Genomic DNA, 144,179 nt, shown 5'->3' on the forward strand with positions numbered 1-144,179 from the left:
GAAAATCTTTTGTCTCATGTAATATGCAAATCCATTTGTTTCAACGAGTCTTCAACCAAGAAGGACTTGAAACAAATTTTAATTTGAAAATAACATTTTATAATATATTTCATTGCATAAGAAAATATATAAATATAAGATTTTGAGCATAATCTTATTTTTATTATATTATAAATAACATGTCACCGTATGTATATCATCTTTTAAACAAAATATAATAGCTCTCATAAGTGATACATCATTTGGGCATGAAAATTTGGGATGGATAGTATTACTCTTGTTTTTAATTATTTATATATAAAGGTCACAGATAATTACACATCATTTGAGATATGAATTTTTCAAATGCTTTTCAGGATGAGTAGTATTATTCAAAATATATTATAGATATTTAGAAAAATAACAAAGAGTACTAAACATTTGAAAAATTTGCCCAAATGTTAAAATTCATTAATGGTAAATTATTAATGGCAAATGACTATGTCCCTCTCAAGGTTTAATGAAATGACAATTCCCACCATTTAAGTTTGAAAAAGCTATTTTCCACCCATTTGTCAAAATCATCCATTAGTTTTAATTGTCAAAAAAGTATTGTGTCATATTGTCCAAATATTATAATAGTATTAATATTAAAGTTGACAATTTTAATACAACTCATTAATCTAACTTGACATAATATGAATAACATCATATTAGGGTTGAGGTTTTTTTACATGAATGTGAATTCGGGTCAACCTGACAAGCCTCAAAACAAAATAAAGTCATCTTAGGATTGACACGAAAATAATCTAAATTAACTTGAACTAACCTGAATGCGTAGGAAATGTTTACTGCAGTCCAAATCATCTCTAACATACATATATAAAAACTTTCGCATAATCCTTCAAAGCACATGATTAACAAACTGAATCCCATCACCATCATATTTGCAATACATAAGATTCATTAAACAACAATAACAAGGATCAATTTAATAATCCTTGATTCCCATCAAATCGTCTATCAACTAACGGCAATAGGTAAATCCTTTAGTCCATAACAATTACATATCCATATAAAGGGTTGAGAGAATCCTACTACAAAAAAAATAAATTTTGATGGGTTGATAATTTTGGCAAACCAGCCCACAAAAAGGTCCATAAAGGCATGACCCACCATGTTGGCCATGCCTTGAGCTTTCAAATATCATGGGTTGAAACAACTCTCTAAGGTTTGCATTTCTTCGAACCTTGGCCTAACATGGCCCATGACACAATAGGTCGTGCCAATTTTGACACAACTTCTTAATAGGTCTAATAATGCTCCCTGACATTGCATCCACCATACACTAGTACTTGTTACCACCATAACTTATGATGTATCACTAGCTTATTCAACTTTGATAGTATATCCATTACCCACATACTTGGTAGCCGTATATGGAAACTTGGATGTAACACATTATACCACATTTATATCAACAATTGACTGTCATTGATAAAACTATGGAAACGACTCTCTAAGGCATGTCGATAGAATCAAAATGTTTATAAACTTATGTATAACACATCATACCTCTTTTAACCACCCCCAAACCTTCAATAATATATATATTAATAATAAACCAACACAACAACACAAAATCATCATAACTTTAGAGATAACACAATTGAAGTTCATATTCATATTCGTATTTATATCAATGACAGTCATAAGATTAGATTTGTTAATTATTTTCATATAATTCCCTTCAAATATAAATATTTAATTAATAACCCCTATAAAATACTAGCAATCATGCTTCCTTTCACCCACCTTAGTAGGTATAATATCTCATTAAATTATAATGGAGATCATTAGGGTGACATTACATGTTTTTTTTTTCTCTCAATAAAATAATATGCACTAAGAATGGATATTAATTTATATGATAACTATGATTTTATTAGAAATAAATTTATGCTTAATCACTTAACATATCATTGGTAAACATATATTAATATTTATTTTGAATGTACATTCTTGGGCTGCGCATAAATTTTCTTTGCTACTAAGAAAATTAGTGAGGACTGGGATCAACACAAACAAAATTACCCATGCGTTAAGTCTTTTCTCCTTTTTCTTTTTTAATAAATCAACACTTTTTCTCTATATAAAAAGTCCCGTTTTTTATTTGACTTTTAAAAGAATGTGATCACATTTTAAACTCTTTTTCAAACCACACAAGAAACTTAGATGTTGTCCGTACGGTGATTACAACTTGTTTGAGAAGGGGAGCGACGTCATGAAGAGGAGACTGAAGACTTTTCTTTTCTTCCTTGAGACACCAAACGGCCGAATGGGAATGGAATAAATGAGCGAATGACTTTTGGGCTCTTTAATATGCTTTTAAAAAGAATTTCAAGGTGTGATCTGATATGCCAAACAAAAGACAATGTTAAATGTGTTAGCAGCTTTTCAAGTGGAAGTACTATAGATTCCTTGTTTCTTCATTGCATTTGCATGGTGTTTTCTTCCTACTGAAGTAAGCTAGTTGCCTCTCATTAGTAAAGCTACTTCATTTGACTCTGTAATTCTCAGAAGGATCAGTGGATATGATGATGGAAGGTGAAGGTAGTAGTAGCAGCAAGAAGAGAGGAGTTCAAAATCATAACGATGGCTTCATTAATATTCTCTTTTCTTGGTCTCTTGATGACATTTGTAATGAAAATCTTTTCAGTCATAAGGTTTGCTTTCTTACCCTACTTCATTTTCAGAAACTAATAAATTTTAATAAAGAACTATTTGTAGTTTGTTTCCTTTCTTTTTTTTTTTTTGGCAACGGTTGATCTCATTCAGCAACAAGCTTTAGATGAGACTTCTCTTTACTTTCTAGTGCTTTCATCTTATGTTCAAGTTCATGCTGGCTGAAAATAGTTTAATTGATATTTTATTTCTGAATTGAGTAATTGTTTTATTCCTTTCAGGTGGAAAAAATTCCTGAATCATTTGAGTCTGTCACTCAGTATTTCGAATCATTTGTTTATCCTTTGTTGGAAGAAACACGAGAACAACTGTTTTCACCCATGGAGACCATTTCAAGCGCACCTTATGCTAAGGTGGATGTTTTTAGGCCCCATGGACCTGAGTTACATGATGTTAAGATTGATTACTGGAGGAACAGGTTCAGTAACAATGGTAAAGAGCCTTATAAAACTTTGCCGGGGGATATTTTAATTTTAGCAGATGCGAAGCCTGAAACTATTTCCGGTTTGGAGAGGGTTGGTAGAATGTGTTCTTTTCTATCAGTCATGAAAATCGCAGAGGATGATAATGATAGCACTTCTACTTACTTTAAAGTGAAGGCTTCAAAAAGCATCCAGCAGTTTGAATGGGAGAAATCACTGTTTGTGATTTTCTTGGCAAATATTACTACTAGCAGAAGAATATGGAAATCCTTGAGAATGTCTGGAAATTTGAAGATTATCAACAAAGTTTTATGCAGGAATTCTGTGGTAAGTTTTCTGAAGATGATTTACATATACTATACTTATTCTTGCTGACATACAATGTGTAGTTTTTGATTGAGATTTGCATGTTGAATGACAGTTGGAGGAAAGTTGCCAAGTCTGTTCTGAACTGAATAGGGGCATCTTATATGAGAAATTTGGTAGTGGTTTATCATCAACATTGAATGATTCACAATTGAATGCAGTTCTTGCCTGTCTTGATGGAGTGCGTTGTGATCACAAGTCCTCTGTGCAACTTATATGGGGTCCCCTTGGAACAGGGAAAACTAAAGCTGTTAGTATGTGACAGGACCCATCTCGACCCGCTAATCCTATAACCCTTGAGAATACTGTTATAGGCTTGGAAGGGCGAAATGCATCCTGTATTCTGTTTGAAAAACTTTTCTACACCATAACCTAGCACATAATATAATATCATCTATAGGCCTCTGACTTTTAAATGAGTACATGTCAAAATACATCCTGATTAAAGCCAAGAAATCATAAAATAAACCTGTACTCGGGCCTCTAGCCTTATCATATATATAACAAAACAATTTACATCTTTACTCATTTCAAAAAAATCATGAGAATAGTTTAATTAGGCCTTTGACCCTTCAACATTTCATAAGTTTCTCAAAGAAAACTCAAATATATGTATGCAAATTGGGACACCCACTGAAGATGCTATATTGTGCACAACCTTGGGCAAGTCATTGCTTGACACGGTCCTGGAGATGTCATGGAGGGCAAAATTCTATAAAGGTAAGCTAAAAGCTCAGTGAGTGGGCAGTTTATAAAACATTGTTGCATATGACATATGTATCAATAAAAATATGCAAGAGTTTATAATATATTAACTTATTCGAAGATATTTAATTTCTAAGGAAATAATTGAAACATCACCACTAAAATAAAATCATTTACTGCTAATAATTAAGATTAATCAAGAATATCGCACCTGAACTAATTATTGCAATTCTTATCGAATGAACACACAACCTTCCAAAATATTTCAAAAGTTGCATTTACCAATAAACAAAATTCATGACCACATGCAAATATATTTTTCTTTATATGGTAACACACTTATGGCAACGAGGTTGCCAACAATTCCTATGCATACTTAATATTATGAATAAATTTAAAGGAACACACATTGCATGAGTGATAAAATTATTCTTAGGAAATATCACCTTTAAAAAGAAGATCTGATTGTCAACAACTCATATTTTTATTTTCTTTATTTATTTCTGAACCTCTCACCAATATAATAACTTAAGCTGTACATCACTACTAATATTTTCAAGGAGAAATCTGTCATACCCGATGGATGTCCCCAACACAGGCAGAGCGAGAAAGAATTGTCATATCTGACATGTTAAATCTTGCTTGGGTAGAGCAATTGAGATCTGTCATGCCTGGGGGTAAAATAGTACACAGGCATAGCAACTAAAAATTTGTCATACCTGGCATAAAATACTGCACAGGTAGAGCAATTGAAATCTGTCATGCCTGGGGTAAAATACTACACAGGCAGAGCAACTGAAAATTTGTCATACCTGGGGTAAAATACTGCACAGGCAGAGCAACGAATCACCAGATATGCAACAACATAATTCTCTTAATACCATATTCATAATTTAATAACTCAATAATAAAATCTTAGAATAATCATCATCAGGTAACCACGACCTCGTTATACTAAATTAACTATATTCAATTCTACATCCCACAACAATACCAATTTGGTAGCATTCAACAATATAGTCATATCCATCACTGAATTACGATTTCTTCAACTCTATTGTTATACACCTATTAATAAATAAATTATTTTGCAACTTTAGTCATTCATAAACTGGACTTAAATCACCTACAACTCTACATGCTCACAAACATCAATTCAAATAACATTTAGCCATTTTAAGCCCCCCATAGAACTGTATTTAAATATCTTTCAGTTCTACGGCTACATACAATGTCAAATCAATTAACATTAAAAAATTTCAGTCACCTGTAGAACTGAATTAAATACTTTCAACTTTAAAACTACACAACATTAAATGAATTAACATTCAACAAATCTCAATCACCCGTAGAACTACTTAAATACCTTTCAACTCTACAGTTACTCAACATCAATAATTGAATATTCAGTCGATTGAATTTATGTGAATTCTATTTGATTGTTTATCTGTTTTAACCCTAAGATAGAGAAATCTTATTGTATATTTGAGTATTTCTCTATCTTAATACTATTTTGTTGATTTGTTGTATAGATCCAAAGTGTCATTTGAACAAACATTCATTAGGTCTCTAACATCCTATGATGCATAAAATAAGTCTTAAATACAACATATCAAAACAACACATTTATCACACAAACTATATACATAACCAATCGGATTTGATCAAACTTACCATATCCATCTTATAACTCACTATAGGCTTTAACCTCTTAATTTATATAATTGCTCATGATCAATTTAAATAGATAAAATCACCAAAAAATACCACAACATTCAACATAATGGATTTACAACATAATACATAATTCTTTATACCCATATGTGCATAATCATTCACACAAATCCATATGTTCTTTTTTGTTTTGGCAATTAACCATATACCCTTTCTCGATTTACCAAACCATGAAATATCATCCAAGGATCAAATTAGCACCACATTTTACAAAAATATAAATCAAGTCTTTCTACTTGGACTCTAACAACTAAACGATTCACTATAGATAAAGCCTTCTCTTCCTTAATTAGCTACTAGCCAAAAATCCTTTTCTACTTACCGAAAGAAGCACTCTAGATCTCTCTCTTCTCACTTAGCAAGAAAACTAGATATTTTACAAAAATATAAATCAAGTCTTCCTACTTACTTGGACTCTAACAACTAGACGATTCATTATAGATAAAACATTCTCTTCCTTAATTAGCTACTAGCCAAAAATCCTTTTCTACTTGTCGAAAGAAGCACTCCAGATCTCTCTCTTCTCACTTAGCAAGAAAACTAGATAAGAGAAACTTGAAGATTTATGGGCTAATGATCTCAAAATCCCAGATATGCCTTTTATAAACTCTCATGAGATAACTTACTACATGGGTGTGCATATTAGGCATGCATGATGAGTGATGCAACAAATGAATAGACATGCATAATTCATGCATAATCGTTCACCTACTTAAAATTTCAAAATAAACATGTATTCATATTCTTATGTCTCAAGTACATAAATCCATAAATACATGTAAAAAGATCATTTTACCCTTGAGATATACCTAGGAGTGTTAATTGTAGCGTTCCCATGATCAATTTCATGATCACTTTGATATATGCCCAACATTCCTACTTCAAAAGTTATATCCGATCTTGTACAAGTCTATAGATACATTAAACCTCTAAAGGCATTTGGAATTGATTCCATTTTTTTTATTTGGCTATAGTTCATTTTTGGATATTACATGAGACTGAATTTAGCACCCTTTTTTATGGAAACAACCATGGATGAACATTTACTCATTGAAAATTTCAAGAATTGTACTTATATATACTTTCTAAGGTAGACTTATAATTCCTTATGATATTTTTCTAAATATTTTATTTTGATAACATAAAAAGCTTGTCTCATATCTTTCATCTTAAAATTCTTTGGGAGAAAATCTTTTCTTTCATGTAATTTGCAAATCTCTTTGTTTCAATGAGTCTTCAACCAAGAAAGACTTGAAACAAATTTTAATTCAAAAATAACATTTTATAATATATTTCATTGCATAAGAAAATATATAAATATAAGACTTTGACCCTTAAAAATATACATAATCTTATCTTATTATATCATTAATAATGTGTTATCGTATGTTTATCATTTTTTTTAAACAAAATATACTAGCTTTCATATGTCATACATCATTTGAGATGTGAAATTTGAGATGGATAATATTACTCTTGCTTTTAATTATTTATATATAAAGGTCATAGACACATCATTTGAGATATGAATTTTTCATATGCTTTTTAGGATGAGTAGTATTATTCAAAATATATTATAGATATTTAGAAAAACAATAAAGAATACTAAACAATTGAAAAATTTGCCCTAATGTTAAAATTTATTAATGGTAAATTATTAATGGCTGAATGACTATTTCTCTCTCAAAGTTTTATGAAATGACAATTCCCACCATTTAAGTTTGAAAAAGCTATTTTTCACCCATTTGTTAAAATCATCTGTTAGTTTTAATTGTCAAAAGGTATTGTGTCATTTTGTCCAAATATTATAATAGTATTAATATTAGATAGAGTTGATAATTTTTAATACAGCCTGTTAATCTAACTTGACATGACTGAAAAAATCAAATTAAGGTTGAGTTTTTTTGACACATATGTTAATTCGAGTCAACGTAACACCACTTAAAACAAAATAAAAGCATCTTTGGGTTAACACAAAAATAATTCAAATTAACTTACACTAACTCGAATGCTCAGGAAATGCTTACTGTAGTTCAAATCATCTCTAACATACATATATAAAAACTTTCACATAATCCTTCAAAACACATGATTAACATACTAAATCCCATCACCATCATATTTGCAATACATAACATTCATTAAGCAATAGTAACAAGGATCAATTTAATCATCCTTGATTCCCGTTAGATCCTCTATCAAATAATGGTAGAGGGTAAATCCTTCAATCTACAACAATCACATATCATATAAGGGGTTGAGAGAATCCTACTTACCTGATAATTCTATTGCAAGAAAATCAAATTTCATGAGTTGATAATTTTGGCAAACTAGTCCACAAAGAAGTCCATAAAGGCATGACCCACCATGTTGGTCGTGCCTTGAGCTTTCAAATTTCATGGGTTCACATTTTTTTGAACCTTGGCCTAACATGGCCCATGACACAATAAGTCGTGTCAATTTTGACATAGCCTCTTGATAGGTCTAATAATGCTCCCTGACATTCCATCCACCATACATTAGTACTTGTTACCACCATAACTTATGATGTATCACTAGCTTATTCAACTTTGATAGTACATCCATTACCCACATACTTGGTAGCCGTATATGGAAACTTGTGTGTAACACATTATACCACATTTATATCAACAATTGACTGTCATTGATATAAATATGGAAACAACTCCCTAAGGCATGTTGATAGAATCAAAATGTTTATAAACTTTTGTATAACACATCATACCACTTTTAACCACCCCTAAACCTTCAAAAATATTTATATTAACAATAAACCAACACGACAACACAAAATCAGCATAACTTTAGAGATAACACAATTGAAGTTCATATTCATATTTATATCAATGTCAGTCATAAGATTAGATTTGTTAAATATTTTCATATAATTCCCTTCAAATATAAATATTTAATTAATAACCCCTATAATATTCTAGCAACCCACCTTAGTAGGTATAATATCTCGTTAAATTATAATGGAGAATATTAGGGTGACATTAAATGTTTTTTTTTCAAATAAAATAATATGCACTAAGAATGGATATTAATTTATATGGTAACTATGATTTTATTAGAAATAAATTTGTGTTTAATCACTTAACATATCATTAGTAAACATAAATTAATATTTATTTTGAATGTACATTCTTGGGTTGGGAATAATTTTTCTTTGCAACTAAGAAAATTACCACAGACAGTTGACAATAATGGGTATACGTGGAAGCATCTGAGTTTTGAGAGGACTTGAGTCAACACAAACAACATTATCCACGTGTTCGGTCTTTTCACCTATTTATTTCTGGCCAAAAGACTTATTCCCACCCAAGGTATAGTGAAATGCTTATCCATCTGTTAGTTTTGACAATTATAATTAGGGATAAAATTGTTATTTAAAGATTTTTATTTAAATAAAAAATTGATTTTTTTAACCCTTTAGTTTTAAAAATAATCATTTAAACAAACAAAAATTTATTTCTTTTTTCTCCGTTAGTTCTAAAAACTAACTATTTTTTCCCAACTTAATTTTAAAAAATTAATCTTTCATCCCCAGTATACATATTTTTAGGGTTTTATATTTTAGAATAAACGCCGCCTCCTTAAACTTTGAAACATTGCATTTGCACCTCAAAAACTCTATTTCATCTTTCTAGCAGCCGTTCTTCCTAGCGTCCCTCTCTGACAACATCTCTCCTCCCTCCTTGGTGGTTTTTCAATGCAAAAAACCATCGAAAATTTGATCAAAATGGTTGAATTTTTGCACATGGATTTGTGCAAAAATCACACATATCTGTGCAACAATCTATGCATCGATGATGCACAGATCTTTCGAATGACATCCTATAGAATGGGTGTCATCCATGCAATGTTGTTTAGCTAAGCTATGTGTCCTTGATACATAGATCGTCACACAAATCTATGCAATTTTTTCACAGATCCATGTGAGAAAATCTAGCCATTTTGGTCTGATTTTCAATAGTTTCCGTGTAGAAACCACCATGGAGGAAGGGGAGATGCCATCGGAGAAAAGTGTTGGAAAGAACAACCGTTGAAAAGATGGAATGAATTTTTGGGGTGTAAATGCAATGTTCTAAAGTTTGAGTTAGGGGAAAATGGTTAGTTTTTAAAACTAAAGAGGAAAAAAGAAATAACTTTCTTTTGTTTAAATAAAAATCTTTAAATGATGATTTTATCCTTGAGTGTAACAACCAAAACTAATGGATGGGTGGATATTTGAGTTTTTAAAACTTAGTAGGGGTCACTTTGGGTTTTTGGGCTTTCAGTATGCCTTGGGTGGGAATAAGTTATTTGGCCTTTCTTTTTGAATAATTCAAAACTTTTTCTCTTTATAAAAGTTCTATTTTTTAATGGGAAATTATAATAAATGTCCAAAATTAGAGAGCGTTAAGCAAAATTACCCAAAACTCTAAGGTTTAAACAAAAATGCCCTCAATTTGGCAAATGACCAAACTACCCTTTTATATAAACCCCACATTTCTCACAGATTTACTGTTCAAAATCAGAGAAAATTTGAATATCCCATGGGTCTCCCACGGGTCAACGGGTTTTCACCTTTTTCATCGACTTTTTGTGTTTTCTAGCCATCGAAAATGACAAAGAAAGATAGTACATCATCTCACTTCTTGTTTGAATCAATTTATTGTTAGAATTATTGAGATTTGAGGGAGATTTTGAGGTTTGAATGTTTAGTGTTTCGATTTTGAACAATGCATAAAATGTTTTGATTTTTGATTATTTTGCTTGAATTTCTTGAGGGGTTTTGTGTTATTGGATGTGTAGATTTGATTTGTGTTGAAATTAGAGGCTGAAATGCTGATTTTTGGCCAAAAAAAGGGTTAGATTTGTCGATGTTGCGGTAACTCCCATGGGTGCCCGTGGGGTGGGGGGAAATTTAATGTTTTCAAAATTTTAGGGGGAGGGGGAACCGAGGGAGATCCACGAGGGTCCGAGGAGTTACGAGGCCTGTAATATATCAACGCGAAGATCATTTCAAGTTCTATAATGAAACCAACTTTGCTCATTGCACCAAATTTGGAGGCCAAAATAAAACTGTTTCAGTGTGTATTATGCAGTTTTTTTTGTTTTATTAAATTTAGGATTTTCAGTTTTTATGGTTTTGAGTTTGTTTGTGACCGGGCTAGACTTTTTTGATATGTAATTTTCAAATTTGATATTTGTAATTATTATATGCTTTTTAGACACGTTTTACAATGTAATTACGAAATTTTTGATCAATTTTTCAGTTTTCTCATTCATAAGCTATTTGAATGTGTAGTTTTCAAAATTTAGATATGTTTTTTTAGATTTGTGAATAATTTTTTGATTATTGACATTCTAGGGTATTTCAATATATCTATTCATTCATAACATGTTATTTTCAATGTAGTTTTCACGAATTGATTTTTTTTTATTTGAATTCATAAATACGAATTTCTTTTTTTCGAACGAACCTGTGGCAATCGATATTAAGTAAAAATGAGAGTAAAAGTGAGTATTTAAGTGATATAAGAAATATATGTAATGAGAGTGAGAGTGAGGGAGTTTATATAAATGTGACAAAGGGTAATTTTGGTATTTTAAAAAAATTAGGGCGTTTTTGTTTAGGAATCAAACGACAGAATGGGAATGGAATAAATGTGCAAATGACTTTTGGGCTCTTTAATATGCTTTTAAAAAGTATCCCAAACAAAACGCAATGTTAAATGTGTTAGTATCTTTTGAAGTGGAAGTAAGTACTATAGATTCCTTGTTACGTCATCAAGAGGAGACTGAAGACTTTTCTTTTCTTCCTTGAGACATCAAATGGCTGAATGGGAATGGAATAAATGGGCAAATGACTTTTGGGCTCTTTAACATGCTTTTAAAAAGTATCCCAAACAAAACGCAATGTTAAATTTGTTAGTATCTTTTGAAATGGAAGTAAGTACTATAGATTCCTTGTTATGTCAAGAAGAGGAGACTGAAGACTTTTCTTTTCTTCCTTGAGACATCAAATGGCTGAATGGGAATGGAATAAATGAGCAAATGACTTTTGGGCTCTTTAATATGCTTTTAAAAAGGGGAAAGTGAAATTTTTACCTTCATTGTAATCCGTGTATACAAAAATATCACTCATTCTAAAGCTTAAACAATTATACCACAACAATAATCTGGTTTCCCAAAATACCCTTTCTTCTACATTTCTCTACAACTTTTTTTCTCTTCTTTCTCATTTTTCAAGTGATAAAAGAATCAAATAGAAAATAGAATAAATGCTTCAAAAACAAAAGAAGAAAGGAAAAAACTGAAAAAGGAAATAGATTTCAGATTAAGAATTCTTTACTGAAAAAAAGGTTAAAAAGGTTGGCAGAAAAAAAAATGGAAAAAAAACTGGTTGGCGAACCTTATTATGTAGATTTCAGATTTCAGAATAAGATAGACATTTAATTAAAAAAAACTGGAAAAAAAAAATTAAAAAGGGTTGGTGTGGGTTGGCCACATGCCAACCCTTTTATAATTTTTGAGGGTTGGCATGACGCCAACCCATAATATTTTTTTACAGGCAAAGGGTTGACGTCACAACGCCACCAACCCTTTATATTATATAATATAATATATTTTATATAATATAATATTATATATTATATATTATATTAAAATATAATACTGCAACCTTTTTTACTGACATGGCCCCATCCCTTTATAAAATATAATGCTTCTGCAATAAAAATATTAAAATATAATGCATCTGCAATAAATATACAAGGATTGACATGACCCCCCACCCTTTTATAAAATAAAATAAAATAAAGGGTTGCCCAGACGCCAACCCTTTATAAAATCGCCAACTCTTTTATTTTAATTTTTAAAGGCTGTAGTACTATGCTAAATTTTTTCAAAAAGTGCTTCTAGATAAAATAATGTCTTGAGACTGTACTTTTATATTATATATTATATATTGTAATATTAATATTATAATATTTTTTTAATTATAATATTATAATATATTATAATTATAATAATATTATATAATATAATATATTATATTATAATATTATTATAATATTATATATTATAATATATTATATTTAATAACATAATATATATTATATTATATAATATATATTATTATATTATAATATAATATAATTATATTATATTATAATATAATATAATTATATTATATTATAAAGGGTTGGCGTGGGACGCCAGCCCTTTGCCTATTTTAATTATGGTTGGCGTTAGGCCAACCCTTGGGGTTAATGCCAACCTAGAAAACCCAGCAACTTTCACGCCAATGATTTTTTTTTTCACTTAAACGCAAACTTTTTTTCAGTTTTAATCCTTAAATGTTAATTTTTTTTTTTCAGTTAAATCTTACTAAATGATCTTCTTTGATGATCATTTCTTCCAAGGTATAAAGTGGATGTGGTTGAGTTTTTTTGTGGGTTGCTCTTTTTTTTTTTATATCCTCACTTTGAAGAATTCTTAATCTGAAGAATTCAGTTTTTTCCTTCCTTTTTTTGTTTTTGAAGATGAGGATGAAGAGAGTAAGGATCTCTCTACATGATTTCTTTATCACTTTGAAAGAAGAAGAAGAAGAAGAAGAGAGAAAAAAGTTACAGAGAAGAAAAGAGAAAATATATGCATGAAAGATTAAAGAGGGGTATCTTGGGGAAGTTGATTATTGTTGTGGTATATTTGTTTAAGCTTTAGGATAGGTGACATTTTTGTATACACAGATTAAAATAGTGGTAAAAATTTCAATTTCCTTTTAAAAAGTATCCCAAACAAAACGCAATGTTAAATTTGTTGTATCTTTTGAAGTGGAAGTAAGTACTATAGATTCCTTGTTATGTCATGAAGAGGAGACTGAAGACTTTTCTTTTCTTCCTTGAGACATCAAATGGCTGAATGGGAATGGAATAAATGAGCAAATGACTTTTGGGCTCTTTAATATGCTTTTAAAAAGTATCCCAAACAAAACGCAATGTTAAATTTGTTAGTATCTTTTGAAGTGGAAGTAAGTACTATAGATTCCTTGTTATGTCATGAAGAGGAGACTGAAGACTTTTCTTTTCTTCCTTGAGACATCAAAGGGCTGAATGGGAATGGAATAAATAAGCAAATGACTTTTGGGCTATTTAATATGCTTTTAAAAAGTTTCCCAAACAAAACGCAATGTTCAATTTGTTAGTATCTTTTGAAGTGGAAGTAAGTACTATAGATTCCTTTTTTCTTCATTGCATTTGCATGGTGTTTTCTTCCTACTGAAGTAAGCTAGTTGTCTCTCATTAGTAAAGCTACTTCATTTGACTGTGTAATTCTCAGAAGAAGGATCAATGGATATGATGATGGAAGGTGAAGGTAGTAGTAGCAGCAAGAAGAGAGGAGTACAAAATCATGACGATGGCTTCATTAATACTCTCTTTTCTTGGTCTCTTGATGACATTCGTAACGAAAATCTTTTCAGTCATAAGGTTTGCTTTCTTTACTCTTCTTCATTTTCAGTAACTAATAAATTTTAATAAAGAAACTCATATTTTATATTTATATCCCTAGGATATACCAGTTAATAATTTTCAATTTCATTTCACGAAAATGTCAACTGGGTAATAGCTATTGTTCGATGCTATGTTTGTTTGGCTTTTTAATTGTTACGTTCGGCGTTTCCCTTTTAATCATCTGTAATGTTCAGTTGTCTATGAAAATGAAGCAATGTTTTTAACTGCGGCATTGGCGTTTCCCGCTCATTCTTGTGTAAATGTTGGGGATGCTCCTCTCTTATTAGTGCAGTGCGGGTTTACAAAAAGAAATATTTGTAGTTTGTTTCCTTTTTTTTTATTTTTATTTTTTTGGCAACGGTTGATCTCATTCAGCAACAAGCTTTAGATGAGATTTCTCTTTACTTTCTAGTGCTTTCATCTTATGTTCAAGTTCATTGATATTTTATTACTGAATTGAGTAATTGTTTTATTCCTTTCAGGTGGAAAAAATTCCGGAATCATTTGAATCTGTCACTCAGTATTTGGGGTCATTTGTTTATCCTTTGTTGGAAGAAACACGAGCAGAACTGTTTTCACCTATGGAGACCATTTCAAGAGCACCTTATGCTAAGGTGGATGTTTTTAGGCCTCATGGATCTGAGTTATTTGATGTTAAGATTGATTACTGGAGGAACAGGTTCAGTAACAATGGTAAAGAGCCTTATAAAACTTTGCCGGGGGATATTTTAATTTTAGCAGATGCGAAACCTGAAACTATTTCCGACTTGGAGAGGGTTGGTAGAATGTGGTCTTTTCTATCAGTCATGAAAATCGCTGAGGATGATAATGATAGCACTTCTACTTACTTTAAAGTGAAGGCTTCAAAAAGCATCCAGCAGTTTGAATGGGAGAAATCACTGTTTGTGATTTTCTTGGCAAATATTACTACTAACAGAAGAATATGGAAATCCCTGAACATGTCTGGAAATTTGAAGATTATCAAAAAAGTTTTACGCGGGAATTCTGTGGTAAGTTTTCTGAAGATGATTTACTTATACTATACTTATTCTTGATGACATACATTGTGTAGTTTTTGATTGAGACTTGCATGTTGCATGACAGTCGGAGGAAAGTTGCCAAGTCTGTTCTGAACTGAATGGAGGGATCTTATACGAGAAATTTGGTAGTGGTTTATCATCAACATTGAATGATTCGCAATTGAATGCAGTTCTTGCCTGTCTTGATGGAGTGCGTTGTGATCACAAGTCCTCTGTGCAACTTATATGGGGTCCCCCTGGAACAGGGAAAACTAAAGCTGTTAGTATGCTTCTCTTTACGCTGTTGAAAACAAAATGCAGAACCCTTACTTGTGCCCCGACGAATGTTGCAATTACAGAAGTTGCTTCCCGTGTTCTGAAGCTGCTGAAAGAATCGATTAAAACTGATGACTATGGAAGTGAGACTCTGATGCTTCCTCTTGGAGATATTCTCTTGTTTGGGAGTAAGGAGAGACTCAAAGTTGGTCAAGAAATAGAAGAAATATATTTGGATTATCGCGTTAAAAAGCTTTCAGAGTGTTTTGGTACGCTGACTGGCTGGAGGCATTGCTTCTCATCCATGATGGATTTACTTGAAGATTGTGTTTCTCAGTATCACATTTTCTTGGAGAATAAATTGATAAAGAAGAGAGAAAGTGTTGACAAAAATGAAGTCAAAGAGAATTACAGGAATATGGAAATGGAAGGTGACAATGAGGAGTTTAAGTCATTTCTTGAATTTGTGAGAGATAGATTTAAACATACTGCCACTCCTCTTAGGAATTGTATATTTATCTTCTGCACTCACATACCCAAACGTTTCATTTTGGAAAGTAATTTTCAAAATATGATAGATCTTATCAGTTTACTTGATTCTTTCGAAACTTTGTTGTTTGAAAAAAATGTAGTTTCTGATGAGCTACAAGAGCTCTTTTCACATTCAGTAGCTGAAGAGTTTTTTTCGTCACCTGGGCATAGAAATTACTTGTTGCAGAAAAGGAGAGGTGAATGCCATACAGTTTTAAGAAATCTTCAGGATTCCTTTAGTAAACTTAAGTTTCCAAGTGGTGTGAACATAGATTCATTAAAATATTTCTGCTTTACAACAGCTTCTGTAATATTTTGCACTGCTTCTAGTTCATTTAAGCTGCGTTCAGTGGCCATGGAACCACTGAACGTTCTGGTCATTGATGAAGCGGCACAACTAAAAGAAAGTGAGTCGACCATACCCCTGCAACTGTTGGGCCTAAATCATACTATTCTCTTTGGGGATGAGTGCCAATTGCCAGCAACGGTTAAAAGCAAGGTATGGTTTATGTTATTTCAACAGTTCTGGTGACTTTTTTGTATTTGGCCTTTGCTTTACTTTTTAAGTTCCTTTGTTTGGCTTTTTTTTTTTTTCAGGTTTGTGATGAAGCTTCATTCGGGAGAAGCTTATTTGAGAGATCAAACACCCAAATAGTGGCATGAGAAGTTTGATTATGCAATTCTATGTGATGGTTTTTCTTCTATTGAAATAGATAAATATATTTATTTTAAACTAGTTGACAATGAATGTGTGATTATATGTTTATATAAATGTAGATGATATGCACATTTTCGGTACTAGTCTTTAGATAATACATAAAATTAAAGGAGCTCATTGGGTCGCTCTAAACACCTGCTCAATACACAGTATCGGATGCACCCCTCAATTAGCTACTTCCCAAATTCATATTTTTATAACAACCAGATTTGGGATTCTCCTGACGTTAAAAGAAGAATCAACAAAAATGTCTTTTTGCCAAGATCTCCAATATTCCGTCCATATTCTTTCATCAATACTCTTGAAGGGAGAGAAGAGTTCATTGGCCGTAGATGGAGAAATATGGTTGAGGTAGCTGTTGTGATGAAAATATTGCAGAACCTGTACAAAGGTATGTGTTGTTGGAGTCTCATGTTTATATTACCATTTAAAAAATAAATTAGTTTTTATTTGGGCAAAGGACTATTTCCCACCCATTTTTAGGCCTTTCTCAAACCTATACACATGGGAGATCAAAAACCCTTTTTCCCACCCATGACCAAACTGTCATCCAATTTTTCAGTTAGGGATAGAGGTAATTTTGGTATTTTACTTTTAAAACCTTAAAACTTTAAAATTTCTCCATTTCCCCCCTCAAGGTTTTAAAAACTAACAACTCAACCCATCCTCAAAGTTTAAAAAGTTTAGATTTCACCCCTAGGGTTTGCTTTCTTCTCCGGCCACCACCGACGGTCGGCGCATTCCATCGATCTCACATCTCTGACTATAAAGGACGACGAAGAACGACCCTTCGTCTCCCAGATATGGACGACGAAGCATCGTCCAGATCTGGAAGAACAGACAAAGGATGACGCTTCATCGTTGTGTCGTCCAGACGCAACGAGTGAAGAAGGACGACTCATCGTCTGGGTCGAGTGACAAAGAGAGACCTCTTCGTCATACGGTCGTGCAATGAAGAGATCTTTGTCTCTTCGTCGCACCGCCGTCGTTGCATCTGGAGAAGGAGGAGGCTAGTGATGACACCGGAGATGACGTCGAAAGATGAAGTTGAAGAATGGGGGTGAAACTGCTATTTTTGAAAGTTATGGGGGGCGGTTGCGTTTTGAAAAATATGGAAACCCTAGGTTTGGGGGTGAAAATTTTAGTTTTCAAAGTTTAAAAACTTTAGGTAAAGGTGAAATGTTAGTTTCTAAAACCTAAAAGGGGTGAAAAGTAATAAACATTATAACTTTTTAATATAAATAATAAAATTATGATTTTGCCCTTGTCTTTAACTGAAAAATTGGATGGCAGTTTGGTTATAAGTGGGAAAAAGGGTTTTTGATCTTCCGTGGGTATGAATTTGAGATAGGCCTAAAAGATGTGTGGGAACTAGTCCTTTGCCCATTTTATTTTGTCATCTCTTAGCTTACTCTATAGCATATCGTTCATTTAAATTCTGATATTCCACTTTGAGAAACAAAACATTGGCTTCATATTGTCAGCATTTTGATTGATGACTGTATGTCCCAGAGGCTTAACCTACTTTTCTATAGCAGGCAATTACTGAAACTAGCTTTTTTGAGAATAACTTATACATTTACATGGCCTTTTATTTCAATTATGCAAATGGAAATCTAAAAGTGTGGATTTCTTGTTAATATCTAATCCTATATACTGTCAAATTTTTATTGGCTAATATCTCATGCATGTACTAATTTGTATTATGCATCACTTGTTAAACATGATTGAAGAGAAAGAGTTAAATTAAATAATGAAATCATTATATAAATGACATGAATTGTTTCAACTTGAACAAATTCCAAACGTACTTTTATTGAATCTCCTTATTATATCCATGGTAATTCATAATATGCAGATTGGAATGACTCAAAACAGAAGCTGAGCATTGGCATAGTCTCACCTTACAGTGCTCAAGTACAAGCAATTGAAAAAAAACTTAGAGGTAAGTATGATGACTCTGATGACTTTACTGTAAAAGTGAAGTCAATTGATGGGTTTCAAGGTGGTGAGGAGGACATTATTATAATTTCCTCTGTGAGAAGCAACGAAAGTGGATCCATTGGATTCTTGTCCAAGCCACAGAGAATCAATGTTGCACTTACAAGGGCTAGGTATACATGTAAATATTGTACATTGTGTTTTGTTCATTTTACTAACTATAGTGAATAACTACGGTCCCTTTGATACCCTCTAGGCACTGTTTATGGATTTTAGGGAATGAAAGAACCTTAACTCATGGTGAATCTGTTTGGGAAATCTTAATCAATGATGCTAAGGATCGCTGTTGTTTCTTTAATGCTGATAAAGATAAAGCTTTGGCCAAAGCTATATTAGAGGCAAAAAAAGAGTTTAATGAATTGGATGAATTGCTGAATGCTGACAGTATACTTTTCAATCAAATTGTTTCCTTAATGAATTAGAGGCCAAAGTGGAAGGTATATTATTTCCTTAGCTATACTTGCTTTGCCAATCAATTTTTCCTACCATGGTTAGTGCTAATATTTGTCAGAGACGCTAATTTCTTAGGTTGTTTTTAGTGATAACTTCTTGAAATCATTTAAAAGAATAATATCAGACTGGGACAAGAAGTCAGTTATCAACCTTCTAGTAAAACTTTCAATTGGCTGGCGACCTAAGAGGAGGAACATGGATACTATTTGCAAAAGCACTTTGCTTATTATTAAGCAATTTAAAGTTGTAGGTCTATATATGTTGGTTCTAGAGATTTTAAGTGTTTAAATTTTGGACAAGTTATGTAAGCAAGAACTAAACAGTAGCTTACTTTGAAGAAGCAGAACACTTGTTTTCGGAAGAAAGCAGGGGAGATGAAAAAAAATTTTCTGTATATTATCATTCAGCATAAAAGGTTTTTATACAAGACAAAATACAATATTGGCCATAACTTAATTAATGAGCACCATACTTATAACAACAAAAAGGTGCCTGAAAATATGGATCATCATCCATTTAACCATAAGCTGCAACTAAGACAAACAACTTTTCTGACTTAGATACAAGCAAAAAGACACAAACATCCTCAATAAACTAACACTTCTCCTTTGAGGTGTTTGCTATAACTCCAAGTCTTGATCTCAAGTGTTCAAACATAGGCTTAGGAAGAGCCTTAGTGAAGATCTCAACCACTTGATCCTTAGAGTTGCAATGCTTTAGGCTGATTTCTCCTAATTTTTTTGCCTCTCGAATTGCATGAAATTTCACATTGATGTGCTTTGTTCTACCATGATGAATTGGATTTTTAGTAATTGTAATGGCTACTTTATTGTCCACAAAAAGCACTACACTTTCATCTTGAACATGGTCTAGAGAAGTTTTCTTAGTCAAATGGCTTGATTTGCTGTACTTGCAGCAGCAATATATTCTACCTCAATAGATGATTGAGCATCAACCTTTTGTTTTTTTGAATTCCAACAAAACACTGCACTTCCAAATGAAAAACAATAACCAGAGGTGTTTTTTGCATCTTCCAAACTTCCTGCCCAATCACTGTAAGAGAATCCCATAAGTTTGTTGCTTTCTTGTTTAGAAAACCATAAATCATATGCTGATATTCCCTTTATGTACCTTAAAATCTGTTTGGCAGCAACCATATGAGCATTGCTTGGTGATTGCATGAATCTGGACAAGAGGGATGTAGGAAACATAATGTCAGGTCTGATGGAGGATAAATATATTAGGCTGCCAATTAAGCTTCTGTATGTAGTGGCTTCTGCTTCACTCTCAGAATCATTTTTCTTCAGTTTTTCATTTACAACCAGAGGTGTAGAAACTGGTTTGCAATTTTGCATCTAAAATCTTTTTAAAAGATCTTGAGCATACTTCTTCTGAGAAATGAATATGCCACACCTTTTTTGATCTATTTCCATGCTTAAAAAATATTTCATTTCACCCAAATCTGACATTTCAAATTCTTGTTGCATGATCTCCTTGAATTTAGCTAAAGTTTTTATATCTCCTCCTGTCACCAAGAGATCATCTACATACAAGGAGGCAATAAGCTTTACTTCATTCGCAAGTTTTTTTATGTAAAGTGTTGATTCATTTGGGCTGCATAGAAAACCTTGGCTTAGCAAGAATGAGTGAATTTTAGAATACCAAGCTTTTGGAGCCTGTTTTAGGCCATAAAGTGTTTGATGTAACTTGTATACATTCTGCTCTTTGCCTGGAACCTTGAAATGTTCAAGTTGTTCTACAAATATGTCTTCATCTAGTATACCATTCAAGAATGTAGATTTAACATCTAGATGGTATATAGTCCAGCTCAACTTAGCTGTCAAAGCCACAAGTAATCTGATTGTGTCATATCTTGCTACAAGTGCAAAGGTATCAGAAAAATCAGTGCCAGGTTGCTACTAATATCCTTTAGCAACTAACCTAGCCTTGAGCTTACTTATAGAGTTATATTGATTGAATTTAGTTCTGTAGATCCATTTTACACCAATCACCTTTTGATCTTCTGGCTTCTCAACAAGACTCCATGTGGAATTCTTATTGATCATATCTATTTTAGTCCTCATTGCAGATCTCTATTCTTCATTTCTAGTGGCTTCCTCAAATGACTTTGGCTCAACAATTGCAACATTGCACCTATCATAAATGTCTTCAAGAGATCTCATTTTAGTTGCAGGACCAAATTCTTCATCACCAGAATAAGTTTCATCATCTGGACAAATGTTGGTTTTATGTTGATGGCTAGACTCACCTTTATTCTCTTCTTTGGCTTTCTAGTTCCAAACTGCTTACTCATTGAATTTAACATTCCTACTGATTACTATCTTCTTGGTCTTGGGATTGAAGATCCTATACCCCTTTGTGACATTACTATAACCAACAAATACACCCATTTCTGACTTCTCATCAAGCTTAGTTCTTTTTTCATTAGGTACATACACATATCATAAACACCCAAACACTTTTAAGTGCTCAACTGAGGGTTTTTCTCCAGACCAATTTTCATAAGGAGTTACATTATTCAGTGCCTTATTAGGAAGTAAATTCAGTAGATACACTGAAGTGTTAGTAGCTTCAGCCCATAAATTTTTAGAAAGCTTTTTCTCAAACATAAGACATCTAGCCATTTCCATAATTGATCTGTTTTTTCTTTCACAAACTCCATTTTGTTGTGGAGTGTAAAAGGTGGTCAATTGATGCATAATTCCCTCTGTATTGCAAAAGAAAATAAATTCCTTTGAGGTATATTCAGTATCATTATCAGACCTAAGCACTTTAAGTTTGCATCCTGTTTGTCTTTCAACCTCTGCCTTAAACTTCTTAAACAAGTCCAGGACCTTAGATTTTTGTTTCAAGAAATAAATCTAGCTCAGCCTTGAGAAATCATCAACAAAAAGTAAAAAGAATGTGCTTCCATTCAGAGAAGGAATACTCATTGGACCACACAAATCTGAGTGCACTAATTGAAGCCTCTCTGTAGCTCTTGAATTACTACTGGAAAATGGAATTTTTGTTTGTTTTCCAAAATGACATACGTCACACACCGTTTCATAATTACTCATGACAGGTAAGTTTAACACTATTTGCCTAGAATGCATTTGTTTCAAAGTTGAGTAATTGAAGTGACCAAGTCTTTTGTGCCATAGAGTTGAATTACTCTTAGTGTGTTGATAGGCATGATCACCAACTTGCATCCATTTAATTGCAAAATTTTTATCTTGCATTTTAATAGTCATTAGCTCACACCCATGTTGATCAATTATAGAATATGACTTATTTGCAAAATGTAGTGAATACCCATTTTCTAGCATTTGTGCCACACTTAATAGATTATGATTAATCTTAGGAACATAAAGAACATCTTTAATGATTTTAGTACCTGCTGGAGTTTCTATGAATGCTGCACCCTTTCCTTTGACTTCCAAGAGCTCTCTATTTCCAATTTTTACTTTGGATGAGTAAGTCGCATCCAAGTCTCTAAGTAAATCAGCATCAAATGTCATATGGTTAGAGCATCCACTGTCTATTAGCTAGATATTGTGCTTACTATCAGTTGCATAACATGTTACAACAAACAAATTTTCACTTGGCTCTTATGATTTCCTAACAACTTGAGCTTGTTGATTCTGCTGTACTTGGTTTCCTCCCTTGTTCTTGCACACTCGATCAATGTGTCCAAGTTGATTACAAGACCTGCACTTAACATTAGGTCTGTACCAATAGTAATTTGGTGAGTGCCCTTTTTTCTTGCAGTGAGAACAAGAAGGATATTTTCCTTTTTTCTCACCACACTTGTTTCCATCACTCCCTTGCTTCCACTTTTCCTTTTTTTCTCCAAGTTGTTTCTTGTTGGAGCTACAACTTACTTGTTTTCCAGTAAGCTTAGCATTGAAGGCTCTCTCAACAGTTTCTTCTTGCCTTAAAACTCTTCTTTGGTCTTGAGCTTTCAAAGCATTTACTACCTCAGACATAGTTAAATCTGAAAAATTCTTTGAACCTTCAAGTGAAGATATTTTGGCTTCATACCTTTCAAGAATGGATACCAATATTTTTTCAACAATACTCTAATCAGATAGCTTTTCTCCCATCAACCTAATCTGATTTACAACCTTCATAGTCCTGTCAGTATACTTTTGAATCGTTTCTACTTCCTTCATTTTCAAGACTTCAAACTCTCTTCTTAGATTGAGAGCAAGCATTTGTCTTGACCTCTCATTGCCTTGGGAGTCTTCTTTGAGTCTGTCCCATGCATCTTTGGCAGTTTAACAAGCCACAATTTTAGTGAAAACTATATCAGTCACTGCTTGGTGGATAGTGGACAAAGCTCTTGGACCTTTGGTCGCTTCTTCTTCATGCATCCTTATTTGATTCAAAGTAGGATTAAGCCCCAATAGAGGTGGTGTTTTCTCCTCCTCAACATATTGCCATAGCCCTACTCCTCTCAAGAATGCTTTCATTTTGACTACCAAAATATGATAATTCTCACCATTGTAAACAGGTGGTGTCATTGAAGATGAGAATGAAACCATTACTTGAAGAAACCTTTTCTTAACAAGCTCCAAAATTTTACACACATAGCCTCCCTTAAGATCTAAGCAAGCTCTAATACCATGTTGGTTCTAGAGATTTTAAGTGTTTAAATTTTGGACAAGTTATGTAAGCAAGAACTAAACAGCAGCTTACTTTGAAGAAGCAGAACACTTGTTTTCGGAAGAGAGCAAGGGAAATGAAAATTTTTTTTCTGTATATTATCATTTAGCATAAAAGGTTTTTATACAAGACAAAATACAATATTGGCCATAACTTAATTAATGAGCACCATACTTATAACAACAAAAAGGTGCCTGAAAATATGGATCATCATCCATTTAACCATAAGCTGCAAGTAACACCAACAACTTTTCTGACTTAGATACAAGCAAAAAGACACAAACAACCTCAATAAACTAACAATATACAATTTGCACTGTTGACATAGTAAAGGAATCAATGTACATCCAAGTTTTGAAAGTCTGGGATATATTGCCTTTGGAGGTTGTTCCAAAATTGGTAAAACGTTTGGATGATATATTTGTTAGGTACACTGATGACTACATCAACCATTGCAAAGAGAAATATATTGAAGGGTATGTCTACTCTTTTCAATTCTGCTTCTATTACTGAAGGAAAAAATTTCATTCAGCTTCATTTGTTTATTTATCTATTATTTTGTTTCTGACTAGGAATTTGGAAGTTCCCAAGACTTGGGCAGTCTCTTCAGAAATCATTCGATTCAAGAATCCTGCTGACATTAAGAGTGAAAGTGACTTAAGTGGAGCTCCTTTAGACAGTAGGAGTTATGTTGAGAATTCAAGTGTGGCTGAAAGTTTCCTTTTAATGAAATTCTACTCTTTATCATCAGGTGTAGTGAGCCATTTGCTTTCTGACCGTGATGGTAGAGAACTGGACCTTCCATTTGAAGTAACGGATGAACAGTTGGAGATGATTCTTTATCCTATAAGCACCTTTATACTTGGTAGGTCAGGTACAGGGAAAACTACGGTGTTGACCATGAAATTATTTCAGAAAGAAAAACTACATCACATGGCAACAGAAGGATTCTATGGAGTTCATTATCATAAGCATGTGCATACTACTCAGAAAAATGATGTTGAGAAGGTTATTGCAGAGAAGAAACTAAATAGCTTGCGCCAATGTTTCGTAACAGTCAGCCCTAAATTGTGTTTTGCTGTAAAGCAACACATTTCTCACTTGAAAAGGTTTGTGGGTTTATTTCATTTAATGTTAATTATCTTTTCGAACATTTCTTCTCTTCAATTTGATTGAAAACAACATCTAGCATCATGTTTTTATAATCATATTTTTCCATGGAAAACTAACAAAGAAACTCGATTCTTCAAGGGTTTTCACTGAGATTATATCTTGTATAAAAGGAGGCTTGCAATCCATGGAGACTAGTAATGGTAGACTGAGTCGAGAAGATTATGTCCTATTATCAAAGGGTAGAGTTTCCACTTTCAGCAGGCGGAAGAGGGAGATGATATATGGGATATTTCAAAACTATGAGAAAATGAAGATGGCCAATGGTGAATTTGATTTGGCTGATCTAGTAATTGATCTTCATCACCGACTTAAAAAGGGAAAATATCAAGGAGGTGAAGTTCATTTTGTTTATGTTGATGAGGCGCAGGATCTTACAATGAGTCAAATTGCTCTGTTCAAACATATCTGCAAAAATGTGGAAGAGGGATTTGTTTTTTCTGGTGATACAGCATAAACAATTGCCAGGGGAGTTGACTTCAAATTTGAAGATATACGATCTCTGTTCTACAAGAAGTTTGTAATGGAATCAGGAAGCAATGAATATGATGACAAAGAACAGAAAGGACAACTCTCAAAAATTCTTAATTTGAGCCAGAACTTCCGTACCCATGTAGGTGTCCTAAAGTTAGCTCAAAGCATCAGTGACCTTCTTTACCGTTTCTTCTATCACTTTGTTGATGTTTTAAACCCTGAGACTAGTATGATATATGGGGAATCTCCAATTTTGCTTAAATCTGAGAACAATAAAAATGCAATCATACAAATTTTTGGAAAGACTGGAAATGCTGGTGGTGCTATAGTTGGTTTTGGAGCGGATCAGGTAATATTGGTATGGGATGACAATGCTCGGAAGAATATTTAGGACTATGTCAGGAATCAAGCTCTTGTTTTGACAATAGTAGAGAGCAAAGGCCTTGAATTTAAGGTAATTCATTCTTCTTTAAAAGTCTCTGTTATAGTTGGAGTGATCAACAAAGAGTTTGCTTTTAATATACTGTTCTTCATGCCATTTGTTTAAGTGCTTGTTTAACCTACTTTGATCTTAACATGTATTGGTCATTTATTATCTAATTAGGACTTTAAAACTTGAAAGTTTCAGACTATTTCTCTTAACTGTAATTTTATTTCGTCTTCAGAATAGGTAATGTAAAATAGACATGCAGGTAGTATTATAAAATTGTGACTTCTGGGAACTATTCCTAGTGAAATGTACTATTGATCTTCTATCTATAATAAAATACTTCTTCAAAATACATGAGGAGGGGATTTGATTACTAAATGCTGCTGAATTGATTGGTCTTAAAAAAATTTTCTTCATTTATCCAAGTTCTTATTCTATTCATTAGTAACTTTTATGAATCTTAATTTTCTCTTTAATGATTTGAATATTTTCTTTCATAGGATGTATTTTTATACAACTTTTTTGGTTCATCAAATCTTAAGAATCAATGGCAAGTGATTTATGAATATATGAAGGAACAAAATTTGCTTGATTCCACATCACCTAGGTCTTTCCCAAGCTTCAATGAAGCTAAACACAACATCTTGTGTGCTGAACTGAAGCAACTGTATGTCGCCATCACTCGTACAAGTCAAAGGTTATGGATCTGGGAGGATAATGAGGATGTCTCAAAACCTATGTTTGACTATTGGAAGAGGAAATTTCTTGTTCAACTCAAACAGTTGGATGATTCATTTGTACATGCAATGCAAGTTGTGAGCACCCCAGAGGAGTGGAAATTGAAGGGACTCGAGGTTTATTTTACTTTTCCAAGTTATTTTTATCATCACTGTTATCAATTTCTGTTGGCTAATTTTTAATTGGGAAACCTTTGTTTCTTGTTCTGTCATATTTTGGGGCACATAACAATATTCTTTTTTATCTTCATCTATCCAATTCTGGTACCCTTTGCCTAGCTGAGCCATTTGACCTTCATATCTAGAGTGTCTCATATACACGGCGTAGGAAAAATTGCTGTCATCATTATTTTTGTCATTGTAGCCATTTGACATTCATATTTTGTTGCGGTAGGTGTGTACATGTTAGGAAGGTTGTACCTTCTCGGTGATGCTGATTGTTTTTTTTTCTTCTTTTGTCAATTATTTCTTATTTCCAGCTATTTCATGAATGTAATTATGAAATGGCAACTTTTTGCTTCGAAAGAGCTAAAGATTTTTACTGGGAGGAAAGGTGTAAAGCTACTGCCCTTAAAGCTGATGCTGACCGCATCCGCAGTTTAAACCCTGTGGAGGCTAATATCAAACTAAGGCAAGCTGCTATAAAATTTGAAGCTATAAGCAATGCTGATTCAGCCGCCAAATGTTTTTATGAGTCGGGGGAGTATGAAAGAGCTGGTATGAGTTTGATATTCATTATTTGATCTGGAATATATCTTGCTGCCTTTATGTGCTGCAATTTTATTGATATACTTCTTTACTTAATTATAATTACCGTGAAAACTTAGAAATTATCTTTTGTCTCTCCTTTCTGATGGATTATTGCTGATATATTTTGTGACATCTGGATTTGATAAATCGGAAACAATAGAGGCTTTGATAGAAAATGCAGATGATGAAAAGAGCATTTTGTTGAATGCCCCAGCAGTTGAGGTAATTTCATTTCTTTTTTCACATCTGTTGAATGTAGTATGAAGTAATAAGATTAGATTTAGATTTTTTTTTTGTGATTTTACAGTTGGGTGTTCACTTGAATAAACTATTCTTGCAGCAGAATAGGAGTACTAAAGGCAAGGCAACAGAGGCGGGATCAGAAGAGAAATTGGATAAGGACAGTAAGGAGGCATTGCAAGTTCATCTAGCTTCTGGTTCCCAGTGGCCAGAAAATTCTGAGAAGACTGAAAGCAAGGTGAAGGGAAAGAAAAAGCCTAAGAGAAAGAACAAGCGAAATGGTAAGCAGAAAAACTAGCAACCAAAGCTAAGATTTCGCATTTCTGAACTTGATTACCTTATAGTACAAATGACCAAGTTTGTCAGTCTTTCTGGTTATATAAGAACAAATTATTATTTTGTATTTTAAATAGTTATTGATATTAAATGGTCAATTTTGTTTCACAGAATTCTGGCAACAGAAAGATACGCAAATGATGATGAAATTCAATCATGACAGCACTCTTTATAATAAAAAATTCAATGAATTGAGCCCAGGAGGGCGATGAAAGAATCTCCTGCATCTGTCATACTAATGGCAGATTGTTTCATTTCCCTGTGGTTTGTTGGTGGACTCACAGGCTTCCGTTTGTCTCTCATCGGCACAAATCAGGTTGGTTGTTTTATACCATTTGGTCATAACATGAGATTATTTTTGGTTACTGTTTAGTTGCCAAGTGAAATGAACTTTAATTTTCCCTGTATCTGTGGCAAAAATGTTTATGATAGGATTCAAGTCTTGGTCTACTAAGTTTGTGCAGACAAGATGCTATTGCTAATAATTCATTGAATATGAAACAGATATCCTGTGCTTCCATTTTGCAGAATGATCTTTTAGATAGGATGTTTTACCGAATGATCTGGGTGGGTTTCATTGACTTAACTCTCTGTTATAAAGAGCTCTTAGTGCTTTTTTGATAGTGTTTTGCATAATTGCTTTATATCTTCTTCAAATAAAAATGACAAATTGAATTTTACAATTTGATTATGTGTTTATGCTTGGGCACCACCTTATTCTCTATATAAAAACAATGAAATTGTGTTTGATATAAGCGTCTTAGAGAAGTAGAAGGTGAATTTTTGTGAATCGATTTTATCGGCATCACATAAAAGCACTCGAATTTGTATCAAATTTAAAACTGGTTTTCGGAAAATATATAAAATTCTTATTTTCAAACTTTACTCTCCAAATGCGGTATCAAACTTGTTTTGTGTATTCCCAAAATAGGAAATTGTTTTCCCCAGAGATTGTTGAACACTTCCTGAACTACTGATGTTTCAATTGTGGCTGTGAAAGGTGGAAAATACTTAACACCGCCTTTTCTCCTTGGGCACTTTACCCCAGCTCCTTGGGATTATAGGAAATAAATAAAAGGTATAAATTCAGAGATAATATGAATGGAAGTGTGCTTTCATGGACCTTAATCTCGCTAGTGGCAAGGGGAAAGAAACAAAACAATGAAGTTTGTTTCTCGGGTATCTGTACTTTTGAAGTGCTACATATTTGAGTTCTTTGCTGCATGTTTGGTTCAGCTGGACTGACAGTGCTGATATTAATATAGTACTTGCAAATATTTTTCTATAAACTTGAAAGTTTTACGCTATGTAATTTTTCTCTTTCCTTGAATTCATATTTCATGCTATGTTTAAATCATTAATTTTTTCATTTGAATAGCTACTGAAGATTTCCCAGCGTCGTAATATTGAAGAAATAGAAGGGGGCATCCGTAGTAGAGGTAACAATGGTCCTCCCCATAATGCCGCAGAGGTTGAAAATGTTATGAGTTCAGATATCCGTGCTCCCACCATTCGAGCAGATACTCGGCACTCAAGTTGGGGAAGAAGTGGTGGAAGCTGGGAAATTTCACCAAATGTTCTTGGCAACTCCACTGTCACTGAAAGTAGAGGCTACAATGCTCCAAAGGAAGCACGCCAATGATGGGTTATTTAACTTGCTCTTAGTGTGATCACAGTAATGATGTTTGATTTCTGGGATATGTTTTCCTTGTTTTGCCGAGTCATCAGTTATTAGAAATCAACAGCTAGCCATAGGGGAGTCAAATTGATTCCCCCTTCTAGGCGCAGAAAGCTTGTATTACCATCTTTTGTGGAAATTTCTTGCTCCTCTCTCTTTGGAAGTAGTCAATAGAAATGTTTGTGTAACTTTTTAAGATCAACAAGACATCGTGTTTTTCACCATTTTATTCTTTTTCTCCCTTTATTTTGTCAATAACACTCTGCTACCTTGGATTTAGTATCTGGTGCTGGCTTTATTCTTTGTGTAAATATATTTCATGACTCAAAATTTGTGCATCCCTTTCCTCGCCGCTTGGTTGGAAACTGCATTTCAAGCTATATATTGATGCAGATTTTCATGTAATGGTTGGGACTTGAAATTCCTCACCATGCATATTGCTTTACAAAGTACTTTTTTTTTTAAGAAATAAAACTATATAAACACATTTTTGGATATACGATTGTGTCATATATAATGTATTATTATATAATTAAATAATTTTAAATTAAAAATAAAATAATATTCAATTATATAATGATATATTATTTATGTATATAATTTTATATAAAAAAAATGTATATATAACATTGCTAGTAAGAAGGGAAGCTCCTCACCAGATTTGAAATTGGCCCGCTTCCCATTATGGAGAATGTAGAAACTTCATCATTTAAAATGGCTTTGAACGAAGTGGACAAGGATCCCTTAACTACAGATTATGATGCAAAAGTTGCTTAAGATGGTGCTCATTGTTGTAAGGAGAAGTTGAGTTGTGAAGGGTGTTGCTTCAATATAATTAGAAATTATTATATGAAGATTTTTAGTGAATTGGATTTCGCTAAAACTAATATGATAAGCCCAAAATGTTCATTCATCATTTTAAACTGTTGAATATGCATAAATAAAATACGTAATTAAGTAAAGGCCAAAAGTTTTATTCCCATCCAAAATTTGGTGTATTTTAAAAATTGTTAAAATTCTTAATTAGGTTTAGGAATAAAACCGTTATTTAATAAAAAATTTGAAATAAAATAAAAATTTTATTACGTTTCTTCTTTTTAATTAAAAGAATTAACAATGTCCTCCCCGTAAAAAAGTTTGAAAAGTTAACTTTTCTCAACAAAGTTTTTTTCTTCTTTCTCTAGTAACCCATGCATTTGTCAACTCTCTCTCCCTCCATTTTTAGGTTGATTCTAACGAAATCAGCCAAGGTGAACGACGTTCGGTTGCTCTTCCCCCAAATAAAGACAAATGATACTTTTTGTTCATTAGCGTTAAACAAATTGTCTCCGTGGCCAAAGATCGACTTTCTCCATGGTTGTACGAAGATGAATCATCTTCTTCCAATCATATAGTGACATAACATTATTTGTACTTACATTTATACTTATTATTTATATACATGATTATATCTATAGTAATATAATTAGTTGTTATTCATTTACTCTGGTAGAATTCCAAGAAAGCAAATTAGAGATGGTAATTTTAGCCCGACTTTAGGGGCATTGACCTTTCCCACCCAAATGGGGAGGGGATTCCTCGATAGAAGTGGAGAAGGAGACGGGGACAGGGATGAAAAAATTCTTGCAAATCAGTTACAGGTCGGGGATGGGAATACATGTGTCCCCTCCCCGCTCAGCCCCAGTCCCATCCCTGTCTCTTTATATTAATTTATTTGTTTAAAATACTAACATATCTTTATAATTTTAAATTATATATATTTTTAAATTTAGTTAGTTTATTAATGTATATATTATAGTGGTTAATATATTATATTTATGATATTTGAAATAGTAGATTGATTTTAATTTTATTTAATTTTGTTATTTAATATATTTATATTGTGTTTAAATGGTAGAAGGAAGAAATTTTTTCATGTGGATACGGGGAGGGGATTTTTTCCCGTGGAGACGGGAAGGGGATGAGGAAGAGTTTTTTCTTTGCGAAGAGAGGATGAAAAATCATTTTCATCTTCCCAATGGAGACAGAAACGGGGATTGAGATCCCCTCTCTACCCCTCCTTGTTGCCATCCCTAAAGCAAATCACCTCTTGATTTTCTTTCCAAATTAGACTTTCATAAAATAAAGTTGTTGTTATTTCCATGTTTGTTTGTAGTATTTTAGGTAAATATTTGATTAGTTACTATTAGCACATTACATTTTGCTAAACAAATTTATTCATAATTAACATTTTAGTTATCAGAATAACATTTTAGTTACCACATATTTTCCTCTAAGGGGAACATGGGGCACTAGAAGGGGGATGAATCTTACCTCTATATTAGTATGTTACATTTTGCCAAACAAATTTATTCAGAATTAAAACTTTAGTTGCCAAAATAACATGTGGTTACCACATATTTTCCTTTAGCGGGAACATGAAGCGCCTAAAAGGGATAAGTTTTTACTCTATTTCGTAATTAAATACTTAATTGTCAAAATAAAATTATTTGAAAAAAAAATAATTATAAAAAATTACTTTTTAGTACTCTATAGTTTCTTTTTTACGGAAAAAGTGAGGCATCAAAAAATTAATTCGGGCAACTGAATTAAATTTAGTTGTTATAGATGAGTTTTTGCAAATTTTAATTTGTAGTAAAATATAACAACCATAATTTAAAAATAAAATACAAAAAATGGGTAATATGTAGAATATCAATTTACCTCTAGTCAAAAATATCATTTTCTCCTTATGTGAAAAATATCACAAAACCTTCTAGTAGACCCTTGCATTATTCTGATCAAAATCACAATTTCAAACCACAAATCACACTATAGATTGACCAAAAAATATTTATCTATTAACTAACAACCAATTTCAAGTAAAAAAATGTGATATTTATAAGCAAAATTTGATAATTTAAACTGAAATACAAAATATTATATCTCTCAAAAATCTTTTATTTTCCAGTCAAATTTAAAGTTTCGAACCAGAAATCACACCTTAAACTAATAAAAAACAATTTTCATCAACTAACAACCAATTCTAACTTCAAAATGTGGCATTCATAGCAAAAGTTAAAAAGTTAAATTAATGTGCAATACATCACCATCAATTTTAGAATAAACAATTAAATCACTTAGTAATAACCTTAGAACCTATTTTAAGCTCAATTTTGAAAAGATATTGAGTGAATTTTAGTAATTAAAAAAAAAAAAACAACAACCATGGATTGTAGTTCGAATGTAGGTAGGAGAGATTTTTGTTAGTACAAAATTTTTTATCTAGGTCAATAATGGTCAAACCTCCTTTATATATTGGGGCAATTTCAAAAAACTATATTTTCTTAACCATATTCAATAATCTTTATAGTGTTGGTTAAAATCCCATCAACCCCCATAGTTTACCCAAAAATAATTTTCTTTGAAATTCTAGTAATAATTATTGTAATAAAAAATATAGATCATATATACTTATAGAGCAATATTATATGTATTCATTTTGAGTATATAATTATGTACATATTTATATATATCGTCACATGATCGGGTATTATTTTATCTTTAATTTAAAATCATCTAATAATGTGATAACACATATAAATATATATTTATATACTTAAAATAGGTGCATATAGTTTTATTGAAAGAACAAATTCAAAATGTTTGTTAAAATTTGGAAGCGTTATGGTAACTTGTAAGCATTTTCTAGCATGCATTTTAATTCATTACTTGTTTGTTTGTCTTTTTTTAATATATAGTTATCAATAACAAATTTTTTCCCATTAAAAATTTGCAAATTAAGGGAAATATTTTAAAAAAATTTCGTATGTTATTATTTTATAATGACTTTACATGGTAAGTCCAAAAAACCTTGTAAAAACAACCCAAAACTTTATTTGCGGTTGCTTTTCTAGGATTCTGCATTAAAGAGTCAATGCATCTCCTTTGTTATTATTTCATAATGACACTATATGGCAGGTTCTCGAAACCTTTTAAACACAAGCCAAAACTTTGTCTACTTTTGTACTTCTTTGATCCATTTGCCCTTTACGTGAAGCAACAACTAGCAATTAACCATGCATGCACCCAAAGGTTCAATGACTTTTCATCAGAATTCTCCTCCATTGATGATCATAACACAAGTATTTTCCATTTCTTTCCTCTTACTTCTTCGCTTTCCTTAGCCAGCTCTCGCCCTCCCGACATCAAGCACCCACAAACCATCTAGTTTAGTCGATAGCGTTTGCAAAGAAGCGAACGAACTGGGCCATTTAAATTACAACGATTGTGTTGCCGCTCTTGTGTTCGATCCTAAAGCCTCGTTTGCAAAGAACAAGAAATTGTTGGCGAAGATCGAGCTAAACTTGGCTATATCTAATTCGACAAGCAGCCTAACATACATCGATGCAATGGCAAAGAAGGAAAAATCTTCACCCGCACTGAAATCGGCACTCGAGTACTGCGTTTCACAGTATCAATGTACTGTGCAGTGTTTTAAAATGGCTTTGACGGATTTGGATGTTGATCCTGAGGCTGCAAATTATGATGCGTTTGTTGCTAATGATGGTCAATATTACTGTGGAGAACAGCTGAATTCTAGAGGGTCTCAATCCCAAGTTGTGGATTCAATTAATACTAGAAATTATTATGTGATGCTGTATAGTCGCATTGGACAAATTATTACCAATAAGATGACCTGAATTCATTGATTTGTTTAATCTGTATTTGATGAGTAATGAAATAATTTTCCTGGAAATTTTGGTCTAGTAATATAATGCCAAGACTCCTTTCCTTTTTAATTCCAATAACAATTATTTGCATATATGAGGTTGTTACAACCATTATTCATTAAAAGAATTAACAAGGCTAATATTTTTAAAGAGGAAACTTATATCAATAAGTGATAAGAAAGATTTTTTTTGTCTTCAAAATCTTCTAATGACGAGAAACAGACATTTAATGGCCAATTTTTTTCTTATAAAAGTTATAAATTTATTTATTTTTTATAAAAGTATAAATAATTTATCATTAAAATCATAAAAATAACTCTTATAATGACTGAATATTTATTCATTCTTTATTTTTCTCTTACTAATGTTAGTTTTTTTGATAGTACTCGCAGTTTAGTTTGAAAAATTAATAATTTTCTCTAACTTTGTTTTGAACGCGTAACTTTTTTTCCTACTAGGGTTTTTTCTTTCGCTCATTCAACCACTCCTTATCTTTTAGAAAATTATAGTTACATCCCTATAGCTACATTCTCTCTTTCTAGTGACTGTCTTTCCTACACTATAAAAGCAACTAGCAATAGCAAGAGGAAAATAATGAGTGACTAAATATCTGGCTGTTATATATACTATTTTTTTAATTTTAACAATAAATTATTTATACTCTTGTTAAAACTAAATAAATTTATGACTTTAATTAGTGCATATTCAATCAAACATTCAACAAGAAACCAAAGAATCAAAAACTGTTTTTACTGCTTATTTTGAATATACAGTTTTTTTGTTCATTCAATTTAACCAACCAAATCAACTCCAAATCCAATCGAATTTGCATCATCATAATCACAACACAATAAACTTTCTTTCAAGCTATGGTAGCCCTCAAGATTCAATAGATAAAGTAGTCAAAATGTTGATCAAAGTCAGTGGCAGAAAACGTAATTATAGTACAACTTTCTGCCATAAGCAAAATTAACACACATACACAATCTAATTTGGATTTCTAAGGAAACATAAAATGTAACCAAGGCATAAAGGAAAGTTTCACCAACCTTGGGGTCTTCCACCACCAATCTTCCACCAAGAATGATTAGATAAAAGAAATGAGATAAAAGCCAACAAAGCTTTCTTCAAATTTTCATTCAAAATGCCAACCAACCAATTACAAATGAAGATCCACCCCTTTATATAAGAGGCATGGATGATAATGATACAACATTTTCCATAAAAGTCAACTAAAAATGACATGAATTAAGCTAAGCCATTCATTATAAATCAAGCCCATACATAGTAATTAACTAAAAACAAAAGTTAGTTGTTTTTTTCCTTAGCTTTAGGAATGATATTTCCTAACTAAACTAACCAAATTCCAATGTAACTAAAAACCAATTTTGGGCTCTTTGGGCTTCTCAAAATGGTGCTTGGATGTTTGGGCCATTGATGGACTTCCAAAGTCACACTTTTGGATCAATTGGAGCAAGCTATTCACTTGGACCTTGGGTGCATATAATGAGATTATACCCAAAAGTAGTTTTGGGCCAAAATTGAAGATGCAATGATTCCTTTGGCTTGGGATTTGCTAGAACTTCATTTTTCTTGGCGTCAAAGGCTGCATGGAGACTTGAGGATGGTTTGGAACCTAAAAATGACAATGGAACCATGTATACATCATCCTCTCCGGGTTGAGAAGGATTTGCCCTCAAATCCTCAAGATGGTTATCCTCCACTTGCTGACCATTCATAAACAACCTCTCTTTCTTAACTCTTTTTCCCTTAATAGCTTTATGAACTTGTTGTGGACTAAGAGAAGTTAAAGTGATAGTCTTGTCATTGAATTTAAAGGAGTAAGTGTTCTTCTTGCCATCATGCTTCACTTCCCTATCAAATTGCCAAGGTCTTTCCAATAACAAGTGACAAACATCTATAGGAATCATATCACACAAAATCTCATTATTATAACACTTCCCAATAAATAAGAAAATAAGCACTTGCCTTGCAACTTGTAGGCAGGTTCCATTACTTAACCATTGTAGTTTGTATGGTTGAGAGTGTGGCATGGTGGATAACCCAAGTTTGTCTACTAAGGTGGATGAGACCATATTTACACAACTCCCACTATCAATAATTAAAGAACACACTTTACCTTTAATAGTGCACCTTAATTGAAAAATGTGGAGTTTTTGCTCTTCATGAGGAAGAGGCTTAGCATGCAAAGCTCTCTTAATAACTAGCAACTCTCCTTCATCATCTCCTTGTAGAATTTCTTCTTCTTCCTTATTGGCTTCATCACTTTCATGGCTAGAAACTTCACTTTCTTCTTCTTTTTGAAGGGACTCCTCAATAGCTTGTATCTCTATCAAGGATAAAAATCTTCTATTAGGGCATTCAGCTTGGAAATGTCTATAGCCTTGGCGTTTAAAACACTTTTTGTTGGAGAGGTTGGTCTTCACCATATTAGGCTTGTCCTTAATTGGTTATACCTTTTTTTCTTTGCCTTTCTCCTTGGAAGAAGAATCAGCAGCATTTGTGTAGGATGGGGAACCTTTATGGTAGGTAGTTCCCTTGGTAAAAGATGTGTTTTTGTTAAATAATGTCCCTTTGGAGAATGACTTGGAAACCATGGGCTTTATGACCTTCTTTTACTTCTCCACTTTAATAGCCAACTTACACACATCTTCAAAAATGCAATATGGTTGCAACTTCACCATATGAGCAATGTCTTGATTCAATCTTTCAATAAATCTTGCAATGGTTTGCTCCCTTACTTCCGACAGCTCATTATTCATTAATAGCTTCTCAAATTCCCTTATATAATGCTCAACACTATCACTTCCTTGCTTGAGAGTGTGTAATTTGAGGTAAAGGTCTTGCTTATGATTGTTGGGAAGAAATCTCTTCTTCATAAGCTTCTTAAATTTCTCCCAAGATCTAACTTTCTCTTTACCACCCTTTTCTATTTTTTTTTAATTTTCCCACCACAAAGAAGCATAATCTTTAAATTTTAGGGCGGTTATTTTGCACTTTTTCTCATCCAAATAGCCTTTATACTCAAAAACTCTTTCTTTGGCATGTAACCAATCAATAAAGTCATTCGGATTCATACTACCCTCAAATTTCAAAATTTTTATTTTTAATCCCCTATCATCATCCTTATTTCTCCTAGGTGCCCTCCCTTGTTCTTCTTCACTTGAGTCATCATAAAACATCAATTCCTCCCTAGTATGTCTAGGAGGAGGAGGGGAAGGTCTAAAATGTCTTATTGGATGATGAGTTAGGTTGGGTGAGGTGGAGGAGGGGGTATTTGGCTTTCTGTTGAAGTTTGGGGTTGTGATAAGGGTGTTCGGCTTTGTGTGAGGGTCAAGTCTCTCATCATTTGCATCATTTGATTCATTTGGTCCCTAATGGCCTTAAGTTCTCCTTTAACCTCTTCTTTTAGTGTCATGTAGGCAAATTCCCAAGGATGAGAAGGTGAGGAGGATAAAGATGAGGATGAAGTTCTTTTATGGGACATTTTTTTGATAATGACTAGTCGGTAAAGGCTAATCGTTATAAGTGTTTAAGGGGGGGTGAGTATTGGTGAGTGTTTTAGGCTAGGGAATGATTTTTTTTAGGCAAATTAAGGTTTTATGAACAGTAACTTTATGATGAACAGTGGATTTTGACCGTAAACGGTAACTCCGAGAAGAATATTATAATCAAAAAATTACAAAAGCAGCCTAGGCTTTGACACCAAATGATGCATATTCATCCAAACATGCAAGAAGAAACCAAAGAATCAAAAACTGTTTTTACTGTTCATTTGGCATGTACAGTTTTTTTGTTCATTCAATTTAGCCAACCAAATCAACTCCAAATCCAACCGAATTCATATCATCATAATCACAACACAATGAACTTTCTTTCAAGCTATGGCAGCCCTCAAGATTCAATAGATAAAGTAGTCAAAATGCTAATCAAAGTTAATGGCAAAAAAACGTAATTATTGTACAACTCTCTGTTATAAGCAAAATTAACACACATATACACTCTAATTTGGATTTCTAAGGAAACATAAAATGTAACCAAGGCATAAAAGAAAGTTCCACAACCTTGGGGTCTTCCACCACCAATCTTCCACCAAGAATGATTGGATAAAGTAAATGAGATAAAAGCCAACAAAACTTTCTTGAAATTTTCATTCAAAATGCCAACCAACCAATTTCAAATGAAGATCTACCCCTTTATATAAGAGGCATGGATGGCAATGATACAATATTTCCCACAAAAGTCAACTAAAAATGATATGAATTAAGTTAAGTTATTCATTCTAAACCAAACCCATACATAGTAATTAACTAAAGACAAAAGTTAGTTGTTTTTTCCTTAACTTTAGGAATGATGTTTCCTAACTAAAACAACCAAATTCTAATTTATTTTCAATGTAACTAAAAACCAAGTTTGGGCTTTTTGGGCTTCTCAAAATGGTGTTTGGACGTTTGGGCCATTGATGGACTTCCAAAGTCACACTTTTGGATCAATTGGAGCAAGCAATTCACTTGGGCCTTAGGTGCATGTAATGAAATTATACCCAAAAGTGGTTTTGGGTCAAAATTGAAGGTGCAATGCTTCTTTTGACTTGGGATTTGCTAGAACTTCATTTTTCTTGGCTTCAAAGGCTGCATGGAGACTTGAGGATGGTTTGGAACCTAAAAATGACAATGGAACCATGTATACATCATCCTCTCCGGGTTGAGAAGGATTTGCCCTCAAATCCTCAAGATGGTTATCCTCCACTTGCTGACCATTCATAAACAACCTCTCTTTCTTAACTCTTTTTCCCTTAATAGCTTTATGAACTTGTTGTGGACTAAGAGAAGTTAAAGTGATAGTCTTGTCATTGAATTTAAAGGAGTAAGTGTTCTTCTTGCCATCATGCTTCACTTCCCTATCAAATTGCCAAGGTCTTCCCAATAACAAGTGACAAACATCTATAGGAATCATATCACACAAAATCTCATTATTATAACACTTCCCAATAAATAAGAAAATAAGCACTTGCCTTGCAACTTGTAGGCAGGTTCCATTACTTAACCATTGTAGTTTGTATGGTTGAGAGTGTGGCATGGTGGATAACCCAAGTTTGTCTACTAAGGTGGATGAGACCATATTTACACAACTCCCACTATCAATAATTAAAGAACACACTTTACCTTTAATAGTGTACCTTAATTGAAAAATGTGGAGTTTTTGCTCTTCATGAGGAAGAGGCTTAGCATGCAAAGCTCTCTTAATAACTAGCAACTCTCCTTCATCATCTCCTTGTAGAATTTCTTCTTCTTCCTTATTGGCTTCATCACTTTCATGGCTAGAAACTTCACTTTCTTCTTCTTTTTGAAGGGACTCCTCAATAGCTTGTATCTCTATCAAGGATAAAAATCTTCTATTAGGGCATTCAGCTTGGAAATGTCTATAGCCTTGGCATTTAAAACACTTTTTGTTGGAGAGGTTGGTCTTCACCATATTAGGCTTGTCCTTAATTGGTTATACCTTTTTTTCTTTGCCTTTCTCCTTGGAAGAAGAATCAGCAGCATTTGTGTAGGATGGGGAACCTTTATGGTAGGTAGTTCCCTTGGTAAAAGATGTGTTTTTGTTAAATAATGTCCCTTTGGAGAATGACTTGGAAACCATGGGCTTTATGACCTTCTTTTACTTCTCCACTTTAATAGCCAACTTACACACATCTTCAAAAATGCAATATGGTTGCAACTTCACCATATGAGCAATGTCTTGATTCAATCTTTCAATAAATCTTGCAATGGTTTGCTCCCTTACTTCCGACAGCTCATTATTCATTAATAGCTTCTCAAATTCCCTTATATAATGCTCAACACTATCACTTCCTTGCTTGAGAGTGTGTAATTTGAGGTAAAGGTCTTGCTTATGATTGTTGGGAAGAAATCTCTTCTTCATAAGCTTCTTAAATTTCTCCCAAGATCTAACTTTCTCTTTACCACCCTTTTCTATTTTTTTTTAATTTTCCCACCACAAAGAAGCATAATCTTTAAATTTTAGGGCGGTTATTTTGCACTTTTTCTCATCCAAATAGCCTTTATACTCAAAAACTCTTTCTTTGGCATGTAACCAATCAATAAAGTCATTCGGATTCATACTACCCTCAAATTTCAAAATTTTTATTTTTAATCCCCTATCATCATCCTTATTTCTCCTAGGTGCCCTCCCTTGTTCTTCTTCACTTGAGTCATCATAAAACATCAATTCCTCCCTAGTATGTCTAGGAGGAGGAGGGGAAGGTCTAAAATGTCTTATTGGATGATGAGTTAGGTTGGGTGAGGTGGAGGAGGGGGTATTTGGCTTTCTGTTGAAGTTTGGGGTTGTGATAAGGGTGTTCGGCTTTGTGTGAGGGTCAAGTCTCTCATCATTTGCATCATTTGATTCATTTGGTCCCTAATGGCCTTAAGTTCTCCTTTAACCTCTTCTTTTAGTGTCATGTAGGCAAATTCCCAAGGATGAGAAGGTGAGGAGGATAAAGATGAGGATGAAGTTCTTTTATGGGACATTTTTTTGATAATGACTAGTCGGTAAAGGCTAATCGTTATAAGTGTTTAAGGGGGGGTGAGTATTGGTGAGTGTTTTAGGCTAGGGAATGATTTTTTTTAGGCAAATTAAGGTTTTATGAACAGTAACTTTATGATGAACAGTGGATTTTGACCGTAAACGGTAACTCCGAGAAGAATATTATAATCAAAAAATTACAAAAGCAGCCTAGGCTTTGACACCAAATGATGCATATTCATCCAAACATGCAAGAAGAAACCAAAGAATCAAAAACTGTTTTTACTGTTCATTTGGCATGTACAGTTTTTTTGTTCATTCAATTTAGCCAACCAAATCAACTCCAAATCCAACCGAATTCATATCATCATAATCACAACACAATGAACTTTCTTTCAAGCTATGGCAGCCCTCAAGATTCAATAGATAAAGTAGTCAAAATGCTAATCAAAGTTAATGGCAAAAAAACGTAATTATTGTACAACTCTCTGTTATAAGCAAAATTAACACACATATACACTCTAATTTGGATTTCTAAGGAAACATAAAATGTAACCAAGGCATAAAAGAAAGTTCCACAACCTTGGGGTCTTCCACCACCAATCTTCCACCAAGAATGATTGGATAAAGTAAATGAGATAAAAGCCAACAAAACTTTCTTGAAATTTTCATTCAAAATGCCAACCAACCAATTTCAAATGAAGATCTACCCCTTTATATAAGAGGCATGGATGGCAATGATACAATATTTCCCACAAAAGTCAACTAAAAATGATATGAATTAAGTTAAGTTATTCATTCTAAACCAAACCCATACATAGTAATTAACTAAAGACAAAAGTTAGTTGTTTTTTCCTTAACTTTAGGAATGATGTTTCCTAACTAAAACAACCAAATTCTAATTTATTTTCAATGTAACTAAAAACCAAGTTTGGGCTTTTTGGGCTTCTCAAAATGGTGTTTGGACGTTTGGGCCATTGATGGACTTCCAAAGTCACACTTTTGGATCAATTGGAGCAAGCAATTCACTTGGGCCTTAGGTGCATGTAATGAAATTATACCCAAAAGTGGTTTTGGGTCAAAATTGAAGGTGCAATGCTTCTTTTGACTTGGGATTTGCTAGAACTTCATTTTTCTTGGCTTCAAAGGCTGCATGGAGACTTGAGGATGGTTTGGAACCTAAAAATGACAATGGAACCATGTATACATCATCCTCTCCGGGTTGAGAAGGATTTGCCCTCAAATCCTCAAGATGGTTATCCTCCACTTGCTGACCATTCATAAACAACCTCTCTTTCTTAACTCTTTTTCCCTTAATAGCTTTATGAACTTGTTGTGGACTAAGAGAAGTTAAAGTGATAGTCTTGTCATTGAATTTAAAGGAGTAAGTGTTCTTCTTGCCATCATGCTTCACTTCCCTATCAAATTGCCAAGGTCTTCCCAATAACAAGTGACAAACATCTATAGGAATCATATCACACAAAATCTCATTATTATAACACTTCCCAATAAATAAGAAAATAAGCACTTGCCTTGCAACTTGTAGGCAGGTTCCATTACTTAACCATTGTAGTTTGTATGGTTGAGAGTGTGGCATGGTGGATAACCCAAGTTTGTCTACTAAGGTGGATGAGACCATATTTACACAACTCCCACTATCAATAATTAAAGAACACACTTTACCTTTAATAGTGTACCTTAATTGAAAAATGTGGAGTTTTTGCTCTTCATGAGGAAGAGGCTTAGCATGCAAAGCTCTCTTAATAACTAGCAACTCTCCTTCATCATCTCCTTGTAGAATTTCTTCTTCTTCCTTATTGGCTTCATCACTTTCATGGCTAGAAACTTCACTTTCTTCTTCTTTTTGAAGGGACTCCTCAATAGCTTGTATCTCTATCAAGGATAAAAATCTTCTATTAGGGCATTCAGCTTGGAAATGTCTATAGCCTTGGCATTTAAAACACTTTTTGTTGGAGAGGTTGGTCTTCACCATATTAGGCTTGTCCTTAATTGGTTATACCTTTTTTTCTTTGCCTTTCTCCTTGGAAGAAGAATCAGCAGCATTTGTGTAGGATGGGGAACCTTTATGGTAGGTAGTTCCCTTGGTAAAAGATGTGTTTTTGTTAAATAATGTCCCTTTGGAGAATGACTTGGAAACCATGGGCTTTATGACCTTCTTTTACTTCTCCACTTTAATAGCCAACTTACACACATCTTCAAAAATGCAATATGGTTGCAACTTCACCATATGAGCAATGTCTTGATTCAATCTTTCAATAAATCTTGCAATGGTTTGCTCCCTTACTTCCGACAGCTCATTATTCATTAATAGCTTCTCAAATTCCCTTATATAATGCTCAACACTATCACTTCCTTGCTTGAGAGTGTGTAATTTGAGGTAAAGGTCTTGCTTATGATTGTTGGGAAGAAATCTCTTCTTCATAAGCTTCTTAAATTTCTCCCAAGATCTAACTTTCTCTTTACCACCCTTTTCTATTTTTTTTTAATTTTCCCACCACAAAGAAGCATAATCTTTAAATTTTAGGGCGGTTATTTTGCACTTTTTCTCATCCAAATAGCCTTTATACTCAAAAACTCTTTCTTTGGCATGTAACCAATCAATAAAGTCATTCGGATTCATACTACCCTCAAATTTCAAAATTTTTATTTTTAATCCCCTATCATCATCCTTATTTCTCCTAGGTGCCCTCCCTTGTTCTTCTTCACTTGAGTCATCATAAAACATCAATTCCTCCCTAGTATGTCTAGGAGGAGGAGGGGAAGGTCTAAAATGTCTTATTGGATGATGAGTTAGGTTGGGTGAGGTGGAGGAGGGGGTATTTGGCTTTCTGTTGAAGTTTGGGGTTGTGATAAGGGTGTTCGGCTTTGTGTGAGGGTCAAGTCTCTCATCATTTGCATCATTTGATTCATTTGGTCCCTAATGGCCTTAAGTTCTCCTTTAACCTCTTCTTTTAGTGTCATGTAGGCAAATTCCCAAGGATGAGAAGGTGAGGAGGATAAAGATGAGGATGAAGTTCTTTTATGGGACATTTTTTTGATAATGACTAGTCGGTAAAGGCTAATCGTTATAAGTGTTTAAGGGGGGGTGAGTATTGGTGAGTGTTTTAGGCTAGGGAATGATTTTTTTTAGGCAAATTAAGGTTTTATGAACAGTAACTTTATGATGAACAGTGGATTTTGACCGTAAACGGTAACTCCGAGAAGAATATTATAATCAAAAAATTACAAAAGCAGCCTAGGCTTTGACACCAAATGATGCATATTCATCCAAACATGCAAGAAGAAACCAAAGAATCAAAAACTGTTTTTACTGTTCATTTGGCATGTACAGTTTTTTTGTTCATTCAATTTAGCCAACCAAATCAACTCCAAATCCAACCGAATTCATATCATCATAATCACAACACAATGAACTTTCTTTCAAGCTATGGCAGCCCTCAAGATTCAATAGATAAAGTAGTCAAAATGCTAATCAAAGTTAATGGCAAAAAAACGTAATTATTGTACAACTCTCTGTTATAAGCAAAATTAACACACATATACACTCTAATTTGGATTTCTAAGGAAACATAAAATGTAACCAAGGCATAAAAGAAAGTTCCACAACCTTGGGGTCTTCCACCACCAATCTTCCACCAAGAATGATTGGATAAAGTAAATGAGATAAAAGCCAACAAAACTTTCTTGAAATTTTCATTCAAAATGCCAACCAACCAATTTCAAATGAAGATCTACCCCTTTATATAAGAGGCATGGATGGCAATGATACAATATTTCCCACAAAAGTCAACTAAAAATGATATGAATTAAGTTAAGTTATTCATTCTAAACCAAACCCATACATAGTAATTAACTAAAGACAAAAGTTAGTTGTTTTTTCCTTAACTTTAGGAATGATGTTTCCTAACTAAAACAACCAAATTCTAATTTATTTTCAATGTAACTAAAAACCAAGTTTGGGCTTTTTGGGCTTCTCAAAATGGTGTTTGGACGTTTGGGCCATTGATGGACTTCCAAAGTCACACTTTTGGATCAATTGGAGCAAGCAATTCACTTGGGCCTTAGGTGCATGTAATGAAATTATACCCAAAAGTGGTTTTGGGTCAAAATTGAAGGTGCAATGCTTCTTTTGACTTGGGATTTGCTAGAACTTCATTTTTCTTGGCTTCAAAGGCTGCATGGAGACTTGAGGATGGTTTGGAACCTAAAAATGACAATGGAACCATGTATACATCATCCTCTCCGGGTTGAGAAGGATTTGCCCTCAAATCCTCAAGATGGTTATCCTCCACTTGCTGACCATTCATAAACAACCTCTCTTTCTTAACTCTTTTTCCCTTAATAGCTTTATGAACTTGTTGTGGACTAAGAGAAGTTAAAGTGATAGTCTTGTCATTGAATTTAAAGGAGTAAGTGTTCTTCTTGCCATCATGCTTCACTTCCCTATCAAATTGCCAAGGTCTTCCCAATAACAAGTGACAAACATCTATAGGAATCATATCACACAAAATCTCATTATTATAACACTTCCCAATAAATAAGAAAATAAGCACTTGCCTTGCAACTTGTAGGCAGGTTCCATTACTTAACCATTGTAGTTTGTATGGTTGAGAGTGTGGCATGGTGGATAACCCAAGTTTGTCTACTAAGGTGGATGAGACCATATTTACACAACTCCCACTATCAATAATTAAAGAACACACTTTACCTTTAATAGTGCACCTTAATTGAAAAATGTGGAGTTTTTGCTCTTCATGAGGAAGAGGCTTAGCATGCAAAGCTCTCTTAATAACTAGCAACTCTCCTTCATCATCTCCTTGTAGAATTTCTTCTTCTTCCTTATTGGCTTCATCACTTTCATGGCTAGAAACTTCACTTTCTTCTTCTTTTTGAAGGGACTCCTCAATAGCTTGTATCTCTATCAAGGATAAAAATCTTCTATTAGGGCATTCAGCTTGGAAATGTCTATAGCCTTGGCATTTAAAACACTTTTTGTTGGAGAGGTTGGTCTTCACCATATTAGGCTTGTCCTTAATTGGTTATACCTTTTTTTCTTTGCCTTTCTCCTTGGAAGAAGAATCAGCAGCATTTGTGTAGGATGGGGAACCTTTATGGTAGGTAGTTCCCTTGGTAAAAGATGTGTTTTTGTTAAATAATGTCCCTTTGGAGAATGACTTGGAAACCATGGGCTTTATGACCTTCTTTTACTTCTCCACTTTAATAGCCAACTTACACACATCTTCAAAAATGCAATATGGTTGCAACTTCACCATATGAGCAATGTCTTGATTCAATCTTTCAATAAATCTTGCAATGGTTTGCTCCCTTACTTCCGACAGCTCATTATTCATTAATAGCTTCTCAAATTCCCTTATATAATGCTCAACACTATCACTTCCTTGCTTGAGAGTGTGTAATTTGAGGTAAAGGTCTTGCTTATGATTGTTGGGAAGAAATCTCTTCTTCATAAGCTTCTTAAATTTCTCCCAAGATCTAACTTTCTCTTTACCACCCTTTTCTATTTTTTTTTAATTTTCCCACCACAAAGAAGCATAATCTTTAAATTTTAGGGCGGTTATTTTGCACTTTTTCTCATCCAAATAGCCTTTATACTCAAAAACTCTTTCTTTGGCATGTAACCAATCAATAAAGTCATTCGGATTCATACTACCCTCAAATTTCAAAATTTTTATTTTTAATCCCCTATCATCATCCTTATTTCTCCTAGGTGCCCTCCCTTGTTCTTCTTCACTTGAGTCATCATAAAACATCAATTCCTCCCTAGTATGTCTAGGAGGAGGAGGGGAAGGTCTAAAATGTCTTATTGGATAATGAGTTAGGTTGGGTGAGGTGGAGGAGGGGGTATTTGGCTTTCTGTTGAAGTTTGGGGTTGTGATAAGGGTGTTCGGCTTTGTGTGAGGGTCAAGTCTCTCATCATTTGCATCATTTGATTCATTTGGTCCCTAATGGCCTTAAGTTCTCCTTTAACCTCTTCTTTTAGTGTCATGTAGGCAAATTCCCAAGGATGAGAAGGTGAGGAGGATAAAGATGAGGATGAAGTTCTTTTATGGGACATTTTTTTGATAATGACTAGTCGGTAAAGGCTAATCGTTATAAGTGTTTAAGGGGGGGTGAGTATTGGTGAGTGTTTTAGGCTAGGGAATGATTTTTTTTAGGCAAATTAAGGTTTTATGAACAGTAACTTTATGATGAACAGTGGATTTTGACCGTAAACGGTAACTCCGAGAAGAATATTATAATCAAAAAATTACAAAAGCAGCCTAGGCTTTGACACCAAATGATGCATATTCATCCAAACATGCAAGAAGAAACCAAAGAATCAAAAACTGTTTTTACTGTTCATTTGGCATGTACAGTTTTTTTGTTCATTCAATTTAGCCAACCAAATCAACTCCAAATCCAACCGAATTCATATCATCATAATCACAACACAATGAACTTTCTTTCAAGCTATGGCAGCCCTCAAGATTCAATAGATAAAGTAGTCAAAATGCTAATCAAAGTTAATGGCAAAAAAACGTAATTATTGTACAACTCTCTGTTATAAGCAAAATTAACACACATATACACTCTAATTTGGATTTCTAAGGAAACATAAAATGTAACCAAGGCATAAAAGAAAGTTCCACAACCTTGGGGTCTTCCACCACCAATCTTCCACCAAGAATGATTGGATAAAGTAAATGAGATAAAAGCCAACAAAACTTTCTTGAAATTTTCATTCAAAATGCCAACCAACCAATTTCAAATGAAGATCTACCCCTTTATATAAGAGGCATGGATGGCAATGATACAATATTTCCCACAAAAGTCAACTAAAAATGATATGAATTAAGTTAAGTTATTCATTCTAAACCAAACCCATACATAGTAATTAACTAAAGACAAAAGTTAGTTGTTTTTTCCTTAACTTTAGGAATGATGTTTCCTAACTAAAACAACCAAATTCTAATTTATTTTCAATGTAACTAAAAACCAAGTTTGGGCTTTTTGGGCTTCTCAAAATGGTGTTTGGACGTTTGGGCCATTGATGGACTTCCAAAGTCACACTTTTGGATCAATTGGAGCAAGCAATTCACTTGGGCCTTAGGTGCATGTAATGAAATTATACCCAAAAGTGGTTTTGGGTCAAAATTGAAGGTGCAATGCTTCTTTTGACTTGGAATTTGCTAGAACTTCATTTTTCTTGGTTTCAAAGGTTGCATGGATCCTCCAAGTGGGCTGACTCAACCCGCCTAGGCATAGCCCAGTCCCTAGTCACAATGGGCCATGAGAGCCAGCACAACCAACTGTCATGGCCAATTGTGATTAGCCCCATTGCTAATTTGAAAGTCTTACAGTATATTGTAAGCATTTTGTGACATGTGTTGTAATTCATCAATAATGCTATGTGTACATTCTTTTGATACACAAATAATTTATCATCATATGATTGAGTGTTACTTATCTTTAATTTAAAATTATTTGATCATATAATAACACACCACTATGTACAAAAAATACATACGTATAGTTTTATCTTTAATTTAAAATTTTTGTTTGTCTTCTTTTTAAAATATAGTTATCAATCATTAAATATTAGCAAATTATGGCAATTTTTTAAAATATATTTTCCTTTATTATTATTTTATATTGACATCATAAAGTAAGTTATCAAAACCTTCTAAATACAACCCATGTCACAAAATGCTTACAATATTTTGTGACATGTGTTAGGTGACGATAAATTTTTTAAAAAGTAGCCTTTATACTCCATGTCACAAAAAAAGTGTCACAACAACCCATGTCACAAAATGGACTTCTCCGGCTCAGACGGTGGCTGACGACGATTATTTTCCGTTGTTGTTGTGACCGATGACTTCTCAAGCAATGACAGGAAGCTGGTGTTTTGTAAGGCTTTGAAAACTTTTGGATCAATTGCTTAATTAAGGCTAGGAAAACTTATTGAAAATTTTTCAAATTTAACTGCATGGCATGAATTTATGTTTGTAGTACAGTGAATGTGTTTGAAAACTTTGTACAGTGAATGTGTTTATTGCTTTCAAATTTAAAACAAAGCAGTGATCCTTGGTTTATTAAAATCATAGGTCAATTTATATAAACAAATATGAATTCCCAATTAGAAAATATTAGTTGATTTATTATTAATTTGTAATTTTATATTACGAATTTATAATTTTATTATATATCTGTATTGAATATCCGGATTGAATGTATTTCATTCGTAATGTGGTTAGTTTCTAAGAATTTGAAAGTTGAATATCAGTCTTTCTTTGATACCCTATTTACATATAATGAACTAATATATGATAATTTATAACAATTATTATTGCAAATAATGAATATTGAAATTCAAATTACGAATGTATGAAGATATGTATTGTGATCAAATTACGAATATTGTTATTTAGAATGAATGTATGGAATTATGTATGTTGAAATTCCATAGTTGAATTAAATAATAAAAGTGATTATGAGTTTTTGAGTATTTGACTTTCATATAACAAATATTGATGATATTAAATTTTAAAATTAAAAGTTATATTTTAGGGTTAGGGTTTATAAAAGTTTTTATTTTTAATATTAAATGAATATATATATATATATATATATATATATATTAATTGGTATTTTGATTTTATTGTTATTTTATATGCAATAGATAAACAAAGTGAAAGTATGTCCTCATCTAGATCTGGAGTTTCTTCAACACCATGTCGAGTGAAAGGTGATATTACTTGGACACATGTTTGTGAGAGTATAGATGAGAATGGAAAGAAGATGTTAAAGTGTTTATATTGTGATAAGACAATTAGAGGAGGTGGGATATATAGAATGAAGCAACATTTGGCCAAAAAAAAAAAGGGATGTTGGTCCATGCACTAAAGTTCCTCATGATGTTAGATATCAAATGGTCAATGCATTAGATGAGATTGCAGCGAAAAATAAAGAAAGACAAGAATTTCGCAGGCATGCAACTCCTTTTGGTGCTACTATACCTCCATTTGAGGGTGATATTGTAGTTGAAGAATTTGAAGGGTTGTCTCCTTCTATGAACATGACTGAAGGTAATACTTGTATTGGGTCTTTTGGAAAACAAATTAGACTTACAAATGATTCAAAAAGAAAAAGACTGATTGGTGTTGGGGATTTTTTTGCTCCAAGGACCACTAGTGGGGCTCAACCTTCAATAAAGAGTGTTTTGGTTGGAAAAGAAGCCAAATGGAGAGCTGATATAGCTGTTGTGAGGTTCCTATATGATGCTTGTATCCTTCTGAATGCATTAAATTCTATTTATTTCCAACCTATGTTAGATGCCATTATTGTAATTGGGTATGGATATAAGCAGCCGACATTTCATGAAGCACGAGTGAATTTGTTGAATGATTCAAAGAAGGAAGTGCAATTACTTATTGATAGTTACAGAAAAAATTGAGAAGAAGTTGGTGGTACACTTATGGCTGATGGTTGGATAGATATTTCTTGTAGGTTGCTGATAAATTTTTTAGTATATTGTCCAAAAGGGATTTGTTTTATCAAATCAGCAGATGCATTGATGTTGTAAAGGGGGCAGACACATTATTTAAGTTGTTTGAGGAAATAGTATTATGGGTTGGGCCTAAGAGCATTGTCCATTTTGTGACTGATAATGGAGCTAATTATAAAGCAGCTGGAGGATTATTGTCTGAAAAATATAAAAATATTACTTGGTCGCCTTGTGTCACACATTGTATCAATTTGATTTTGAAAGATATTGGTGAAATGGATCACATTATTAGAATTTCCAAATGTGCATCTCTTGTGACAAAGTTCATTTATAATCATACATTATTGATAGCTTGGTTGAGGAAGAGAGAAGGATGGAAAGAAATTATATGGCCTGGTGCAACCCGATTTGCTACGACTTTCATCGCATTGCAAAGTCTTTTTTAGCATAAGCATGACTTACAAGCAATGGTGACTGACAGGTTTTTTATTAATTCTAGATATGCAAAGAGTAATCAAGGCAAAGAGGTTGTGATCATAATTTTGAATAATGATTTTTGGAACGAAATGGGTATAATTATAAAAGTTGTGGAACCATTAATGTGTTTGCTTCGTATTGTAGACTCAGATGAACGACCTTTATTAGGATATGTCTATGATGGAATGCATAGAGCTAGATTGGGGATAAAAAAATTGTTTAAGAATAAAAAGAAATTCTATAAGCCTTATACTCAAATAATCAAGTTGAGGTGGGATAAGACATTGCGTTGAAGTATTCATGCAGCTACGTATTACTTGAATCCTGTATTTCAGTATGATCGTGAATCTTTCTGTACAAAACCAGAGGTATTACAGGGTTTTCTAGATGTTGTTGAGAGTAAAACATGTATGTTTAATGTTAATAAGGCGAAGTTAGTAGAAGAAAGCAGAATGTTTCGTGATTGCGAGGGGAGTTTCTCGCGTCAGCTTGCTATTGAAACATGCAAAACCACACGACCTGGTATGAATTTAATTTATATGTTTCTTATGTCTCGATTCTTTTTCCAATTTATAAAATTCTATCACAATTATTTACATGTTATTTTGTATTAGATGAATGATAGAGACCATATGGGTACAGTACTCCCAATTTACAGAAGTTTGCAATGAAAATTTTTAGTCAAACTTCAACATCTTCAGGCTGTGAGCATAATTGGAGTGTTTTTTAACGCACACATACTAAAAAGAGAAATAAATTGGAGCATCAACGTGTAAATGATCTTGTTTTTATTCATTATAACTTACGGTTGCAAAACAGGTAACACAATTATCAATTATGTTTCATTACATTTATAAATATTTTTATTTAAACTATTTTATCATGTTTAATGATTATTTCCAACTTTACATGTGCCCTATTTAATGCTCTTTAATCTTTACTTTTTATCATTTTGGCTATTTAGGTTATGTTATAAGAAATCAAATTTTGATCCAATTGATTATGAAAGTATCGATAAAAAAGATTTTTGGATAGTAGACGAGGAAGAGGAGTTCGGTAAACTTAATGCAGATGAATTGGATCAAATACTTTATGGAGAGGGATCTATTCCTATCAATAATGATTCAACAAATTATGATTTGTCACATAATTTTCCAAGTAAAAATATTTTTTTAGTACTTACACAAATATTTATACACTTATATAAATAATTGATTTTTTAGGCTGAAAGAAAATAAAATATTCAATTATAAATTTTGTAGATAATACTATTGAAAAAGATGGTGTAGAAGATGAACAATTGATAGAGGGTGCAACAGAAGCGATGACAGGATCTTTTATCATTAGTGATAATAAAAAATGACTAATTATTCATTTATTAAACTTTATATTAAACAAATTATATTTTTGATATGTTTTGTTAAATGTTGAATTGAATATTATTTGTTTAATAATGGTTATATTGATTGGTTGATTTTATATTTTATTTAATGCATATATTAGATTTCTGATTTGTTTTAGTGTTCAATAATTAATAGTGCATGTGTTTGTAAAATTGGATTTGTTTTATGTATATGTTTTGTTTTGATGCAAAGTTAAATGTTATTACTTATTATATTTATGTTTAATAATGCATATATTTTGTTAATTGTGAAAATTAAAAAGTATGCACAATATAAAATTTACTGTGTAAAACATATGTAATTACTAATTAAACATATTTTTTTTAGGATTTTACATAAAACCGGTCGAAACGGTCTAATCGACTGGTTCAAATGGTCCGACCGAAACCAGTACTTAAAACGGTTTTTATCCCAGACCGATTTTGAAAACCTTAAACATGTATGAATTACAACACATGTCACAAAATGCTGACAATATACTGTAAGACCTAACTTCGCCTTACTAACATTACTCTGCTTACAATATACTATAACACATGTTACAAAATGCTTACAATATACAATATTCTGTGACATGTGTAAATACAATATTCTACTTTCCTCTACTAACTTCACCTTACTAACATTAAACATACATGTTTTACTCTCAACAACATCTAGAAAACCCTGTAATACCTCTGGTTTTGTGTAGAAAGATTCACGATCATACTGAAATGCAGGATTCAAGTAATACGCAGCTACATGAATACCTCGACGCAATGTCTTATCCCACCTCAACTTGATTATTTGATTATAAGGCTTGTAGAATTTCTTTTTATTCTTAAACAACTTCTTTATCCCCAATCTAGCTCTATGCATTCCATCATAGACATATCCTAATGAAGGTCGTTCATCTGAGTCTATAATACGAAGCAAACGTATCAATGGTTCCACAACTTTTACAATTATACCTATTTCATTCCAAAAATCATTATTCAAAATTATGATCACAACCTCTTTGCCTTGATTACTGTTTGCATATCTAGAATTAATAAAAAACCTGTCAGTGACCATCGCTTGTAAGTCATGCTTATGCTCAAAAAGACTTTGTAATGCGATGAAAGTCGTAGCAAATCGGGTTGCACCAGGTTGTATAATTTCTCTCCATCCTTCTCTCTTCCTCAACCAAGCTATCAATAATGTATGATTATAAACGAACTTTGTCACAACAGATGCACATTTGGAAATTCTAATAATGTGATCCATTTCACCAATATCTTTCAAAATCAAATTGATACAATGTGTGACACAAGGCGACCAAGTAATATTTTTATATTTTTCAGACAATAATCCTCCAACTACTTTATAATTAGCTCCATTATCAGTCACAAAATGGACGATGCTCTTTGGCCCAACCCATAATACTATTTCCTCAAACAACCTAAATAATGTGTCTATCCCTTTTACAACATTAGATGCATCTACTGATTTGATAAAACAAATCCATTTTGGACAATATACTAAAAAATTTATCAGCGACCTACTAGAAATATCTGTCCAACCATCAACCATAAGTATACAACCAACTTCTTCCCAATTTTTTCTGTAACTATCAATAAATAATTGCACTTCCTTCTTTAAATCATTCAACAAATTCACTCGTGCTTCATGATATGTCGACTGCTTATATCCAGACCCAATTGCAGTAATGGCATCGAACATAGGTTGGAAATAAATAGAATTTAATACATTCAGAGGGATACAAGCATCATATAAGAACCTCACAACAGCCATATCAACTCTCCATTTGGCTTCTTTTCCAGCCAAAACACTCTTTATTGAAGGTTGAGCTCTACTAGTAGTCCTTGGAGCAAAAAAATCCCCAACACCAATCGTTCATTTTCTTTTTGAATCATTTGTAAGTCTAATTTGTTTTCCAAAAGACCCAATACCAATATTACCTTCAGTCATGTTCATAGGAGGAGACAACCCTTGAAATTCTTCAACTGCAATATCACCCTCAAATGGAGGTATAGTAGCACCAAAAGGAGTTGCATGCTTACGAAATTCTTGTCTTTTTTTTTTTTTGTTGCAATCTCATCTAATGCATTAACCATTTGATATCTAACATCATGAGGAACTTTAGTGCATGGACCAACATCCCCTTTTTTTCCAGCCAAATGTTGCTTCATTCTATATATCCCACCTCCTTTAATTGTCTTACCACAATATAAACACTTTAACATCTTCTTTCCATTCTCATCTATACTCTCACAAACATGTGTCCAAGTAATATCACCTTTCACTCGACATGGTGTTGAAGAAATTTTATATAAAATTAAATATTAAAAATAAAAACTTTTATAAACCCTAACCCTAAAATATAACTTTTAATTTTAAAATTTAATATCATCAATATTTGTTATGTGAAAGTCAAATACTCAAAAACTCATAATCACTTTTATTATTTAATTCAACTATGGAATTTCAACATACATAATTTCATACATTCATTCTAAATAACAATATTCGTAATTTGATCACAATACATATCTTCATACATTCGTAATTTGAATTTCAATATTCATTATTTGCAATAATAATTGTTATAAATTATCATATATTAGTTCATTATATGTAAATAGGGTATCACAGAATGACTGATATTCAACTTTCAAATTCTTAGAAACTAACCACATTATGAATGAAATACATTCAATCCAGATATTCAATACAGATATATAATAAAATTATAAATTCGTAATATAAAATTACAAATTAATAATAAATCAACTAATATTTTCTAATTGGGAATTCATATTTGTTTATATAAATTGACCTATGATTTTAATAAACCAAGGATCACTGCTTTGTTTTAAATTTGAAAGCAATAAACACATTCACTGTACAAAGTTTTCAAACGCATTCACTGTACTACAAACATAAATTCATTCCATGCAGTTAAATTTGAAGATTTTTCAATAAGTTTTCCTAGCCTTAATTAACAATTGATCCAAAAGTTTTCAAAGCCTTACAAAACACCAGCTTCCCGTCGTTGCCTAAGAAGTCGTCGGTCACAGCAGCAACGAAAAATCGTCGTCATCAGCCACCATCTGAGTTGAAGAAGTCGGCGTCAAACGTTACAAATATAGTAGTGAAACTGCTGCCTTGTAAGCCTGCAAACCAACACACCTCGGCGGCAACGTCGTCGTCGGCCGTCGTCAACTACCATTGTCGGTAAGGAACAAGAAGGAACAAGAAATTCGGCCTTGAAATTCGTCGGCTGCAGCAATTGAGATTGCGACTGCGTGCACTGCAAGGAAGAGGAAGAAAAACAGTGTTTATATGTAGCTTTGAACCGGATTCTGCAGGACCGCAGTTCAGGAGAGACCCAACGGTTCAACCGCGGTCCAATCTGATTTTTACACTAAAACTGTTTATTCTTCAACAGTACTCGGCTACAGTGTCGGTTCACGGACCGACCGGTTCAACCGGCCGGTCCGGTCCGGTTTTTAAAACCATGGTTTTATTAATAATTCATTTATATTTGAAAGTTGTTTGTTTGTCTTATTTTTAAAATATAGTTATCAATCATAAATTTGTATCCATTAAAAGAGAATCTAGATTAGGAGAAGTTATTTTGGTAATTAAATATTAGCAAATTATGGCAATTTTTTAAAATATATTTTCCTTTATTATTATTTTATATTGACATCATAAAGTAAGTTATCAAAACCTTCTAAATACAACCCAAATATCTATTTATGTCTATATATTCTTGGATTCTGCATTAAAGAGTCAAGACATCTAATTTTTATATTTACATAAAGACATTATGTAGCCCTACATCCATTAGCCCTTTAACTCAAGCAACAACTAGCAATTAACCATGAATGCACCCAGAACTTCAATGACTTTTCATCAGAATTATCCTCTATTGACCATCATATCACAAATATTTTCCATTTCTTTCGTCTTACTTCTTCACTCTCCTTCGCCAACACTTGCTCTCTCGACATCAAGCAACGACGGTCCATCCAGTTTAGTCAACAGCGTTTGCAAAGAAACGACCCACTGTAGTTACAAAAATTGTGTAGCCGCTCTCGCATTGGATCCTAAAGCCTTGTCTGCAACAAACGTGAAATTGTTGGCGCAGATCGCGCTAAACTTGGCTGTATCTAATACTACAAGCAGCTTAACATACATAGATGCAATGGCAAAGAAGGAAAGATCTTCACCAAGACTGAAATTGGCACTTGAGTACTGCGTTTCAGAGTATGAATATACCGTGAATGCATTCAAAGCTTCTTTGGGCGACTTGGAAGTAGATCCTTTGTACGCAAATTATGATGCTCTAGTTGCTTATGATGGTGCATATAACTGTGCAGACAAGCTGAAATCTGAAGGGTTTCAATCTCAAGATGTGGATTCAATTAGGACTAGAAATAATTATGTGAGCATTTATAGCGACATTGGAGGTACTATTACCAATAAGATGATCTGAATTCATTGATTTGTTTAATCCGTATTTGATGAATAATGAACTTATTTTCTTGGAAAGTTTGGTTTGATTATGTAATGCCAAAAATCCTTTGCTGTTTGATTCTAAAAATTACTGTTTTTGTACTGGAGGTTGCTACAACGATTATTCAATCATGGACTAAACACTTCATGGTTGAATGGTTGTATTATCAACGTCCCTTACAGGGAACAAATTTTCAAATTGTTTATTTGAATACAGAATGTGGATAATTTAATTTTATTAATTTGGTATATAAATGAATAATTCCATAATATATATATATATATATTCACAATATGAATATTGGTATACATATATGTGATTACATCAATTTTTTATATTAAGAATAGAAGACCCACTGCTGGCATCTAGTGAGCATTTTGTGGCATGTATTTTAATTAATACATATTTCAGAGTTGTCTGTTTGTCTTTTTTGCAAGATATAAGGAATTTTTGGATTTAAGCTGAGTTTATTGATAGTGGGTGGAATTAGTTGTTAAAGTGTTTTTTTCTAATGTGAAAATTTTGCAAATCTCCTTGTTACAACATATCTTAAACAAAGAAAGAATTGATACAATTTTAATTTCAAAAATAACATTCCATAATAGTATTTCAATACAAAAGGAGATATGTAAGTACATGATTTTGACCAAAAAAATGCTTAGTCCTGTTTATCCAAAAAATATTCAAAAGATCACATAAAAAATTTGTTATTATAACAATATTATGTAACAAAATATAACAATGTTTATACATGATACTAATATTTTAAAAGTCAGATTAAATTGATCAGTTTGATTAAATCAGTGATAAATCAAACTTGGGACATGATTAAATCTTTTTGTAGCCATCAAATTAAATTAACCTGAGGTTAATCGTGTGAATCATATCAAATTATGATTTAGTCGTTAAATCAAATTATCTAAGCGTCATGTTGACATTAATATAGCTAAAACATATTTTAAAATATTAATTATATTATGTTGATGTATTTGGTTGGCCGATTCAATCAACTTAGAGACCAACCATTTATTTGGGTCAAAACCCAATTTAAGCCTAAAAACATTGTATGATACATCATTGGAGACATAAAATTTGAGATAAATAGTAATTTACTTTACATCTCAAGGTCATATTATTTATGGTTAGAAAAGACAACAAAGACTATAGAAAATTAGTTTTGGATTCGATAATGGCCTTGACTAAAGGGGAAGCCCAATGCCTAATTAAGCATACAATTATTTTCCATTAAAATTTACCATAAATTGTACATAGTATAAATAAATTAATTTACATATTGTATAAATTATAAAACATAAATAAATATATACTATGATAATATTCAAATTAATTAAATTCATTTGATACTTGATCCATTTATAATATTTTATAATAATAAAATAAAAATAAAAATAAAATTATAAACACAAAGAATTATTATTTATGAATTCATATATTTTTTGAAAGAGAATTGATGAGAGAAAATAAGATTGAAAATATAATAAAATAATTGAGATTAAGAGATTTGTAAATGAAAGTGAAAATGAAGAAAAATTGAATGAGTTTATATAAAAAAATTAATTAATTAAAAAATTTAAAAAAAAATTGAAGGCCAAGGCTTCTGCCAGCAAAAGGTCAGTCCATGGTCAAATAAACATCAATAAATTACTATAGATGGACATAACATTGTTATAAGGTTTTGTTTTGTAGACTTTAAATTCACTATTTCATTTTCTGTTAACCTCAGTAAGATCAAAATTCATCTCTAAATTCTTGCAAATTTTGCCCTTTGTAATAATCAGTAACAAGCATGAATTCATTCAACAGGCTTAGCTTGTTCATGATTCTGCTACTTCCATACATGATTATGTGTGATGCTGCTTTTTTCCATAGACCTAGCAGAACTTTAAGTGTCCTTAATGGTTTGGAAACTACTGGTGAGAGCATTATCGCAGATTGCAAACTTGTTTCTGAGGTGTGCCATCCATTGCTCATTCATAACATTTTTGCTAAAGGTGAGACTATGAATGATCATTTTCGAGATGGGTTTTATCCACCAACTAAGTTGTATTGTAGTTTTCTATTTTCTAGTCAGAACCATAACGTCAAGATCTTCAACTGGAACATAGATGACTGCAGACAATGCAAATGGAATATTACTTTACAATATAATCTTGCTTGTTTGATTCCAGTGGTTGGTAATCATACTTGTCTTCCATGGTCCCAATAATGTCATGTAGTTTCTTTTTGTTTACTAAATCCCCTTGTTCCGACAAGGTTGTATTAAATAAAATGCATACGTATCGTATTGAGCTTTGTATTTGTGCATTGTTTATCTTTTACCTTTTTATTTTTATTTTTAAAGAAAGTTTGATAAACTAAATAAAGTGGTAATATTGCCCTTGTTTGACATAGTCTTGGTTTTAAGTTAATGGAGATAAATTGTGCACGTTCTTTCTCCTTAATTTATCGTATTATTATTTGCTTTATTAATCTCGTACATAATCTTTTATCCATTTTCTATAATCATTATGCTGATACAACACATAATGTAAGATATATGTGTCTTAAAGTTTTTTACTGCAAGTCAGTTCTGTAATTTTCCCTAAAATGGGCACTTGAGTCTTTTTCTGATTAAGATATGTTTAACACTTAAGCATATAAACTCAAGGTTATTCAATCAACTGAATTTTATTTAACTGTTCATCTATTTTAACCCTAAGATAGAGAAAAGTTGTTGTACACTTGAGTATTTCTTTATCTTAACACTTCTTTGTTGATTTTGTTGTATAGATCCAAGTGTCTTTTGAACATACATTCATTGGGTCTCCAACATCTATGATGCATAAAATAAGTTTTAAATACAACATACCAAAACAACACATTTATCACACAAACTATGTACATAACCAATCAAATTTTATCAAACTTCCCACATCCATCTTATAACTCACAACAGACTTTAACCTCTTAACTTATGTAATTGTTCATGTTCAATTTAAATAGATAAAATCGCCAAAAGTATCACAACATTCAACATAATGGATCACCAACATAATACTTAATTCTTTATACCCATATGTGCATAAACATTCACATAAATCCATATACTCTTTTTTGTTTTGGTAATTTTCTATTTTTGGAAATTAACCATCTACTCTTTCTCAGTTTACCAAACCATGAAATATCATCCAAGGATCATATCAGCACTACATTTTACAAAAATAGAAATCAAGTAATCCTACTTACTTGGACTTTAATAACTAGATGATTCATTACCGATAAAGCCTTCTTTTCCTTAAGTAGCTAATAGCCAAAAATCCTTTTCTACTTGTCGAAAGAAGCACATCAGATCTCTCTCTTCTCACTTGGCAAGAAAACTATATAAGAGGAACTTGAAGATTTATGGGATAACGATCTCAAAATCCCCTATATACCTTTTATAAACTCTCATAAGATAACTGACTGCATGGGTATGCATATTAAGCATGCATGGTCATGTGATGAATCAAATGAATAGACATGCATCATTCATGCGCAAACGTTCACCTACTTAAAATTTCAAAATAAACATATGTTCATACTCTTAACTTATGTCTCAAATAAATATATCCATGAATACATGTAAAAAGACCATCTTGCCCTTGAGATATACCTAAGAGTGTTAATTGTAGCCTTCCCATGATCAATTCCATGATTACTTTGATATGTGCCCAACATTCCCACTTCAAAAGCTATATTCGATCTTGTACAAGTCTATAGATACATTAAACCTCCAAAGGCATTAGGAATTGATTCCATTTTTTTTATTTGATTCTAATTCATTTTTTGGACATTGCATGAGATTGAATTTATCACCTTTCTTTAAGGAAACAACCACGGTTGAACATTTACTCATTGAAAATTTTGTGAATTGTACTTATATATACTTTCTAAAGTAGACTTATAATTTCTTATGATATTTTTCTAGATATTTCTATTTCGATAACATAAAAAGCTTATCTCATATCTTTCGTCTCAAAATTCTTTGAGGGAAAATCTTTTGTCTCATATAATATGCAAATCCATTTGTTTCAACGAGGCTTCAACCAAGAAAGACTTGAAACAAATTTTAATTTGAAAATAACATTTTATAATATATTTCATTGCATAAGAAAATATATAAATATAAGATTTTGAGCATAATCTCATTTTATTATATTATAAATAACGTGTCACCATATGTATATCATCTTTTAAACAAAATATAATAGCTCTCATAAGTGATACATCATTTGGGCATGAAAATTTGAGATGGATAGTATTACTCTTGTTTTTAATTATTTATATATAAATGTCAAAGATAGTTGCACATCATTTGAGATTTGAACTTTTCAAATGCTTTTTAGGATGAGTAGTATTATTCAAAATATATTATAGATATTTAGAAAGATAACAAAGAATACAAAACATTTGAAAATTTTGCCCAAATGTTAAAATTTATTAATGGTAAATTATTAATGGCAAATGACTATGTCCCTCTCAAGGTTCAATGAAATGACAATTCCTACCATTTAAGTTTGAAAAAGCTATTTTCCACCCATTTGTCAAAATCATCCATTAGTTTTAATTGTCAAAAAGGTATTGTGTCATATTGTCCAAATATTATAATAGTATTAATATTAAAGTTGACAATTTTAATACAACCTGTTAATCTAACTTGACATAATATGAAAAACATCATATTAGGGTTGAGTTTTTTTTTACATGAATGCGAATTCGGGTCAACCTGACAAGACTCAAAACAATATAAAGTCATCTTAGGGTTGACACAAAAAAAATCTAAATTAACTTGAACTAACTTGAATGCTTAGGAGATGCTTACTGTAGTCCAAATCATTTCTAACATACATATATAAAAACTTTCGCATAATCCTTTAAAACACATGATTAACAAACTGAATCCTATCACCATCGTATTTGCAATACATAACATTCATTAAGCAACAATAACAAGGATCAATTTAATAATCCTTGATTCCCATCAAATCTTTTATCAACTAATGGCAATGGGTAAATCCTTTAGTCCACAACAATCATATATCCATATAAGGGGTTGAGAGAATCCTACTTACCTGATAATTCTACTAAAAAAAATAAATTTTCATGGGTTGATAATTTTGGCAAACTAGCCCACAAAAAAGTCCATAAAGGCATGACCCACCATGTTGGCCATGCCACCATACACTAGTACTTGTTACCACCATAACTTATGATGTATCACTAGCTTATTCAACTTTGATAGTATATCCATTACACACATACTTGGTAGCCGTGTATGGAAACTTGTGTGTAACACATTATACCACATTTATATCAACAATTGACTGTCATTGATATAAATATGAAAACAACTCTCTAAAGCATGTCGATAGAATCAAAATGTTTATAAACTTATATATAACACATCATACCACTTTTAACCACCCATAAACCTTCAATAATATAAATATTAATAATAAACCAACACAACAACACAAAATCATCATAACTTTAGAGATAACACAATTGAAGTTCATATTCATATTCATATTTATATCAATGACAGTCATAAAATTAGATTTGTTAATTATTTTCATAAAATTTCCCTCAAATATAAATATTTAATTAATAACCCCTATAAAATCCTAGCAATCAGGCTTCCTTTCACCCACCTTAGTAGGTATAATATCTCATTAAATTATAATGGAGATCATTAGGGTGACATTAAATGTTTTTTTTTTTCTCTCAATAAAATAATATGCACTAAGAATGGATATTAATTTATATGATAACTATGATTTTATTAGAAATAAATTTATGTTTAATCACTTAACATATCATTGGTAAACATATATTAATATTTATTTTGAATGTACATTCATGGGCTGCGAATAAAGTTTCTTGCTACTAAGAAAATTAGTACAGGCAGTTGACAACAGTGAAAAGACGCGAAACATCTGAGTTCTGTGAGGACTGGGATCAACACAAACAAAATTACCCACGCGTTAAAGTCGTTTCTCCTTTTTCTCTTTATAAAAAGTCCCGTTTTTTATTTGACTTTTAAAAGAATGTGATCACATTTTAAACTCTTTTTCAAACCACACAAGAAACTTAGATGTTGTCCGTACAGTGATGACAACTTGTTTGAGAAGGGGAGCGACGTCATGAAGAGGAGACTGAAGACTTTTCTTTTCTTCCTTGAGACACCAAACGGCCGAATGGGAATGGAATAAATGAGCGAATGACTTTTGGGCTCTTTAATATGCTTTTAAAAAGCATTTCAAGGTGTTATATGATATGCCAAACAAAACACAATGTTAAATGTGTTAGCAGCTTTTCAAGTGGAAGTACTATAGATTCCTTGTTTCTTCATTGCATTTGCATGGTGTTTTCTTCCTACTGAAGTAAGCTAGTTGCCTCTCATTAGTAAAGCTACTTCATTTGACTGTGCAATTCTCAGAAGAAGGATCAGTGGATATGATGATTGAAGGTGAAGGTAGTAGTAGCAGCAAGAAGAGAGGAGTTCAAAATCATGACGATGGCTTCATTAATACTCTCTTTTCTTGGTCTCTTGATGACATTTGTAATGAAAATCTTTTCAGTCATAAGGTTTGCTTTCTTTACCCTTCTTCATTTTCAGAAACTAACAAATTTTAATAAAGAAATATTTGTAGTTTGTTTCCTTTTTTTTTTTTTGGCAACGGTTGATCTCATTCAGCAACAAGCTTTAGATGAGACATCTCTTTACTTTCTAGGGCTTTCATCTTATTGTTCAAGTTCATGCTAGCTAAAAATAGTTTAATTGATATTTTATTTCTGAATTGAGTAATTGTTTTATTCCTTTCAGGTGGAAAAAATTCCTGAATCATTTGAGTCTGTCACTCAGTATTTCGAATCATTTGTTTATCCTTTGTTGGAAGAAACACGAGCACAACTGTTTTCACCCATGGAGACCATTTCAAGCGCACCTTATGCTAATGTGGATGTTTTTAGGCCCCATGGACCTGAGTTACATGATGTTAAGATTGATTACTGGAGGAACAGGTTCAGTAACAATGGTAAAGAGCCTTATAAAACTTTGCCAGGGGATATTTTAATTTTAGCAGATGCGAAGCCTGAAACTATTTCCGACTTGGAGAGGGTTGGTAAAATGTGATCTTTTCTATCAGTCATGAAAATCGCAGGGGATGATGATGAAAATGATAACGATACCACTTCTACTTACTTTTAAGTGAAGGCTTCAAAAAGCATCCAACAGTTTGATGGGGAGAAATCATTGTTTGTGATTTTCTTGACAAATATTACACCTTACAGAAGAATATGGAAATCCTTGAAAATGTCTGGAAATTTGAAGATTATCAACAAAATTTTATGCAGGAATTCTGTGGTAAGTTTTCTGAAGATGATTTACTTATACTATACTTATTCTTGCTGACTATGTAGCATGGAAACGAAAATGGAGAAACGTGAAAACACGGAAACAGAAACGTGAAAACGTATTTTTTAAAAAAGATAGGAAATGGAAACGTGAAAAAACTTATAAATAAGAAAAATATAAAGGTATTTTTATAAATACTAAATTTTGTATAACAAAAATACATAAACTTGTATAATATAAAAATAAATAATAAAAAAAGAATGAAGAGAAAAAATACTATAAAATAAAATCATAGAACATATCGTAAATTGTTCTGGAGCAAACACATGTAGATATTTAAGAAAAAACAATAATACACAGTAATTTATATGATATGTTGGGGAAGAGATGAGTAACACATCGAAGAGTAGAGAAGAGATGAATTCAATATGAGATTTAACGACATTTTCGATTTGAAAATACAAAAATATGTGTTTAATCGATTTCACGATTTTTCTTCTAAAAGAAACGTGTTTCAAAATTTTTTAAAAATTTCAAAATGACCTGAAACGTTTCCTACAAGTTTTGGAGAGTTTCGGAAATGGAAACGTTTTCGAAACGTGGAAACACACTCCATTGAAAGTTTCCCGGCTACTTTGCTTGCTGACATACATTGTGTAGTTTTTGATTGAGACTTGCATGTTGCACGACAGTTGGAGGAAAGTTGCCAAGTCTGTTCTGAACTGAATGGAGGCATCTTATATGAGAAATTTGGTAGTGGTTTATCATCAACATTGAATGATTCGCAATTGAATGCAGTTCTTGCCTGTCTTGATGGAGTGCGTTGTGATCACAAGTCCTCTGTGCAACTTATATGGGGTCCCCCCCTGGAACAGGGAAAACTAAAGCTGTTAGTATGCTTCTCTTTACATTGTTGAAAACAAAATGCAGAACCCTTACTTGTGACCCGACGAATGTTGCAATTACAGAAGTTGCTTCTCGTGTTCTGAAGCTGCTGAAAGAATCGATTAAAACTGATGACTATGGAAGTGAGACTCTGTTGCTTCCTCTTGGAGATATTCTCTTGTTTGGGAGTAAGGAGAGACTCAAAGTTGGTCAAGAAATCGAAGAAATATATTTGGATTATCGCGTTAAAAAGCTTTCAGAGTGTTTTGGTACGCTGACTGGCTGGAGGCATTGCTTCTCATCCATAATGGATTTACTTGAAGATTGTGTTTCTCAGTATCACATTTTCTTGGAGAATAAATTGATAAAGAAGAGAGAAAGTATTGACAAAAATGAAGTCAAAGAGAATTACAGGAATATGGAAATGGAAGGTGACAATGAGGAGTTGAAATCATTTCTTGAATTTGTGAGAGATAGATTTAAACATACTGCCACTCCTCTTAGGAATTGTTTATTTATCTTCTGCACTTACATACCCAAACGTTTCATTTTGGAAAGTAATTTTCAAAATATGATAGATCTTATCAGTTTACTTGATTCTGTCGAAACTTTGCTGTTTCAAAAAGATGTAGTTTCTGACGAGCTACAAGAGCTCTTTTCACATTCAGTAGCTGAAGAGTTTTTTTCATCACCTGGGCATAGAGATTACTTGTTGCAGAAAATAAGAGGTGAATGCCATACAGTTTTAAGAAATCTTCAGGATTCCTTTAGTGAACTTAAGTTTGCAAGGGGTATGAACATAGATTCATTAAAAGATTTCTGCTTTAAAACAGATTCGGTAATATTTTGCACTGCTTCTAGTTCATTTAAGCTGCATTCAGTGGCCATGGAACCACTGAACGTTCTGGTCATTGATGAAGCGGCACAACTAAAAGAAAGTGAGTCGACAATAGCCCTGCAACTGTTGGGCTTAAATCATACTATTCTCATTGGGGATGAGTGCCAATTGCCAGCAACGGTTAAAAGCAAGGTATGGTTTATGTTATTTCAACAGTTCTGGTGACTTTTTTGTATTTGGCCTTTGCTTTACTTTTTAAGTTCCTTTGTTTGGCTTTTTTTTTTTTCAGGTTTCTGATGAAGCTTCCTTCGGGAGAAGCTTATTTGAGAGGCTGAGCTCATTGGGTTGCTCTAAACACCTGCTCAATACACAGTATCGGATGCACCCCTCAATTAGCTACTTCCCAAATTCATATTTTTATAACAACCAGATTTGGGATTCTCCTAATGTTAAAAGAAAAATCAACAAAAATGTCTTTTTGCCAAGATCTCCAATATTCCGTCCATATTCTTTCATCAATATTCTTGAAGGGAGAGAAGAGTTCATTGGCCGTAGCTGGAGAAATATGGTTGAGGTAGCTGTTGTGATGAAAATATTGCAGAACCTGTACAAAGGTATGTGTTGTTGGAGTCTTATGTTTATATTACCATTTAAAAAATAAATTAGTTTTTATTTTGTCATCTCTTAGCTTACTCTATAGCATATCGTTCATTTAAATTCTGATATTCCACTTGGAGAAACAAAACATTAGCTCTATATTGTCAGCATTTTGATTGATGACTGTATGTCCCAGAGGCTTAACCTACCTTTCTATGGCAGGCAATTAATGAAACTAGCTTTTTTGAGAATAATTTATACATTTACATGGCCTTTTATTTCAATTATGCAAATGGAAATCTTAAAGTGCGGATTTCTTGTTAATATCTAATGCTATATACTGTCAAATTTTTATTGGCTAATATCTCATGCATGTACTAATCTGTATTATGCATCACTTGTTAAACATGATTGAAGAGAAAGAGTTAAATTAAATAATGAAATCATTATATAAATGACATGAATTGTTTCAACTTGAACAAATTCCAAACATGCTTCTATTGAATCTCCTTATTATATCCATGGTAATTCATAATATGCAGATTGGAATGACTCAAAACAGAAGCTGAGCATTGGCATAGTCTCACCTTACAGTGCTCAAGTACAAGCAATTAAAAAAAAACTTGGAGGCAAGTATGATGACTCTGATGACTTTACTGTAAAAGTGAAGTCAATTGATGGGTTTCAAGGTGGTGAGGAGGACATTATTATAATTTCCACTGTGAGAAGCAACGAAAGGGGATCCATTGGATTCTTGTCGAAGCCACAGAGAATCAATGTTGCACTTACAAGGGCCAGGTATTCATGTAAATATTGTACATTGTGTTTTGTTCATTTTAGTAACTATAGTGAATAACTACGGTCCCTTTGATACCCTCTAGGCACTGTTTATGGATTTTAGGGAATGAAAGAACCTTAACTCATGGTGAATCTGTTTGGAAAATCTTAATCAATGATGCTAAGGACCGCTGTTGTTTCTTTAATGCTGATGAAGATAAGGATTTGGCCAAAGCTATATTAGAGGCCAAAAAGGAGCTTAATGAATTGGATGAATTGCTGAATGCTGACAGTATACTTTTCAACAATCAAAAGTGGAAGGTATATTGTTTCCTTAGCTATACTTGCTTTGCCAATCAATTTTTCCTACCATGGTTAGTGCTTATATTTGTCAGTGACGCTGATTTCACTTGGATGTTCACTTGAATAACCTATTCTTGCAGCAGAACAGGAGTACTAAAGGCGAGGCAACAGAGGCGGGTTCAGAAGAGAAATTGGATAAGGACAGTAAGGAGGCATTGCAAGTTCATCTAGCCTCTGGTTCCCAGTGGCCAGAAAATTCTCAGAAGATTGAAAACAAGGGGAAGGGAAAGAAAAAGCCTAAGAGAAAGAACAAGCGAAATGGTAAGCAGAAAAACTAGCAACCAAAGCTAAGATTTCGCATTTCTGAATTTGATTACCTTATGGTACAAATGGCCAAGTCTGTCAGTCTTTCTGGTTATATAAGAACAAATTGTTATTTTATATTTTAAATATTTATTGATATTGAATGGTCAGTTTTGTTTCACAGAATTCTGGCAACAGGAAGATGCAGATGATGAAAAGAGCATTTTGTTGAATGCCCCAGCAGTTGAGGTAATTTCATTTCTTTTTTCACATCTGTTGAATGCAGTATGAAGTAATAAGATTAGATTTAGTTTTTTTTTTTTTTTTGTGATTTTACAGTTGGATGTTCACTTGAATAAACTATTCTTGCAGCAGAATAGGAGTACTAAAGGCAAGGCAACAGAGGCGGGATCAGAAGAGAAATTGGATAAGGACAGTAAGGAGGCATTGCAAGTTCATCTAGCCTCTGATTCCCAGTGGCCAGAAAATTCTCAGAAGATTGAAAACAAGGGGAAGGGAAAGAAAAAGCCTAAGAGAAAGATATATATATTCACAATATGAATATTGGCATACATAATAATTTAGAAGATATATGTGATTGCATCAATACAGCCAGATTGTTTTTTATTAGAATAATACTATGTGTATCATTTTTTGATATATAAATATATACATATTTATATAAATCATTATGTAATTAGTATTATTTTATCATAAATTTAAAATTATTCAATCATATGATGTACACATAAATATATATATACCAAAAATAGATATACCAAAAATATATAAACATAACATTACTTAATAAAATTTCTTAACGGTAGGGATACAATAGTCATTGTATTTAGAGGAGGCTTTATTTATAAAGTTTGAGTTCAAACTTTTTTTAATTATATTTCAAAATCAAATTTTTGTTTTATCTGATTTAATTGTTATAAAACTAGTCACTAGACTTATAGTTTTACTTAGGATTTAAGTTGGATTTTTTCATTACCTAAAAAAAAAAATCCAATTTTTAAAAATATTTATAGATAAAAAAGAGGTTATTTATCTTTTTTTTCTTAATATATAGTTATCAATTATAAATCTGTATCCATTAAAAAAAAACCTAGATTACAAGATGTTATTTTGGTAATTAAAAATTAGCAAATTATTGTCCTTTGCTATTATTTCATAACGACATTATAAAGCAAGTTCTCAAAACCTTCTAAGTACAACTGAAAACTCTACTGACTTCCATATTTATAGGATTCTGCATTAAAGAGTCAATAAACCTAATTTGTTATTTTTTGATATTGCCCTTTTGTAGCAAGTTCTCAATACCTTTTAAATACAACCCAAAGTTTCATTTACTTGTATATTTACTTCTATAACCATGTCTGCACCCAAAACTTCAATACCTTGGGTGGGAACAAATCTTTTTGGCCTTTTCATAATGGCATTTTGTAGCAAGTTCTCAATACCTTTTAACTACCACCCAAAACTTTATTCACTCTCATATTTCTTTCGTTCTGCATTAAATTAAGCACTACATCCATTAGCCCTTTAACTCAAGCAACAACTAGCAATTAACCATGAATGCACCCAGAACTTCAACGACTTTTCATCAGAATTATCCTCTATTGACGATCATATCACAAATATTTTCCATTTCTTTCGTCTTACTTCTTCACTCTCCTTCGCCAACACTTGCTCTCTCGACATCAAGCAACGACGGTCCATCCAGTTTAGTCAATAGTGTTTGCGAAGAAACGACCCAATGTAGTTACAAGGATTGTGTAGCCGCTCTCGCATTAGATCCTAAAGCCTTGTCTACAACAAACGTGAAATTGCTGGCTAAGATAGCGCTAAACTTGGCTGTACCTGTATCTAATTCCACAAGCAGCCTAAAATACATTGATGCAATGGCGACGAAGGAAAAATCTTCACCGAGACTGAAATCGGCACACGAGTTCTGCATTTCACAGTATCAGTACACCGTGAATTCATTCAAAAGTGATTTAACCGACTTGGATGTAGATCCTATGACTGCAAATTATGATGCAAAAGTTGCTTCTGATGGTGCATCTTACTGTGCAGACAAACTGAAGTCTGGGGGATTTCAATCTAAAGACGGTTACCAATAAGATGATTTATAGTGACATCGGTTATACGTTTACCAATAAGATGCGCTGAATTAATTGGTATAAATAATATTCTATGGCATGGTTACATTACATACGGGAAAGTTTTCTTCTTTTTTTGGGAATAATTACTGATGTTATCTATTTGAATCAAATGATTTAATTTTATTAATATGGTGGCATCTGAGGGTATTTATGTCTATTTTCAATAGTTATATAGATTAGACAAGGTGAAAGATTAATCAATTATTTTTATCCAGATCAATTCCCTCGATAAATTATTCTTCAATTTCCCAATGAACACCCATCTCTATAGTATATGGTTGGTGTTTATTTTGGATGAGATTGTATGATGCAAAAGATATTTCTGATTAATTACATAATGTAGCGAAAATGTTTTTTATTCTTAATTAATTGTTTAAATTAAGATGACATGATAAATAATGTGTAATGCCCACAGGCACAATCAAGGGTAATTTTGTCCTTTTCACATTATTCTAATTGATAATATATGTAGAGTAATGTTATGCGTACCTATTTTTGTATACATAAATGAGGACACACATGATATATCATTATGTGATTAGATATTACTTTATTTTTAATTCAAAATAACTCAATTACTTGATGATATATATCAAATGTGCACTTAAAATGAATATATATAGTTTTATTGTTATATGTATTTAGACCCATATACAACCATGTAACACAAGGATGTATGCCATGCATGTGCATATAAGAGTACACGCTTGTTGTCCCGTAAAGCAGAGGGACACTCGTGCATGTTGAGATGCACAAGCATTCATCAAATTTGAATTTTGGATAAGGCAATTTCCAAAGATTGCGAATCATTGTTTTCACCACGAAACCGCACGGTCAATTGTGCTTATTGGATGTCATAACACCCCTTCTAGAAGTCCTATCCTCCAAGGAAAGGTATTACTAGCATTTCATCAATCGAGCCTTCATTTAAATAAAACTAAAATAAAAATATGAAATAATTTTTATTAGTAAAATTACTAAAATACCCTTTATTAATACTGAATATGAAAAAGGTTCAAAAGATGTCCCAAATACATGAAAATAGAGTCTTCATTGTTAATTATTGAAAGTCAAATACATGATACACTAAAAACTAAAGTTGACAATTTTCAATACGATTTGTTAACTTGACAAGACATGACATGAAAAAAATTGAGTTACTGTTAAGTTTTTGTGATATGAAATTTATTTCGGGTCAACTCAATATTATTCAAAATTAAATCAGGTAGTGTTAGGGTTCACACGAAAGTAACTCGATATGACACGAATTGATTCAAATGTTTTAAAGAAATGTTACTTTAATAAAATTTGTTAGAGATGAATTATGAGCAATGTTATGTGTACACAATTTGAATACACAAATAATGTGTTATCATATGATTAAGTGTTACTTTCTCCTTAATTCAAATTCAATCATATGATAACACATCATTTATGTACCCAAATTGTGTATGCATAGTTTTATTGATAAACTATAGAAATGTTAAAAGATAATATTAGCAGTAGTTGAAATCTTTACAGATTGTATATAATTGTATCATTATATAATTGTAATTACTTATACTATTTTTTATTTAAATATTTTATTTTATTATTAAGTAGTAAAAATCTGATTCGGTTAATTAGATTATTGATGTGTTTTAAATGTCTTAATATGTAATTTTTTTAGGGCATTTGTAAACAAGATAAAATATTATATTGTGTGTTTTACTAATAATAGGTTAAGGTAATTTGGTAAATAAATTAAAACAATAAAAATACTTTAGAAAGTGAAAACAATAGATAATTTTTGGTTAATTTTAGTCGGATCGGATTAACTTGAATATTAAAGGGTTAGGTTAGGGTTAAAATTTTAATATGATTTTAATTCAGATCAAGTTAGAGTTGAAAGTCTTTGACATAACATGAACACTATTCGATAACATGAATTGTCAGACTTAATGAAAACACAAAACCCAAACTAACAAGACACGAACATGATTTGATGATACAAACTGTCAAATCTACTAAAAACAAGATAATACATAATAATAATGAGAAATGACGTAAAAGCCTTTTGTTACTCACTTTTGCCAACACCTCGCTAAAGAGAAATAAGAAAATTTGAGTGATAAACACTCAATAAATAAGAACATAATAAATACTACTCTAAATTCCTATTTTGCCTTAAAACTCGGTTCACACTAAACTGTTCAGCAAGAGTAAGTTGTTTTCTTTTTCTCACTCACTAATGCCAGTTTTTTTTTGTAGTGACCAATTCAACATGGAAAAAAAAGTATTTGTAGTACAAACAAGTTATTTTAAACCTTAGAAGAACAAATTCCTAATGTTTATGAAAATTTGAAAGCATTCTAGAGTTGTAATATTGAAGAAATTCCGAAATTCTTTGAACAGGTTCCTCCACTCTTTTCCATTATGCCCAAGAAACGTTTGTAAATTGTGATAAGACCTATTGCCAATTTGAAAGTGTTAAGGTAAGCATTTTGTGGCATGTATTTTAATTCATATATATATTTCAGTGTTGTTTGCTTGTCGTTTTTTGCAATATATAAGAGATTTTTGGATTTAAGTTGAGTTTATTGATAGTGAGTGAAATGAGTTGTTAAAGTGTTTCTTTCTAATGTAAATTTTTTGCAAATCTCCTTGTTACAATGAGTCTTAAACAAAGAAAGAATTGAAATAGTTTTAATTTCGAAAGCAACATTGTGTAATAATATTTCAATACAAAAGGAAATATGTAAATACAAGACTTTGACCAAAAAATTGCTTAATCTTATTTATCCAAAACATATTTCAAAAATCACATAAAAAAATATGTGTCATCATAGGTATGTCATTATTTAACAAAATATAACAATGCTCGTATGCGATACTAGTGTTTTAAAACTCATATTAGACCGGCTAGTTGGACTAAATCAATGACAAATCAAAATTAGGACATGGGTTAAACTTATTGTAGCCATCAAACTAAATTGACCTGAGGTTAATTGTGTGAATCATATTAGATTGTGATTTAGCCGTTAGATCAAATTATCTGAGCATCATGTTGACATTAGTATAGCTAAAATCTATTTTAAAATATTAATCATATTATAATGATATCATCGATTTACTTGACTGGTTAATTCAATCAACTTAGAGACCGGCTTTTTAATTAGGTCTAGACCCGGTTTATGTCTAAAAATATTGTATGATACATAGTTGAAGACGTAAAATTTGAGATAAATAGTAATTTATTTACATCTCAAGGTCGCATAAAGGAATACATCATTCGGGATATGTTTTTTTGGTCACATCATTTCGGAAATAGTAACACATATGGTAATAGTCAAAATATATTATTTATGGTTAGAAAAGACAACAAAGAATACTAAACATTTAGGTTTTAGATTCAATAATAGCTTTGACTAAAGGGGAAGCCCAATGCCTAATTAAGCATACAATAATTTTTCCATTAAAATTTACCATAAAAGTTCAATACGTGGTCAAATAAACATCAATAAATTACTATATATGGACATAACATTGTTATAAGGTTCTGGTTTGTGGACTTTAAATTCACTCTTTCATTTCTCTTAACCTTATTAAGATCAAAATTCATCTCTCAATTCTTGCAGATTTTGCCCTTTCTAATAATTAGTAACAAACATAAATTTATTCAACAAGCTTATCTTGTTCATGATTCTGCTACTTCCATACATGATTATGTGCGATGTTGCTTTTTTCCATCGACCTAGTAGAACTTTAAGTATGGGCCCTTGCCCCATCAGTAGATATTGTCCACTTTGGGCAACGCTTGGCCCATACGGCTTTAAAATGCGTCTACTGAGTTCTGGGGGCTTGCTGCTTATCTACCCAGCGACCACCCATTAGCTTGTCGATGTGGGATTTGCCTAAAGGTCTCACATTCACCCCCCCCTTACGGGACTCAGTGTCCTCACTGAGGTTTACCCCACCATCGCTCAGAGGCTGTGGGCTAGGCTCTGATACCAAACTATGGGCCTTTGCCCCATCAGTAGATATTGTCCGCTTTGGGCAACCCTTGGCCTGCACGGCTTTAAAACACGTCTTGCAATGGAAACGAGTGGGCCCTCACTCAACTGCCAAGATATTGTCCCCTTACGGCCCAGCCTTTTCGAGGTTTTGTTCCTTGGACTCAAAGGCCTGGTCAGGGCTTGGCCCAAGAACGCATCTACTGAGTTCTGGGGGCTTTATAATCCTTAACCCTAACCTCGCCTTGGGCTCTGATACCAAACTATGGGCCCTTGCCCCATCAATAGATATTGTCCGCTTTGGGCAACCCTTGGCTTGCACGACTTTAAAATGTATCTACTGAGTTCTGGGGGCTTGCTACTTATCTACCTAGCGACCACCCATCAGCTTGTCGATGTGGGATTTGCTTAAGGGTCTCACATTAAGTGTCCTTAATGGTTTGGAAACTATTGGTGAGCGCATTACTGCAGATTGCAAGCTCGTCTTTGGGTTGCACCGGCCAGCACCTATTCATAACATTATTGCTAAAGGTGAGACTATGAATTATCATTTTCGAGATGGATTTTTTCCACTAAGTTGTATTGCAGTTTTTTATTTTTTGGTTAGAATCATAACATCAAAATCTTTGACTCGAACATAGATGACTGCAGACAATGCAAAGGGATTATTACTTCGCAATATAAACTTACTTGTATGATTTCGATGGTTGGTAATCATACTTGTCTTCCATGGACCAAGTAATTTCATGTACTTTCTTTTTGTTTATTTTTATTTTTAAAGAAAGCTTGACAAACTGAATAAAATGGTAATATTGACCTTGTTTGATGTAGTCTAGGTTTTAAGTCAATTAGGATAAATCGTGCATATTTTTTCTCTTTAATTTATTGTATACTATCTATTTTATTACTCTCGTACACAATCTCTTATCCATTTTCTATAATCATTACATTGGTGCAGCGCAGGATGTAAGATATATGTGTTTTAAAATTTTTTACTGCAGCGCAACTTTGTAATTTTCCCCAGTGTGGGCATTTGAGTCTTTTATTGATCAAGATATCTTTAACTCTAAGTACATAAACTCAAGGTTATTCAGTCGATTGAATTTATGTGAATTCTATTTGATTGTTTATCTGTTTTAACCCTAAGATAGAGAAATCTTATTGTATATTTGAGAATTTCTCTATCTTAAATACTATTTTGTTGATTTGTTGTATAGATCCAAAGTGTCATTTGAACAAACATTCGTTAGGTCTCTAACATCCTATGATGCATAAAATAAGTCTTAAATACAACATATCAAAACAACACATTTATCACACAAACTATATACATAACCAATCGGATTTGATCAAACTTCCCATATCCATCTTATAACTCACTATAGGCTTTAACCTCTTAATTTATATAATTGCTCATGATCAATTTAAATAGATAAAATTACCAAAAAATACCACAACATTCAACATAATGGATTTACAACATAATACATAATTCTTTATACCCATATGTGCATAATCATTCACACAAATCCATATGTTCTTTTTTGTTTTGGCAATTAACCATATACCCTTTCTCGATTTACCAAACCATGAAATATCATCCAAGGATCAAATTAGCACCACATTTTACAAAAATATAAATCAAGTCTTCCTACTTACTTGGACTCTAACAACTAAATGATTCATTATAGATAAAGCCTTCTCTTCCTTAATTAGCTACTAGCCAAAAATCCTTTTCTACTTACCGAAAGAAGCACTCCAGATCTCTCTCTTCTCACTTAGCAAGAAAACTAGATATTTTACAAAAATATAAATCAAGTCTTCCTACTTACTTAGGCTCTAACAACTAAACGATTCATTATAGATAAAACATTCTCTTCCTTAATTAGCTACTAGCCAAAAATCCTTTTCTACTTACCGAAAGAAGCACTCCAGATCTCTCTCTTCTCACTTAGCAAGAAAACTAGATATTTTACAAAAATATAAATCAAGTCTTCACTTACTTAGGCTCTAACAACTAAACGATTCATAGATAAAACATTCTCTTCCTTAATTAGCTACTAGCCAAAAATCCTTTTCTACTTGCTGAAAGGAGCACTCCAGATCTCTCTCTTCTCACTTAGCAAGAAAACTAGATAAGAGAAACTTGAAGATTTATGGGATAATGATCTCAAAATCCCAGATATGCCTTTTATAAACTCTCATGAGATAACTGACTATATGGGTGTGCATATTAGGCATGCATGATGTGTGATGCAACAAATGAATAGACATGCATAATTCATGCAGAATCATTCACCTGCTTGAAATTTCAAAAAAAACATGTATTCATATTCTTATGTCTCAAGTACATAAATCCATAAATACATGTAAAAAGATCATTTTACCCTTGAGATATACCTAGGAGTGTTAATTGTAGCCTTCCCATGATCAATTTCATGATTACTTTGATATATGCCCAACATTCCTAGTTCAAAAGTTATATCCGATCTTGTACAAGTCTATAGATACATTAAACCTCTGAAGGTATTCGGAATTGATTCCATTTTTTTTATTTGGCTATAGTTCATTTTTAGATATTGCATGAGACTGAATTTATCACCCTTTTTTATGGAAACAACCATGGATGAACATTTACTCATTGAAAATTTCAAGAATTGTACTTATATATACTTTCTAAGGTAGACTTATAATTCCTTATGATATTTTTGTGAATATTTTATTTTGATAACATAAAAAGCTTGTCTCATATCTTTCATCTCAAAATTCTTTGGGAGAAAATCTTTTCTCTCATGTAATTTGCAAATCTCTTTGTTTCAACGAGTCTTCAACCAAGAAAGACTTGAAACAAATTTTAATTCGAAAATAACATTTTATAATATATTTCATTGCATAAGAAAATATATAAATATAAGACTTTGACCCTTAAAAATATACATAATCTTATCTTATTATATCATTAATAATGTGTTATCGTATGTTTATCATTTTTTTAAAACAAAATATACTAGCTTTCATATGTCATACATCATTTGAGATGTGAAATTTGAGATGGATAATATTACTCTTGCTTTTAATTATTTATATATAAAGGTCATAGACACATCATTTGAGATATGAATTTTTCATATGCTTTTTAGGATGAGTAGTATTATTCAAAATATATTATAGATATTTAGAAAAACAATAAAGAATACTAAACAATTGAAAATTTTGCCCTAATGTTAAAATTTATTAATGGTAAATTATTAATGGCTGAATGACTATTTCTCTCTCAAGGTTTAATGAAATGACAATTCCCACCATTTAAGTTTGAAAAAGCTATTTTTTACCCATTTGTTAAAATCATTTGTTAGTTTTAATTGTCAAAAGGTATTGTGTCATTTTGTCCAAATATTATAATAGTATTAATATTAGATAGAATTGATAATTTTTAATACAACCTGTTGATCTAACTTGACACGATATGAAAAAATCAAATTAAGGTTGAGTTTTTTTGACACATATGTTAATTCGAGTCAACCTAACACGACTTAAAACAAAATAAAAGCATCTTTGGATTGACACAAAAATAATTCAAATTAACTTAAACTAACTCGAATGCTTATTGTAGTTCAAATCATCTCTAACATACATATATAAAAACTTTCACATAATCCTTCAAAACACATGATTAACATACTAAATCCCATCACCATCATATTTGCAATACATAACATTCATTAAGCAATAGTAACAAGGATCAATTTAATCATCCTTGATTCCCGTTAGATCCTCTATCAAATAATGGTAGAGGGTAAATCCTTCAATCCACAACAATCACATATCATATAATGGGTTGAGAGAATCCTACTTACCTGATAATTCTATTGCAAGAAAATCAAATTTCATGAGTTGATAATTTTGGCAAACTAGTCCACAAAAAATCCATAAAGGCAAGCTTTCAAATTTCATGGGTTGAAACAACTCTCTGAGGTTCACATTTTTTTGAACCCTGACCTAACATGGCCCATGACACAATAAGTCATGACAATTTTGACATAGCCTCTTGATAGGTCTAATAATGCTCTCTAACATTCCATCCACCATACACTAGTACTTGTTACCACCATAACTTATGATGTATCACTAGCTTATTCAACTTTGATAGTACATCCATTACCCACATACTTGGTAGCCGTATATGGAAACTTGTGTGTAACACATTATACCACATTTATATCAACAATTGACTGTCATTGATATAAATATGGAAACAACTCCCTAAGGCATGTTGATAGAATCAAAATGTTTATAAACTTATGTATAACACATCATACCACTTTTAACCACCCCTAAACCTTCAAAAATATTTATATTAATAACAAACCAACACAACAACACAAAATCATCATAACTTTAGAGATAACACAATTGAAGTTCATATTCATATTTATATCAATGTCAGTCATAAGATTAGATTTGTTAATTATTTTCATATAATTCCCTTCAAATATAAATATTTAATTAATAACCCCTATAAAATACTAGCAACCCACCTTAGTAGGTATAATATCTCATTAAATTATAATGGAGATTATTAGGGTGACATTAAATGTTTTTTTTTTTCAAATAAAATAATATGCACTAAGAATGGATATTAATTTATATGGTAACTATGATTTTATTAGAAATAAATTAATGTTTAATCACTTAACATATCATTAGTAAACATAAATTAATATTTATTTTGAATGTACATTCTTGGGTTGGGAATCAATTTTCTTTGCAACTAAGAAAATTACCACAGACAGTTGACAATAGTGGGTATACGTGGAAGCATCTGAGTTTTGAGAGGACTTGAGTCAATACAAACAACATTATCCACGTGTTCGGTCTTTTCACCTGTTTATTTCTGGCCAAAAGACTTATTCCCACCCAAGGTATAGTGAAATACTTATCCATCCGTTAATTTTGACATTTATAATTTGGGATAAAATTGTTATTTAAAGATTTTTACTTAAATAAAAAAAATGATTTTTTTAACCCCTTAGTTATAAAAATAATCATTTAAACAAACAAAAATTAATTTCTTTTTTCTCCGTTAGTTCAAAAAACTAACTATTTTTTCCCAACTTAATTTTAAAAAATTAATCTTTCACCCTCATTATACATATTTTTAGGGTTTTATATTTTAGAATAAACGCCGCCTCCTTAAACTTTGAAACATTGCATTTACACCTCAAAAACTCCATTTCATCTTTCTAGCAGTCGTTCTTCCTAGCGTCCCTCTATGACAACATCTCTCCTCCCTCCTTGGTGGCTTTTCAATGCAAAAAATCATCAAAAATTTGATCAAAATGGTTAAATTTTTGCACACAGATTTCTGCAAAAATCACACATATTTGTGCAACAATCTATGCATCGATGATGCACAGATTTGTCGAATGACATCTTATAGAATGGGTGTCATCCATGCAATGTTTTCAGCTAAGCTATGTGTCCTTGGTACACAGATCGTCACACAAATCTATGCGATTTTTTCACAGATCCATGTGAGAAAATCTAGCCATTTTGGTCTGATTTTTAATAGTTTATGTGTAGAAACCACCATGGAGGAAGGGGAGATGCCGTCGGAGAATAGTGTTAGAAAGAACGATCATCGAAAAGATGGAATGAATTTTTGGGGTGTAAATGCAATGTTCCAAAGTTTGAGTTAGGGGAAAATGGTTAGTTTTTAAAACTAAAGAGAAAAAAGAAATAACTTTCTTTTGTTTAAATAAAAATCTTTAAATGATGATTTTATCCTTGAGTGTAACAACCAAAACTAATGGATGGGTGGATATCTGAGTTTTTAAAAGTTAGTAGGGGTCACTTTGGGTTTTTGGGTTTTCAGTATGCCTTGGGTGGGAATAAGTTATTTGGCATTTCTTTTTTAATAAATCAAAACTTTTTCTCTTTATAAAAGTTCTGTTTTTTAATAGGAAATTATAATAAATGTCCAAAATTAGAGAGCGTTAAGCAAAATTGCCCAAAGCTCTAAGGTTTAAACAAAAATGCCTTCAATTTGGCAAATGACCAAACTGCCCTTATATATAAGCCCCACATTTCCCACAGATTTATTGTTCAAAATTAGAGAAAATTTGAACATCCCATGGGTCTTCCACGGGTCAACGGGTTTTCACCTTTTTCGTCGACTTTTTGTGTTTTCTAGCAACCGAAAATGACAAAGAAATATAGTACATCATCCCACTTCTTGTTTGAATCAATTTATTGTTAGGATTATTGAGATTTGAATTTTTAGGATTTCGATTTTAAATAATGCATAAAATGTTTTGATTTTTGGTTATTTTACTTGAATTTCTTGAGGGGTTTTGTGTTATTGGATGTGTAGATTTGATTTTTGTTGAAATTAGAGGCTAAAATGTCGAGTTTTGGCCAAAAAATGGGTTAGATCTGTCAGTGCTGCAGTAACTCTCACAGGTGCCCGTGGGGTGGGGGGAAATTTAATGTTTTCAAAATTTTAGGGGGAGGGGGAATAGGGGGAGATCCACGGGGGTCCATGGGAAATTTTACAATGAACCGTGGGGCAGTTCGTGAAAACCGTGGATTGGGTGGAAATTAACTTTTTTAAAACTATAGGGTCTATATGAGACAGACTTTGAACAACCATAACTTTTGATCCAGGAGGAGTTACGATGTCTGTAATATATCAAAACGAAGCTCATTTCAAGCTCTATAATGAAACCAGCTTTGCTCATTGCATTGAATTTGGAGGCCAAAATAAAACTGTTTCAATGTGTATTATGCAGTTTTTTTGTTTTTAAGTTTGTTTGTGACCGGGCTAGACTTTTTTGATGTGTAATTTTCAAATTTGATATTTGTAATTACGATGTGCTTTTTTAGACACGTTTTACAATGTAATTACGAAATTTTTGATCGATTTTTCAGTTTTCTCGTTCATAAGCTATTTGAAAGGAATGGGAATGGAATAAATGTGCAAATGACTTTTGGGCTCTTTAATATGCTTTTAAAAAGTATCCCAAACAAAACGCAATGTTAAATTTGTTAGTATCTTTTGAAGTGGAAGTAAGTACTATAGATTCCTTGTTATGTCATGAAGAGGAGACTGAAGACTTTTCTTTTCTTCCTTGAGACATCAAATGGCTGAATGGGAATGGAATAAATGAGCAAATGACTTTTGGGCTCTTTAATATGCTTTTAAAAAGTATCCCAAACAAAACGCAATGTTAAATTTGTTAGTATCTTTTGAAGTGGAAGTAAGTACTATAGATTCCTTGTTATGTCATGAAGAGGAGACTGAAGACTTTTCTTTTCTTCCTTGAGACATCAAACGGCTGAATGGGAATGGAATAAATAAGCAAATGACTTTTGGGCTATTTAATATGCTTTTAAAAAGTTTCCCAAACAAAACGTAATGTTCAATTTGTTAGTATCTTTTGAAGTGGAAGTAAGTACTATAGATTCCTTTTTTCTTCATTGCATTTGCATGGTGTTTTCTTCCTACTGAAGTAAGCTAGTTGTCTCTCCTTAGTAAAGCTACTTCATTTGACTGTGTAATTCTCAGAAGAAGGATCAATGGATATGATGATGGAAGGTGAAGGTAGTAGTAGCAGCCAGAAGAGAGGAGTTCAAAATCATGGCGATGGCTTCACTAATACTCTCTTTTCTTGGTCTCTTGATGACATTCGTAACAAAAATCTTTTCAGTCATAAGGTTTGCTTTCTTTGCTCTTCTTCATTTTCAGTAACTAATAAATTTTAATAAAGAAACTCATATTTTATATTTATATCCCTAGGATATACCAGTTAATAATTTTCATTTCACGAAAATGTCAACTGGGTAATAGCTATTGTTCGATGTTATGTTTGTTTGGCTTTTTAATTGTTACGTTCGGCGTTTCCCTTTTAATCATCTGTAATGTTCAGTTGTCTATGAAAATGGAGCAATGTTTTTAACTGCGGCATTGGCGTTTCCCGCTCATTCTTGTGTAAATGTTGGGGATGCTCCTCTCTTATTAGTGCAGTGCGGATTTACAAAAAGAAATATTTGTAGTTTGTTTCCTTTTTTTTTATTTTTATTTTTTTGGCAACGGTTGATCTCATTCAGCAACAAGCTTTAGATGAGATTTCTCTTTACTTTCTAGTGCTTTCATCTTATGTTCAAGTTCATGCTGGCTGAAAATGGCTTAATTGATATTTTATTACTGAATTGAGTAATTGTTTTATCCCTTTCAGGTGGAAAAAATTCCGGAATCATTTGAATCTGTCACTCAGTATTTGCGGTCATTTGTTTATCCTTTGTTAGAAGAAACACGAGCAGAACTGTTTTCACCTATGGAGACCATTTCAAGAGCACCTTATGCTAAGGTGGATGTTTTTAGGCCTCATGGATCTCAGTTATTTGATGTTAAGATTGATTACTGGAGGAACAGGTTCAGTAACAATGGTAAAGAGCCTTATAAAACTTTGCCGGGGGATATTTTAATTTTAGCAGATGCGAAACCTGAAACTATTTCCGACTTGGAGAGGGTTGGTAGAATGTGGTCTTTTCTATCAGTCATGAAAATCGCTGAGGATGATAATGATAGCACTTCTACTTACTTTAAAGTGAAGGCTTCAAAAAGCATCCAGCAGTTTGAATGGAAGAAATCACTGTTTGTGATTTTCTTGGCAAATATTACTACTAACAGAAGAATATGGAAATCCTTGAACATGTCTCGAAATTTGAAGATTATCAATGAAGTTTTATGCAGGAATTCTGTGGTAAGTTTTCTGAAGATGATTTACTTATACTATACTTATTCTTGCTGACATACATTGTGTAGTTTTTGATTGAGACTTGCATGTTGCATGACAGTTGGAGGAAAGTTGCCAAGTCTGTTCTGAACTGAATGGAGGCATCTTATATGAGAAATTTGGTAGTGGTTTATCATCGACATTGAATGATTCGCAATTGAATGCAGTTCTTGCCTGTCTTGATGGAGTGCGTTGTGATCACAAGTCCTCTGTGCAACTTATATGGGGTCCCCCTGGAACAGGGAAAACTAAAGCTGTTAGTATGCTTCTCTTTACGCTGTTGAAAACAAAATGCAGAACCCTTACTTGTGCCCCGACGAATGTTGCAATTACAGAAGTTGCTTCTCGTGTTCTGAAGCTGCTGAAAGAATCGATTAAAACTGATGACTACGGAAGTGAGACTCTGTTGCTTCCTCTTGGAGATATTCTCTTGTTTGGGAGTAAGGAGAGACTCAAAGTTGGTCAAGAAATAGAAGAAATATATTTGGATTATCGCGTTAAAAAGCTTTCAGAGTGTTTTGGTACGCTGACTGGCTGGAGACATTGCTTCTCATCCATGATGGATTTACTTGAAGATTGTGTTTCTCAGTATCACATTTTCTTGGAGAATAAATTGATAAAGAAGAGAGAAAGTATTGACAAAAATGAAGTCAAAGAGAATTACAGGAATATGGAAATGGAAGGTGACAATGAGGAGTTGAAATCATTTCTTGAATTTGTGAGAGATAGATTTAAACATACTGCCACTCCTCTTAGGAATTGTATATTTATCTTCTGCACTCACATACCCAAACGTTTCATTTTGGAAAGTAATTTTCAAAATATGATAGCTCTTATCAGTTTACTTGATTCTTTCGAAACTTTGTTGTTTGAAAAAAATGTAGTTTCTGCCGAGCTACAAGAGATCTTTTCACATTCAGTAGCTGAAGAGTTTTTTTCATCACCTGGGCATAGAAATTACTTGTTGCAGAAAAGGAGAGGTGAATGCCATACAGTTTTAAGAAATCTTCAGGATTCCTTTAGTAAACTTAAGTTTCCAAGTGGTATGAACATAGATTCATTAAAAGATTTCTGCTTTAAAACAGCTTCTGTAATATTTTGCACTGCTTCTAGTTCATTTAATCTGCATTCAGTGGCCATGAAACCACTGAACGTTCTGGTCATTGATGAAGCGGCACAACTAAAAGAAAGTGAGTCGACAATACCCCTGCAACTGCGGGGCTTAAATCATACTATTCTCATCGGGGATGAGTGCCAATTGCCAGCAACGGTTAAAAGCAAGGTATGGTTTATGTTATTTCAACCGTTCTGGTGACTTTTTTGTATTTGGCCTTTGCTTTACTTTTTAAGTTCCTTTGTTTGGCTTTTTTTTTTTTTCAGGTTTCTGATGAAGCTTCCTTCGGGAGAAGCTTATTTGAGAGGCTGAGCTCATTGGGTCGCTCTAAACACCTGCTCAATACACAGTATCGGATGCACCCCTCAATTAGCTACTTCCCAAATTCATATTTTTATAACAACCAGATTTGGGATTCTCCTACTGTTAAAAGAAGAATCAACAAAAATGTCTTTTTGCCAAGATCTCCAATATTCCGTCCATATTCTTTCATCAATATTCTTGAAGGGAGAGAAGAGTTCATTGGCCGTAGCTGGAGAAATATGGTTGAGGTAGCTGTTGTGATGAAAATATTGCAGAACCTGTACAAAAGTATGTGCTGTTGGAGTCTCATGTTTATATTACCATTTAAAAAATAAATTAGTTTTTATTTTGTCATCTCTTAGCTTACTCTATAGCATATCGTTCATTTAAATTCTGATATTCCACTTTGAGAAACAAAACATTGGCTCCATATTGTCAGCTTTTTGATTGATGACTGTATGTCCCAGCGGCTTAACCTACCTTTCTATAGCAGGCAATTAATGAAACTAGCTTTTTTGAGAATAATTTATGCATTTACATGGCCTTTTATTTCAATTATGCAAATGGAAATCTAAAAGTGCGGATTTCTTGTTAATATCTAATGCTATATACTGTCAAATTTTTATTGGCTAATATCTCATGCATGTACTAATCTGTATTATGCATCACTTGTTAAACATGATTGAAGAGAAAGAGTTAAATTAAATAATGAAATCATTATATAAATGACATGAATTGTTTCAACTTGAACAAATTCCAAACATACTTCTATTGAATCTCCTTATTATATCCATGGTAATTCATAATATGCAGATTGGAATGACTCAAAACAGAAGCTGAGCATTGGCATAGTCTCACCTTACAGTGCTCAAGTACAAGCAATTGAAAAAAAACTTGGAGGCAAGCATGATGACTCTGATGACTTTACTGTAAAAGTGAAGTCAATTGATGGGTTTCAAGGTGGTGAGGAGGACATTATTATAATTTCCACTGTGAGAAGCAACGAAAGTGGATCCATTGGATTCTTGTCCAAGCCACAGAGAATCAATGTTGCACTTACAAGGGCTAGGTATACATGTAAATATTGTATATTGTGTTTTGTTCATTTTACTAACTATAGTGAATAACTACGGTCCCTTTGATACCCTCTAGGCACTGTTTATGGATTTTAGGGAATGAAAAAACCCTAACTCATGGTGAATCTGTTTGGGAAATCTTAATCAATGATGCTAAGGACCGCTGTTGTTTCTTTAATGCTGATGAAGATAAGGATTTGGCCAAAGCTATATTAGAGGCCAAAAAAGAGCTTAATGAATTGCATGAATTGCTGAATGCTGACAGTATACGTTTCAACAATCAAAAGTGGAAGGTATATTGTTTCCTTAGCTATACTTGCTTTGCCAATCAATTTTTCCTACCATGGTTTGTGCTTATATTTGTCAGTGACACTGATTTCTCAGGTTGTTTTTAGTGATAACTTCTTGAAATCATTTAAAAGAATGACATCAGACCGGGACAAGAAGTCAGTTATTAACCTTCTAGTGAAACTTTCAACTGGCTGGCGACCTAAGAGGAGGAACATAGATACTATTTGCAAAAGCTCTTTGCACATTATTAAGCAATTTAAAGTCGCAGGTCTATATACAATTTGCACTGTTGACATAGTAAAGGAGTCAATGTACATCCAAGTTTTGAAAGTCTGGGATATATTGCCTTTGGAGGATGTTCCAAAATTGGTAAAACGTTTGGATGATATATTTGTTAGGTGCACTAATGACTACATCAACCATTGCAAAGAGAAATATATTGAAGGGTATGTCTACTCTTTTCAATTATGCTTCTATTACTGAAGGAAAAAATTTCATTCAGCTTCATTTATTTATTTATCTATTATTTTGTTTCTGACCAGGAATTTGGAAGTTCCCAAGACTTGGGCAGTCTCTTCAGAAATCATTCGATTCAAGAATCCTGCTGACAGTAATAGTGGAAGTGACTTAAGTGGAGCTCCTTTAGACAGTAGGAGTTATGTTGAGAATTCAAATGTGGCTGAAAGTTTGCTTTTAATGAAATTCTACTCTTTATCATCAGGTATAGTGAGCCATTTGTTTTCTGACCGTGATGGTGGAGAACTGGACCTTCCATTTGAAGTAACGGATGAACAGTTGGAGATGATTCTTTATCCTAGAAGCACCTTTATACTTGGTAGGTCAGGTACAGGGAAAACTACTGTGTTGACCATGAAATTATTTCAGAAAGAAAAACTACATCACATGGCAACAGAAGGATTCTATGGAGTTCATTATCATAAGCATGTGCATACTACTCAGAAAAATGATGTCGAGAAGGTTATTGGAGAGAAGAAACTAAATAGCTTGCGCCAACTTTTCGTAACAGTCAGCCCTAAATTGTGTTTTGCTGTAAAGCAACACATTTCTCACTTGAAAAGGTTTGTGGGTTTATTTCATTTAATGTTAATTATCTTTTCGAACATTTCTTCTCTTCAATTTGATTGAAAACAACATCAGGCATCATGTTTTTATAATCATATTGTTCCGAGTCCATTTAAGAATTGGGGATAGACATTGAATCATAATAGATATTTTGCATTTGCTGCATGGATGACTGTTAATGGCTAAATGATGTTACTTGTTATGCATGCAGCTTTGCCCTGGGTGAGAAGTTTATAGGAGAAGGCAGTTTACTAGATATGTATGATATTGATGATGAGGCACAATTCAAAGATATTCCAAATTCTTTTGTAGACATTCCATCTAAGTCATACCCTCTTGTTTTAACGTATCATAAGTTTTTGATGATGCTGGATGGAACAATCGGCAATTCATATTTTGATAGATTCCATGATGTAAGGAAACACTCTGATACTCTAAGTCAGAGGTTAAGATCAGTTTCCTTATATTCAATTATGAGGACAAAGGAAGTTACTTATGACAGGTTTAGTTTATTTTACTGGCCACATTTTAATGGAAAACTAACAAAGAAACTCGATTCTTCAAGGGTTTTCACTGAGATTATATCTTGTATAAAAGGAGGCTTGCAATCCCTGGAGGCTGGTAATGGTAGACTGAGTCGAGAAGATTTTGTCCTATTATCAAAGGGTAAAGTTTCCACTTTAAGCAGGCGGAAGAGGGAGATGATATATGAGATATTTCAAAACTATGAGAAAATGAAGGTGGCAAATGGTGAATTTGATTTGGCTGATCTAGTAAATGATCTTCATCACCGACTTAAAAAGGGAAAATATCAAGGAGGTGAAGTTCATTTTGTTTATGTTGATGAGGTGCAAGATCTTACAATGAGTCAAATTGCTCTGTTCAAATATATATGCAAAAATGTGGAAGAGGGATTTGTTTTTTCTGGTGATACAGCACAAAAAATTGTCAGGGGAGTTGACGTCAAATTTGAAGATATACGATCTCTATTCTACAAGAAGTTTGTAATGGAATCAAGAAGCAATGAATATGATGGCAAAGAACAGAAAGGACAACTCTCAAAAATTCTTAATTTGAGCCAGAACTTCCGTACCCATGTAGGTGTCCTAAAGTTAGCTCAAAGCATCAGTGACCTTCTTTACCGTTTCTTCTATCACTTTGTTGATGTTTTAAACCCTGAGACTAGTATGATATATGGGGAATCTCCAATTTTGCTTAAATCTGAGAACAATAAAAATGCAATCATACAAATTTTTGGAAAGACTGGAAATGCTGGTGGTGCTGCAGTTGGTTTTGGAGCGGATCAGGTAATATTGGTACGGGATGACAATGCTCGGAAGAATATTTCTGACTATGTCAGGAATCAAGCTCTTGTTTTGACAATAGTAGAGAGCAAAGGCCTTGAATTTAAGGTAATTCATTCTTCCTTAAAAGTCTCTGTTATAGTTGGAGTAATCAACAAAGAGTTTGCTTTTAATATACTGTTCTTCATGCTATTTGTTTAAGTGCTCGTTTAACCTGCTTTGATCTTAAAATGTATTGGTCATTTATTATCTAATTAGAACTTTAAAACTTGTAAGTTTCAGACTATTTCTCTTAACTGTCATTTTATTTCATCTTCAGAATAGGTAATGTAAGATAGACATGCAGGTAGTATTATAAAATTGTGACTTCTGGGAACTATTCCTAGTGAAATGTACTATTGATCTTCTATCTATAATAAAATACTTCCTCAAAATACATGAGGAGGGGATTTGATTACTAAATGCTGCTGAATTGATTGGTCTTAAAAAAAATTTCTTCATTTATCCAAGTTCTTATTCTATTCATCAGTAACTTTTATGAATCCTAATTTTCTCTTTAATGATTTGAATATTTTCTTTCATAGGATGTATTTTTATACAACTTTTTTGGTTCATCAAATCTTAAGAATCAATGGCGAGTGATTTATGAATATATGAAGGAACAAAATTTGCTTGACTCCACATCACCTAGGTCTTTCCCAAGCTTCAATGAAGCTAAACACAACATCTTGTGTGCTGAACTGAAGCAACTGTATGTCGCCATCACTCGTACAAGTCAAAGGTTATGGATCTGGGAGGATAATGAGGATGTCTCAAAACCTATGTTTGACTATTGGAAGAGGAAATTTCTTGTTCAACTCAAACAGTTGGATGATTCATTTGTACATGCAATGCAAGTTGTGAGCACCCCAGAGGAGTGGAAATTGAAGGGACTCGAGGTTTATTTTACTTTTCCAAGTTATTTTTATCATCACTGTTATCAATTTCTGTTGGCGTATTTTTAATTGGGAAACCTTTGTTTCTTGTTCTGTCATATTTTGGGGCACATAACAATATTCTTTTTTATCTTCATCTATCCAATTCTGGTACCCTTTGCCTAGCTGAGCCATTTGACCTTCATATCTAGAGTGTCTCATATACACGGCGTAGGAAAAATTGCTGTCATCATTATTTTTATCATTGTAACCATTTGACATTCATATTATGTTGTGGTAGGAGTGTACATGTTAGGAAGGTTCTAACTTCTTGGTGATGCTGATTGTTTTTTTTTTTTTTCTTTTGTCAATTATTTCTTATTTCCAGCTATTTCATGAATGTAATTATGAAATGGCAACTTTATGCTTCGAAAGAGCTAAAGATTTTTACCGGGAGGAAAGGTGTAAAGCTACTGCCCTTAAAGCTGATGCTGACCGCATCCGCAGTTTAAACCCTGTGGAGGCTAATATCAAACTAAGGCAAGCTGCTATAAAATTCGAAGCTATAAACAATGCTGATTCAGCCGCCAAATGTTTTTATGAGTTGGGGGAGTATGAAAGAGCTGGTATGAGTTTGATATTGATTATTTGATATGGAATATATCTTGCTGCCTTTATGTGCTGCAATTTTATTGATATACTTCTTTACTTAATTATAATTACCGTGAAAACTTAGAAATTATCTTTTGTCTCTCCTTTCTGATGGATCACTGCTGATATATTTTGTGACATCTGGATTTGATAAATCGGAAACAATAGAGGCATTGATAGAAAATGCAGATGATGAAAAGAGCATTCTGTTGAATGCCCCAGCAGTTGAGGTAATTTCATTTCTTTTTTCACATCTGTTGAATGCAGTATGAAGTAATAAGATTAGATTTAGATTTTTTTTTTGTGATTTTGCAGTTGGATGTTCACTTGAATAAACTATTCTTGCGGCAGAATAGGAGTACTAAAGGCAAGGCAACAGAGGCGGGACCAGAAGAGAAATTGGATAAGGACAGTAAGGAGGCATTGCAAGTTCATCTAGCCTCTGGTTCCCAGTGGCCAGAAAATTCTCAGAAGATTGAAAACAAGGGGAAGGGAAAGAAAAAGCCTAAGAGAAAGAACAAGCGAAATGGTAAGCAGAAAAACTAGCAACCAAAGCTAAGATTTCGCATTTCTGAACTTGATTACCTTATGGTACAAATGGCCAAGTTTGTTAGTCTTTGTGGTTATATAAGAACAAACTGTTATTTTATATTTTAAATATTTATTGATATTGAATGGTCAGTTTTGTTTCACAAAATTCTGGCAACTGAAAGATACGCAAATGATGATGAAATTCAATCATGACAGCACTCTTTATAATAAAAAATTCAATACACACTCAATGAATTGAGCCCTGGAGTTAGAGAATTTGACTGGTTAAATAACTTGTGAGCTCTTTAAACTGTTAGACATGTTTTAGGTTGTAAAACCTAGAAGCAAAACCATAATAGACTGTGTCCAAAGTGGACAATATTTTGATAGTGAGCCGAGTTATTAGACCAGAGATATTACAAATGGTATTAGAATGACTTCGTATATTCTCTTGAATGATAGTGAGACAAACCTTAGCAAGAACGTTGAGTCCCGTAAAATGGTGTATGTGATATTTTTAGACAAATCTCACATCGATAAAACACGAAAGAAATGCTGAGTCTGTCTGTACTCTATCTATATATCTCAATTGGTTAGGGATGAGAGAATTTGATTGGTTAGATAGTCTACGAGTTTTTTAAATTATTAGACGAGTTTTGAATTGTAAAACCCAGAAGTAAAACCATAATGGATTGTATGTTTAAAGTAGACAATATCTTGATAATGAGTCAAATTATTAAACCAGGGATATTACACGTTATGACCATGTTTTGTCAAAAGTTTCGAGTTAATTCATTCTTTAGCAAAGGCACAACTCTGGAATGATATTTTCCCTCTTGTAGAATGTCATATAAGAGTTATCTAATTGTTTATCTCTAACGGAGCCACCATCAAGAACAGGATATACACGGAATGCAGTTTAAAAGGGCACATTTTGCACCGTTAAGTCACGGCAATGACAACAACGCAAGTTAAATCATTGTACGTCCCGAAATTCAAGGGAATGTGATTGCATCAGTATAAAGTTGATCGAGAGAGCGCTTTTTTTCCATGTGGTGAAGCTTGACCTTTGAAAAATCGCCTGTGAAAAATAAAGCTAAAATCGAATCTCAGTAAAATTTTGACTAAAAAGCTGAAGTGGGTCAAAAATTTGCTGCCAGAAATCGAGTCTTGGGCCCAAGAACAGTGCATGTTGATGATCAACTCAGCCTATGGACATAAATTTTCGAGATCAGAAGTGCAACTTGCAACCGTTAAAGCAGTTAAAGCAGCATAACTTGGAAACAAAGCGAACTTTTCTACATAATTATAAAGGGCCAAAAGATCAAGCTTTTAATTGAGACATTTCAACAAAGTTAGGTTGGATAAAAAAATCCTACAAGAGAGAAGAAAACAATAGAACTGTGCATAAATTTGATCTTACACAATTATATATCATTATATGATTAGGTAACTTTGAATTACAGATAAAACCAATGGATAAAAGAAACCAGCCTTCCCCTCACCGGGTTTGAAATTGGCCCGCTTCCCATTATGGAGGATGTAGAAACTTCGTCATTTAAAATGGCTTTGAACGAAGTGGACGAGGATCCCTTGACTACAAATTATGATGCAAAAGTTGCTTAAGATGGTGCTCATTATTGTAAGGAGAAGTTGAGTTGTGAAGGGTGTTGCTTCAATATAATTAGAAATTATAATATGAAGATTTTTAGTGAATTGGATTTCACTAAAACTAATATGATAAGCCCAAAATGGTCATTCATCATTTTAAACTGTTGAATATGCATAAATAAAATACGTAATTAATTTAAGGCCAAAAGTTTTATTCCCATTCAAAGTTTGGTGTATTTTAAAAATTGTTAAAATTCTTAATTAGATTTAAGAGTAAAACCGTCATTTAACAAAAAACTTAAAATAAAATAAAAATTTTATCACGTTTCTTCTTTTTAATTAAAAGAATTAACAATGTCCTTCCCATAAAAAAGTTTGAAAAGTTAACTTTTTTCCACAAAGTTTTTTTCTTTTTTCTCTAACAACCCATGCGTTTGTCGGCTCTCTCTCTCTCCATCTTTAGTTTGATTCTAACAAAATTGGCCAAAGTGAATAGCGTTCGGTTGCTCTTTCCCCAAATAAAGACAAATGATACTTTTCGTTCTTCAACGTTAAACGAATTGTCTCTGTGGCCAAAGATTTACTTTCTCCATGGCTGGACGAAGATAAATCATCTTCTTCCAATCATATAGTGACATGGCATTATTTGTACTCCCGTTTATATTTATTATTTGTATACATGATTATATCTGTAGTAATATAATTAGTTGTTCATTTACTCTAGTAGAATTCCAAGAAAGCAAATTAGAATGGTAATTTCGTCCCGACTTTAGGGGCGTCGTCCTTTTTCACCCTAATGAGGAAGGGATTCCCCGATAGAAGCAAAGAAGGGGATGAGGACAAGGATGAAAAAAATCCCTACAAATCAAAGACAAATCGAGGACTAATAGTTTAGTTACTATTAGCACGTTACATTTTGCTAAACAAATTTATTCATAATTAAAATTTTAGTTATCAGAATAACATTTTCGTTACCACATATTTTCCTCTAAGGGCAACATGGGGCACTAAATGGGGGATGAATCTTACCTCTATATTAGTATGTTACATTTTGCCAAACAAATTTATTCCGAATTAAAACTTTAGTTGCCAAAATAACATTTGGTTGCCACATATTTTCCTTTAGCGGGAACATGAAGCGCCTAAAAGGGATGAATTTTTACTCTATTTCGCAATTAAATACTTAATTGTCAAAACAAAATTATTTGAAAAAAAAAACTAATTATAAAAAATTAATTTTTAGTACTCTATAGTTTCTTTTTTATGGAAAATGTGAGGCATCAAAAAATTAATTCGGGCAACTAAATTAAATTTAGTTGTTATAGATGTGTTTTTTCAAATTTTAATTTGTAGTAAAATATAACAACCATAATTTAAAAATAAAATACAAAAAAATAGTAATATGTAGACTATCAATTTACCTCTAGTCAAAAATATCACTTTCTCCTAGTGTGAAAAATATCACAAAACCTTCTAGTAGACGCTTGCATTATTCTGATCAAAATCACAATTTCAAACCACAAATCACACTATAGATTGACCAAAAAATATTTATCTATCAACTAACGACCAATTTCAACTATAAAAATGTGATATTTATAAGCAAAATTTGATAACTTAAACTGAAATACAAAACATTATATCTCTCAAAAATATTTTATTTTCTAATCAAATTTAGAATTTCGAACCACAAATCACACCTTAAACTAATAAAAAACAATTTTCATCAACTAACAACCAATTTTAACCTCAAAATGTGACATTCATACCAAAAGTTAAAAAGTTAAATTAATGTGCAATACATCACCATCAATTTTAGAATAAACAATTAAATCACATAGTAATAACCTTAGAACCCATTTTAAGCTCAATTTTGAAAAGATATTGAGTGAATTTTAGTAATTAAAAAAAAAAAAAACAACAACAACAATGGATTGTAGTTCGAATGTAGGTAGGAGAGATTTTGTTGGTACAAAATTTTTTATCTAGGTCAATAATGATCAAACCTACATTTTCTTAACTATATTCATATAATCTTTAAAGTGTTGGTGAAATTCTAGTAATAATTATTGCAATAAAAAATATGGATCATATATACTTATAGAGCAATATTATATGTATCCATTTTGAGTACATAATTATGTACATACTTATATATATCGTCACATGATTGGGTATTATTTTATCTTTAATTATGTACACACTTATATATGTCGTCATATAAATGTACATATTTATATACTCAAAATAGATGTATATAGTTTTATTGAAAGAACAAATTCAAAATGTTTGTTAAAATTTGGAAGCGTTATGGTATCTTGTAAGCATTTTGTGGCATGCATTTTAATTCATTACTTGTTTGTTTGTCTTATTTTAATATATAGTTATCAATAACAAATTTTTATCCATTAAAAATTTGCAAATTAAGGCAAATATTTTAAAAAAACTTCCTATGTTATTATTTTATAATGACTTTACATGGTAAGTCCAAAAAACCTTCTAAATACAACCCAAAACTTTATTTGCAGTTGCTTTTCTAGGATTCTGCATTAAATAGTCAATACACCTAGACCTGGCCACGGTTCGAAACCGTCGGTTCACGATTCGAAAATATAAGGACCCTGAACCGAAACCGTAACAGGACGGTTCGTCCACGGTTCGAAATCACCGGTTCCGGTTCATGGCCCCGGTTTGGAACCGACGATTTCGGTTCGGAACCAATGGTTTTGGTTCGGAACCGACGGTTTCGATTCGAAATCGATATTGAACCGTCAATTCTAATACATGATCTTGATTTAATTTTTAAATTATTAATTACAATAATTAAAATTTAAAAGAAAGGCTTGGACTTAATTTTTCAATTAAGCTTCCTACGTATCTTCTTGGGGTTTAGAAGAATCAAAGCCTACATAGTTCTCTTACCTTTGCATATCTAATAGCTGGCAGTACCCCCTTACCTTATCATTCACCTCCACTATCTTGAGTATTATTTCCCGTCGTCATCGAACTATCCGTAGTTAAATCAAGCGATTCTTCATTGAAGTCCACTTTTATTTCTTGTTGTCGTAATTCGGCTCTTGTCCAATCGTCCACGCATACTTGAGCTTCAATAGATTCGAGAGCCAAACTTGATCTTCTCTCATCCAATATATTACCCCCTTGACTAAAAGTTTGTTCTACTGCGACAGTTGATACCGGTGCTGCTAGAACTTGTTTAGCAATAGCTGTCAATATTGGAAAAGTTGATGCGTGTCGACTCCACCATTCTAAAACTGGAAAGTCTTTACCTATATTGCTGTCACCAAACTCAAAAATAGTAGTTAAATAAATATCAAGCTCCGAGGTGGAGCCTAATGTTCCTCTTGGTCTTTTGCCCCTTTGCATCATAATACGATCACCATAACTCATATTTTGGGTTGATGATGGGGCAATAGGTGGTAGAGAGGAAGAAGAACCACCATAAATTAATGCATATTCAGCATAAATTTCTTTAATTAAATTCATAATATTAGTTATAGTTAATGGAATATTAACTTCATCTAATTGCAAACATTCATAATATAATGTCAAATAATCTGTGACACCATCTAATTTAAATCTAGGATCAAAAAAACATGCAACAAGAAAAAGTTCTGGAATTATTTTATAGTAATTTAACCATTTTGTTTTCATTAAAGAAACAGCTTCTTGTAAAATAATATCTTGTTCAGCTTCTTGTAAAATAATATCTTGTTCAGCTTCTTGTAAAATAATATCTTGTTCGGCTTCTTGTAAAGCTCCAATAATATTAACAGCTTCATTTAAAAATAAATGAGAAGTGGGATAATAAACCCCACTTAAAGTATATGTTGCATTATTAAAATTTTTTAATACATTTAAAATTTTTGAACAAATATCCCAATGTTGGGGATATAATATAATTTGTGGCACATTTTGTGAAATAAATGAGCATAATAAATCCTTATAATCAAATGACTCGTTGAGTAATTCATATGTTGAATTCCAACGAGTCGGCACATCTTTAGGAAATCTTTTTGGTCTTTTATTATGTTGTTTACAAAATTTACCCCATTCTTTCATAATTTGGGGATGTGTCCATAAATATGAAATTACTATTTTTATTGGACTAATAAAATTATTAAGACATTCTAAACCATCTTGTACACATAAATTTAACACATGACATGCACATCTAATATGAAAAAATCTACCACCTAAATTAGGTTTGCAAATATCAATTAAATTATTTATTGAGGCAGTATTTGAACGTGCATTATCAAATGAAATTGAAAAAATTTTATAAAGTAATTTATATTCTTCTAATATTCCTTTAATTATTCTATAAATATTATCAGCCGTATGTCGCTCATCAAACACCCTAAATGATAAAATTCTTTTTTGTAATAGAAAATCATCATCTATCTAATGACAAGTTATACCCATATAAGAGTGAACTTGCCAATGGTCACTCCAAATATCACTACATAGAGATACACGTCTATTAAAATTTGTAAAAAATTGAATTAACTCTTTTTTTTGTTTTTTATATAAACTAAATAATGTTCTTTTTAATGTATTTCTTGGAATAGTTTTATATGCAGGATTTAATGCAGTTTTACAATAATTATTAAAACCTAAATTTTCACCAAAACTAAATGCTAAATGATCTATTGCTACCATTTTTGCAAATTCTTCTTTACTTTTATTATCACTATACATAAATAAAGATTTGTGTGTAGAAGAACCATACCCGGTTATTTGTGTTTGGCCTCGGCTTTGTCCCATTTTTTCCGGATGCTTTGACTCCAAGTGCCTTTTGAATGTCCCGTATCCACCTCCTTGTTTGAATTTGTAAATTTGCCTACAATAATTGCAAGCAACATCAAAATTACCATCTTCCTTTTGTATTTTCTTGAAATGAATTTTGAAAATATCGGATGTAGGAATTTTGGGAGATTGTTGTTCCATCTCCATCTGTTGTTGATGTTGTTGTTGTTGCTCCACCTCTTCATATTGGTTTTCACTTTCTTGTGAATGAAAATCATCTATAAATTGATTTTCATTCACATTTGATATATGTGAATATTGACCAAATCTTCGTGAACCGGAAGAATTTCCACTACTTGCCATTTTTTGATAATAAATAAAATTAATTATATAAATAAATTATATGATTAATTATAAAAGATAATAAATAAATAATAAATAAAATTAATTATAGAAATAAATTCTATAATTAATTATGAATTGTATAAAAAAAAATTGAAATTGAAATTAATAAAAAATTAAGAAAGAATTTAATTAAATTTAAGAAAATTTAATTGAATTGAAAGATTGAGAGAATATTAAGAGTTTAAAGAATGAGAATGAGAGTTTGAAGGATTGAGTGAGAGAGTAGAGAGATTGAGATTTGAGAAAATAGAATTTAAAGGGGTATATATAGAAAAAAAAATTTTTGAAAAAAATTAGAAATAGGGGGGGTGAATTGAAATTCCAAAAAATTGCAGGGGACCAACGGTCCCCTGCAAATTTCCTTCAAAAGGCAACGGTTCCCTGCGGTCCCCTGCAAATTTCCTTCAAAAGGCAACGGTTCCCTGTGCAGGGAACCGTTGCGTTTTTAAATAAAATTAAAATCAAAATCAAAAAAATTTCAAAAAATTTTCAAATTTTTTTCGGTTCAGCACTGTAAACCACCGGTTCATAAACCGGTGTGAACCGGCGGTTCCACGGTTTCAATTTATGTGAACCGGAACCGAACCGTAGAGCCACGGTTTCGGTTCCGGTTCCGGGTCTGTCGGTTCCGGTTCCGGGTTTATCCGGGCCGGTTTCGGTCCGGTTCACGGGCCAAACCGGCCCGTGGCCAGGTCTAAATACACCTCCTTTGTTATTATTTCATAAGGATCCTGTGTTCTCAAAACCTTTTAAACACAAGCCAAAACTTTGTTTACTTCTGTCCTTTTTTTATCCATTTGCCCCTTTACGTGAAGCAGCAACTAGCAATTAACAATGCTTGCACCCAAAGTTTCAATGACTTTTCATCAGAATTCTCCTCCATTGATGATCATAACACAAGTAGTTTCCATTTCTTTCCTCTTACTTCTTCACTCTCCCTCGCCAGCTCTCGCCCTCCCGACATCAAGCACCCACAATCCATCTAGTTTAGTCGATAGCGTTTGCAAAGAAGCGAACGAAGAGGGCCATTTAAATTACAACGATTGTGTTGCCGCTCTTATGTTAGATCCTAAAGCCTTGTCTGCAAGGAACAAGAAATTGTTGGCGAAGATCGAGCTAAACTTGGCTCTATCTAATTCCACAAGCAGCCTAACATACATCGATGCAATGGCAAAGAAGGAAAAATCTTCACCAGCACTGAAATCGGCACTCGAGTACTGCGTTTCACAGTATAAAGATACTGTGCAGTGTTTTAAAATGGCTTTGATGGATTTGGATGTTGATCCTGAGGCTGCAAATTATGATGCGTTTGTTGCTAATGATGGTCAATATTACTGTGGAGAACAGCTGAATTCTAAAGGGTTTCAATCCCAAGTTGTGGATTCAATTAATACTAGAAATTATTATGTGATGCTGTATAGTCGCATTGGACAAATTATTACCAATAAGATGACCTGAATTCATTGATTTGTTTAATCTGTATTTGATGAATAATGAAATAATTTTCCTGGAAATTTTGGTCTAGTAATATAATGCCAAGAATCCTTTCCTTTTTAATTCCAATAACAATTATTTGCATATATGAGGTTGTTATAACCATTAGTCATTAAAATCACTAACAAGGGTAATATTTTTAACAAGGAATCTTATATCAATAAGTGATAAGAAAATTTTCTTTTGTCTTTAAAATGTTTTAACGATGAGAAATAGATATTTAATGATCAATTTTTTTTATTAAAGTTATAAATTTATTTATTTTTTTACAAAAATATAAATAATTGATCATTAAAATCATAAAAATAACACTTATAATGACCGGATATTTATTCACTCATTATTTTCCTTTTGCTAATGTTAGTTTTTTTGATAGTGCTCATAATTTAATTTTAAAAATTAATAATTTTCTCTAACTTTATTTTGAAAGCATAACTTTTTTTCTTACTAGGGTTTTTTCTTTTGCTCATTCAACCTCCCCTTATCTTTTAAAAAATTATAGTTACATCCCTATAGCTACATTCTCTCTTTCTGGTGACTATCTTTCCTGCACTATAAAAACAACTTGCAATAACAAGAAGAAAATAACAAGTGAATAAATATTTTGTTGTTATATGTACTTTTTTTTAAAATTTTAACAATAAATTATTTATACTCTTATTAAAGCTAAATAAATTTATGACTTTAATAAGAGAAAAATGACTATTAAAAGTCTATTTCTTGTCGTTAACAATTATTGTTAAATGATTATTCGTTTTAATGATAATATAAATAATTTGTCGTTAAAATCATGAAAATAGAACTTATAATTATTGGATATGTACCTATCTGTTATTTTTCACTCACTAATGTAATTTTTTTTTTTTTGTAGTGACTGGTTCATCAAGGAATTAAAAAGTATAAATAGGTGGGACATTTTCAGCAAATTTTTAGAGGTGTTGTTCTTGTTTAGGCAAACTTCAAAATGAATATGAAATTTTAAAATAAATATAATATTTAAAATTTTTGTTAAATTTTAAAAAATTAGACCCAACCCATCTCAAAAGGCTTAGCCTCTAAGGCTGGAGAGAGTCTAGTTTGTGTTGTGGGCTTGATCCTCCAAGTGGGCCGACTCAACCCGCCTAGGCATAGCCCAGTCCCTAGTCACAATGGGCCATGAGAGCCAGCACGACCCACTGTCATGGCCAATTGTGATTAGCCCCATTGCCAATTTGAAAGTCTTACAGTATATTGTAAGCATTTTGTGACATGTGCTATAATTCATCAATAATGTTATGTGTACATTCTTTTGATACACAAATAATTTATCATCATATGATTGAGTGTTACTTTATCTTTAATTTAAAATTATTCAATCATATAATGATACACCATCTACGTACAAAAAATAAATACGAATAGTTTTATTAATAATTTATTTATATTTGAAAGTTGTTTGTTTGTCTTCTTTTTAAAATATAGTTATCAATCATAAATTTGTATCCATTAAAAGAGAATCTAGATTAGGAGAAGTTATTTTGGTAATTAAATATTAGCAAATTATGGCAATTTTTTAAAATATATTTTCCTTTATTATTATTTTATATTGACATCACAAAGTAAGTTATCAAAACCTTCTAAATACAACCCAAATATCTATTTATTTCTATATATTCTTGGATTCTGCATTAAAGAGTCAAGACGTCTAATTTTTATTTTTACGTAACGACATTATGTAGCCCTACATCCATTAGCCCTTCAACTCAAGCAACAACTAGCAATTAACCATGAATGCACCCAGAACTTCAATGACTTTTCATCAGAATTATCCTCTACTGATGATCATAACACAAATATTTTCCATTTCTTTCATCAGAATTATCCTCTATTGATGAACTCAAGCTACATCGATGCGATGGCAAAGAAGGAAAGATCTTCACCAAGACTGAAATTGGCGCTTGAGTACTGCGTTTCAGAGTATGAATATATTGTGAATGCATTCAAAGCTTCTTTGGGCGACTTGGAGGTAGATCCTTTGTACTCAAATTATGATGCTCTAGTTGCTTATGATGGTGCATATATCTGTGCAGACAATCTGAAATCTGAAGGGTTTCAATCTCAAGATGTGGATTCAATTAGGACTAGAAATAATTATGGGAAGATTTATAGCGACATTGGAGGTACTATTACCAATAAGATGATCTGAATTCATTGATTTGTTTAATCCGTATTTGATGAATAATGAACTTATTTTCTTGGAAAGTTTGGTTTGATTATGTAATGCCAAAAATCCTTTGCTGTTTGATTCTAAAAAGTACTGTTTTTATACTGGAGGTTGCTACAACGATTATTCAATCATGGACTAAACACTTCATGGTTGAATGGTTGTATTATCAACGTCCCTTTTACAGGGAACAAATTTTCAAATTGTTTATTTGAATACAGCATGTGGATAATTTAATTTTATTAATTTGGTATATAAATGAATAATTCCATAATATATATATATATATAAAGCCCTTCACTACTCATGTTCGTCAACACATCATTTCATAGTCTTCACTTGATCTATCTCCTAAAAAAAAGACAAAATAAAAAAATTTGAGTGATAAACACTCAATAAGTAAGAATATAATATATACTACTCTAAATTTCTATTTTGCCAGTTAGACTTGATTCACACTAAACTGATCATTGAGAGTAAATTGTTTGCTATTTTTCACTTGCTAATACAAGTTTTTTTTAACACGGAAAAAAATAAGTATTTGTAGTACAAACACATTGTTTTAAACCTTAGAAGAACAAATTCCAAATGTTTATGAAAATTTGAAAGCATTCTAGAATTGTAATATTGAAGAAATTCTGGAATTCTTTGAATAGGTTCCTTAACTCTTTGCCATTTTGCCCAAGAAACGTTTGTGAATTGTGATTAGACCCACTGCTGGCATCTAGTGAGCATTTTGTGGCATGTATTTTAATTCATACATATTTCAGAGTTGTTTGTTTGTCTTTTTTGCAATATATAAGGGATTTTTGGATTTAAGCTGAGTTTATTGATAGTGGGTAGTGGAATTAGTTGTTAAAGTGTTTTTATCTAATGCGAAAATTTTGCAAATCTCCTTGTTACAACGTATCATAAACAAAGAAAGAATTGAAACAATTTTAATTTCGAAAATAACATTTTGTAATAATATTTCAATACAAAAGGAGATATGTAAGTACATGACTTTGACCAAAAAATGCTTAGTCCTGTTTATCCAAAAAATATTCAAAAGATCACATAAAAAATATGTGCTATTATACGTATATTATGTAACAAAATATAACAATGTTTATATATGATACTAATATTTTAAAACTCAAATTAAACTGATCAGTTTGACTAAATCAGTGACAAATCAAACTTGGGACATGGCTAAAACTTTTTGTAGCCATCAAATTAAATTAACTTGAGGTTAATCGTGTGAATCGTATCAGATTGTGATTTAGTCGTTAAATCAAATTATCTAAGCATCATGTTGACATTAATATAGCTAAAACATATTTTAAAATATTAATTATATTATGTTGACATCGTTGATGTATCTGGTTGGCCGATTCAATCAACTTACAGACCAACCCTTTACTTGGGTCAAAACCTAATTTAAGTCTAAAAACATTGTATGATACATCATTGGAGACATAAAATTTGAGATAAATAGTAATTTACTTTACATCTCAAGGTCATATTATTTATGGTTAGAAAAGACAACAAAGACTACACAAAATTTAGGTTTTGGATTCAATAATGGCCTTGACTAAAGGGGAAGCCCAATGCCTAATTAAGCATACAATTATTTTCCATTAAAATTTACCATAAAAGTTCAGTACGTGGTCAAATAAACATCAATAAATTAGTATAGATGGACATAACATTGTTATAAGGTTTTGTTTTGTAGACTTTACATTCACTATTTCATTTTCTCTTAACCTCATTAAGATCAAAATTCATCTCTAAATTCTTGCAGATTTTGCCCTTTGTAATAATCAGTAACAAGCATGAATTCATTCAACAAGCTTATCTTGTTCATGATTTTGCTACTTCCATACATGATTATGTGTGATGCTGCTTTTTTCCATTGACCTAGCAGAACTGTAAGTGTCCTTAATGGTTTGGAAACTACTTGTAAGAGCATTATCGCAGATTGCAAACTCGTTTTTGGGGTGCGCCATCCATCACTCATTCATAACATTATTGCTAAAGGTGAGACAATGAATTATCATTTTCGAGATGGGTTTTATCCACCAACTAAGTTGTATTGCAGTTTTCTATTTTCTAGTCAGAACCATAACGTCAAGATCTTCGACTCGAACATAGATGACTGCAGACAATGCAAATGGAATATTACTTCACAATATAATCTTGCTTGTATGATTTCAGTGGTTGGTAATCGTACTTGTCTTCCATGGTCCCAATAATGTCATGTAGTTTCTTTTTGTTTACTAAATCCCCTTGTTCCGGCAAGGTCGTATTAAATAAAATGCATACGTATCGTATTAAGCTTTGTATTTGTGCATTGTTTATCGTTTACCTTTTTATTTTTATTTTTAAAGAAAGTTTGATAAACTAAATAAAATGGTAATATTGCCCTTGTTTGACATCGTCTTGGTTTTAAGTTAATGGAGATAAATCATGCACGTTCTTTCTCTTAATTTATCGTATTATTATTTGCCTTATTAATCTCGTACATAATCTCTTATCCATTTTCTATAATCATTATGTTGATGCAACACATAATGTAAGATATATGTGTCTTAAAGTTTTTTACTGTACATCAATTCTGTAATTTTCCCTAAAATAGGCATTTGAGTCTTTTCCTGATCAAGATATGTTTAACTTTTAAGCACATAAACTCAAGGTTATTCAGTCGACTGAATTTTATTTGACTATTCATCTGTTTTAACCTTAAGATAGAGAAAATTTGTTATACACTTGAGTATTTTTCTATCTTAATACTTCTTCGTTGATTTTGTTTTATAGATCCAAGTGTCATTTGAACATACATTCATTGGGTCTCCAACATCTATGATGCATAAAATAAGTTTTAAATACAACATACCAAAACAACACATTTATCACACAAACCATGTACATAACCAATCAAATTTGATCAAACTTCCCACGTCTATCTTATAACTCACTACAGACTTTAACCTCTTGACTTATATAATTGTTCATGATCAATTTAAATAGATAAAATCACCAAAAATACCACAACATTCAACATAATGGATTAACATAATACTTAATTCTTTATACCCATATGTGCATAAACCTTCACATAAATCCATATACCTTTTTGTGTTTTTCGTAATTTTCTTTTTTTGGAAATTAACCATCTACTCTTTCTCAGTTTACCAAACCATAAAATATCATCCAAGGATCATATCAACACTACATTTTACAAAAATAGAAATCAAGTAATCCTACTTACTTGGACTTCAATAACTAGACGATTCATTACCGATAAGCCTTCTCTTCCTTAGTTAGCTAATAGCCAAAAATCTGTTTCTGCTTGTCGAAAGAAGCACGTTACTTAGCAAGAAAACTAGGTAAGAGGAACTTGAAGATTTATGGAATAACAATCTTAAATTTTGTATAAACTCTCATGAGATAACTGATTGCATGGGTGTGCATATTAAGCATGCATGGTCACGCGATAAATCAAATGAATGGACATGCATTATTCATGCGCAAACGTTCACCTACTTAAAATTTCAAAATAAACATATATTCATACTCTTAAGTTATGTTTCAAATACATGTATCCAGAAATACATATAAAAAGACCATCTTGCCCTTGAGATATACCTAAGAGTGTTAATTGTAGCTTTCCCATGATCAATTCCATGATTACTTTGATATATGCCCAACATTCCTACTTCAAAAGTTATATTTGATCTTGTACAAGTCTATAGATACATTTAACCTCCAAAGGCATTAGGAATTGATTCCATTTTTTTTTTTATTTGATTCTAGTTCATGTTTTGGACATTGCCTGAGATTGAATTTATCACCTTTCTTTATAGAAACAACCATGGTTGAACGTTTACTCATTGAAAATTTCGTGAATTGTACTTATATATACTTTCTAAAGTAGACTTATAATTTCTAATGATATTTTTCTATATATTTCTATTTCGATAACTTAAAAAGCTTGTTTCATATCTTTCATCTCAAAATTCTTTGAGAGAAATTTTTTTGTCTCATGTAAAATGAAAATCCATTTGTTTCAACGAGTCTTCAACCAAGAAAGACTTGAAACAAATTTTAATTTGAAAATAATATTTTATAATATATTTCATTGCATAAGAAAATATATAAATATAAGATTTTGAGCAAAATCTTATTTTATTATATTATAAATAACGTGTCACCGTATGTATATCATCTTTTAAACAAAATATAATAGCTCTCATAAGTGATACATCATTTGGGCATGAAAATTTGAGATGGATAGTATTACTCTTGTTTTTAATTATTTATATATAAAGGTCACAAATAGTTACACTTCATTTGATATATGAATTTTTCATATGCTTTTTAGGATGAGTAGTATTATTCAAAATATATTATAGATATTTAAAAAGATAACAAAGAATACTAAACATTTGAAAATTTTGCCCAAATGTTAAAATTTATTAATGGTAAATTATTATGGTAAATGACTATGTCCCTCTCAAGGTTTAATGAAATAACAATTCCCACCATTTAAGTTTGAAAAAGCTATTTTCCACCCGTTTGTCAAAATCATCCATTAGTTTTAATTGTCAAAAAGGTATTGTATCATATTGTCCAAATATTATAATAGTATTAATATTAAAGTTGACAATTTTAATACAACTCATTAATCTAACTTGACATGATATGAAAAACATCATATTAGGGTTGAGTTTTTTTTTTACACGAATGTGAATTCGGGTCAACTTGACAAGACTCAAAACAAAATAAAGTCATCTTAGGGTCTACACGAAAATAATCTGAATTAACTTGAACTAACCTGAATGCTTAGGAAACGTTTACTGTAGTCCAAATCATCTCTAACATACATATATAAAAACTTTCGCATAATCCTTCAAAACACATGATTAACAAATTGAATCCCATCACCATCATATTTGCAATACATAACGTTCATTAAGCAACAATAACAAACATCAATTTAATAATCCTTGATTCCCTTCAAATCCTTATCAACTAATGGCAACGGGTAAATTTTTCAGTCCACAACAATCACATATCCATATAAGGGGTTGAGAGAATCCTATTTACCTAATAATTCTACTACAAAAAAATAAATGTTCATGGGTTGATAATTTTGGCAAACTAGCCCACAAAAAAGTCCATAAAGGCATGACCCACCATGTTGGCCATGCCTTGAGCTTTCAAATTTCATGGGTTGAAACAACTCTCTAAGGTTTGCATTTCTTTGAACCTTGGCCTGCCATGGCCCATGGCATAATAAGTCGTGTCAATTTTGACATAGCCTTTTGATAGGTCTAATAATGCTCCCTGACATTGCAACCACCATACGCTAGTACTTGTTACCACCATAACTTATGATGTATCACTAGCTTATTCAACTTTGATAGTACATCCATTACCCACATACTTGGTAGCCGCATATGAAAACTTGTGTGTAACACATTACACCACATTTATATCAACAATTGACTATCATTGACATAAATATGGAAACAACTCTCTAAGGCATGTTGATAGAATCAAAATTTTTATAAACTTATGTATAACACATCATACCACTTTTAACCACCCCTAAACCTTCAATAATATATATATTAATAATAAACCAACACACCAACACAAAATCATCATAACTTTAGAGATAACATAATTGAAGTTCATATTCATATTTATATCAATGACAGTCATAAGATTAGATTTGTTAATTATTTTTATATAATTCCTTTCAAATATAAATATTTAATTAGTAACCCCTATAAAATACTAGCAATCATGCTTCCTTTCACCCACCTTAGTAGGTATAATATCTCATTAAATTATAATGGAGATCATTAGGGTGACATTAAATGTTTTTTTTTCTCTCAATAAAATAATATGCACTAAGAATGGATATTAATTTATATGATAACTATGATTTTATTAGAAATAAATTTATGTTTAATCACTTAACATATCATTGGTAAACATATATTAATATTTATTTTGAATGTACATTCATGGGCTGCGAATAAATTTTCTTTGCTACTAAGAAAATTAGTACAGGCAGTTGACAACAATGAAAATAGGGCTGGATTCGAGCCGAGCTTCATATATGGACGACTCGAGTTTGGCTCGAGCTTGACTCGAGCTCGGCTAATACCGGCTCATTTCAGGCTCGAGTTCGGTTCGGCTTAGCTCGGTTCATTTTTCGTTATCAAAACGACATCGTTTTTAATATATATTAGTCGAAACGACGTCATTTTGTATAAAAAATTTTTTAAAAAAATCTATCGAGCAAGCTCGAACTCGATCGAGCTTGGCCAAGCCCAGCTTATTTCGAGCTCGAGCTCAAGCTGACTCGGCTCGAGTCCAACCCTAAGTGAAAAGACGCGAAACATCTGAGTTCTGTGAGGACTGGTATCAACACAAACAAAATTACCCACGCGTCAAGTCTTTTCTCCTTTTTCTTTTTTTTATAAATCAAAACTTTTTCTCTTTATAAAAAGCCCCGTTTTTTATTTGACTTTTAAAAGAATGTGATCACATTTTAAACTCTTTTTCAAACCCCACAAGAAACTTAGATGTTGTCCGTACACTGATGACAACTTGTTTGAGAAGGGGAGCGACGTCATGAAGAGGAGACTGAAGACTTTTCTTTTCTTCCTTGAGACACCAAACGGCCGAATGGGAATTGAATAAATGAGCGAATGACTTTTGGGCTCTTTAATATGCTTTTAAAAAGCATTTCAAGGTGTGATATGATATGCCAAACAAAAGACGATGTTAAGTGTGTTAGCAGCTTTTCAAGTGGAAGTACTATAGATTCCTTGTTTCTTCATTGCATTTGCATGGTGTTTTCTTCCTACTGAAGTAAGCTAGTTGCCTCTCATTGGTAAAGCTACTTCATTTGACTGTGTAATTCTCAGAAGAAGGATCAGTGGATATGATGATGGAAGGTGAAGATAGTAGTAGCAGCAAGAAGAGAGGAGTTCAAAATCATAACGATGGCTTCATTAATATTCTCTTTTCTTGGTCTCTTGATGACATTTGTAATGAAAATCTTTTCAGTCATAAGGTTTGCTTTCTTACCCTACTTCATTTTCAGAAACTATTAAATTTTAATAAAGAAATATTTGTAGTTTGTTTCCTTTTTTTTTTTTTTGGCAACGGTTGATCTCATTCAGCAACAAGCTTTAGATGAGACTTCTCTTTACTTTCTAGTGCTTTCATCTTATGTTCAAGTTCATGCTGGCTGAAAATAGTTTAATTGATAGTTTATTTCTGAATTGAGTAATTGTTTTATTCCTTTCAGGTGGAAAAAATTCCTGAATCATTTGACTCTGTCACTCAGTATTTCGAATCATTTGTTTGTCCTTTGTTGGAAGAAACACGAGCACAACTGTTCTCAGCCATGGAGACCATTTCAAGCGCACCTTATGCTAAGGTGGATGTTTTTAGGCCCCATGGACCTGAGCTGCATGATGTTAAGATTGATTACTGGAGGAACAGGTTCAGTAACAATGGTAAAGAGCCTTATAAAACTTTGCCGGGGGATATTTTAATTTTAGCAGATGCAAAGCCTGAAACTATTTCCGACTTGGAGAGGGTTGGTAGGATGTGGTCTTTTCTATCAGTCATGAAAATCGCAGGGGATGATGATGAAAATGATAACGATACCACTTCTACTTACTTTAAAGTGAAGGCTTCAAAAAGCATCCAGCAGTTTGATGGGGAGAAATCACTGTTTGTGATTTTCTTGGCAAATATTACTACTAACAGAAGAATATGGAAATCCTTGAACATGTCTCGAAATTTGAAGATTATCAATGAAGTTTTATGCAGGAATTCTGTGGTAAGTTTTCTGAAGATGATTTACTTATACTATACTTATTCTTGCTGACAAACATTGTGTAGTTTTTGATTGAGACTTGCATGTTGAATGACAGTTGGAGGAAAGTTGCCAAGTCTGTTCTGAACTGAATGGAGGCATCTTATATGAGAAATTTGGTAGTGGTGTATCATCAACATTGAATGCAGTTCTTACCTGTCTTGATGGAGTGCGTTGTGATCACAAGTCCTCTGTGCAACTTATATGGGGTCCCCCTGGAACAGGGAAAACTAAAGCTGTTAGTATGCTTCTCTTTACGCTGTTGAAAACAAAATGCAGAACCCTTACTTGTGCCCCGACAAATGTTGCAATTACTGAAGTTGCTTCTCGTGTTCTGAAGCTGCTGAAAGAATCGATTAAAACTGACGACTATGGAAGTGAGACTCTGTTGCTTCCTCTTGGAGATATTCTCTTGTTTGGGAGTAAGGAGAGACTCAAAGTTGGTCAAGAAATAGAAGAAATATATCTGGATTATCGTGTTAAAAGGCTTTCAGAGTGTTTTGGTATGCTGACTGGCTGGAGGCATTGCTTCTCATCCATGATGGATTTACTTGAAGATTGCGTTTCTCAGTATCACATTTTCTTGGAGAATAAATTGATAAAGAAGAAAGAAAGCGTTGACAAAAATGAAGTCAAAGAGAATTACAGGAATATGGAAACGGAAGGTGACACTGAGGAGTTTAATTCATTTCTTGAATTTGTGAGAGATAGATTTAAACATACTGCCACTCCTCTTAGAAATTGTGTATATATCTTCTCCACTCATATACCCAAAAGTTTCATTTTGGAAAGTAATTTTCAAAATATGGTAGATCTTATCAGTTTACTTGATTCTTTCGAAACTTTGTTGTTTCAAAAAAATGTAGTTTCTGACGAGCTGCAAGAGCTCTTTTCACATTCAGTAGCTGAAGAGTTTTTTTCATCACCTGGGCATAGAAATTACTTGTTGCAGAAAAGGAGAGGTGAATGCCATACTGTTTTAAGAAATCTTCATGATTCCTTTAGTAAACTTGAGTTTCCAAGAGGTATGAACAAAGATTCGTTAAAGGATTTCTGTTTTAAAACAGCTTCTGTAATATTTTGCACTAAGTCTAGTGCATTTAAGCTGCATTATGTGGACATGGAACCACTGAACATTCTGGTCATTGATGAGGCGGCACAACTAAGAGAAAGTGAGTCGACAATACTGCTGCAACTGTTCGGCTTAAATCACACTATTCTCATTGGGGATGAATGCCAATTGCCAGCAACGGTTAAATGCAAGGTATGGTTTATGTTATTTCAACAGTTCTGGGGACGTTTTTGTATTTGGCCTTTGCTTTACTTTTTAAGTTCCTTTGCTTGGCCTTTTTTTTCAGGTTTCTGATGAAGCTTCTTTCGGTAGAAGCTTATTTGAGAGGCTGAGCTCATTGGGTCACTCTAAACACCTGCTCAATACACAGTATCGGATGCACCCCTCAATTAGCTACTTCCCAAATTCACATTTTTATAACAACCAGATTTGGGATTATCCTAATGTTAAAAGAAAAAGCTACACAAAAGTCTTTTTGCCAAGATCTCCAATATTCCGTTCATATTCTTTCATCAATATTCTCGAAGGGAGAGAAGAGTTCATTGGCCGTAGCTGGAGAAATATGGTTGAGGTAGCTGTTGTGATGAAAATATTGCAGAACCTGTACAAAGGTATGTGTTGTTGGATTCTTATGTTTATATTACCATTTAAGAAATAAATTAGTTTTTATTTTGTCATGTCATAGCTTACTCTATAACATATCGTTCATTTAAATTCTGATATTCTATCTTGAGAAACAAAACATTAGCTCCATATTGTCGGCATTTTGACTGATGACTGTAAGTGCCAGAGGCTTAACCTACCCTTCTATAGCAGGCACTTAATGCAACAAATTAATAAAGGGTAGAGCCATCCAATTTATAAATATCATCCTCTATAATTTTGCACTTAAGAAACTAGCATTTTTTAGAATAATTTATATATTTACATGGACTTTTATTTCAATTATGCAAATGGAAATCTAAAAGTGCTGATTTCTTGTTAATGTCTAATGCTATATACTGTCAAATTCTTTTCAATTTGTTGCCTAATATCTCACGCATATACTAATTTGTATTATGCATCACTTGTTAAACATGATTGAAGAGAAAGAGTTAAATTAAATAATGAAATCATTATATAAATGAAATGAATTGTTTCAACTTGACCAAATTCCAAAAATACTTCTATTGAATCTCCTTATTATATCCTTGGTAATTCATAATATGCAGATTGGAATGACTCAAAACAGAAGCTGAGCATTGGCATAGTCTCACCTTACGGTGCGCAAGTACACACAATTCAAGAAAAAATTGGAGGCAAGTATGATAACTGTGATGACTTTACTGTAAAAGTGAAGTCAATTGATGGGTTTCAAGGTGGTGAGGAGGACATTATTATAATTTCGACTGTGAGATTCAACAGAAGTGGATCCATTGGATTCTTGTCCAAGCCACAGAGAATCAATGTTGCGCTTACGAGGGCTAGGTATACATGTAAATATTGTGTAATGTGTTTTGTTCATTTTACTAACTATAGTGAATAACTACTGTCCCTTTGATACCCTTTAGGCACTGTTTATGGATTTTAGGGAATGAAAGAACCTTAACTCATGGTGAATCTGTTTGGGAAATCTTAATCCATGATGCTAAGGACCGCTGTTGTTTCTTTAATGCTGACAAAGATAAGGATATGGCCAAAGCTATATTAGAGGCTTAATGAATTGGATGAATTGCTGAATGGTGACAGTATACTTTTCAGAAATCAAAAGTGGAAGGTATATTGTTTCCTTAGCTATACTTGCTTTGCCAATCAATTTTTCCTACCATGGTTAGTGCTTATATTTGTCAGTGACGCTTATTTCTCAGGTTGTTTTTAATGATAACTTCTTGAAATCTTTTAAAAGAATGAAATCAGATCGCGACAAGAAGTCGATTATCAACCTTCTAATGAAACTTTCAACTAGCTGGCGACCTAAGAGAAGGAACATAGATACTATTTGCCAAAGCTCTCTGCACATTATTAAGCAATTTAAAGTTGAAGGTCTATATACAATTTGCACTGTTGACATAGTGAAGGAATCAATGTACATCCAAGTTTTGAAGGTCTGGGATATATTGCCTTTGGAGGATGTTCCAAAGTTGGTAAAACGTTTGGATGATATATTTGTTAGGTACACTGATGACTACATCAACCGTTGCAAAGAGAAATATATTGAAGGGTATGTCTACTCTTTCCAATTCTGTTTCTATTACTGAAGGAAAAAATTTCATTCAGCTTCATTTATTTATTTATCTATTATTTTCTTTCTGACTAGGAATTTGGAAGTTCCCAAGACTTGGGCAGTCTCTTCAGAAATCATTCGATTCAAGAATCTTGCTGACATTAAGAGTGGAAGTGACTTAAGTGGAGCTCCTTTAGACAGTATGAGTTATGTTGAGAATTCAAATGTGGCTGAAAGTTTGCTTTTAATGAAATTCTACGCTTTATCATCGGGTATTGTGAGCCATTTGCTTTCTGACCGTGATGGTAGAGAATTGGATCTTCCATTTGAAGTAACGGATGAACAGTTGGAGATGATTCTTTATCCTAGAAGCACCTTTATACTTGGTAGGTCAGGTACAGGGAAAACTACTGTGTTGACCATGAAATTATTTCAGAAAGAAAAACTACATCACATGGCAACAGAAGGATTCTATGGAGATCATTATCATAAGCATATGCATACTACTCAGGAAAATGATGTTGAGACGGTTATTGGAGAGAAGAAACTAAATATCTTGCGCCAACTTTTCGTGACAGTCAGTCCTAAATTGTGTTTTGCTGTAAAGCAACACATTTCTCACTTGAAAAGGTTTGTGGGTTTTTATAAAGATAGCTCTTGCATTCTGTTTTTCTTATTTCATTTAATGTTAATTATCTTTTAGAACATTTGTTCTCTTCAATTTGATTGAAAACAACACCTATCATCGTGTTTTTATATTCATATTTTTCCGAGTCCATTTAAGAATGGGGTATAGACATTGAATCTTAATAGATATTTTGCATTTGCTACATGGATGACTGTTAATGGCTAAATGATGTTAGTTGTTATGCATGCAGCTCTACCCTGGGTGAGAAGTTTATAGGAGAAGGCAGTTTACTAGACATGGATGATATTGATGATGGGGCACAATTCAAAGATATTCCAAATTCTTTTGTAGACGTTCCATCTAAGTCATACCCTCTTGTTTTAACGTATCATAAGTTCTTGATGATGCTGGATGGAACAATCGACAATTCATATTTTGATAGATTCCATGACGTAAGGAAACACTCTGATACTCTAAGTCAAAGGTTAAGATCAGTTTCCTTATATTCAATTATGAGGATAAAGGAAGTTACTTATGACAGGTTTAGTTTATTTTATTGGCCACATTTTAATGAAAAACTAACGAAGAAACTTGATTCTTCAAGGGTTTTCACTGAGATTATATCTTACATAAAAGGAGGGTTGCAATCTATGGAGATTAGTGATGGTAAACTGAGTCGAGAAGATTATGTCCTATTATCAGAGGGTAGAGTTTCCACTTTAAGCAGACTGAAGAGGGAGATGATATATGAGATATTTCAAAACTATGAGAAAATGAAGATGGCAAATGGTGAATTTGATTTGGCTGATCTAGTAATTGATCTTTATCACTGACTTAAAAAGGGAAATTATCATGGAGATGAAATTCATTTTGTTTATGTTGATGAGGTGCAGGATCTTACAGTGAGTCAAATTGCTCTGTTCAAATATATATGCAAAAATGTGGAAGAGGGATTTGTTTTTTCTGGTGATACAGCACAAACAATTGCCAGGGGAGTTGACTTCAAATTTGAGCCAGAACTTCCGTACCCATGTAGGTATCCTGAAGTTAGCTCAGAGCATCATTGACCTCCTTTACCGTTTCTTCGATCGCTTTGTTGATGTTTTAAACCCTGAGACTAGTATGATATATGGGGAATCTCCAATTTTGCTTGAATCTGAGAACAATGAAAATGCAATCATAAAAATTTTTGGAAAGACTGGAAATGCTGCTGGTGCCATCGTTGGTTTTGGAGCGGATCAGGTAATATTGGTACGGGATGACAATGCTCGGAAGAATATTTCTGACTACGTCGGGAATCAAGCTCTTGTTTTGACAATAGTAGAGAGCAAAGGCCTTGAATTTAAGGTAATTCATTCTTCTTTAAAAGTCTTTGTTATTGCTGGAGTAATCGACGAAGAGTTTGCTTTTAATATACTGTTCTTCATGTTATTTGCTTAAGTGCTCTTCTAACCTATTTGATCTTATCACTGAATTGGTCATTTATATCTAATTAAAACTTTAAAACTTGTAGTTTCAGACTCTTTCTCTTAACTGTCATTTTATTTCATTTTCAGCGTAGGCAATGTAAGATAGACATGCAGGTAGTATTATGAAATTTTGACTTCTGGGAACTATTCCTAGTGAAATGTACTATTGATCTTCTATCTATAGTAAAATACTTCTTCAAAATACATGAGGGGATTTGATTACTAAACACTGCTGAATTGATTGGTCTTAAAAAAAGTTTCTTCATTTATCCGGGTCTTTATTTTATTCATCAGTAATTTTTATAAATCCTAATTTTCTCTTTAATGATTTGAATATTTTCCTTCATAGGATGTGCTTTTATACAACTTTTTTGGTTCGTCAAATCTTAAGAATCAATGGCGAGTGATTTATGAATATATGAAGGAACAAAGTTTGCTTGACTCCACATCACCTAATCCTTTCCCAATCTTCAATGAAGCTAAACACAACATCTTGTGTGCTGAACTGAAGCAACTGTATGTCGCCATCACTCGCACAAGGCAAAGGTTATGGATCTGGGAGGATAACAAGGATGTCTCAAAACCTATGTTTGACTATTGGAAGAAGAAATTTCTTGTTCAAGTCAAACAGTTGGATGATTCATTTGTACATGCAATGCAAGTTGTGAGCACCCCAGAGGAGTGGAAATTGAAGGGACTCAAGGTTTATTTTACTTTTCCAAGTTATTTTTATCATCACTGTTATCTATTTCTGTTGGCGTATTTTTAATAGGGAAACGTTTGTATCTTGTTCTGTCATATTTTGGGGCACATAACAATATTCTTTTTTATTTTCATCTATCCAATTCTGGTACCCTTTGCCTAGCTGAGCCATTTGGCCTTCATATCTAGAGTGTCTCATTACACTGTATAGGAAAAATTGCTGTCATCATTATTTTTATCATTGTAGCCATTTGACATTCATATTTTGTTGCGGTAGGTGTGTACATGTTAGGAAGGTTGTACCTTCTCGGTGATGCTGATTGTTTTTTTTTTCTTCTTTTGTCAATTATTTCTTATTCCAGCTATTTCATGAATGTAATAATGAAATGGCAACTTTTTGCTTCGAAAGAGCTAAAGATTTATACTGGTTGGAAAGGTGTAAAGCTACTGCCCTTAAAGCTGATGCTGACCGCATCCGCAGTTTAAACCCTGTGGAGGCTAATATCAAACTAAGGCAAGCTGCTATAAAATTTGAAGCTATAAACAATGCTGATTCAGCCGCCAAATGTTTTTATGAGTTGGGGGAGTATGAAAGAGCTGGTATGTATTTGATATTGATTATTTGATATGGAATATGTCTTGCTGCCTTTATGTGCTGCAATTTTATTGATATACTTCTTTACTTAATTATCATTACTGTGAAAACTTAAAAATTATCTTTTGTTTCTCCTATCCGATGATTTATTGTTGATATATTTTGTGACATCTGGATTTGATATATTAAGCATTCTTATTGTTGAGAATAGGTCATAGATTTCTTTTTGATATTCCCCAGATGCAGTATGTGTTTATAAGAAGGTTTTGGTTTGATTCTACTGTAAAATTGTTGCAGTCTTATCACAAGGTTTGTTGTGAAATGAGTATAGAAGCTTTCTTTATTGCTAGTTCCATCTGCTCCAAGATGAGCCTCCAAAAAGTGACTGGAGACCTATTTTCAGTTGAAGCTGAGTGTGACCTACTGCAATTATTTTCTTCCTTGCTAAATATTCTTTTCTCCAGGAACTTATTGCCCTTGTTATAGTAGTCAATGGTGAAAAGTGCTAGATATAATAGTATTATTTCTATTTTAGGTTAGTAAATGTGACATTACGAATTAAATTTCTTGTTCCTGCAGGTAGGATTTATTTGGAAAAATGTGAGGAACCAGAGCTGGAAAGAGCTGGGGAATGTTTTTGTCTGGCCGGACACCATGAGCTTGCTGCAAAGGTGTATGCCAAGGGCAATTTTTTAGCAGAATGCTTGACTGTTTGCTCCAAAGGAAAGCTTTTTTATGTTGGATTGCAATACATATATTACTGGAAACAACATGCCAGTAACGATGTTGATCTTGTCCAAAGAATCAAACAAATAAGCAACATTGAACAAGAATTTCTGGAGAGCTGTGCTTTTCATTATCATGAGCATAAAGATAGCACGTCCATGATGAAATTTGTGAAAGCCTTCCAGTCATTGGATTTGAAACGTAACTTTTTGAAGTCATTGGATTGCTTTGATGAACTTATACTTCTGGAAGAAGAATCAGGAAACTTCCTGGATGCTGCAAATATTGCAAAAACAAGAGGAGATATTCTCCGTGCAAGTGATTTGCTTCAGAAAGCTGGGAATTTCAAAGAAGCATCTATACTCATTCTTAATTATGTGTTTTCCAACTCTCTATGGTCATCTGGGAGCAAAGGCTGGCCTTTGAAGCAGTTTCGAGAGAAGGAGGAGCTTTTGGGAAAAGCCAAGTCATTGGCCAAGAAAGACTCGAACCAATTTTCTGAATTTGTTCAAACTGAAGCTGACATTATATCAAATGAGCAGTGCAACCTATTGTTGCTTAGTCAACAATTAAATGCTTCAAAGCGATGTCAGAGTTTAAGAGGCAAAATATTAACTGTTCGAAAGATTCTGGATTTCCATCTTCATTTAAGTACTTCCAAATATGGTTGGGAAGACGAATTAGTTTCTGATCTCATAGAAGATTCAGAAGACATAATTCATAGGAGTATGATAAAAGAAGTTATTTTTCAAAATATTGGCTTGAAAGGGTGTCTATCTTATGAGCAAATTGGACGCATGGCACTAATGATTCTGGGGTCTGGCAAGCCAAGTAAAGAGGTTGTAACGAAAATAAACCATGGAAGGAATTTTTGGAGGGCCTCAGTCTTTCTGGAAATGTTGGCCCAGGCAATAACATTGATCCTGTTCAGAAGTTCTATGCAGCACTGAAAGATATTTATGAAACCAAATGGAAGAAAGACTATATATCACCGTCTAATTTTCTGTATCTTCTCCAGCGCTTTCTGATTATTTTATCCAGCGTCCAGGGGTTCGTCTTAACCACACAGTCATGTTTTGTGGAATTGCTCATCTACCAGGAGGGGAACACCCCCCCTGGTTTTAAGATTGATGTGCAATTTTCCTTTGGAGATATACTTAACTTCGTAGTCGGCATTGTTTCACAGTTCCTTCACCGCCAGAATGACACAAGGGAGTGGATCAAAAAGTCACATACAAATCATGTGCATCATTACCATTCACTTGTAGTTTTGAGATTGGTTGTGATAGTGTGTTTGCTTCATATGAATTTTGGGAACTATGCGAATTTGCTCTTTGACTTGCTCAACAGGAACTATGACAAACTGCCTCCGGAATTTTGTAATTTACTTCGCAGAAGATGGAGGCATAATTCTCATAATGTTGATGTGATTGCCGAAGCATTCAAGAAGATCCGGAATCCTCTTGTAATTGTGAGTTTGGGGGAAAATTGTTCAAGATTTAGGTGTGGAGATGCAGTTTTTGTTGACATGACAGCTAACAAATATAAGGAGATATTACGTGTCAGGTTTCCACAATCTGAAGGCCATTCTGGAAATAAACTGGAAGCTACTAATCTGCACAAGAATGTATCTCTGTTAGACTGTCGTGGGAAAGAGAAGGGTTCAATTCTTCCGACTTCAAAATCTTCCATCCTTCTAGATAAGGATTCAATTGCCCAGACCATAAATGAAGATAAATCAGAAACAATAGAGGCATTGATAGAAAATGCAGATGATGAAAAGAGCATTTTGTTGAATGCCCCAGCAGTTAAGGTAATTTCATTTCTTTTTTCACATCTGTTGAATGCAGTATGAAGTAATAAGATTAGATTTAGATTTTTTTTTTTTTTTTGTGATTTTACAGTTGGATGTTCACTTGAATAAACTATTCTTGCAGCAGAATAGGAGTACTAAAGGCAAGGCAACAGAGGCGGGATCAGAAGAGAAATTGGATAAGGACAGTAAGGAGACATTGCAAGAGCATGTAGCCTCTGGTTCCCAGTGGCCAGAAAATTCTGAGAAGATTGAAAACAAGGGGAAGGGAAAGAAAAAGCCTAAGAGAAAGAACAAGCGAAATGGTAAGCAGAAAAACTAGCAACCAAAGCTAAGATTTCGCATTTCTGAACTTGATTACCTCATAGTACAAATGGCCAAGTTTGTCAGTCTTTCTGGTTATATAAGAACAAATTGTTATTTTATTATTTTAAATATTTATTGATATTGAATGGTCAGTTTTGTTTCACAGAATTCTTTATAACAGACTTAACTCTCTGTTATTGCTAATAATTCATTTAATATGAAACAGATATCCTGTGCTTCCATTTTGCAGAATGATCTTTTAGATAGGATGTTTTACTGAATGATCTGGGTGGGTTTCATTGACTTAACTCTCTGTTATAAAGAGCTCTTAGTGCTTTTTTGATACTGTTTTGCATAATTGCTTTATATCTTCTTCAAATAAAAATGACAAATTGAATTTTACAATTTGAGTGTGTGTTTATGCTTGGGCACCACCTTATTTTCTATATAAAAACAATGAAATTGTGTTTGATATTAGCGTCTTAGAGAAGTAGAAGGTGAATTTTTGTGAGTCGATTTTATTGGCATCACATAAAAGCACTCGAATTTGTATCAAATTTAAAACTGGTTTTCGGAAAATATATAAAATTCTTATTTTCAAACTTTACTCTCCAAATGCGGTATCAAACTTGTTTTGTGTATTCCCAAAATAGGAAATTGTTTTCCCCAGAGATTGTTGAACACTTCCTGAACTACTGATGTTTCAATTGTGGCTGTGAAAGGTGGAAAATACTTAACACCGCCTTCTCTCCTTGGGCACTTTACCGCAGCTCCTTGGGAATATAGGAAATAAATAAAAGGTAGAAATTCAGAGATAATATGAATGGAAGTGTGCTTCCATGGACCTTAATCTCGCTAGTGGCAAGGGAAAAGAAACAAAACAATGAAGTTTGTTTCTCGGATATCTGTACTTTTGAAGTGCTACATATTTGAGTTCTTTGCTGCATGTTTGGTTCAGCTAGACTGACAGTACTGATATTAATATAGTACTTGCAAATATTTTTCTATAAACTTAAAATTCTATATATAAAAAAATGTATATATAACATTGCTAAGAAGAAGGGAAGCTCCTCACCGGGTTTGAAATTGGCCCGCTTCCCATTATGGAGGATGTAGAAACTTCGTCATTTAAAATGGCTTTGAACGAAGTGGACGAGGATCCCTTGACTACAAATTATGATGCAAAAGTTGCTTAAGATGGTGCTCATTATTGTAAGGAGAAGTTGAGTTGTGAAGGGTTTTGCTTCAATATAATTAGAAATTATAATATGAAGATTTTTAGTGAATTGGATTTCACTAAAACTAATATAATAAGCCCAAAATGGTCATTCATCATTTTAAACTGTTGAATATGCATAAATAAAATACGTAATTAATTTAAGGCCAAAAGTTTTATTCCCATTCAAAGTTTGGTGTATTTTAAAAATTGTTAAAATTCTTAATTAGATTTAAGAGTAAAACCATCATTTAACAAAAAACTTAAAATAAAATAAAAATTTTATCACGTTTCTTCTTTTTAATTAAAAGAATTAACAATGTCCTTCCCATAAAAAAGTTTGAAAAGTTAACTTTTTTCCACAAAGTTTTTTTCTTCTTTCTCTAACAGCCCATGCGTTTGTCGACTCTCTCTCTCTCCATCTTTAGTTTGATTCTAACAAAATTGGCCAAAGTGAATAGCGTTCGGTTGCTCTTTCCCCAAATAAAGACAAATGATACTTTTCGTTCTTCAACGTTAAACGAATTGTCTCTGTGGCCAAAGATTTACTTTCTCCATGGTTGGACGAAGATGAATCATCTTCTTCCAATCATATAGTGACATGACATTATTTGTACTCCCGTTTATATTTATTATTTGTATACATGATTATATCTGTAGTAATATAATTAGTTGTTCATTTACTCTAGTAGAATTCCAAGAAAGCAAATTAGAATGGTAATTTCGTCCCGACTTTAGGGGCCTCGTCCTTTTTCACCCTAATGAGGAAGGGATTCCCCGATAAAAGCGAAGAAGGGGATGAGGACAAGGATGAAAAAAATCCCTACAAATCAAGGACAGATCGGGGACTAATAGTTTAGTTACTATTAGCACGTTACATTTTGCTAAACAAATTTATTCATAATTAAAATTTTAGTTATCAGAATAACATCTTCGTTACCACATATTTTCCTCTAAGGGCAACATGGGGCACTAAAAGGGGGATGAATCTTACCTCTATATTAGTATGTTACATTTTGCCAAACAAATTTATTCCGAATTAAAACTTTAGTTGCCAAAATAACATTTGGTTGCCACATATTTTCCTTTAGCGGGAACATGAAGCGCCTAAAAGGGATGAATTTTTACTCTATTTCGCAATTAAATACTTAATTGTCAAAACAAAATTATTTGAAAAAAAAATTAATTTTTAGTACTCTATAGTTTCTTTTTTATGGAAAAAGTGAGGCATCAAAAAATTAATTCGGGCAACTAAATTAAATTTAGTTGTTATAGATGTGTTTTTGCAAATTTTAATTTGTAGTAAAATATAACAACCAAAATTTAAAAATAAAATACAAAAAAATAGTAATATGTAGAATATCAATTTACCTCTAGTGAAAAATATCATTTTCTCCTAGTGTGAAAAATATCACAAAACCTTCTAGTAGACCCTTGCATTATTCTGATCAAAATCACAATTTCAAACCACAAATCACACTATAAATTAACCAAAAAATATTTCTCTATCAACTAACGACGAATTTCAAGTATAAAAATGTGATATTTATAAGCAAAATTTGATAATTTAAATTGAAAAACAAAACATTATATCTCTGGAAAATCTTCTATTTTCTAGTCAAATTTAGAGTTTTGAACCAAAAACCACACCTTAAACTAATAAAAAACAATTTTCATCAACTAACAACCAATTCTAACTTCAAAATGTGGCATTCATAGCAAAAGTTAAAAAGTTAAATTAATGTGCAATACATCACCATCAATTTTAGAATAAACAATTAAATCACTTAGTAATAACCTTAGAACCCATTTTAAGCTCAATTTTGAATAGATATTGAGCGAATTTTAGTAATTAAAAAAAATAAAAAAACAACAACAACCATGGATTGTAGTTCCAATTTTGGTAGGAGAGATTTTTGTTAGTACAAAATTTTTTATCTAGGTCAACAATGGTCAAACCTCCTTTATAAATTGGGGCAATTTCGAAAAAGTACATTTTCTTAACTATAATAATATAATCTTTAAAGTGTTGGTTAAAATCCTATCAACCCCCATAGTTTACCCAAAATTATTGTCTTTGAAAGTCTAGTAATAATTATTGTAATAAAAAATATGGATCATATATACCTATAGAGTTATACTATGTGTACTCATTTTGAGTGTATAATTGTATACACACTTATATATGTCGTCATATGATTGTGTATTATTTTATCATTAATTTAAAATCATTCAATCATATGATGAGATATATAAATATACATATTTATATACTCAAAATAGGTGCATATAGTTTTATTAAAAGAACAAATTCAAAATGTTTGTTAAAATTTGGAAGCGTTATGGTATCTTGTAAGCATTTTGTGGCATGCATTTTAATTCATTACTTGTTTGTTTGTCTTATTTTAATATATAGTTATCAATAACAAATATTTTTCCATTAAAAATTTGCAAATTAAGGGAAATATTTTTAAAAAATTTCGTATGTTATTATTTTATAATGACTTTACATGGTAAGTCCAAAAAACCTTCTAAATACAACCCAAAACTTTATTTGCGGTTGCTTTTCTAGGATTCTGCATTAAAGAGTCAATACATCTCCTTTGTTATTATTTCATAATGACACTATATGACAGGTTCTCAAAACCTTTTAAACACAAGCCAAAACTTTGTTTACTTCTGTACTTTTTTTATCCATTTGCCCCTTTACGTGAAGCAGCAACTAGCAATTAACCATGCTTGCACCCAAAGTTTCAATGACTTTTCATCAGAATTCTCCTCCATTGATGATCATAACACAAGTAGTTTCCATTTCTTTCCTCTTACTTCTTCACTCTCCCTCTCCAGCTCTCGCCCTCCCGACATCAAGCACCCACAATCCATCTAGTTTAGTCGATAGCGTTTGCAAAGAAGCGAACGAAGAGGGCCATTTAAATTACAACGATTGTGTTGCCGCTCTTATGTTAGATCCTAAAGCCTTGTCTGCAAGGAACAAGAAATTGTTGGCGAAGATCGAGCTAAACTTGGCTCTATCTAATTCCACAAGCAGCCTAACATACATCGATGCAATGGCAAAGAAGGAAAAATCTTCACCAGCACTGAAATCGGCACTCGAGTACTGCGTTTCACAGTATAAAGATACTGTGCAGTGTTTTAAAATGGCTTTGATGGATTTGGATGTTGATCCTGAGGCTGCAAATTATGATGCGTTTGTTGCTAATGATGGTCAATATTACTGTGGAGAACAGCTGAATTCTAAAGGGTTTCAATCCCAAGTTGTGGATTCAATTAATACTAGAAATTATTATGTGATGCTGTATAGTCGCATTGGACAAATTATTACCAATAAGATGACCTGAATTCATTGATTTGTTTAATCTGTATTTGATGAATAATGAAATAATTTTCCTGGAAATTTTGGTCTAGTAATATAATGCCAAGAATCCTTTCCTTTTTAATGCCAATAACAATTATTTGCATATATGAGGTTGTTATAACCATTAGTCATTAAATTCAGGGTAATATTTTAAACGAGGAATCTTATATCAATAAGCGATAAGAAAATTTTCTTTTGTCTTTAAAATATTTTAACGATGAGAAATAGATATTTAATGATCAATTTTTTTTTGTTAAAGTTATAAATTTATTTATTTTTTATAAAAGCATAAATAATTGATCATTAAAATCATAAAAATAGCACTTATAATAACCGGATATTTATTCACTCTTTATTTTCTTTTTGCTAATATTAGTTTTTTTGATAGTGCTCGTAGTTTAATTTTAAAAATTGATAATTTTTTCTAACTTTGTTTTGAAAGTATAACTTTTTTTCCTATTAGGGTTTTTTCTTTTGCTCATTCAACCACCCCTTATCTTTTAAAAAATTACAGTCACATCCCTATAGCTACATTACCTCTTTCTGGTGACTATCTTTCCTGCACTATAAAAACAACTTGCAATAACAAGAGGGAAATAACAAGTGAATAAATATTTAGCTGTTATATGTACTTTTTTTTCAATTTTGACAATAAATTATTTATACTCTTATTAAAGCTAAATAAATTTATAATTTTAATAAGAGAAAAATGACTATTAAAAGTTTATTTCTTGTCGTTAACAATTGTTGTTAAATGATTATTCGTTTTAATGATAGTATAAATAATTAGTCCCTAAAATCATGAAAATAGAACTTATAATGATTAGATATGTATCTACCCGTTATTTTTCACTCACTAATGTAATTTTTTTTTTTTGTAGTGACTGGTTCATCAAGGAATTAAAAAGTATAAATAGGTGGGACATTTTCAGCAAATTTTTAGAGGTGTTGTTCTTGTTTAGGCAAACTTCAAAATGAATATAAAATTTTAAAATAAATATAATATTTAAAATTTTTATTAAATTTTAAAAAATTAGACCCAACCCGTCTCAAAAGGCTTGGCCCCCAAGGCTGGAGAGAGTCTAGTTTGTGCTGTGAGCTTGATCCTCCAAGTGGGTTGACCCAACCCGCCTAGGCATAGCCCAGTCCCTAGGCACAATGGGCCACCTGAGCCAGCATGACCCACTGTCATGGCCAATTGTAATTAACCCCATTGCCAATTTGAAACTCTTATGGTATATTGTAAGCATTATGTGACGTGCTATAATTCATCAATAATGTTATATGTATATACTTTTGATACATAAATAATATATCATTATGTAATTAAGTATTACTTTATATTTAATTTAAAATTATTCAATTATATAATGATTCATCACCTACATACAAAAAATACATACCTATAATTTTATTGATAATTCATTTATATTTGAAAGTTGTTTGTTTGTCTTCTTTTTAAAATATTGTTATCAATCATAAATTTGTATCCATTAAAAGAGAATCTAGATTAGGAGAAGTTATTTTGGTAATTAAATATTAGCAAATTATGGCAATTTTTTAAAATATATTTTCCTTTATTATTATTTTATATTGACATCACAAAGTAAGTTATCAAAACCTTCTAAATACAACCCAAATATCTATGTATTTCTATATGTATTCTTGGATTCTGCATTAAAGAGTCAAGACATCTAATTTTTATTTTTACGTAACGACATTATGTAGCCCTACATCCATTAGCCCTTTAACTCAAGCAACAACTAGCAATTGACCATGAATGCACCCAGAAATTCAATGACTTTTCATCAGAATTATCCTCTATTGATGATCATATCACAAATATTTTCCATTTCTTTCATCAGAATTATCCTCTATTGATGAACTCAAGCTACATCGATGTGATGGCAAAGAAGGAAAGATCTTCACCAAGACTGAAATTGGCACTTTAGTACTGCGTTTCAGAGTATGAATATACTGTGAATGCATTCAAAGCTTCTTTGGGCGACTTGGAAGTAGATCCTTTGTACGCAAATTATGATGCTCTAGTTGCTTATGATGGTGCATATAACTGTGCAGACAAGCTGAAATCTGAAGGGTTTCAATCTCAAGATGTGGATTCAATTAGGACTAGAAATAATTATGTGAAGATTTATAGCGACATTGGAGGTACTATTACCAATAAGATGATCTGAATTCATTGATTTGTTTAATCCGTATTTGATGAATAATGAACTTATTTTCTTGGAAAGTTTGGTTTGATTATGTAATGCCAAAAATCCTTTGCGGTTTGATTCTAAAAAGTACTGTTTTTGTACTGGAGGTTGCTACAATGATTATTCAATCATGGACTAAACACTTCATGGTTGAATGGTTGCATTATCAACGTCCCTTCTACAGGGAACAAATTTCCAAATTGTTTATTTGAATACAGAATGTGGATAATTTAATTTTATTAATTTGGTATATAAATGAATAATTCCATAATATATATATATATAAAGCCCTTCGTTACTCATGTTCGTCAACACATCATTTCATAGCCTTCACTTGATCTTATCTCCTAAAAAAAAGACAAAATAAAAAAATTTGAGTGATAAACACTCAATAAATAAGAACATAATATATACTACTCTAAATTTCTATTTTGCCAGTTAGACTTGATTCACACTAAACTGATCATTGAGAGTAAATTGTTTGCTATTTCTCACTTGCTAATACAAGTTTTTTTTAACATGGAAAAAAATAAGTATTTGTACTACAAACACATTATTTTAAACCTTAGAAGAACAAATTCCAAATGTTTATGAAAATTTGAAAGCATTCTAGAATTGTAATATTGAAGAAATTCTTGAATTCTTTGAATAGGTTCCTTAGTTCTTTGCCATTTTGCCCAAGAAACGTTTGTGAATTGTGATTAGACCCACTGTTGGCATCTAGTGAGTATTTTGTGGCATGTATTTTAATTCATACATATTTCAGAGTTGTTTGTTTGTCTTTTTTGCAATATATAAGAGATTTTTTTGATTTAAGCTGAGTTTATTGATAGTGGGTGGTGGAATTAGTTGTTAAAGTGTTTTTATCTAATGCGAAAATTTTGCAAATCTCCTTGTTACAACGTATCATAAACAAAGAAAGAATTGAAACAATTTTAATTTCGAAAATAACATTTTGTAATAATATTTCAATACAAAAGGAGATATGTAAGTACATGACTTTGACCAAAAAATGCTTAGTCCTGTTTATCCAAAAAATATTCAAAAGATCACATAAAAAATGTGTTATTATACGTATATTATGTAACAAAATATAACAATGTTTATACATGATACTAATATTTTAAAACTCAAATTAAACTGATCAGTTTGACTAAATCAGTGACAAATCAAACTTGGGACATGGCTAAAACTTTTTGTAGCCATCAAATTAAATTAACTTGAGGTTAATCGTGTGAATCGTATCAGATTGTGATTTAGTCGTTAAATCAAATTATCTAAGCATCATGTTGACATTAATATAGCTAAAACATATTTTAAAATATTAATTATATTATGTTGACATCATTGATGTATCTGGTTGGCCGATTCAATCAACTTACAGACCAATCCTTTACTTGGGTCAAAACTCAATTTAAGTCTAAAAACATTGTATGATACATCATTGGAGACATAAAATTTGAGATAAATAGTAATTTACTTTACATCTCAAGGTCATATTATTTATGGTTAGAAAAGACAACAAAGACTACACAAAATTTAGGTTTTGGATTCAATAATGGCCTTGACTAAAGGGGAAGCCCAATGCCTAATTAAGCATACAATTATTTTCCATTAAAATTTACCATAAAAGTTTAGTACGTGGTCAAATAAACATCAATAAATTAGTATAGATGGACATAACATTGTTATAAGGTTTTGTTTTGTAGACTTTACATTCACTATTTCATTTTCTCTTAACCTCAGTAAGATCAAAATTCATCTCTAAATTCTTGCAGATTTTGCCCTTTGTAATAATCAGTAACAAGCATGAATTCATTCAACAAGCTTATCTTGTTCATGATTCTGCTACTTCCATACATGATTATGTGTGATGCTGTTTTTTTCCATTGACCTAGCAGAACTGTAAGTGTCCTTATTGGTTTGGAAACTACTGGTGAGAGCATTATCGCAGATTGCAAACTCGTTTCTGGGGTGCGCCATCCATCGCTCATTCATAACATTATTGCTAAAGGTGAGACAATGAATTATCATTTTCGAGATGGGTTTTATCCACCAACTAAGTTGTATTGCAGTTTTCTATTTTCTAGTTAGAACCATAACGTCAAGATCTTCGACTTGAACATAGATGACTGCAGACAATGCAAATGGAATATTACTTCACAATATAATCTTGCTTGTATGATTCCAGTGGTTGGTAATTGTACTTGTCTTCCATGGTCCCAATAATGTCATGTAGTTTCTTTCTATTTACTAAATCCCCTTGTTCCGACAAGGTCGTATTAAATAAAATGCATATGTATCGTATTAAGCTTTGTATTTGTGCATTGTTTATCGTTTACCTTTTTATTTTTATTTTTAAAGAAAGTTTGATAAACTAAATAAAATGGTAATATTGCCCTTGTTTGACATAGTCTTGGTTTTAAGTTAACGGAGATAAATCATGCACGTTCTTTCTCTTAATTTATCGTATTATTATTTGCCTTATTAATCTCGTACATAATCTCTTATCCATTTTCTATAATCATTATGTTGATGCAACACATAATGTAAGATATATGTGTCTTAAAGTTTTTTACTGTACGTCAATTCTGTAATTTTCCCTAAAATAGGCATTTGAGTCTTTTCCTGATCAAGATATGTTTAACTTTTAAGCACATAAACTCAAGGTTATTTAGTCGACTGAATTCTATTTGACTATTCATCTGTTTTAACCTTAAGATAGAGAAAAGTTGTTATACACTTGAGTATTTTTCTATCTTAATACTTCTTTGTTGATTTTGTTGTATAGATCCAAGTGTCATTTGAACATACATTCATTGGGTTTCCAACATCTATGATGCATAAAATAAGTTTTAAATACAACATACCAAAACAACACATTTATCACAGAAACCATGTACATAACCAATCAAATTTGATCAAACTTCCCACGTCTATCTTATAACTCACTACAGACTTTAACCTTTTGACTTATATAATTGTTCATGATCAATTTAAATAGATAAAATCACCAAAAATACCACAACATTCAACATAATGGATTAACATAATACTTAATTCTTTATACCCATATGTGCATAAACATTCACATAAATCCATATACCCTTTTGTGTTTTTTGTAATTTTCTTTTTTTGGAAATTAACCATCTACTCTTTCTCAGTTTACCAAATCATGAAATATCATCCAAGGATCATATCAGCACACCAAACCATGAAATATCATCCAAGGATCATATCAGCACTACATTTTACAAAAATAGAAATAAAGTAATACTACTTACTTGGACTTTAATAACTAGACGATTCATTACCGATAAGCCTTCTCTTCCTTAGTTAGCTAATAGCCAAAAATCCTTTTCTGCTTGTCGAAAGAAGCACGTCAAATCTCTCTCTTCTTACTTAGCAAGAAAACTAGGTAAGAGGAACTTGAAGATTTATGGGATAACAATCTTAAAATTTTTATAAACTCTCATGAGATAACTGATTGCATAGGTGTGCATATTAAGCATGCATGGTCACGCGATAAATCAAATGAATGGACATGCATTATTCATGCGCAAACGTTCACCTACTTAACATTTCAAAATAAACATATATTCATACTCTTAAGTTATGTTTCAAATACATGTATCCAAAAATACATATAAAAAGACCATCTTGCCCTTGAGATATACCTAAGAGTGTTAATTGTAGCTTTCCCATGATCAATTCCATGATTACTTTGATATATGCCCAACATTCCTACTTCAAAAGTTATATTTGATCTTGTACAAGTCTATAGATACATTTAACCTCCAAAGGCATTAGGAATTGATTCCTTTTTTTTTTTATTTGATTCTAGTTCATTTTTTGGACATTGCCTGAGATTGAATTTATCACCTTTCTTTATGGAAACAACCACGGTTGAACGTTTACTCATTGAAAATTTCGTGAATTGTACTTATATATACTTTCTAAAGTAGACTTATAATTTCTAATGATATTTTTCTATATATTTCTATTTCGATAACATAAAAAGTTTGTCTCATATCTTTCATCTCAAAATTCTTTGAGAGAAAATCTTTTGTCTCATGTAGTATGCAAATCCATTTGTTTCAACAAGTCTTCAACCAAGAAAGACTTGAAACAAATTTTAATTTGAAAATAATATTTTATAATATATTTCATTGCATAAGAAAATATATAAATATAAGATTTTGAGCAAAATCTTATTTTATTATATTATAAATAACATGTCACCATATGTATATCATCTTTTAAACAAAATATAATAGCTCTCATAAGTGATACATCATTTGGGCATGAAAATTTGAGATGGATAGTATTACTCTTGTTTTTAATTATTTATATATAAAGGCCACAAATAGTTACACTTCATTTGATATATGAATTTTTCATATGCTTTTTAGGATGAGTAGTATTATTCAAAATATATTATAGATATTTAAAAAGATAACAAAGAATTCTAAACATTTGAAAATTTTGCCCAAATGTTAAAATTTATTAATGGTAAATTATTATGGCAAATGACTATGTCCCTCTCAAGGTTTAATGAAATAACAATTCCCACCATTTAAGTTTGAAAAAGCTATTTTCCACCCATTTGTCAAAATCATCCATTAATTTTAATTGTCAAAAAGGTATTGTATCATATTGTCCAAATATTATAATAGTATTAATATTAAAGTTGACAATTTTAATACAATTCATTAATCTAACTTGACATGATATGAAAAACATCATATTAGGGTTGAGTTTTTTTTTACACGAATGTGAATTCGGGTCAACTTGACAAAACTCAAAACAAAATAAAGTCATCTTAGGGTTTACACGAAAATAATCTGAATTAACTTGAACTAACCTGAATGCATAGGAAATGTTTACTGTAGTCCAAATCATCTCTAACATACATATATAAAAACTTTCGCATAATCCTTCAAAACACATGATTAACAAACTGAATCCTATCACCATCATATTTGCAATACATAACATTCATTAAGCAACAATAACAAACATCAATTTAATAATCCTTGATTCCCATCAAATCCTCTATCAACTAATGGCAACGAGTAAATTCTTTAGTCCACAACAATCACATATCCATATAAGGGGTTGAGAGAATCCTACTTACCTGATAATTCTACTACAAAAAAATAAATTTTCATGGGTTGATAATTTTGGCAAACTAGCCCACAAAAAAGTCCATAAAGGCATGACCCACCATGTTGGCCATGCCTTGAGCTTTCAAATTTCATGGGTTGAAACAACTCTCTAAGGTTTGCATTTCTTTGAACCTTGGCCTGACATGGCCCATGACACAATAAGTTGTGCCAATTTTGACATAGCCTCTTGATAGGTCTAATAATGCTCCCTGACATTGCAACCACCATACACTAGTACTTGTTACCACCATAACTTATGATGTATCACTAGCGTATTCAACTTTGATAGTACATCCATTACCCACATACTTGGTAGCCGCATATGGAAACTTGTGTGTAACACATTATACCACATTTATATCAACAATTGACTGTCACTGATATAAATATGGAAACAACTCTCTAAGGCATGTTGATAGAATCAAAATTTTTATAAACTTATGTATAACACATCATACCACTTTTAACCACCCCTAAACCTTCAATAATATATATATTAATAATAAACCAACACAACAACACAAAATCATCATAACTTTAGAGATAACACAATTGAAGTTCATATTCATATTCATATTTATATCAATGACAGTCATAAGATTAGATTTGTTAATTATTTTCATATAATTCCCTTCAAATATAAATATTTAATTAATAACCCCTATAAAATACTAGCAATCATGCTTCCTTTCACCCACCTTAGTAGGTATAATATCTCATTAAATTATAATGGAGATCATTAGGGTGACATTAAATGTTTTTTTTTTTTTTCTCAATAAAATAATTTGCACTAAGAATGGATATTAATTTATATGATAACTATGATTTTATTAGAAATAAATTTATGCTTAATCACTTAACATATCATTGGTAAACATATATTAATATTTAGTTTGAATGTACATTCTTGGGCTGCGAATAAATTTTCTTTGCTACTAAGAAAATTAGTGAGGACTGGGATCAACACAGACAAAATTACCCACGCGTTAAGTCTTTTCTCCTTTTTCTTTTTTAATAAATCAACACTTTTTCTCTTTATAAAAAGTCCCGTTTTTTATTTGACTTTTAAAAGAATGTGATCACATTTTAAACTCTTTTTCAAACCACAGAAGAAACTTAGATGTTGTCCGTACGGTGATTACAACTTGGTTGAGAAGGGGAGCGACGTCATGAAGAGGAGACTGAAGACTTTTCTTTTCTTCCTTGAGACACCAAACGGCCGAATGGGAATGGAATAAATGAGCGAATGACTTTTGGGCTCTTTAATATGCTTTTAAAAAGCATTTCAAGGTGTGATCTGATATGCCAAACAAAAGACAATGTTAAATGTGTTAGCAGCTTTTCAAGTGGAAGTACTATAGATTCCTTGTTTCTTCATTGCATTTGCATGGTGTTTTCTTCCTACTGAAGTAAGCTAGTTGCCTCTCATTAGTAAAGCTACTTCATTTGACTGTGTAATTCTCAGAAGAAGGATCAGTGGATATGATGATGGAAGGTGAAGGTAGTAGTAGCAGCAAGAAGAGAGGAGTTCAAAATCATAACGATGGCTTCATTAATATTCTCTTTTCTTGGTCTTTTGATGACATTTGTAATGAAAATCTTTTCAGTCATAAGGTTTGCTTTCTTTACCCTTCTTCATTTTCAGAAACTAATAAATTTTAATAAAGAAATATTTGTAGTTTGTTTCTTTTTTTTTTTTTTTTTTGGGCGACGGTTGATCTCATTCAGCAACAAGCTTTAGATGAGACTTCTCTTTACTTTCTAGTGCTTTCATCTTATGTTCAAGTTCATGCTGGCTGAAAATAGTTTAATTGATATTTTATTTCTGAATTGAGTAATTGTTTTATTCCTTTCAGGTGGAAAAAATTCCTGAATCATTTGAGTCTGTCACTCAGTATTTCGAATCATTTGTTTATCCTTTGTTGGAAGAAACACGAGCACAACTGTTTTCACCCATGGAGACCATTTCAAGCGCACCTTATGCTAAGGTGGATGATTTCAGGCCCCATGGACCTGAGTTACATGATGTTAAGATTGATTGCTGGAAGAACAGGTTCAGTAACAATGGTAAAGAGCCTTATAAAACTTTGCCGGGGGATATTTTAATTTTAGCAGATGCGAAGCCTGAAACTATTTCCGACTTGGAGAGGGTTGGTAGAATGTGGTCTTTTCTATCAGTCATGAAAATCGCAGGGGATGATGATGAAAATGATAACGATACCACTTCTACTTACTTTAAAGTGAAGGCTTCAAAAAGCATCCAGCAGTTTGATGGGGAGAAATCACTGTTTGTGATTTTCTTGGCAAATATTACTACTAACAGAAGAATATGGAAATCCTTGAACATGTCTCGAAATTTGAAGATTATCAATGAAGTTTTACGCAGGAATTCTGTGGTAAGTTTTCTGAAGATGATTTACTTATACTGTACTTATTCTTGCTGAAATACATTGTGTAGTTTTTGATTAAGATTTGCATGTTGAATGACAGTTGGAGGAAAGTTGCCAAGTCTGTTCTGAACTGAATAGGGGCATTTTATATGAGAGATTTGGTAGTGGTTTATCGTCAACATTGAATGATTCACAATTGAATGCAGTTCTTGCCTGTCTTGATGGAGTGCGTTGTGATCACAAGTCCTCTGTGCAACTTATATGGGGTCCCCCTGGAACAGGGAAAACTAGAGCTGTTAGTATACTTCTCTTTACGCTGTTGAAAACAAAATGCAGAACCCTTACTTGTGCCCCGACAAATGTTGCAATTACTGAAGTTGCTTCTCGTGTTCTGAAGCTGCTGAAAGAATCGATTAAAACTGACGACTATGGAAGTGAGACTCTGTTGCTTCCTCTTGGAGATATTCTCTTGTTTGGGAGTAAGGAGAGACTCAAAGTTGGTCAAGAAATAGAAGAAATATATCTGGATTATCGTGTTAAAAGGCTTTCAGAGTGTTTTGGTATGCTGACTGGCTGGAGGCATTGCTTCTCATCCATGATGGATTTACTTGAAGATTGTGTTTCTCAGTATCACATTTTCTTGGAGAATAAATTGATAAAGAAGAGAGAAAGCATTGACAAAAATGAAGTCAAAGAGAATTACAGGAATATGGAAATGGAAGGTGACAATGAGGAGTTTAATTCGTTTCTTGAATTTGTGAGAGATAGATTTAAACATACTGCCACTCCTCTTAGAAATTGTTTATATATCTTCTGCACTCATATACCCAAAAGTTTCATTTTGGAAAGTAATTTTCAAAATATGGTAGATCTTATCAGTTTACTTGATTCTTTCGAAACTTTGTTGTTTCAAAAAAATGTAGTTTCTGACGAGCTCCAAGAGCTCTTTTCACATTCAGTAGCTGAAGAGTTTTTTTCATCACCTGGGCATAGAAATTACTTGTTGCAGAAAAGGAGAGGTGAATGCCATACAGTTTTAAGAAATCTTCATGATTCCTTAAGTAAACTTGAGTTTCCAAGTGGTATGAACGAAGATTCATTAAAAGATTTCTGTTTTAAAACAGCTTCTGTAATATTTTGCACTGCCTCTAGTTCATTTAAGCTGCATTATGTGGACATGGAACCACTGAACATTCTGGTCATTGATGAAGCGGCACAACTAAGAGAAAGTGAGTCGACAATACCGCTGAAACTGTTCGGCATAAATCACACTATTCTCATTGGGGATGAGTGCCAATTGCCAGCAACGGTTAATAGCAAGGTATGGTTTATGTTATTTCAACAGTTCTGGGGACGTTTTTGTATTTGGCCTTTGCTTTACTTTTTAAGTTCCTTTGTTCGGCTTTTTTTTTCAGGTTTCTGATGAAGCTTCTTTCGGTAGAAGCTTATTTGAGAGGCTGAGCTCATTGGGTCACTCTAAACACCTGCTCAATACACAGTATCGGATGCACCCCTCAATTAGCTACTTCCCAAATTTATATTTTTATAAAAACCAGATTTGCGATTCTCCTAATGTTAAAAGAAAAAGCTACAAAAAAGTCTTTTTGCCAAGATCTCCAATATTCCGTCCATATTCTTTCATCAATATTCTCGAAGGGAGAGAAGAGTTTATTGGCCATAGCTGCAGAAATATGGTTGAGGTAGCTGTTGTGATGAAAATATTGCAGAACCTGTACAAAGGTATGTGTTGTTGGAGTCTTATGTTTATATTACCATTTAAGAAATAAATTAGTTTTTATTTTGTCATCTCTTAGCTTACTCTATAGCATATCGTTCATTTAAATTCTGATATTCCATTTTGAGAAACAAAACATTAGCTCCATATTGTCGGCATTTTGACTGATGACTGCAAGTGCCAGTGGCTTAACCTACCTTTCTATAGCAGGCACTTAATGTAACAAATTAGTAACTGGTAGAGCCATCTAATTTATAAATATCATCCTCTATAATTTTGCACTTAAGAAACTAGCCTTTTTGAGAATAATTTATACATTTACATGGCCTTTTATTTCAATTATGCAAAAGGAAATCTAAAAGTGCGGATTTCTTGTTAATATCTAATGCTATACACTGTCAAATTCTTTTCAATTTATTGCCTAATATCTCACACATGTACTAATTTGTATTATGCATCACTTGTTAAACATGATTGAAGAGAAAGAGTTAAATTAAAAAATGAAATCATTATATAAATGAAATGAATTGTTTCAACTTGACCAAATTCCAAAAATACTTCTATTGAATCTCCTTATTATATCCATGGTAATTCATAATATGCAGATTGGAATGACTCAAAACAGAAGCTGAGGATTGGCATAGTCTCACCTTACGGTGCTCAAGTACAAGCAATTCAAGAAAAACTTGGAGGCAAGTATGATAACTGTGATGACTTTACTGTAAAAGTGAAGTCAATTGATGGGTTTCAAGGTGGTGAGGAGGACATTATTATAATTTCGACTGTGAGATTCAACAGAAGTGGATCCATTGGATTCTTGTCCAAGCCACAGAGAATCAATGTTGCACTTACGAGGGCCAGGTATATATGTAAATATTGTGCATTGTGAATTGTGTTTGGTTCATTTTACTAACTATAGTGAATAACTACTGTCCCTTTGATACCCTCTAGGCACTGTTTATGGATTTTAGGGAATGAAAGAACCTTAACTCATGGTGAATCTGTTTGGGAAATCTTAATCCATGATGCTAAGGACCGCTGTTGTTTCTTTAATGCTGATGAAGATAAGGATATGGCCAAAGCTATATTAGAGGCCAAAAAAGAGCTTAATGAATTGGATGAATTGCTGAATGCTGACAGTATACTTTTCAGAAGTCAAAAGTGGAAGGTATATTGTTTCCTTAGCTATACTTGCTTTGCCAATCAATTTTTCCTACCATGGTTAGTGCTTATATTTGTCAGTGACGCTTATTCCTCAGGTTATTTTTAGTGATAACTTCTTGAAATCTTTTAAAAGAATGAAATCAGACCGCGACAAGAAGTCGGTTATCAACCTTCTAATGAAACTTTCAACTGGCTGGCGACCTAAGAGAAGGAACATAGATACTATTTGCAAAAGCTCTTTGCACATTATTAAGCAATTTAAAGTTGAAGGTCTATATACAATTTGCACTGTTGACATAGTGAAGGAATCAATGTACATCCAAGTTTTGAAAGTCTGGGATATATTGCCTTTGGAGGATGTTCCAAAATTGGTAAAACGTTTGGATGATATATTTGTCAGGTACACTGATGACTACATCAACCGTTGCAAAGAGAAATATATTGAAGGGTTTGTCTACTCTTTCCAATTCTGTTTCTATTACTGAAGGAAAAAATTTCATTCAGCTTCATTTATTTATTTATCTATTATTTTGCTTCTGACTAGGAATTTGGAAGTTCCCAAGACTTGGGCAGTCTCTTCAGAAATCATTCGAATCAGGAATCTTGCTGACATTAAGAGTGGAAGTGACTTAAGTGGAGCTCCTTTAGACAGTATGAGTTATGTAGAGAATTCAAATGTGGCTGAAAGTTTGCTTTTAATGAAATTCTACGCTTTATCATCAGGTATTGTGAGCCATTTGCTTTCTGACCGTGATGGTAGAGAATTGGATCTTCCATTTGAAGTAACGGATGAACAGTTGGAGATGATTCTTTATCCAAGAAGCACCTTTATACTTGGTAGGTCAGGTACAGGGAAAACTACTGTGTTGACCATGAAATTATTTCAGAAAGAAAAACTACATCACACGGCAACAGAAGGATTCTATGGAGATCATTATCATAAGCATTTGCATACTACTCAGGAAAATGATGTTGAGAAGGTTATTGGAGAGAAGAAACTAAATATCTTGCGCCAACTTTTCGTGACAGTCAGTCCTAAATTGTGTTTTGCTGTAAAGCAACACATTTCTCACTTGAAAAGGTTTGTGGGTTTTTATAAAGATAGCTCTTGCATTCTGTTTTTCTTATTTCATTTAATGTTAATTATCTTTTAGAACATTTGTTCTCTTCAATTTGATTGAAAACAACACCTATCATCGTGTTTTTATATTCATATTTTTCCGAGTCCATTTAAGAATGGGGTATAGACATTGAATCTTAATAGATATTTTGCATTTGCTACATGGATGACTGTTAATGGCTAAATGATGTTACTTGTTATGCATGCAGCTCTACCCTGGGAGAGAAGTTTATAGGAGAAGGCAGTTTACTAGACATGGATGATATTGATGATGGGGCACAATTCAAAGATATTCCAAATTCTTTTGTAGACGTTCCATCTAAGTCATACCCTCTTGTTTTAACGTATCATAAGTTCTTGATGATGCTAGATGGAACAATCGGCAATTCATATTTCGACAGATTCCATGACGTAAGGAAACACTCTGATGCTCTAAGTCAAAGGTTAAGATCAGTTTCCTTATATTCAATTATGAGGACAAAGGAAGTTACTTATGACAGGTTTAGTTTATTTTATTGGCCACATTTTAATGAAAAACTAACGAAGAAACTCGATTCTTCAAGGGTTTTCATTGAGATTATATCTTACATAAAAGGAGGCTTGCAATCCATGGAGATTAGTGATGGTAAACTGAGTCGAGAAGATTACGTCCTATTATCAGAGGGTAGAGTTTCCACTTTAAATAGACTGAAGAGGGAGATGATATATAAGATATTTCAAAACTATGAGAAAATGAAGATGGCGAATGGTGAATTTGATTTGGCTGATCTAGTAATTGATCTTCATCACCGACTTAAAAAGGGAAAATATCATGGAGATGAAATTCATTTTGTTTATGTTGATGAGGTGCAGGATCTTACAGTGAGTCAAATTGCTTTGTTCAAATATATATGCAAAAATGTGGAAGAGGGATTTGTTTTTTCTGGTGATACAGCACAAACAATTGCCAGGGGAGTTGACTTCAAATTTGAAGATATACGATCTTTGTTCTACAAGAGGTTTGTCATGGAATCAAGAAGCAATGAACATGATGGCAAAGAACAGAAAGGACAACTCTCAAAAATTCTTAATTTGAGCCAGAACTTCCGTACCCATGTAGGTATCCTGAAGCTAGCTCAGAGCATCATTGACCTCCTTTACTGTTTCTTTGATCGCTTTGTTGATGTTTTAAACCCTGAGACCAGTATGATATATGGGGAATCTCCAATTTTGCTTGAATCTGAGAATAATGAAAATGCAATCATAAAAATTTTTGGAAAGACTGGAAATGCTGCTGGTGCCATTGTTGGTTTTGGAGCGGATCAGGTAATATTGGTACGGGATGACAATGCTCGGAAGAATATTTCTGACTACGTCGGGAATCAAGCTCTTGTTTTGACAATAGTAGAGAGCAAAGGCCTTGAATTTAAGGTAATTCATTCTTCTTTAAAAGTCTTTGTTATTGTTGAAGTAATCAATGAAGAGTTTGCTTTTAATATATTGTTCTTCATGCTATTTGCTTAAGTGCTCTTCTAACCTATTTTGATCTTATCACTGAATTGGTCATTTATCATCTAATTAAAACTTTAAAACTTGTAGTTTCAGACTATTTCTCTTAACTGTCATTTTATTTCATCTTCAGCGTAGGCAATGTAAGATAGATATGCAGGTTGTATTATAAAATTTTGACTTCTGGGAACTATTCCTAGTGAAATGTACTATTGATCTTCTATCTATAGTTAAATACTTCTTCAAAATACATGAGGAGGGGATTTGATTACTAAACACTGCTGAATTGATTAGTCTTAAAAAAAATTTCTTCATTTATCCGGGTCTTTATTCTATTCATCAGTAATTTTTATGAATCCTAATTTTCTCTTTAATGATTTGAATATTTTCCTTCATAGGATGTACTTTTATACAACTTTTTTGGTTCGTCAAATCTTAAGAATCAATGGCGAGTGATTTATGAATATATGAAGGAACAAAATTTGCTTGACTCCACATCACCTAGTGCTTTCCCAAGCTTCAGTGAAGCTAAACACAACATCTTGTGTGCTGAACTGAAGCAACTGTATGTCGCCATCACTCGCACAAGACAAAGGTTATGGATCTGGGAGGATAACGAGGATGTCTCAAAACCTATGTTTGACTATTGGAAGAAGAAATTTCTTGTTCAAGTCAAACAGTTGGATGATTCATTTGTGCATGCAATGCAAGTTGTGAGCACCCCAGAGGAGTGGAAATTGAAGGGACTCAAGGTTTATTTTACTTTTCCAAGTTATTTTTATCATCACTATTATCTATTTCTGTTGGCGTATTTTTAATAGGGAAACCTTTGTATATTGTTCTGTCATATTTTGGGGCACATAACAATATTCTTTATTATTTTCATCTATCCAATTCTGGTACCCTTTGCCTAGCTGAGCCATTTGACCTTCATATCTAGAGTGTCTCATTACACTGTATAGGGAAAATTGCTGTCATCATTATTTTTATCGTTGTAGCCATTTGACATTCATATTCTGTTGTGGTAGGAGTGTACATGTTAGGAAGGTTGTACCTTCTCGGTGATGCTGATTGTTGTTTTTTCTTCTTTTGTCAATTATTTCTTATTTCCAGCTATTTCATGAATGTAATTATGAAAAGGCAACTTTTTGCTTCGAAAGAGCTAAAGATTTATACTGGGTGGAAAGGTGTAAAGCTACTGCCCTTAAAGCTGATGCTGACCGCATCCGCAGTTTAAACCCTGTGGAGGCTAATATCAAACTAAGGCAAGCTGCTATAAAATTTGAAGCTATAAACAATGCTGATTCAGCCGCCAAATGTTTTTATGAGTTGGGGGAGTATGAAAGAGCTGGTATGAATTTGATATTGATTATTTGATATGGAATATTTCTTGCTGCTTTTATGTGCTGCAATTTTATTGATATATTTCTTTACTTAATTATCATTACTGTGAAAACTTAAAAATTATCTTTTGTTTCTCCTATCTGATGATTTATTGTTGATATATTTTGTGACATCTGGATTTGATATATTAAGCATTCTTATTGTTGAGAATAGGTCATAGATTTCTTTTTGATGTTCCCCAGATGCAGTATGTGTTTATAAGAAGGTTTTGGTTTGATTCTACTGTAAAATTGTTGCAGTTTTATCACAAGGTTTATTGTGAAATGAGTATAGAAGCTTTCTTTATTGCTAGTTCCATCTTCTCAAAGATGAGCCTCCAAAAAGTGACTGGAGACCTATTTTCAGTTGAAGCGGAGTGCGACCTACTGCAATTATTTTCTTCCTTGCCAAATATTCTTTTCTCCAGGAACTTATTGCCCTTGTTATAGTAGTCAATGGTGAAAAGTGCTAGATATGATAATATTATTTCACTTTTAGGTTAGTAAATGTGACATTACGACTTAAATTTTTTGTTCCTGCAGGTAGGATTTATTTGGAGAAATGTGAGGAACCAGAGCTGGAAAGAGCTGGGGAATGTTTTTGTCTGGCTGGACGCCATGAGCTTGCTGCAAAGGTGTATGCCAAGGGCAATTTTTTAGCAGAATGCTTGACTGTTTGCTCCAAAGGAAAGCTTTTTGATGTTGGATTGCAATACATATATTACTGGAAACAACATGCCAGTAACGATGTTGATCTTGTCCAAAGAATCAAACAAATAAGCAACATTGAACAAGAATTTCTGGAGAGCTGTGCTTTTCATTATCATGAGCATAAAGATAGCAAGTCCATGATGAAATTTGTGAAAGCCTTCCAGTCATTGGATTTGAAACGTAACTTTTTGAAGTCATTGGATTGCTTTGCTGAACTTATACTTCTGGAAGAAGAATCAGGAAACTTCCTGGACGCTGCAAATATTGCAAAAACAAGAGGAGATATTCTCCGCGCAAGTGATTTGCTTCAGAAAGCTGGGAATTTCAAAGAAGCATCTATACTCATTCTTAATTATGTGTTTTCCAACTCTCTATGGTCATCTGGGAGCAAAGGCTGGCCTTTGAAGCAGTTTCGAGAGAAGGAGGAGCTTTTGGGAAAAGCCAAGTCATTGGCAAAGAAAGACTCGAACCAATTTTCTGAATTTGTTCAAACTGAAGCTGACATTATATCAAATGAGCAGTGCAACCTATTGTTGCTTGGTCAACAATTAAATGCTTCAAAGCGATGTCAGAGTTTAAGAGGCGAAATATTAACTGTTCGAAAGATTCTGGATTTCCATCTTCATTTAAGTACCTCCAAATATGGTTGGGAAGACGAATTGGTTTCTGATCTCATAGCATATTCAGAGGACATAATTCATAGGAACCAGGTTTCTGTTGAGACCCTTGTCTACTTCTGGAATTACTGGAAGAATATGATAGTGAAAATACTTGAGTACCTCAAAGATCTGCGAACACAAGATGTTAATGACTACAGAAGTTATGGAGACTTCTGTGTGAACTATCTTGGTATATGGAAGCAATATAGCAGTCGTGGTACCAAGTATCTTTTGCTGAACCCAAATGCACACTGGATTAGAGAGGTGGACAAAAGATGTGCTCAGAGCGAGAAGTTGGTTTTGATTGATGTCAGCAGGCTTGTCTCAGCTGCCCTGCATTATTGGAGTTCAGAGTTACTGTTTGTTGGTAAAAGGGTGTCAGAATATCTGGATACCTTCCATAAACAGTCATTTAAGAATTCATCATCCATGCTCTGCAAAGTAAGAATTTTTTCTTACATTTTTGAGGTTTCAAAATCTCTTTTGAACTCCAAATTTCTGCAACACAGGTATCATGATACTAATTCACTACAAAGTATTGCTGAACAATCAATGTGGCGTTTCTTTGACTTCATATTTCCTCTAGACTGGCGAGAATCGTTGAAAGGGGACTTGATTTATGTGAGAAGAACTGAGATTTGTAGGAGTATGATAAAAGAAGTTATTTTTCAAAATATTGGCTTGAAAGGGTGTCTATCTTATGGGCAAATTGGACGCACGGCAGTAATGATTCTGGGGTCTGGTAAGCCAAGCAAAGAGGTATTTGAGAATGTTGCAAAAAGTTGTAACGAAAATAAACCATGGAAGGAATTTTTGGAGAGCCTCAGTCTTTCTGGAACTGTTGGCCCAGGCAATAACATTGATCTTGTTCAGAAGTTCTATGCAGCACTGAAAGATATTTATGAAACCGAATGGAAGAAAGACTATATATCACCGTCCAATTTTCTGTATCTTCTCGAGCGCTTTCTGATTATTTTATCCAGCGTCCAGGGGTTCGTCTTAACCACACAGTCATGTTTTGTGGAATTGCTCATCTACCAGGAGGGGAACACCCCCTCTGTTTTTAAGATTGATGTGCAATTTTCCTTTGGAGATATACTTAAATTTGTAGTCGGCATTGTTTCACAGTTCCTTCACAGCCGGAATGACACAATGGAGTGGATCAAAAAGTCACATCCAAATCATGTGCATCACTACCATTCACTTGTAGTTTTGAGATTGGTTGTGATAGTGTGTTTGCTTCATATGAATTTTGGGAACTATGCAAATTTGCTCTTTGACTTGCTCAACAGGAACTATGACAAACTGCCTCCGGAATTTTGTAATTTACTTCGCAGAAGATGGAGGCATAATTCTCATAATGTAGATCTGATTGCCGAAGCATTCAAGAGGATCCAGAATCCTCTTGTGATTGTGAGTTGGGGGGAAAATTGTTCAAGATTTAAGTGTCGAGATGCAGTTTTTGTTGACATGACAGCTAACAAATATAAGGAGATATTACGTGTCATGTTTCCACAATCTGAAGGCCATTCTGGAACTAAACTGGAAGCTGCTAGTTTGCACAAGAATGTATCTCTGTTAGACTGTCGTGGGAAAGAAAAGGGTTCAATTCTTCCGACTTCAAAATCTTCCATCCTTCTAGATAAGGATTCAATTGCTCAGACCATAAATGAAGATATATCAGAAACAATAGAGGCATTGATAGAAAATGCAGATGATGAAAAGAGCATTTTGTTGAATGCCCCAGCAGTTGAGGTAATGCCATGTCTGTTTTCACATCAGTTGAATGCAGTACGAAGTAAAAAGACTAGATTTGGATTTTTTTTTTTCAAAAAACGATTTTACAGTTGGATTTTCACTTGAATAATAAGCTATTCTTGCAGCCGAATAGCAGTACTGAAGGCAAGGCAACAGAGGCGGGATCAGAAGCAAAATGTGATGAAAATGCAGATGATGAAAAGAGCATTTTGTTGAATGCCCCAACAGTTGAGGTAATGCTATGTCTTTTTTCACATCAGTTGAATGCAGTATGAAGTAAAAAGATTAGATTTAGATTTTTTTTTTCAAAAAACGATTTTACAGTTGGATTTTCACTTGAATAATAAGCTATTCTTGCAGCAGAATAGCAGTACTGAAGGCAAGGCAACAGAGGCGGGATCAGAAGGAAAATGTGATGAGGGAAACAACACTGACAGTAAGGAGGCATTGCAAGTTAATCGAGCCTCCGGTTCCCAGTCGCCAGAAAACACTCAGAAGACTGAAAAGAAGGGGAAGGGAAAGAAAAAGCCTAAGAAAAAGAACAAGGGAAATGGTAAGCGGAAAAACTAGCAACCAAAGCTAAGATTTCCCTTTTCTGAACTTGATTACCTCATACTACAAATGGCCAAGTTTGTCCGTCTTTCTAGTTATATAAGAACAAATTATTATTTTGTATTTTAAATATTTAATGATATTGAATGGTGTTTTGATGATAAAATTCAATCATGACAGAACTCTTTATAATAAAAAATTGGCCAATGGACTTATTCCCACCTAAAGTATCTTGTTTTCTTAAGTTTTCATCTCTTATCTTTAAAACTCTTAAGCATTCACCCATGGGTGGTTAAAATGAATAGTTTTAAAGGCAAAATCATCATTTCATCTATAATATTAAAAATAAACTAAAATTTAATTTCTTTTTCCCTCCCTAAACCTTAAAAGGTAAAAGTTTCCCCTTAACCTAAGTTTAAAAAATGACATTTCCCCCCTAAGGTTTAGTTTCCAGATATCCGATGTCATCGGTGATGATGAATATTTTCGGATGTCTTCTCTCCCTCCGACGGCCAAGCTTCTCCCGTTTGGAAGCTTGGACGACATTGATTGATGTTGGAAAAAACTCTCAGCTTCATTAGGAAGACAAAGTTGTTCGTCTTTCCTGACGACGACGAGATCTCTTGTCTCTCCCATTAGGTTTAAGACTGTCGGCCAGAGGGAGAGATGGCCAAGGAGCAACCGCTAGAGAAAGAGAAAGGAGATACCATTGGAGAAGTGTTGAAGTTTTAAAACTAACCCTAGAAGGGGAAATGTCATTTTTTAAAAATTAGCCTATAGGAGAAATTGTTAGTTTTTAGGGTTTAAAGGGAAAAGAAATAAAATTTTAAGAGGTTTGGGTTTCGTTAATTTTAACTATTCATGAGTGAGTAAATGAGATTTTTAAAATTAAATGATGGAAACTTGA

At 32.5% G+C, this 144,179-nt stretch overlaps 14 protein-coding genes and 1 long non-coding RNA gene across 22 annotated transcripts; all 15 read left to right on the forward strand.

Annotated features, from left to right (window-relative positions):
- The first annotated feature begins 2,409 nt into the window (after positions 1-2,409).
- LOC123203508 (helicase sen1-like) lies at positions 2,410-17,035 on the forward strand. 2 transcript variants are annotated; one of them, XM_044619881.1, is made up of 5 exons: positions 2,410-2,705; positions 2,946-3,473; positions 3,568-3,733; positions 15,744-16,798; positions 16,897-17,035. In XM_044619881.1, exons 1-5 carry the CDS (start codon positions 2,574-2,576, stop codon positions 16,960-16,962), a joined length of 1,947 nt encoding a protein of 648 aa, XP_044475816.1. In that variant the 5' UTR covers positions 2,410-2,573; the 3' UTR covers positions 16,963-17,035. The 2 variants fall into 2 exon arrangements, with proteins under 2 accessions (XP_044475816.1, XP_044475815.1); XM_044619880.1 differs by lacking the exons at positions 2,410-2,705; positions 2,946-3,473; positions 3,568-3,733 and adding exons at positions 14,173-14,449; positions 14,956-15,483 and having other exon boundaries at positions 15,578-16,798.
- Positions 17,036-17,042: 7 nt separating this feature from the next.
- On the forward strand, positions 17,043-19,865 carry LOC123202859 (helicase SEN1-like). Its single transcript, XM_044619009.1, has 5 exons — positions 17,043-17,050; positions 17,128-17,408; positions 18,876-19,131; positions 19,215-19,455; positions 19,547-19,865. The coding sequence occupies exons 1-4, from the start codon at positions 17,043-17,045 to the stop codon at positions 19,438-19,440; spliced, it is 771 nt and encodes a 256-aa protein (XP_044474944.1). The 3' UTR covers positions 19,441-19,455; positions 19,547-19,865.
- Positions 19,866-25,531: 5,666 nt separating this feature from the next.
- LOC123203509 (TPR and ankyrin repeat-containing protein 1-like) lies at positions 25,532-29,822 on the forward strand. Of its 2 annotated transcripts, none has more exons than XM_044619882.1 (7): positions 25,532-26,237; positions 26,714-27,067; positions 27,430-27,667; positions 27,861-27,922; positions 28,041-28,221; positions 28,388-28,592; positions 29,655-29,822. In XM_044619882.1, exons 2-6 carry the CDS (start codon positions 26,783-26,785, stop codon positions 28,486-28,488), a joined length of 867 nt encoding a protein of 288 aa, XP_044475817.1. In that variant the 5' UTR covers positions 25,532-26,237; positions 26,714-26,782; the 3' UTR covers positions 28,489-28,592; positions 29,655-29,822. The 2 variants fall into 2 exon arrangements, with proteins under 2 accessions (XP_044475817.1, XP_044475818.1); XM_044619883.1 differs by having other exon boundaries at positions 28,044-28,221.
- On the forward strand, positions 28,515-29,918 carry LOC123202860 (protein S-acyltransferase 8-like). Its single transcript, XM_044619010.1, has 3 exons — positions 28,515-28,592; positions 28,709-28,843; positions 29,655-29,918. The coding sequence occupies exons 1-3, from the start codon at positions 28,515-28,517 to the stop codon at positions 29,916-29,918; spliced, it is 477 nt and encodes a 158-aa protein (XP_044474945.1).
- A 1,598-nt stretch (positions 29,919-31,516) lies between these two features.
- LOC123202861 lies at positions 31,517-34,636 on the forward strand. The gene is made up of 2 exons (XM_044619012.1): positions 31,517-31,594; positions 34,121-34,636. Exons 1-2 carry the CDS (start codon positions 31,517-31,519, stop codon positions 34,634-34,636), a joined length of 594 nt encoding a protein of 197 aa, XP_044474947.1.
- Positions 34,637-56,492: 21,856 nt separating this feature from the next.
- Positions 56,493-57,107, forward strand: LOC123202862. The gene has a single exon (XM_044619013.1). The coding sequence runs from the start codon at positions 56,493-56,495 to the stop codon at positions 57,105-57,107; it is 615 nt and encodes a 204-aa protein (XP_044474948.1).
- Positions 57,108-63,328: 6,221 nt separating this feature from the next.
- On the forward strand, positions 63,329-64,500 carry LOC123203510. Its single transcript, XM_044619884.1, has 2 exons — positions 63,329-63,755; positions 63,994-64,500. The coding sequence occupies exons 1-2, from the start codon at positions 63,624-63,626 to the stop codon at positions 64,300-64,302; spliced, it is 441 nt and encodes a 146-aa protein (XP_044475819.1). The 5' UTR covers positions 63,329-63,623; the 3' UTR covers positions 64,303-64,500.
- On the forward strand, positions 64,467-68,047 carry LOC123202863 (uncharacterized ATP-dependent helicase C29A10.10c-like). The gene is made up of 7 exons (XM_044619014.1): positions 64,467-64,533; positions 64,590-64,642; positions 65,217-65,413; positions 65,455-66,439; positions 66,537-66,861; positions 67,387-67,642; positions 67,726-68,047. The coding sequence occupies exons 1-7, from the start codon at positions 64,467-64,469 to the stop codon at positions 68,045-68,047; spliced, it is 2,205 nt and encodes a 734-aa protein (XP_044474949.1).
- A 29-nt stretch (positions 68,048-68,076) lies between these two features.
- Positions 68,077-68,748, forward strand: LOC123203511. The gene is made up of 3 exons (XR_006499309.1): positions 68,077-68,245; positions 68,412-68,476; positions 68,600-68,748. It is a non-coding gene; the product is annotated as an uncharacterized LOC123203511 (long non-coding RNA).
- A 1,056-nt stretch (positions 68,749-69,804) lies between these two features.
- On the forward strand, positions 69,805-70,356 carry LOC123202864. The gene has a single exon (XM_044619015.1). The coding sequence runs from the start codon at positions 69,805-69,807 to the stop codon at positions 70,354-70,356; it is 552 nt and encodes a 183-aa protein (XP_044474950.1).
- An 11,538-nt stretch (positions 70,357-81,894) lies between these two features.
- On the forward strand, positions 81,895-90,717 carry LOC123203505. 2 transcript variants are annotated; one of them, XM_044619860.1, is made up of 13 exons: positions 81,895-82,106; positions 82,628-83,155; positions 83,250-84,470; positions 84,569-84,893; positions 85,419-85,674; positions 85,758-85,974; positions 86,066-86,418; positions 86,515-87,051; positions 87,267-88,467; positions 88,944-89,297; positions 89,662-89,899; positions 90,093-90,154; positions 90,240-90,717. In XM_044619860.1, exons 1-13 carry the CDS (start codon positions 81,969-81,971, stop codon positions 90,468-90,470), a joined length of 5,661 nt encoding a protein of 1,886 aa, XP_044475795.1. In that variant the 5' UTR covers positions 81,895-81,968; the 3' UTR covers positions 90,471-90,717. The 2 variants fall into 2 exon arrangements, with proteins under 2 accessions (XP_044475795.1, XP_044475796.1); XM_044619861.1 differs by having other exon boundaries at positions 90,276-90,717.
- A 7,355-nt stretch (positions 90,718-98,072) lies between these two features.
- On the forward strand, positions 98,073-98,696 carry LOC123202865. Its single transcript, XM_044619016.1, has one exon. It carries the CDS (start codon positions 98,073-98,075, stop codon positions 98,694-98,696), a length of 624 nt encoding a protein of 207 aa, XP_044474951.1.
- Positions 98,697-107,696: 9,000 nt separating this feature from the next.
- Positions 107,697-118,292, forward strand: LOC123203504. Its single transcript, XM_044619859.1, is given in 15 exon segments — positions 107,697-108,010; positions 108,248-108,787; positions 108,882-110,087; positions 110,182-110,506; positions 111,107-111,362; positions 111,446-111,586; positions 111,588-111,651; positions 111,743-112,095; positions 112,192-112,728; positions 112,977-113,735; positions 113,737-114,073; positions 114,545-114,898; positions 115,260-115,497; positions 116,072-118,031; positions 118,156-118,292. Coding segments are annotated over 14 exon segments (6,339 nt in total). The 5' UTR covers positions 107,697-107,878; the 3' UTR covers positions 117,169-118,031; positions 118,156-118,292.
- A 3,996-nt stretch (positions 118,293-122,288) lies between these two features.
- LOC123202866 lies at positions 122,289-125,124 on the forward strand. Its single transcript, XM_044619017.1, has 2 exons — positions 122,289-122,778; positions 124,895-125,124. Exons 1-2 carry the CDS (start codon positions 122,289-122,291, stop codon positions 125,122-125,124), a joined length of 720 nt encoding a protein of 239 aa, XP_044474952.1.
- Positions 125,125-131,512: 6,388 nt separating this feature from the next.
- LOC123203512 lies at positions 131,513-143,475 on the forward strand. Of its 5 annotated transcripts, XM_044619887.1 has the most exons (15): positions 131,515-131,927; positions 132,170-132,709; positions 132,804-133,722; positions 133,828-134,024; positions 134,119-134,443; positions 135,044-135,299; positions 135,390-135,606; positions 135,698-136,050; positions 136,147-136,683; positions 136,932-138,132; positions 138,609-138,962; positions 139,324-139,561; positions 140,136-142,717; positions 142,846-142,953; positions 143,081-143,474. In XM_044619887.1, exons 1-15 carry the CDS (start codon positions 131,796-131,798, stop codon positions 143,288-143,290), a joined length of 8,169 nt encoding a protein of 2,722 aa, XP_044475822.1. In that variant the 5' UTR covers positions 131,515-131,795; the 3' UTR covers positions 143,291-143,474. The 5 variants fall into 5 exon arrangements, with proteins under 5 accessions (XP_044475823.1, XP_044475824.1, XP_044475820.1 ...); XM_044619885.1 differs by having other exon boundaries at positions 131,514-131,927; positions 132,804-134,024; XM_044619886.1 differs by having other exon boundaries at positions 131,516-131,927; positions 132,804-134,024; positions 143,084-143,473.
- Positions 143,476-144,179: the final 704 nt, after the last annotated feature.

Source organism: Mangifera indica, chromosome 19, assembly GCF_011075055.1.
Source record: "Mangifera indica cultivar Alphonso chromosome 19, CATAS_Mindica_2.1, whole genome shotgun sequence".
NCBI lineage: Eukaryota > Viridiplantae > Streptophyta > Magnoliopsida > Sapindales > Anacardiaceae > Mangifera > Mangifera indica.

Coding starts and splice junctions, on each gene's coding strand:
- LOC123203508 (XM_044619880.1), top strand. CDS start 14,312: ATGGATATGATGATGGAAGGTGAAGGTAGTAGTAGCAGCAAGAAGAGA. Junction 15,484..15,577: donor TTTTACGCGGGAATTCTGTG/GTAAGTTTTCTG, acceptor GTTGCATGACAG/TCGGAGGAAAGTTGCCAAGT. Junction 16,799..16,896: donor CAGCAACGGTTAAAAGCAAG/GTATGGTTTATG, acceptor TTTTTTTTTCAG/GTTTGTGATGAAGCTTCATT.
- LOC123202859 (XM_044619009.1), top strand. Junction 17,409..18,875: donor ATTGCAGAACCTGTACAAAG/GTATGTGTTGTT, acceptor CATAATATGCAG/ATTGGAATGACTCAAAACAG. Junction 19,132..19,214: donor GTTGCACTTACAAGGGCTAG/GTATACATGTAA, acceptor GATACCCTCTAG/GCACTGTTTATGGATTTTAG.
- LOC123203509 (XM_044619882.1), top strand. CDS start 26,783: ATGAAGGAACAAAATTTGCTTGATTCCACATCACCTAGGTCTTTCCCA. Junction 27,068..27,429: donor GGAAATTGAAGGGACTCGAG/GTTTATTTTACT, acceptor TCTTATTTCCAG/CTATTTCATGAATGTAATTA. Junction 27,668..27,860: donor GGGGGAGTATGAAAGAGCTG/GTATGAGTTTGA, acceptor CGGAAACAATAG/AGGCTTTGATAGAAAATGCA.
- LOC123202860 (XM_044619010.1), top strand. CDS start 28,515: ATGGCAGATTGTTTCATTTCCCTGTGGTTTGTTGGTGGACTCACAGGC. Junction 28,593..28,708: donor CTCTCATCGGCACAAATCAG/GTTGGTTGTTTT, acceptor TGTTTATGATAG/GATTCAAGTCTTGGTCTACT. Junction 28,844..29,654: donor TGTTTTACCGAATGATCTGG/GTGGGTTTCATT, acceptor TCATTTGAATAG/CTACTGAAGATTTCCCAGCG.
- LOC123202861 (XM_044619012.1), top strand. CDS start 31,517: ATGGGGAGGGGATTCCTCGATAGAAGTGGAGAAGGAGACGGGGACAGG. Junction 31,595..34,120: donor TTCTTGCAAATCAGTTACAG/GTCGGGGATGGG, acceptor CGCTTTCCTTAG/CCAGCTCTCGCCCTCCCGAC.
- LOC123202862 (XM_044619013.1), top strand. CDS start 56,493: ATGAATGCACCCAGAACTTCAATGACTTTTCATCAGAATTATCCTCTA.
- LOC123203510 (XM_044619884.1), top strand. CDS start 63,624: ATGATGATTGAAGGTGAAGGTAGTAGTAGCAGCAAGAAGAGAGGAGTT. Junction 63,756..63,993: donor AAAATCTTTTCAGTCATAAG/GTTTGCTTTCTT, acceptor TATTCCTTTCAG/GTGGAAAAAATTCCTGAATC.
- LOC123202863 (XM_044619014.1), top strand. CDS start 64,467: ATGGAAATCCTTGAAAATGTCTGGAAATTTGAAGATTATCAACAAAAT. Junction 66,440..66,536: donor CAGCAACGGTTAAAAGCAAG/GTATGGTTTATG, acceptor TTTTTTTTTCAG/GTTTCTGATGAAGCTTCCTT. Junction 67,643..67,725: donor GTTGCACTTACAAGGGCCAG/GTATTCATGTAA, acceptor GATACCCTCTAG/GCACTGTTTATGGATTTTAG.
- LOC123202864 (XM_044619015.1), top strand. CDS start 69,805: ATGAATGCACCCAGAACTTCAACGACTTTTCATCAGAATTATCCTCTA.
- LOC123203505 (XM_044619860.1), top strand. CDS start 81,969: ATGGATATGATGATGGAAGGTGAAGGTAGTAGTAGCAGCCAGAAGAGA. Junction 85,675..85,757: donor GTTGCACTTACAAGGGCTAG/GTATACATGTAA, acceptor GATACCCTCTAG/GCACTGTTTATGGATTTTAG. Junction 89,900..90,092: donor GGGGGAGTATGAAAGAGCTG/GTATGAGTTTGA, acceptor CGGAAACAATAG/AGGCATTGATAGAAAATGCA.
- LOC123202865 (XM_044619016.1), top strand. CDS start 98,073: ATGCTTGCACCCAAAGTTTCAATGACTTTTCATCAGAATTCTCCTCCA.
- LOC123202866 (XM_044619017.1), top strand. CDS start 122,289: ATGCTTGCACCCAAAGTTTCAATGACTTTTCATCAGAATTCTCCTCCA. Junction 122,779..124,894: donor TGCGTTTGTTGCTAATGATG/GTCAATATTACT, acceptor ACTGCGTTTCAG/AGTATGAATATACTGTGAAT.
- LOC123203512 (XM_044619885.1), top strand. CDS start 131,796: ATGATGATGGAAGGTGAAGGTAGTAGTAGCAGCAAGAAGAGAGGAGTT. Junction 139,562..140,135: donor GGGGGAGTATGAAAGAGCTG/GTATGAATTTGA, acceptor TTGTTCCTGCAG/GTAGGATTTATTTGGAGAAA. Junction 142,718..142,845: donor TGAATGCCCCAGCAGTTGAG/GTAATGCCATGT, acceptor CTATTCTTGCAG/CCGAATAGCAGTACTGAAGG.